Source organism: Taudactylus pleione, unplaced genomic scaffold (assembly GCF_031769625.1).
Source record: "Taudactylus pleione unplaced genomic scaffold, aTauple2 ptg000524l, whole genome shotgun sequence".
In the NCBI taxonomy this organism is placed as follows: domain Eukaryota; kingdom Metazoa; phylum Chordata; class Amphibia; order Anura; family Myobatrachidae; genus Taudactylus; species Taudactylus pleione.
Genome location: NW_028284926.1, coordinates 1462280 through 1606458, shown reverse-complemented (window position 1 = coordinate 1606458; position 144179 = coordinate 1462280). Strand labels below are relative to the sequence as shown.

Genomic DNA, 144179 nt, shown 5'->3' with positions numbered 1-144179 from the left:
GTGCATCAACAAAGTGCCAAGCGTGCGCCTGTGTCATAAGTAAAGGGCCGGCTGGCTTGACCGTTAAAGGGTGCTGTAACCCCCGAAAGTACACTCCAGTCCAAACCAAAAAAAAATTATTTTCTGTGTTTGTGAATTGTGTGCGCAGTAGCCGCACGTGCATCAACAAAGTAGTGCCAAGCGTGCGCCTGTGTCATAAGTAAAGGGCCGGCTGGCTTGACCGTTAAAGGGTGCTGTAACCCACAAAGTACACTCCAGTCCAAACCAAAAAAAAAATTATTTTCTGTGTTTAGCCGCACGTATATATCAAATCGATATAACATAAATGGAGGACCAAACTTTCTCCGATAAAAATAAAATAGAGAAAGATCAAGAACCACTTCCTCCTAGTGCTGAAGCTGCTGCCACTAGTCATGACATAGACGATAACATGCCATCAACGTCGTCTGCCAAGGCCGATGCCCAATGTCATAGTAGAGGGCACATACAATCCCAAATGGCAAAGATCAGGAAAATGACCTTGAAAAAGACATTTAAATCAGCTGAAGAGAAACGTAAACTTGCCAATATGCCATTTACGACACGGAGTGGCAAGGAACGGCTAAGGTCGATCCCTAGTATGTTCATGACTAGTGGTTCAGCTTCACATGACGATGGAAGCCCTCCTCCCACTAAAAAAATCAAAAGAGTTAAGCTGGCAAAAGCACAGCGAAGAACTGTGCTTTCTAAGAAGATATCACAAATCCCCAAGGAGAGTCCAAGTGTGGTGGTGGTTGCGATGCCTGACCTTCCCAGCACTGGACGGGAAGAGGTGGCTCTTTCCACCATTTGCACGCCCCCTGCAAGTGCTGAAAGGAGCACCCACAGTCCACTTGCTGATATGCAAATTGAAGATGTCACTGTTGAAGTACAACAGGATGAGGATACTGGTGTAGCTGGCGCTGAGGAGGAAGTTGGCGAGGAGGATTCTGATGGTGATGTGGTTTGTTTAAATCAGGCTCCGGGGGAGACAGTTGTTGTCCGTGGGATGAAAAAGCCCATCACGGTCATGCCTGGGCAGAAGACCAAACATTCCACCTCTTTGGTCTGGCAATATTTCTATCCAAATCCGGACAACAACTGTCTTGCCATATGTACCATATGTAAAGGTGAAATAAGTAGGGGTAGGGACGTCAACCACCTAGGAACATCCTCCCTTATACGGCACCTGCAGCGCGTTCATAAAAAGTTACTGTCAAGTTCAGAAACTTTGGCTAAGACCGTAAGCAGTCCAGGGACACCTAAATCCCGTTGTCCTGTTGTATCCAAGCGCCTGCAAACCACACCGTCAACTCCCTCCTCGTCAATTTCCTCCTTAGTCAGGATCGGAAGTAGTCCTGCAGGCCATGTCACTGGCATGACTGACTCTCCTATCCGGGATTCCTCTGGAGGATCCTGCATTGCTACGCCTACTGCTGCCGCTGCTGCTGTTGCTGCTGCTGGGAGTCGTTCATCATCCCAGAGAGGAAGTAGGAACACCACTACTTTTACTAAACAATTGACCCTCCAACAGTCCTTAGCGAGGAGGATGAAGTACGACAGCAGTCATCCTGAAGCAAAACGTATAACTGAGGCCTTGACCGCTATGTTGGTGTTAGACGTGCGTCCGGTATCCGCCATTAGTGCAGTGGGATTTAGACAATTGATGGAGGTAGTGTGTCCCCGGTTCCAAATCCCGTCTAGATTCCACTTCACTAGGCAGGCGATACAGAGACTGTACAGAAACGTCAGAAAAAGTGTCCTCAGTGTCCTGAAAAATGCCGTTGTACACAATGTCCACTTAACCACGGACATGTGGACAAGTGGAACAGGGCAGACTAAGGACTATATGACTGTGACAGCCCACTGGGTAGATGTATCACCTTACGCAGCAACAGCAGCAGCGTCACCAGTAGCAGCATCTCAGAAATGCCAGCTCGTTACAAGGCAGGCTACGCTGTGTATCACCGGTTTCAGTAAGAGGCACACCGCCGACAACCTCTTAGAGAAACTGAGGGAAATCATCGCCCAGTGGCTTACCCCACTTAGACTCTCCTGGGGATTTGTGATATCTGACAACGCCACCAATATTGTGCGGGCATTACATCTGGGCAAATTCCAGCACGTCCCATGTTTTGCTCACACAATAAACTTGGTGGTGCAGAATTTTCTGAAAAGCGACAGGGGCGTGCAGGAGACGCTTTGGGTGGCCCGAAAAATTTCTGGCCACTTTCGCCATTCAGCGACTGCGTGCCGAAGACTGGAGCACCAGCAAACACTCTTGAACCTGCCCCGCCATCACCTGAAGCAAGAGGTTGTGACGCGGTGGAACTCAACCCTCTATATGCTTCAGAGGATGGAGGAGCAGCAAAAGGCCATTCAAGCCTATACATCCACCTATGACATAGGCAAAGGAGGGGGTATGCACCTGACTCAAGCGCAGTGGAGAATGATTTCCGTGTTGTGCAAGGTTCTCCAGCCCTTCGAACTTGCCACACGTGAAGTCAGTTCAGACACTGCCAGCTTGAGTCAGGTCATTCCCCTCATCAGGCTTTTGCAGAAGCAGCTGGAGAAAGTGAAGCAGGAGCTAAGACGGAGCGATTCCGCTCGGCATGTGGGACTTGTGGATGAAGCCCTTCATTCGCTTTGCCAGGATTCCAGGGTGGTCAATCTGTTGAAATCAGACCACTCAGTTTTGGCCACCGTGCTCGATCCTAGGTTTAAAGCCTATGTGGTGTCTCTCTTTCCGGCCGACACAAGCCTGCAGAGGTGCAAAGACCTGCTGGTGAACACACTGTCAGCTGAAGCGGAACGTGACACGTCAACGGCTCCTTCTTCATTTTCTCCTGCAACTGGGGCTGCCAGGAAAAAACTTAGGTATCCTAAGCAACCCGCTGGCGGTGATGCAGGGCAGGCAGGACCAAGTTTGAACATCTGGTCCGGACTGAAGGACCTGGCAACAATTTCTGACATGTCTACTGTCACTGCATATGATACTGTCACCATTGACAGAATGGTGGAGGATTACATCGGTGACAGCATCCAAGTAGGCATGGCAGACAGTCCATACCTGTACTGGCAGGAAAAAGAGGCAATTTGGAGGCCCCTGTACAAACTGGCTCTATTTTACCTGAGTTGCCCCCCCTCCAGTGTGTACTCCGAAACAGTGTTTAGTGCAGCCGGGAACCTTGTCAGCGAAAGGCGTAGGAGGTTGCTTCCACAGAATGTGGAGAAGATGATGTTCATCAAAATGAATTATCAGCTCTTCCAGGGAGACCAGCCTCCAGAACGTACAGAGGGACCTGTGGTGGTGGATTCAAGTGGGGACGAGTTAATACTTTGTGAGGATGAGGATGTACACACTGAAGAGGGTGAGGAATCGGTGGATGAGGAGGATGAGGATGACATCTTGCCTCCATAGAGCCAGTTTGTGCAGGGACACATTAATTGCCAGCTTGTTTTGTGGGGGCCAAAACGAACCAATCATTTCAGCCACAGTTGTGTGGCAGACCCTGGTGCTGAAATGATTGGTTTGTTAAAGTGTGCATGTCCTGTTTATACAACATAAGGGTGGGTGGGAGGGCCCAAGGACAATTCCATCTTGCACCTCTTTTTTTTCTTTGCATTATGTACAGTTTGGGGCCTAGTTTTTCAAACTGCCATCCTGTCTGCCACTGCAGTTTCACGCCTAGATGGGTCACGTGTTTGTGCCGCCCACTCGTGTCGCTTAGCATAGTCATCCAGCTACCTCGGTGCAACGTTTTGGACATAAAAACACTAGTGTGAGGTGTGAGGTGTTCAGAATAGACTGGAAATGAGTGGAAATTAAGGTTATTGAGGTTAATAATAGCATAGGAGCAGAAAAACCTACAAATTCTGTGATTTTAGCTGTTTTTATGCTTTTTTAAAAAAAAATACAGATCCAAAACACAAAACCCAGAACCCAAAACACGGAAGGGTGGTTTTGGCAAAACCAATCCAGATCCAAAACACGAAGAAAGATCCAGATCCAAAACCAAAACACAAAACACGAAAAGTGGCCGGTGCACACCCCTAATATATATATATATATATTAGGGGTGTGCACCGGCCACTTTTCGTGTTTTGTGTTTTGGTTTTGGATCTGGATCTTTCTTCGTGTTTTGGATCTGGATTGGTTTTGCCAAAACCACCCTTCCGTGTTTTGGGTTCTGGGTTTTGTGTTTTGGATCTGTATTTTTTTGAAAAAAAAGCATAAAAACAGCTAAAATCACATAATGTGTTGGTTTTTCTGCTCCTATGCTATTATTAACCTCAATAACCTTAATTTCCACTAATTTCCAGTCTATTCTGAACACCTCACACCTCACAATAGTGTTTTTATGTCCAAAAGATTGCACCGAGGTAGCTGGATGACTATGCTAAGTGATACGAGTGGGCGGCACAAACACGTGGCCCATCTAGGAGTGACACTGCAGTGGCAGACAGGATGGCAGTTTGAAAACTAGGCCGCAAACAGTACATAATGCAAAGAAAAAAAAGAGGTGCAAGATGGAATTGTCCTTGGGCCTTCCCACCCACTCTTATGTTGTATAAACAGGACATGCACACTTTAACAAACCAAACATTTCAGCGCCAGGGTCTGCCACACGACTGTGGCTGAAATGATTGGTTCGTTTGGGCCCCCACAAAACAAGCTGGCAATTTATCTGTCCCTGCACAAACTGGCTCTACGGAGGCAAGATGTCGTCCTCATCCACCGATTCCTCACCCTCTTCAGTGTTGTGTACATCCTCATCCTCACAGAGTATTAAATTTGTCCCCACTGGAATCCACCACCACAGGTCCCTCTGTACGTTCTGGAGGCTGGTCTCCCTGGAAGAGTTGATAATTCATTTTTATGAACATCATCTTCTCCACATTTTGTGGAAGCAACCTCCTACGCCTTTCGCTGACAAGGTTCCCGGCTGCACTAAACACTCTTTCGGAGTACACACCGGAGGTGGGGGCAACTCAGGTAAAATAGAGCCAGTTTGTACAGGGGCCTCCAAATTGCCTCTTTTTTCCTGCCAGTACAGGTACGGACTGTCTGACATGCCTACTTGGATGCTGTCACCGATGTAATCCTTTAACAGACAGACGCACGCTTGTCGCTGCTGCTTTGAGGATGCAGGTGCGGCTACAGCCCACACAATTCACAAAGACAGAAATAAAAAGATTTTTTTATTTTTTGCGGAGTGCACTTTGAGGGTTACACCACCCCTTAACAGACAGACGCATGCTTGTCACTGCTGCCTTGAGGATGCAGGTGCGGCTACTGCGCATACATTTCACACACAAACACAGAAAAAAAGAAAATTATTTTATTTTGGTTGGAGCGCACTTTGGGGGTTACAGCACCCTTTAACAGACAAGCAAGCCGGCCCTTAAGTTATGACACAGGCGCACGCTTGGCGCTGCTGCTGTGTAGATGCACGTGCGTCTACTGCGCATACATTTCGCACAAAAAAACACAGAAAAAAAAGATTTGTTTATTTTTTGTGGAGTGCACTTTGGAGGTTACACCACCCTTTAACAGACATATGGGACACAGCCGCACGCTTGGTGCTGCTCCTTTGTTGATGCACGTGCAGCCACAGTGCACACAATTCACAAACACAGAAAATATTTTTTTATTTTGTTTGGAGTGCACTTTGGAGGTTACACCACCCTTTAACAGACGAGCCAGCCGGCCCTTTACTTATTACAGACAGACGCACGCTTGGCGCTACTTTGTTGATGCACGTGCGGCTACTGCGCACACAATTCACAAACACAAAACATAATTTTTTATTTTGTTCGTAGTGCACTTTGGGGGTTACAGCACCCTTTAACAGACGAGCCAGCCGGCCCTTTACTTTTGATACAGGCGCACGCTTGGCGCTATTTTGTTGATGCACGTGCGGCTACTGCCCACACAATTCAGAAACACAGAAAAAAAAATATTATTTGGAGTGCACTTTGGGGGTTACAGCACCCTTTAACGGATGAGCCAGCCAGCCCTTTGCTTATGACACAGGCGCACGCTTGGCGCTGCTCCTTTGTTGATGCACGTGCAGCCACAGTGCACACAATTCACAAACACAGAAAATAATTCCTCCACCATTCTGTCAGTGGTGACAGTATCATATGCAGTGACAGTAGACATGTCAGAAATTGTTGGCATGTCCTTTAGTCCGGACCAGATGTCCAAACCGGCCCTTGACTTATGACACAGGTGCACGCTTGGCGTTGCTGCTGTGTTGATGCTACTGCGCATACATTTCGCACACAAACACAGAAAAAAAATGAATTATTTTTTTTGTGGAGTGCACTTTGGGGGTTACACCACCCTTTAACAGACACAGGCGCTTGCTTGGCGCTGCTCCTTTGTTGATGCACGTGCAGCCACAGTGCGCACAATTCACAAACACAGAAAATATTTTTTTATTTTGTTTGGAGTGCACTTTGGGGGTTACAGCACCCTTTAACAGATGAGCCAGCCGGCCCTTTACTTATGACACAGGCGCACGCTTGGCGCTACTTTGTTGATGCACGTGCGGCCACAGTGCATACAATTCACAAACACAGAAAATATTTTTGTATTTTGTGTGGTGTGCACTTTGGGGGTTACAGCACCCTTTAACGGTCAAGCCAGCCGGCCCTTTACTTATGACACAGGCGCACGCTTGTCGCTACTTTGTTGATGCACGTGCGGCTACTGCGCACACATTTCACAAACACAGAAAAAATATTCATTTTTTTTGCACTTGGGGAGAGCTCCCCTGATGGACAGAGCACCCCCTGGACAACACTACAGCACCCCTTTAGGACTGGGACACTGCACAGGACTTTGGAGTGGACACAGCCCCTATGGAGAACTGACTGCACAACACAGTCCAGCCAGCCCCTATGGACTTTGGAGGAGTGGACACAGCCCCTATGGACAACAGCAGCACAGCACAACACAGCCAGCCCCTATGGACTTTCGAGGAGTGGACACAGCCCCTATGGACAAAAGCAGCACAGCGCAGCACAGCACACCACAACACTACACTGCACTACACTAAACTACACTACACAGCCCAGCCAGCCCTAACTCCCACCCTCCCTCTTCACTGTCCACAGCTGAGTGAGAAAATGGCGCCAACGCGGGTACCTTATATAGAATCCAAAACCCGTGAGACCCGGAAGGCGGGATGATGACATTTTGCCTCGATTTCAGATCCGAGTCAGGCGGGAAAAGTTGAGCCTGACTCGGATCGGCCTCAGATCGGGGGGGCTTGGATTTCAGAAATCTGAACCCGCTCACTCCTAATTATATATATATATATATATATATATATACCCACACATATATATATATACATATATATATATATATATATAATAGAACAAAGGGCTGGCACTCAGATTAAATAAATCAGCTTTACCGGGTGCCCCCACAGCATAACGTAGACAAAGTTCCAAAAGGTGTGGCACTCACGGACAAAACTTCCAGACACTGGTAGTGAAATATTAACGTTTCAGTTTATGTAACTGTCTGTGAAGACAGTTGCATAAACTGAAACGTTAATATTTCACTACCAGTGTCTGGAAGTTTTGTCCGTGAGTGCCACACCTTTTGGAACTTATATATATATATATATATATATATATGTAGACACACGCACGCACACATATATATATATATATATATATATATATATATTACACATGTCTAGAGATATGTACATTTGATATGAATATGATATAGGGTTAGGCACAAGGGGGAGATTAGGGTTTTTCACTAGGGGGGTTAGGCACTGTGGGAGGTTAGGGTTAGGTACTAGGGTGAGGTTAGGGTTAGGCACATGGGGGAGGTTAGGTTTAGTCACTAGGGGAGGGTTAGGGTTAGGTACTGGAGGAGGTTAGGATTAGGCACATGGGGGTTTAGGGGTAGCCACTAGGGGAAGGTTAGGGTTAGGTACTAGGGTGAGGTTAGGGTTAGGCACTAGGGGGAAGTTAGGTTTAGTCACTAGGGGAGGGTTAGGGTTAGGTACTAGGGTGAGGTTAGGGTTAGGCACTAGGGGGAAGTTAGGTTTAGTCACTAGGGGAGGGTTAGGGTTTGTCAATATGGAGGTTATGGTTAGGCACTAGGGAGGTTAGGGTTAGGCACTAGGGGGGGTTAGGGTTAGGCACTAGGGGGACGTTAGGGTTAGGCACTAGGGGGAGGGTTAGAACTAGAGATTAGGGTTAACCTGGCTTACTACCTTATGCAAATATGAGTGTCCATTCAACTAATGCAGGGATTTGTGCACCTGAAAGCGTAAACCCATTTATTTTACGCCAGTTGATGCAGCCATCATCACTTGCACCAGCCCCATGCCAGGTGCAGGAGACACGTAAGAAACAGGCTGCCCTTCGCCATACAGACGACTGAGAATTGCACGGTGCTTGTGATACAAGCCCACTACACAGTGGCGTAACTAGGGTATTTGGAGCCCAGGGCAAATTTGAAAAGGGAGCCCCCCCTCCTCCCCCCATGTGCGCGCGCCTAAGGCGCACACGGCAAAAAAATGGGCGTGGTCACTTAAAAATGGGGCGTGTCAACATGACACACCCCTTTATTTTCAAACTGAACATTCCTATCCATATGCACCTTAACCCCAGTAGTACCCCCCGTATGCAGTTGTGGTCCCTCTCATGCAGGCCCATAGTAGTGCCCCTTATACAGTATCCCCAGTAGTGGTCCCTCTTATACAGCCCCCAATTAGTTCCCCTTACTCAGTACCCCCAGTAGTGGCCCCCCTAAATGCAGTGCCCCACGTAGTGTTCCCCCTTATGCAGTGCCCCCAGTAGCAATCCCCACAATGCAGTGCGCCCAGTAGCGGTATCCCCTTATGCAGTGCCCTTTTATATAGTGCCCCCAGCAGTAGTCCCCTTATGCAGGCACCCTGTAGTGATCCCCCCTATCTAGTGCCCCCTGTAGTGGTCCCCGCAGTGCCCCTAGCAGTAAGCCCCTTATATAGTGCCCCCAGCAGTAGTGTCCCCCCCTCCCATGCAGTGCCCCCAGTAGTGGTCTCCCTGATGCAGGCTCCCAGTAGTGACCCCCCCCCTATCCAGTGGTCCCTGTAGTGGCCCTTCCTATTATTGCCCCCATTAGTGGTCCCCCGAGTGCAGTGCCTCTAGTAATACTAGGCCCCTTTTAGAATGCCCCCAGTGGTAGTCCCCCCCCCCAAGTAGTAGTCCCCAGTAGAGTAGACCCCCCAGTGGAGGTCCTCCCAATGGCACCCCCAGTAGATATCCCCCCCCAGTAGATGTCCCCCCCCAGTAGTAGCCAACCCCTCCCCCGTTGTGCAGATAGGTAAGGTTTAAAAATAAATAAATATATATAAAAATATACTTACCTGATTCCACGCTGCTCCTGTCCGCGATGCCGATGCCGCTCCCGCCCTCCAGTCCGCCCGGGCTGGCGCGCTCAGCATTATGGGACTGACGTCATGATGTCATGACGTCATTCCCATTACCCACTGCAGGAGCCGGACGGAAGTCCGGCTCTTGCAGTGGGTGCTGCAGCAGTCAATGAGAGTCTATCTGACTCTCATTGGCTGCTGTTTAACACACGCATCGCCGCCAGCGCTGGCGGCGATGCGTGTGTTATGCACAGCCTGAGCCCGCCTCCTGGTGCTATTGGGCAAGCGCTCAGGGGGAGGGAACGGGCTCAGGCGTGCAGCACAGGACCGGCGCTGGAAGCCTAGCGCCGGTCCTGTGCAAATGTGTAGCGCTGACCGCACTCATTGCGCTACACTGGCTATCTAGGGCGGGCGGGCCGGTACCGTGGCCGGCGGCGTCCCCCTGCACCGCCGGTCCAACGGCGCCCAGGGCACGAACCCCGCTCGCCCTGCCCTAGTTACGCCACTGCCACTACACTCCCACAAGTCAGTGATAGTTGCGTGCGATCACAATATCAGCTCCCAGTGTACTCCCCAAAATGTCATATTTCACTAATCAACAGGTCTGTGCAACTCACAATCAGCCCTTTTATATCTAATGCCAAGGGGTCCTAGGTAGTTTTGGGATGCCAGAACGCCCCCTCCCATCACATTCCTTACTACACTGTATAGTCCTCCAAGCAGCGAATCCTGTTGTAAGACCCAGATAGTCAGGATTCCATACTGACTTCCCAAATTACAGTAGGGGTCAATCTCCCCTCTCTGGTCATACAATGCTCTAATGTTTGCTTCAGTGGCTTCCAGATAAAAGGTCCACAGTAAAAAAGTCAACAAGTAATATGTTGGCACCAAATGGTCGACAGTCAATAGGTCAACAGGTAGAATAGGTTGACAGTTACAGAAGGTAGACACACAAAAAGTCGACATGGGTTTAGGCAACATGTACAAATTGGTCGACACATGGGTTTAGGCACTTACCTCAACAGTTAGGGTTAGGCACTAGGAGGGATGGTTAGGGTTAGGCACCTACCAGAGGGACGGTTAGGGCTAGGCACTTACCAGAGGGACGGTTAGGGCTAGGCACTTACCAGAGGGACGGTTAGGGTTAGGCACTAGGAGGGACGGTTAGGGTTAGGCACTTACCAGAGGGATAGGCACTATGAGGGAGGGTTAGGGTTAGGCACCAAGGGGAGGATTAAGGTTAGGGTGAAGGTTAGGATAAGAAAATATATAACACCACGTGTTGACCATTTTTGTGTGTATCGACCATTCCCATGTCGACCCTTTGACCATGTTGACCTACATCCATAACGACCTTTTGTTTGTCAACTTTTTGTGCCTGTCGACCTAATTGACTGTTGACCATTTGGTTTCAACCAATACACTGTCGCTCTTTTTATTGTCGATCTAATGATCCACACCCATTACAGAGGCTTCCGTTGATCACAGTGCAAATGACAGACATAGGCGTCTTTATAATGTGTGCAAGGCGTGCGGTGCACACGGGCCCCTGGAGGCACACCCTGCACCCATAGTTAATAATACTCACCTTTCCGCTGATTCCGGTGTGCAGCATAAAATCACTGGAAAAAATGGCGGCGGCCATTTTCCCGGTGACTGTGCGCATGTGCAGAAAAGATATCCCAGGGAAAAAGGCGCGGGCACCATGTTCCCAGAGACTGGCGCATGCGCATTAGATTCTGGCATGAAGCCAGAATCTACTGCACTTCGTGCTCTGACAGAGAGCAGGGGGCCTAAACTGAGGCTGCACCCGGGCCCCCTCCTCTCTTAAAGCACCCCTGATTACAGATATTCATTTGGGCAGGGCTGCAACTAGGGGGGGCTAGAGGTGCACGTGCACCGGGTGGGGTTTGGGGGGGGTGAAAAAGCTGACTCGGCCATCTGCAAATGCCCGCCGCCAAAGAGGAGACTAATGCTAGAGGCCCTTACTGGACCTCTAGTGTCTGTCTCTTCCTTGGCGGCGGCCATTTTTGGATGGCCGTTTTCAGCAGATTCCATGCGGACTAGCCATTCGCATGGACTCTGCTGAAAACGGCCATCCAAAAATGGCCGCCGCCAAGGAAGAGACAGATGCTAGAGGTCAGGTAAGGACCTCAAGTATCTGTTAGCAAAGCGCAACGCACACAGCGTTCCCGGAAGTGCCCGGGAACGCTGGCGCTGAAGGGAGAAGATGCTGAGAGCTGCATCTACTCCCTTCAAATCCCCTGGCAACGAGCATAAACCCCCCTGGGAACGAGCATGAAACCCCATGGCAACGAGCATAAACCCCGTGGCAATGAGCAGGTAATTTTAAAGTCATTAGAAGCATTACTGTGGAGCATAAAATGGTGTCGGGCGAATATGTAAGTGGCACTTTGATAATAGGTATTACAGTGTGTGGCATAATGTGTAATGGGCATTATGGTGTATGGAATAATGTAAGTCACTATACCAGGGACGTACTGCACTGCTTTATGGAGGAGCAAGGACAAACTCCAGGTACAGGAAGGGAGGGGGCGCAAAATTGCTGCCTTGCACCGGGTGACAGATATCCTAGTTTCGGCCCTGATTTGGGCGACAGTATAAGGAGGATTCATGTGTGAGCTCACAGTGGGAGAACGGAGAGACGAGGAATGCCGCCCACTCTGAGATTATTGATAGAGTAACTTCACCTGCACAGAGAATATAAAAACACATGTCAGGAACATGTACAGCTGAGGTAAAAGGCAATGAATGAATACAAGGCTCTGTGTAGCAGAGACAGCTAGCTCTCTGTTCTCGGCAGCATATAGGACACAATGCTCCAGGAAAGTCTAGCAAGTATATAGACCTGCTTCATATAAAATAACATAAAGAACTGCTTATCACTGGGGCGAAAATAAAAATGATCCCAGTTTAGTACATAACCTCAGACAATAGGGGGTACATTTACTAAGAATTGTGTCTGGCCGAGATTGCATTCCCGTGCGAGCTTCCCCTGATTTTGCAACTTGGTGCTTTACTGTACTGAAAGCAATCGCGCGCGCAAAAATACGATCCTGCGCAGAAAAGGACAACCAAACGCACCAACGGACAACGGGCCTGATTCAGAGACGGACGCAATGGCGATTTCTACGCAGATCGAGTGATTGATTGCCATTTTTAATGTGTATATGCCGCACTGCGCACGTGCTGCAATCTCATTGCGATTACGGACGCACAGAGGAATCCATTACAGTGAGTGTCAGGTTGTCAGCGTTTGGGGGTGGTGACCGGGGGAGTGGCCAGAAAAACGCTGGCGTGTCTGAACGTTTGAATGCCATTTAATGGGCATGCATAAATTAGCCACTGCGATTGCATGAGCTCTGCGTGGTAGGAGAGCTGCAGTTTTTGCGGCTGGTCAGACTTTCCGCAAGGGCAAGATGGCAGCTCCATGTTTCTATATGTAAGCACATTTTTTGATTAAATAAAAGCTCCCACACAATACAATAAAACCTTTCAAATGTACAATCCAGGCGCAGGCAATAAATAATTCCACAATGTCATCTTCAACAAGCAATATGGTTATTACAAATATGTCATGTTTTTAAAGTAATAAAGAGAGTGTGGGCCCAACTGAAATGCATTGCGTGGAGTCATATATTCCTGCTTAGGAAATGCGCATTAATAACTGAAGTACCTCTGCGAGATGAAAGTAAGTCAGTGGTTTACAATGTCACCTATACTGTGTGTGCTGACAATAAGTAATGTATCAGTGTAATGTCACCTATACCGTGCGTGCTGACAGTAAGTAATGTATCAGTGTAATGTCACCTATACCGTGTGTGCTGACAATAAGTAATGTATCAGTGTAATGTCACCTATACTGTGTGTGCTGACAATAAGTAATGTATCAGTGTAATGTCACCTATGCTGTGTGTGCTGACAATAAGTAATGTATCAGTGTAATGTCACCTATACTGTGTGTGCTGACAATAAGTAATGTATCAGTGTAATGTCACCTATACTGTGTGTGCTGACAATAAGTAATGTATCAGTGTAATGTCACCTATACGGTGTGTGCTGACAATAAGTAATGTATCAGTGTAATGTCACCTATACGGTGTGTGCTGACAATAAGTAATGTATCAGTGTAATGTCACCTATACTGTGTGTGCTGACAATAAGTAATGTATCAGTGTAATGTCACCTATACTGTGTGTGCTGACAGTAAGTAATGTATCAGTGTAATGTCACCTATACCGTGTGTGCTGACAATAAGTAATGTATCAGTGTAATGTCACCTATACCGTGTGTGCTGACAATAAGTAATGTATCAGTGTAATGTCACCTATACTGTGTGTGCTGACAGTAAGTAATGTATCAGTGTAATGTCACCTATACCGTGTGTGCTGACAATAAGTAATGTATCAGTGTAATGTCACCTATACCGTGTGTGCTGACAATAAGTAATGTATCAGTGTAATGTCACCTATACCGTGTGTGCTGACAATAAGTAATGTATCAGTGTAATGTCACCTATACTGTGTGTGCTGACAGTAAGTAATGTATCAGTGTAATGTCACCTATACTGTGTGTGCTGACAGTAAGTAATGTATCAGTGTAATGTCACCTATACTGTGTGTGCTGACAATAAGTAATGTATCAGTGTAATGTCACCAATACTGTGTGTGCTGACAGTAAGTAATGTATCAGTGTAATGTCACCTATACTGTGTGTGCTGACAATAAGTAATGTATCAGTGTAATGTCACCTATACCGTGTGTGCTGACAATAAGTAATGTATCAGTGTAATGTCACCTATACTGTGTGTGCTGACAATAAGTAATGTATCAGTGTAATGTCACCTATACTGTGTTTGCTGACAATAAGTAATGTATCAGTGTAATGTCACTTTCAGCTGTCACACGGGGAAGAAACATGAAATAGACAGTGCTTGATGCTCATAGCAAGGCGTGCAGTCGTAAGGTCAACATTGTGAATGTTTGGTTGTGGGATGGGTGGGTTAGGGTCAGGCATTAGGAGGAATGTTAGGTTTAGGCTGTGGGGAGAGTTAGGGTTAGGCACTAGGAAGAACGCTAGGCACTAGAAGGAAGATGAGGATTAGACTACAGGGGTAGGGAGTTAAGGTTAGACACTAAGAGGAAGATTAGGCACTAGTAGGAAGGTTAGGGTTAGGCTACGGGGGGGTGAGTTAGGGTTAGGCACTAGAAGGAAGATTAGGATTAGACTACAGGGGTACACTAGTAGGAAGGTTAGGGTTAGGCTACGGGGGGGTGAGTTAGGGTTAGGCACTGGGAGGAAGATTAGGATAAGGCTACCGGGGGGGAGAGGGTTAGGGTTGGACACTAAGAGGAAGATTAGGCACTAGTAGGAAGGTTAGGGTTAGGCTACGGGGGGGTGAGTTAGGGTTAGGCACTAGGAGGAAGATTAGGATTGGACTACAGGGGTAGGGAGTTAGGGTTAGACACTAAGAGGAAGATTAGGCACTAGTAGGAAGGTTAGGGTTAGGCTACGGGGAAGGGGTGTTAGGATTAGCCACTAGGAGGAAGGTTAGGATTAGACTACGGTGGGAGGGTTTTAACCACTAGGAGGAAAGTTAGGGTTAGGCACTAGGAGGAAGGCTAGGGTTAGGCTACGGGGGGGGTGTTAGTGTTAGGCACTAGGAGGAAGGTTAGGCACTAGGAGGAAAGTTAGGATTAGGCTACGGGGGGTTAGGAACTAGGAGGAAGTTTAGGCACTAGGAGGAAGGTTAGGATTAGGCTATTTTGGAGGGTTAGGGTTAGGCACTAGGAGGAAGATTAGGATTAGACTACAGGGGGAGGAGATAACCACTAGGAGGAAGGTTAGACACTAGGAGGAAGGTTAGGATTAGGCTACCGGGGGGGAGGTGGTTAGGGTTAGGCACTAGGAGGAAGGTTAGGGTTATGCTATGGGGGAGTGTTAGGGTTAGGCACTATGAGGAAAGTTAGGATTAGGCTATGGTGGGGGTTAGGGTTAGGCACTAGGAGGAAGATGTTATTAGACTACGGGGGGAGGAATTAACCGCTAGGAGGAAGGTTAGGCACTAGGAGGAAGGTTAGGTACTAGGAGGAAGGTTAGGCACTAGGAGGAAGGTTAGGATTAGGCTATGGGGGTTAGGTACTAGGAGGAAGGTTAGGCACTAGGAGGAAGGTTAGGATTAGGCTACGAGGGGTTAGGTACTAGGAGGAAGGTTAGGCACTAGGAGGAAGGTTAGGATTAGGCTACGGGGGGTTAGGTACTAGGAGGAAGGTTAGGCACTAGGAGGAAGGTTAGGATTAGGCTACGGGGGTTAGGTACTAGGAGGAAGGTTAGGCACTAGGAGGAAGGTTAGGATTAGGCTATGGGGGTTAGGTACTAGGAGGAAGGTTAGGCACTAGGAGGAAGGTTAGGATTAGCCTACGAGGGGTTAGGCACAAGGAGGAAAGTTAGGCACTAGGAGGAAGGTTAGGATTAGGCTATTGGGGGGAGGGGGTTAGGGTTAGGCACTAGGAGGAGGGCTAGAATTGGGCTGGGAGTGGTAAGGGTCAGGCACTAAAAGGAGGGTTAAGGTTAGGGGTAGCGATTAAGGTAAGAATACTTACCGGAGCCACAGATCCATCAGAAGTCTGCGCTGGATACTGCTTAATGCATGACTGCCGGGACTTGTAAATTGCTGCTGGAAACGCCAATACCAAGGTTACCAGTTCAATAAGAGTGTATCTCTTCTAGCGGGGAACTGACAGCAGCAAGTGATCCCTCTAAACTAGTCGTGGGCAATAAGCGGCCCCCCAGATGTTGTAAAACTACACATCCCAGCATGCCCTGCCACAGTTTTGCTAATTGGCCATGCTAAAAATGTTGCAATGCATGCTGGGATTTGTAGTTCAACAACAGCTGGAGGGCGGCTTATTTCCCACCCCTGCTCTAAACTCATCAGAACACTTTAAGGGGAATGGGTATATAATGCCGGCTGTCAGGATGCCTCCTGTTGCAACACTGACAGCGGCATCCCGATGGTTGGTATCCCGACCCTCCCCACCCCGCACCCTAACCCGCCCCGTTAGTGTCTAAACCTAAGTCTCCCCCATTCGTGCCTAATCCTAACCCCCTCCCCCCAGTGGTTCCTGACCCTAACCCTCACCCCTAGGGGCACCTAGCCCTAACCTCCCCCTCCCAAAACTTAGTGCTAACCCCGGTAACTGCCCTAAACCTAACCCCCCCTTACAGGAGGGGCGTCCCAGACTTACCACGTCCTGGATTCCGGCGTCGGGATTAAGAGGGGCGTCCGCATTTTAACGCCTAGCTTAACTCCCTTGTCAGGAATTCAGCATTGGCATAGAGACCGGTGGCAGCGCAGCCACCGGTCTCTTGAATACATCCCCTTTAAGGAGGAGTCTAATGTTCCAGGTTCCATAAATCTTGTTATCATTAAGGGCCTTATTCTGCATCGCAAGCAGTGCCGTTATTCACGTAGTTGCTCAGACAGTGTCAGAAATGTAGCGAAAAAGTGATGGGCATTCCTGGGCGGTGACTTGACGCAAAAATAGGCTGTTCAGTGGGCGCAATATGGGAGTGCTGAACATCAGATGGGATGATGCCACGGATGACGCCGTACAGCTGCATTGAGGGTGTAATGATATATCGCACCGGCATATCGTATAGTGTGTATGACGATGTCATATATCGCTATATCACCTCACTGGGGTGCACCATGGTTCAGTTGTGCACCCAGCTTACGTCACAGCTAACAAAATTGGCTGTCATTAACTTTTCACTAGAGATGTGCGGTTCGGTGATCCTGAAATCTGATTCTACCCGAATTTCATACATCCAGACAGATCCAAGTCGCAGTTCTGATCTTCCCGCGGTAAAGGAATTGGAGTTTGAAATCCAAATTTCTGGTTTGGGATTGCAAAAAAAACATTACATGATTTTTGCTGATTTTAAAAACTTTCTATCAATTTGAAAAAAAAAAAAAATCGAAGATCCAAAACACAAAGATGAATCCAGGTCCCAAACCAAAACACAGGGGTCAGCACACATCCCTACGTTCTACTCTGTATCATAATTAAATTGCAACATATGCACTGTGAATAATGATTCTTCCTATTCCAAGTTGCTTTTAGGTTCCGTGTGAATGAATACAGCTCTGGCGAAACAGACCGCGGGTGTAGGCACTAACCCACTTGCGCTTCAATTGCAAACTATTCTTAAAATTATAATCGTCTTGAAGTATTTACAAATGTTTTTGGATAAGTTCCCATAAAAAGACGGCGTTCTAATAATTGCATATGTAACCCAGTCACAGGAAGCTATTGGTCTCTATAATCTGCCCCCCCTTTACTTTGGTATCTAACCTTCTGCGAGTTCTGGAGGCGGATACCAAACTATCAGAGTAATTCCATATCACTCCGCCCACCCCCCGTCCTGCCTGGTCCCCCTACATTGCCCAGTCTACTCTGAGGATGTCATTTATAGTGGTCACTGTGGGCTGATTCCGTCGCACACTGCTGAGACCGCTATAGCGTCACTTGCGCGGGGGGGCGCCGCCGGCCACGGTACCGGCCCGCCCTAGTTAGCCAGTGTAGTGCCGACCGCAGTGAGTGCGGTCAGCGCTACACATTTACACCGGACCGGCGCTAGGCTTCCAGCGCCGGTCCTGTGCTGCACAGCTTAGCCCCTTCCCTCCCCCTGAGCGCTTGCCCAATAGCGCCAGGAGGAGGGTGGCAGGCGGGCTCATGCTGTGCATAGCATACATCGCCGCCAGCGCTGGCGGCGATGTGTGTGTTAACCAGCAGCCAATGTGAGTCAGACGACTCTCATTGGCTGCTGCTGCTACTGCACACACATCACCGCCGAGCGGCGGCGATGTGTGTGTGAATCAGAGGCCAATGAGAGTCAGATAGACTCTCATTGACTGCTGCAGCCGCAGCGCCCACTGCAAGAGCCGGCTCCCTTCCAGCTCCTGCGGTGGTTAATGGGAGAGACGTCATGACATCATGACGTCTCTCCCATAATGCAGAGCGCGCCAGCCCGGGAGGACTGACGTGTGGACGACTGCGGCGGCGGGAGCGTGGATTCAGATAAGAATTTTTATTTTATTTATTGTTTAATTTCTGTGTGTATTTATCGGGAGCGGGAGGGGGGGATACTACTGGTAACTGGGGGCACTGCATTGGGAGCGGACCACTACTGGGGACTACCACAAGGGGGATACTGCTGGGGGCACTGCATTGGGGGGACCACTGCTGGGGACTACTACAGGGGGGGACACTACTGGACTACTGGGGGCCCTGCATTGGGGGGGGGACCACTACTGGGGACTACTACAGGAGGCACTGCATCAAGGGGGACTCCTACTGGGGCACTCTATAAGGGGCTTACTACTGGGGGCACTGAAAAGGGAGAACCACTACAGGGGGCACTGCATAGGGGGGATAACTACTGGGGGCACTGTACAAAGGGCACTGTATATGGGGGATCACTACTGGGGGGGGCTGCATATGGGGGATCACTACTGGGGGCACTGTATAAGGGGAACTAATGGCGGGCTGCATAAGGGGCACTGCATATAGGGGATCAATACTGGGGGCCTATATAAGAAATGTTCCCAGTGACAAGAAGGCCATTTTTTCAGTGGCCACGCCCCTTGTGACCAGGGGGGGGCTCCTTTTTTAAATTTGCCCTGGGCTCCAAATACCCTAGTTACGCCACAGACCGATGGTATAGTCAATAGTCTTAGTTGCGGCTGGTGAGCCGATGGTGCAGATACTGTGCCAGTGGTGCGGCCTCTGGGCCGATAATATAGTTAGTGGACTAATGGTATGGTCAGTGGACTGATAGTGCGGCTAACTTAGTCAATGATGCAGCCTTTAGGCCAATGTTGTGGTCAGTGGACCGATGGTGCGGCTAACTTAGCTGATGATGCAGCCTTTAGGCCGATGTTGCGGCTAACTTAGCCGATGATGCAACCCTTAGGCAGATGTTGCGGTCAATGGACTGATGGTGCAGCTAACTTAGCCGATGATGCTGTCAAAAGGTAGCTGGAGCAGCCAACAGGCTGATGATGCTGGGGAGCGATGGGAGCTGTGGCTAGCTGAGCCGAAGACAACACGGATAATGCAGGAGTTTGTGGAATTCCCAGCAAGCCCAGAACTAGGAGCTGAGGAGAAAGCAGCAGAGGCAGCCGATGTTCCTGTGACGTTTTGCTGCTAGCGCTGCGATTACATGAGCTGATGCCAGCACGGAGAAACTGAAGCGGCAGTGATACGGGGGTCGTCTGAGAAGCTGATCTGCACACGGAAGCTTCCTCCAGCGTCAGGTGTCACCGGAATCCAGCTGGTGCTGTGGCTAGGAGAACCCGAGGAGCACGAGGACGACAGGAGCGGAGGATGACCAGGAGCAGTCGGGCGTTAGGAGAAGCCACGGAGTCCCTGTAGCAGGTAAGAAATGCTGACCATGCAGCTGCCGAAGGGGAGACAAATCCAATATAGGCCCTCATTCAGACCCACTCGCGAGCGGCTGACCGCTCGCAAGTGGGTCGATGGTCTGCACTGCGCATGCACACGACGGAGGGAGCTCCGTTGTGCGCATGTGCGAGACGCGACGAGCGAAGGACTTTCCTTCGCTCGTAGTGTCTCTTCAAAGGGGGCGTGCTGTCGATGGTGACTGACAGCACGCCCCCTTTGGTGGGCGTGCCTGCCAGACGGAGGCGTTCCCAAGGGAACGCCTACCGTCAGAAGCCGGCCCCACTGACATCACTAGTGATGTCAGTGGGAGTGATTTTGGCTCTGATAGAGCCAAAATCACTCCTGGCCTTGCGGTTGCAAAACTCAACCGCAGGCTTCGGCTCGCAGTGGCGATGGTCGCGATGGTCAAGACCATCGCGACCATCATCCTGCACGCTCTTATATGCTGTGGGTGGTGACCCATAGCAATACGAGCGTCCAGGAGGACGCTCCATATTAATGGAGGTGGGCCCTGATTCAGAGCGAGCGCTCTGGTCAGAGCGTCCGGCTCTGAATCAGGGCCATAGTCGGCACAGGTGCAATAGTTCAGTGAGGTTAAATAGGCTGAAGCATTAATCAAGCTGCAGTAGTGGAGCGACATCACTTCCAGAGGCGCGCCGATCGCCTAGCAACAGGAACAACAGGAGTAACCCCGTCCTGCCTGGGAAAGATATCAGAAAGGGTCAAGTCTTGACCGCGACTTGTAACAGTTGCATCTTTAGACGCAGCCATCGAAACTTGCACCTGCCCCATGTAAGGCCCAGATTCTCCATAGCGATCGCAATGCCGCCACACCACTACATATGGACGCCCATTTCACCTCCACGCACATCCGTAATGTTTAGCAAGACTGCGAAAACATCGGTAACATCGAGTACCATCGGACCCATACGCACAGTTAAGACAGGTCAGACCTCACTCAGGAATTTCTTACTTCAGCGCTCGCTATGAGGCCTCAGGCTGCGTATGGCATCGCAGTGGATAATTTATGCACGCCCATGCAACGGCTTTGAAACACACCGGCACGCCTGCGGTTCCCCGACCACCCATCACTCTGAGATGGGTCTGCGTTGCCTCTGCGATCGCAGTCCCGATCGCAATGACTGGTTCACGCACGTGCACTGTGCTGCATGCGCAGAACGTAACAATCGGACGATTGCGTGCCTATAAGCAACTGCGTTCCTTGCTGAATCAGGCCCTGAGTCCGCTTGCGGCACTGCAATAACCCGTCCATTAGATAGTTCATCTTCGTGCGTCCGAACAGCCGCCCAGAATGAGCCCCTATATGTTTACCCAGACCTCCTGCCTCTCGCTCAGAGATATGCCATTTTAGGTGGTGGCAGGCATGACGGTAACTTTGTCACCCTCTTCCATAGTTTAAAGACTGAGGGGTCTATTTACTAAGCAGTGTTAGGAGACAGAGTGAAAAGTGATAAGGTGCCAGCCAATCAGCTCCCAACTGTCATGTCACAGGCTGTGTTTGAAAAATGACAGTTGGGAGCTGATTGGCTGGTACCTTATCACTTTTCACTCTGTCTCCTAACACTGCTTAGTAACTAGACCCCTGGGTGTTACATTTTATTTTATTGCCTAGGTTAATCGAAAAAAAATTACCTATTAACCATCGTTGCCCTTTAAATAAAATAATATCCAGCGAGAACGTTAGTATGAAGTATGAGCATAGATACTGTAGTGACCTGTTTTGCGGTCAGCTAATTCTTCGAGGTCTCTCCAGTCCCATAACCCAAGGACCTATGATGCAGACTATGGATTGCCATAATGCTTTGTAATGCATTTTGTGTGTGTCACCGCGCCGAGCGTCAGCGCCCAAATCTACTGTCATCTTACCCATTAGAAGGAGATTGACCACCTGTATGCTTTAGCTGGAACGCGGCAGACTAATGGTCTCCCCCCCAACCAACATGTTTTTATAAGGAAGCTACGTAGAGATATGGAGGTTAACCACAAATAACCACACAGCACAGAGCATATAATGTTTATGGCATTATTCTAGAACCAGTCCTCTTAGATTGTAATTTGTCTGCTCCGAAAGCCACGCTGCTGACAGCATTCCCTAATTTCAGAAATAAAAAGACAATTAAGGAAATACTTTGTTTAGATCTGGTTGTTGGAACCCGAGCAAAGTCTAGTAACGTGGGCTTCCCTATAATTCATAGATATGTATACATTTATAAGTGTGTATGTACATATGTCACTACATAAACATGGCAGGAAACGTAACACAATCCCATAAAAACCTGCCGCATTCTGCCACAGTATTGAGTCTCTGCACATTTTCTCTTGACACGTCAGGTTCGTGGACCCCGCTTGTGTGTCATTTCCTCACCCGTGATATATACTGTATATCTTCCTTTTAGGGATGAGCGGGTTCGGTTCCCTGAGAACCGAACCCACCCGAACTTCGGGGATCCGGGGCGATCCGAGCCCAAGCTCGGATCTCCCTGTCTGCCCCGGATCCCTCTCCCGAGGCAAAACCTCGAGATCTGCTGTCGGATCTCGAGGTTTTGCCTCGAGCGGCCATTTAAAAAAAAATGCCTTTGCCTTTAATGGGCAAAGTGCTGATTGGCTGACAGAGCCGTCTGTCACGGCTCTCAGCCAATCAGCATTATGGTGCTCATTTGCATGTAGCACGGACTCGTGAGATCCGTGCTACATGCATCTGTGTGATTGACAGTGACACAGAGCACAGATGGGTCAGTGAGACCCGTCTGTGCTGCTGTGTATTTCAATGACACAGATGCACGCACGGACCAGGAGATCCGTGCTACTTGCATCTGTGTCATTGACACAGAGCACTAACGGGTCCGTGAGACCCGTCTGTGCTGCTGTGGTAAATAAAAAAAAAAAAACCTGTGTAAAAAGAGAAAAAAATGGCGTCCTCCCCCCCAAAAAAAGAGCAACCAGCCCCGGGCATTAGTGACCCAGTGCTGGGTGTGCTTAAATACAGGGGACAAACGACATAGGGGTCCCCTGTACTTAAACACAACCAGCACCGGGCTAGTCAGAACCAGAGCTGGTTGCCAAAATACGGGGGACAAACGACGTAGGGGTCCCCCGTATTCTGCGCAACCAGCTCTGGGCTCTGATCCGGTCCTGGTTCTGGAAATACAGGGGAAAAAAATGAGTAGGGTTCCCCTGTATGTTCCAGAACCAGCACTGGACTTTTTCTAGCGGGGGGCTGATGCCACAGCCAGGGGAGCCCTTTCACCGGGCCCCCCAGCCGCAGCATCAGCCCTGACCGCTAGTCAGCCCAGGCCGGGGATCCCTGGAGAGCTGGGGACCCCCCCAATAAAGGGGTCACCCTCTCCAGGGCACCCCAGGCCCAGGCTGATAGCCCGGGGCTATCCCCGCCACCCCTGGTGGCGGTGGGTGGCGGGTTGATTGTGTGGTGTGGTGTAAATAAAGAATATCAAACATTGTCTTTACAAGTAGAACTGCAAGTCCCAGCAAGCCTGCCCCGCATGCTGGTACTTGGAGAACCACAAGTACCAGCATGCAGGGCATTAAGGGCCCACTAGTACCTGTAGTTCACCTGTAAAAAAATGTTTAAAAAAAACACAGGACACACACACCGTGACAGTATAAGTTTATTAAACATACATACACACACACACACACACACACATGTACACATACTCACCTATGTAACCCTGTAGCATCGGTCCACTTGTCCGGTAAAGTATCCATAGGGGACCTGTGAAAAAAAACATACTCACCATCTCCTATGCGAGGTTCTGTCCTCTTCGTTCCAAAGTAGGCATCCCCGGACTTGGCAAAAAAAAAAAACGAAAACGCGATCCACGAACTTAGTACCGTTCTATAGAACGGTACTTCCCGAATGAGAGCTTAGCGGCGGGGTATCACCATGGAAACCCCGCTGCTAAGCGTTCATTGGCTGAGAGAGGCCATCTCCCGTCTCTCTCAGCCAATGAACGGCTCCCTCCATTGTAGTCAATGCTGGGAGCCGCAAGGTTATTAAAGTTTACCCTGCGGTTCCCACCATTGACTACAATGGAGGGAGCCGTTCATTGGCTGAGAGACGGGAGATGACCTCTCTCAGCCAATGAACGCTTAGCAGCGGGGTTTCCATGGTGATACCCCGCCGCTAAGCTCTCATTCGGGAAGTACCGTTCTATAGAACGGTACTAAGTTCGTGGATCGCGTTTTCGTTTTTTTTTTTTGCCAAGTCCGGGGATGCCTACTTTGGAACGAAGAGGACAGAACCTCGCATAGGAGATGGTGAGTATGTTTTTTTTCACAGGTCCCCTAGGGATACTTTACCGGACAAGTGGACCGATGCTACAGGTTACATAGGTGAGTATGTGTACATGTGTGTGTGTGTATGTATGTTTAATAAACTTATACTGTCACGGTGTGTGTGTCCTGTGTTTTTTTAAACATTTTTTTTACAGGTGAACTACAGGTACTAGTGGGCCCTTAATGCCCTGCATGCTGGTACTTGTGGTTCTCCAAGTACCAGCATGCGGGGCAGGCTAGCTGGGACTTGCAGTTCTACTTGTAAAGACAATGTTTGATATTCTTTATTTACACCACACCACACAATCAACCCGCCACCCACCGCCACCAGGGGTGGCGGGGATAGCCCCGGGCTATCAGCCTGGGCCTGGGGTGCCCTGGAGAGGGTGACCCCTTTATTGGGGGGGTCCCCAGCTCTCCAGGGATCCCCGGCCTGGGCTGACTAGCGGTCAGGGTTGATGCTGCGGCTGGGGGGCCCGGTGAAAGGGCTCCCCTGGCTGTGGCATCAGCCCCCCGCTAGAAAAAGTCCAGTGCTGGTTCTGGAACATACAGGGGAACCCTACTCATTTTTTGTCCCCTATATTTCCAGAACCAGGACCGGATCAGAGCCCAGAGCTGGTTGCGCAGAATACAGGGGACCCCTACGTCGTTTGTCCCCCGTATTTTGGCAACCAGCGCTGGTTCTGACTAGCCCGGTGCTGGTTGTGCTTAAGTACAGGGGACCCCTACGTCGTTTGTCCCCTGTATTTAAGCACACCCAGCACTGGGTTACTAATGCCCGGGGCTGGTTGCTCTTTTTTGGGGGGGTGCACGCCATTTTTTTCTTTTTTTACACAGGTTTTTTTTTTTTTTTTTACCACAGCAGCACAGACGGGTCTCACGGACCTGTCATTGCTCTGTGCCAATCACACAGATGCATGTAGCACGGATCTCCCGGGTTCGTGCTACATGCAAATGGGCACCATAACGCTGATTGGCTTCCTGTCTGCCACTGCAGTGCCACTCCTAGATGGGCCACGTGTTTGTGCCGCCCCCTTGTGTCGCTTAGCATAGTCATCCAGCTTCCTCGGTACAACCTTTTGGCCTAAAAACAATATTGTGAGGTGTGAGGTGTTCAGAATAGAGTGGAAATGAGTGGAAATTAATGTTATTGGGGTTATTAATAGCGTAGGAACAAAAAAAGGCCCATTTATGTGATTTTAGCGGGTTTTTTTTATTTTTTAAGAAAAAATCCAGATCCAAAACACAAAACCCAGAACCCAAAACACGGAAGGGTGGTTTTGGCAAAACCAATCCAGATCCAAAACACGAAGAAAGATCCAGATCCAAAACCAAAACACAAAACACGAAAAGTGTCCGGTGCACACCCCTACTTCCTTTCCTTGTAGACAATTTCAGAAAGCTGGCCACCTGGAGTCAGCGAGACTATTATTGCCCTCTGACTATTGTAGGCCGGGATTGCTGTATTTATGCAGTGCTTGGAATGATGGATTATGAACAAACCCCCCCATTTATATTCAGTCCTTCTTCAACAACTCTTTTCCTACATGTTCACTATTCCTTGCTCCAGCGTAGTAACGTTGTGCAAGAAGTGAGTTTTGGAAGGTTGTCCTAGGCTATTATTTAAGTTCGGCCTGTGCTCTCATATTTTCTTAGGAGGAGACATGTAAAAGTGCATTGTCCAGGCTTAGCCCCTGTTCTTCCTTAAGGGTAGAGAAGGCTGGCCTTCAGCAAAGTGGTCGAATGACTGACGAGTGCTACTTTGTCTAGGAAGTGCCTTTAAAAATAAAAAAATGTTCTTTCCTTTCTTTTTAACAGTGATCTGCCTCGTGTGCTCCAAAGAAGGTTGTGAGACTGACTTCCTTTCATGCTGTAATGGAATTTTAAATAAACATTAGTTGAGTTGAATGAAACCATTGCTATAGCATTGCTCTTAAGGTGAGTATCCACTAGCAGATAGTGGAACGACAGTACGATTACAACATTGTCATCGTACAGTCGTTCCTCTTCCCCTGCAGTGCCTACACTGAACGACATGTCGTTCAGTGCAGGCACCCTCCCTCATCCCTGAACATGGTCAATCTGTCGTTATCGGCAGATTGACCGGCATGTTCAGGTGATGATTGATGTCGGAAACGACCAACGGGAGCGCGCATCACTGGTCGTTTCCGACATTTTCATGCCCGATTTGTGCACGATTAATGAGCGATTGAACGATAGCGATATCATTAATGTTCAATCGCTCATTTTAATCGGCAAGTGGATACCCGCCTTTAGACCATACGTGTTGGCTTCAATAGAAAGTGAAGCCCACTGGTTATATGGCAGTGGGAATACCAGGGCCATATTAACAAAGGGCTGATAGGACTACAGCCCCAGGCCTTCTCATAATAATAGGCCCATCATCACAATAGGATGAGAATGACCAGCCGCTCAGCTGGCCTCACGGTACCAATCGTGACTATTGAAATTTTATTTGTATTTTGTTCACAAAATGATGCAATTTCTTTTAGTTGTACGTATTTAGGGAGACATTGGGACTGATAGCGTAGGGGGTGTACACACCCACATGGCACTGACCACACCCACATGATACTAGCCACACCACAGGGCACTGGTTACAGCTTCTGCTTTTCTCGCAATAGGCCCTTAATCATTATCAGCCCCAGGCCCGTTTGGACTTTTATGAGGCCCTGGGGAGCAACCGTGGTAAAGTAGGATTCACCACCCTGATTCTACAGGTACCCTCAGTAGTCCAGGCCACAGATAGTTGTCCATATAGGTGATCTGCAGAGATGTGTGCTAACCACTGTGTTTAGAATTGGATTCGTGTTGTGGTTTTGGTTTTGCAAAACCACCTTCAAGTGTTTTGGTTTTGGATAACAATTGATAAAAATCAATTAAAAATCAATGTGTGCCGAGTTGCCGACCCTTGTGTTTTGGTTTTAGAATTGGATTCATCTACGTGTTTTAGTTTTGCAGAGCCACATGTTTTGATTTTGGATCTGTCTCTCCTTCAAAGTTTTGGATCTGGATTTGGTTTTGCAAAACCACCCTCAAGTCTTTTGGTTTTGATCTTGGATCTGGATTTTTTATTTTTTTTTAATAGATAAAAAGTTTTAAAAACAGCTAAATTCATGTCATTTTTAGTTATGCAATCCAAAACCTGAAATTCAGATTTAAAATCTGAATTCCGAAACGCAAAAAGGTCAGAGCCGCGACCCGGATTTACCCGGATCTCCTCAGGAGATCAGAACCGCGACACGGATTTATCCGGATTCATGAAATTTGGGTGGATTCGGATTTCTGGAGAACCGATCCGCACATCTCTATTCAAAATCTATAAAAATCATTAAAAACATCTAGCAATGTCTGAATCCAAAACCTGAGTTTGGTTTTTAAATCTGAGTTCCGAACCAGCAACAGGATCCAAATCGGGGCTCCGTTCAAACCAGGTCACAAAAGTGAATCCGAACCTTGACCCGGTTCTACTTGGAAACCCTAAATTGAGGTGTGTATGCATTTGAGAAATCTGTACCCGCACATCTCTAGTGATCTGTGATTAATTTGATCCAAAGTAACAATCGATACAAGTCTGAATTTCAAAAATTATCCATATTATATAGTATGAGCAGCACAGATGGTGTAATGGTTAGCATTACTGCCTCACAGCACTGACGTCATAGGTTCGATTCCCACCATGGCCCTATCGATTCCTACCTGTCTATACCTTTTAAAATTGTCGCTATTTAGCGTTATGAGTCGCACAAGAAATAAATGCTTTCAGACTTTGAGTGTGGTTCCTAAGCACAAAAAAATTATTATTCAATATAAAAACAGATAGTTACATGCTCTGATCTAAATACAATTAGCGCAAATAAATTAAACAGACCCAAGGTACAGTCGCTCTGGACCCAGATCCCGGCATCAAAGTAGAAACCTCAGTCAACAGCAAAGCAAGCAGACTGCCATCCAGGTTTAGAGAGCCCACATATATACTCTAGCAGAGATAGGCAATACAATAGAACAGTTTGGCATGATTCCATTGGTTCTTCTTCCTGGTTCTTCTGTTACAGTACAGTTCATTGGTTAATTCGTATGGACACAATCCAGCCTCCAACAGCTCTTTGTGTCCTGTTTCCCGCTGCATAATAAATCTAAGCTAGCTACATTACAGAGTACATTTTAATGTTTAACTCTCTATGGTCCATAGTTTGCAGACACATGTTGCGATCTTCTCACCGATGGTACCGGAAATCTGCAAGGACACAGTGGATCAAAACGACACCAAACACTGTCTGCTTACCAAGTACTAAACCTTAGATATCAAATTAAATTTATTTGACAACATTAATGATACTGAATAAACCTTGAATATTACATTTTAATGCTATAGAACCTTTTTATGTAAGTGTGCAGTGTGTAAGTATTGGGGTATTGAGAAAAGATGCTAGTTAGCGTTGTGCAACTACGTGTTTGTGGAGTACACCATGGTACGTGTTTTGTAGGGTTGATCACTTTATATGTTTTAGTGACGGTCTGTATTCATTTAATGAGGACTTTTAACATCTTTCTGTTGCATGGGAATCGCACGACGCTAAATAATAGCATCGCCGCATGTACTTATAATGGGTGAGTTTCACTAAAATGGCGCTGGGCGGCCAGTCGCAAAATGGCGTCTCATTGCCATTCGCAAAATGGCGTAGTGCAGATTTAATTTTAAACCGATCCTGTCTCAGCCAATTATCCGGCTTCGACAGCCCTAACTGTGCGGAGTTTGTATATTCTCCCTGTGCTTGCGTGGGTTTCCTCCCACACTCGAAAAATATACTAGTAGGTTAATTAACCCTAGTTTGTATGTATGTGCATGTACATGTGGTAGGGAATATAGATTGTAAGCTCCACTGGGGCAGGGACTGATGTGAGTGTGCGCTATATAAATAACTGGTAATAATAAATAAATATGTACCAATGCTTTAGAAAATCAATGTCTCACGCAGTCAGAAAAGGAGTTTGTTACCCTCTGAGGATCATCTGATCACAGGTCAGACCATCCATCCTCTAAGAGTGTAAACTTCCTGCAAACTCTGCCGTCAACTTTCATTTCGTCGATAGCAAACATCCCTGCAGCTCCTGTGCCTTGTGCAATGTCACCGAGGGCGATATAGGGATTTCCCTCCGCAAGATGTGTCAGATGTAAACCTTTAGATCTTCAATGGTTTTGTTTATTTTGCTATTCTTACTTATCTTTATTCTTGGTCTCTTAAACACACACCGAGTTACAAGTCCATTAAAAGTGGGATCACATGCGAGTCTGTCACACAAGTTTTATTACTGTCCCAGTATTTGAAACAGACATCAGAGCTCTCTAAACATAGACTGGTATATTAATCACGGCAAATACATTCTTTCAGGATTTTCTGCTTGTACCCCCTGGAGTTGGTCTCTTACTTAAAAGGACAGGTTTCATAGGAGGCCTTCAATTAGTGCCATGCAGTAAACCTGCTCCCATTCAGCAGAAGACAGCCCCTGTAAATTACGCTGCTCACAAAAGAGACATTTCATTACACACATAAGCGTCACCAGATAGTCAGAATCGCTGAGATGTGGCTGCTTCTATTGTCGCTTCAGTTAATATTTTTTATTATGTTCTTTGCATATTACACCTCGGCTGGTCATAAATGCATTACGTTGGGGTCGTATAGCTTCATGGAGTCCCAGACTACTGTTTGAGTGACCTTTAGGTGAGTCGGCAGTAAAATCCCTGCCCCTAGGCCAGGGCAGATAATTCCACCATGACACACTGTGACACTGAGGACCAACATTAGTGTCAATTAATATATTAAAGAACATATTTGTTTGTGCTAATATGGCCCCGGGGTGTTTCGGAGCAGGCATTGCATTCATTTAACACAGCAGCATTAAATTCAAATGGATTTTTTTCCTTGTTAAAAAAGAAACAATTATTTGATGGACTAGAGAAAAAAAAGAGACATAAGATAAGACTTTGGAGCTCATTCAGACCCGCTCGCTAAGATGCATACTCTCTCTGCTGCCGATGATATGCATTGTGTGCTTACCTTAGCGCAAGTTCACAATGCGTTCGCTCACTGCGCATAGACAGGCCAGCAGAGTGAGTGACAGGGGAAGCCGTTTGTAGGAGGTAACGGGCTGGCCATTAAAAATGTGTGGAGGTGCAAACGCAGGCGTGCCTGAGCATCTCAGCAGCGTGTTAAAGGCGTGCATAATTATAAGACAGCATCATAGTACACGTCACCTGGCTTGTTATTACACTGAAGTGCTCGCAGTGCTTGCGGCAGGGTATAGTCAACCACAAGCGCTGCGATAGCATCCGATGTACCGATGGTTGCATACACTTCCTAGACATGACGTGCACAAGTGGGCGTCTTAAGACAGGCTGGTGGGTGTCTGCATACACTATGTGAAAGCTGTCTAAGAAATACTGGGCGTGCTAATGCATTGCTGTGCGATTGCACTGCCTACGCAATTTGCATACACATCGTGCGAGCGGCTCTGAATCAGGCCATTTGTTTGCTGATATACGGAGCAGGGGTGTATCTATAATGGGTGCAGGGTGTGCGGGGGAACGTGGGCACCTGGGTCCAGGGGGCCCCCCGCACCGCACACCCTGCACCCACAATATTACTTACCTCTCCGAAGTCCCACGTCGGCTCGGGGGTCCAGCGCTGTAAACCGACTGGAAAATGGCTGCGGCGGCCATTTTCCCATCGTTTGCGCATGCGTAATGACCTGTGCATACACTGTAGACTCTGGGCACACTCTAGTGCCCAGAGTCTATAACTCCGGCGCTGGCCGCCCACAGCTCAGTGCGCTGCTAGCCGCCGGGCGGAGAGGAGGGGGACCGTGTCGGAGACTGCACACGGGCCCCCTCCTCTATAGAAACGCCCCTGATGTGAAGCATGAAAAACGTATTACTCTACCGTAGAGTAATAATGATTATCCCAAACAAATCAACATGATCATTAGCAAACGTGTCGGAAATCATAGAGAAAAGACAGATTTGTACCTGTGTGTTGCCCATTCTGATGGCACTGACAGCGCAGAGGTTCCTAAACTTTTTTGCATCACGGCGCCCTAGAGTATCATCAGTGTTTTCATGACATCCCTAAGCCAAACATTTGTTATTCAGAAATTCGGAAAACTAGTAAGGTGAAGTAACTTGTGCTGACCGGTCATCCTTAGGGTCAGTTATGTGGTGGTGACAGGTTTGCGCTTCTGTTTGTCCACATATTTACATTACATTGACCATAAATAATTTGATTTGGTGCTGGACCACCAACCTGAAGCACCCCTGCAAGTGTCCCGAGGCACCCCAGGGCGCCACGGCACACAGTTTGGGAACTACTGTGCTAACGCATCACTGAATTAATGTAGCCACGTGGTCCTAGAGCCAAGTGCCCAGATCTCACTGGTGACTGTGTGTGTGGCCGTTACCCCTATACTGGTAAGGGTAGCCTCTGCCAAACATCCATGCCTGCAGAAGGTAAGATTTTAATTTTACTGCACTCTTTTCATTTTGTAAAGGGGACGGAAACATTTTGTTTTTATTATTTATTGTGTTGGCAGAGGCTTCGCTAACATTTCTCCTATTAAGGGGTCAATCTAATTAGCCACGATGATATTGCAGATGCGAGACGTCACGGCAATAAGTGAACTTTACAGCAGTCCAAATTTGCATAAACGTACTCACAGCCCCATAGGACTCTCAGCAAAATTATGCTAATTCGGGCTCGGAGCGGGCTGTGAGGGGTACAAGATGGGGTGCTGTTGATGACGTTTTAACGCCATGGCAACAGCACGACACACCCTTCGTGGCTAATTGGATTGAGCCCTAGATTTGTGCTTTTTGTGGTGTAACAGATAATATTATTATTATTAATTATTATTATTATTATTATTATAGATTTGTAAGGTCTCACAGTGCTCCTCAGTGGCTGGCATAGAACATACATAAAACAGGTTCATATAGTACAGGCAAGATAAGTGAAACCAGATGGTAGGGAGGGCCCTGCTCATTAGCGAGAAACCATTGTAATTGGAAGAGGGCCGCCGACACATGATAGCTAGAGAGACTGGATGTATGGAACAAAGCAAATGGCAGGTATGAGCAGACTGAGGAATTGTGGTGTTATTGTTGGTGAATATGCGCCATAAGGTCACAATGTACTAAACGTTTCCAGAGGATTGCCGCAAACCCTATATGCATTAAAATGTTATCTCTGATATCCGCTGTGGACTGCCGGTACTCCAGTTCCCATAGAATGCTATAGGACTGAGATTACATATAATGCTATAGGACTGAGATGACCATAGAATGTTATAGGACTGAGATGACCATAGAATGTTATAGGACTGAGATGACCATGGAATGCTATAGGACTGAGATGACCATGGAATGTTATAGGACTGAGATGACCATAGAATGATTGGAAAACTCTTAGGTAGCATTGGGACTTTGATTGCAGAAAGACAGTTGATATACATGATGGTACAGCAGGGGGGAAGTCAGGGGAGCAGAGGTAGAATTGGGGGTCAGCGTAGAGATAGTACTGGAGGCCAAATGAGAGAATTAGTTCCCTGGAAAAAGATTGGTTCAGTGAGAAAAGCAGAGGCTGAGATCAGTGGAACCCTAACAAACAGCGGGTGTGGGTATAGTGGATGTGCTTCTCTCACTAAACCAACAATAGCAGGAGTGGTGTATGTGCCCGAGGTAAAGATACTAAAGGAGGGGTTTGATAGTTAGGAAATTAAACAGGATAGAATTATGGAGGACATGTATCAAACCTCCTAAAGATGACAGGTGGAGAAGTTGCTCATCACAACCAAACAGCTATCATTTTATAGAATGTACTTGATAAATGTTAGCTAGAGCTGATTGGCTGCTATGGGTAACACCTCCGCTTGTCCTCTTTAGAAGGTTTAAAACATCTCAAGGACAACAATGTGAGGGGTGCTCAGGAGAAGAGGGTGCTCAGGAGAAGAAGGTGATCAGGAGAAGAAGGTGATCAGGAGAAGAGGGTGATCACTGATCAGGAGAAGAGGGCGCTCAGGAGATGAAGGTGATCAGGAGAAGAGGGTGATCAGGAGAAGAGGGTGCTCAGGAGAAGAGGGTGCTCAGGAGAAGAGGGTGCTCAGGAGAAGAAGGTGATGAGGAGGAGAGGGTGATCAGGAGAAGAAGGTGATCAGGAGAAGAGGGTGATCAGTGATCAGGAGAAGAAGATGATCAGGAGAAGAGGGTGCTCAGGAGAAGAGGGTGCTCAGGAGAAGAGGGTGCTCAGGAGAAGAGGGTGATCCGGAGAAGAGGGTGATCCGGAGGAGAAGGTCATCAGGAGAAGAAGGTCATCAGGAGATGAGGTGATCAGGAGAAGAGGGTGCTGAGGAGAAGAAGATGCTGAGGAGAAGAAGGTGATCAGGAGAAGTAGGTGATCAGGAGAAGAGGGTGCTTAGGAGAAGAGGGCGCTCAGGAGAAGAGGGCGATCAGGAGAAGAGGGCGATCAGGAGAAGAGGGCGATCAGGAGAAGAGGGCGATCAGGAGAAGAGGGCGATCAGGAGAAGAGGGCGATCAGGAGAAGAAGGTGCTCAGGAGAAGAAGGTGATCAGGAGAAGAAGGTGATCAGGAGAAGAGGGTGCTGAGGAGAAGAAGATGCTGAGGAGAAGAAGGTGATCAGGAGAAGTAGGTGATCAGGAGAAGTAGGTGATCAGGAGAAGAGGGTGATCAGGAGGAGAGGGTGATTAGGAGAAGAAGGTGATCAGGAGAAGAGGGTGATCACTGATAAGGAGAAGAGGGCGCTCAGGAGATGAAGCTGATCAGGAGAAGAAGGTGATCAGGAGAAGAGGGTGATCAGGAGGAGAAGGTGCTCAGGAGAAGAAGGTGCTCAGGAGAAGAAGGTGATCAGGAGAAGAAGGTGATCAGGAGGAGAGGGTGATCAGGAGAAGAAGGTGATCAGGAGAAGAGGGTGATCACTGATCAGGAGAAGAGGGCACTCAGGAGATGAAGGTGATCAGGAGAAGAAGGTGATCAGGAGAAGAGGGTGATCACTGATCAGGAGAAGAGGGTACTCAGGAGAAGAGGGTGCTCAGGAGAAGAGGGTGATCCGGAGGAGAGGGTGCTCAGGAGAAGAAGGTCATCAGGAGAAGAAGGTGATCAGGAGATGAGGTGATCAGGAGAAGAGGGTGTTGAGGAGAAGAAGATGCTGAGGAGAAGAAGGTGATCAGGAGACGTAGGTGATCAGGAGATGAGGGTGCTCAGGAGAAGTAGGTGATCAGGAGAAGAGGGCGCTCAGGAGAAGAGGGTGATCAGGAGAAGAAGGTGATCAGGAGAAGAAGGTGATCAGGAGAAGAAGGTGATCAGGAGAAGAGGGTGCTGAGGAGAAGAGGGTGCTGAGGAGAAGAAGATGCTGAGGAGAAGAAGATGCTGAGGAGAAGTAGGTGATCAGGAGAAGAGGGTGCTCAGGAGAAGAAGGTGATCAGGAGAAGAGGGCGCTCAGGAAATGAAGGTGATCAGGAGAAGAGGGTGCTCAGGAGAAGAGGGTGCTCAGGAGAAGAGGGTGCTCAGGAGAAGAGGGTGCTCAGGAGAAGGGAGTGCTCAGGAGAAGAGGGTGCTCATGAGAACAGGGTGCTCAGGAGAAAAAGGTAATCAGGAAAAGAGGGAGATCAGGAGAAGAGGGTGATCATCAGTATTGAAATTAGCAGGGAAGTATAGGAGGATGAGTTTGGAGAATAGATCCTTAGACGTTACTGTAAGAAGATGTGAGTGCAGTCTAATTTCCACTACCAGCCTAGGCTGAATAACCCAGAGCTGGTGAAATGGGGAGGGAATACCAACACATTTTTATGTGCAGGCTTGTAAACCACGGTGGGTTAGCAGCAGGGTTGCGGCAGAATCCCTGCGGGGAGGGCTTTAGAAAAATTCCGGAATCAATGGCAGGTTCTAGTTAGAAGGTCAGAATGACCTTTAGTAAATACTGCCTTTTGTGACTAGAGGGCCTGATTCAGCAAGGGTCGCCGTTGCTAATACGCACGCAATCGGCCAATTGTCACGTTCTGCACATGCAACCAGCTATTACGATCGGGACTGCGATCGCAGAGGCTACGCAGACCCCTCACAGAGTGATTGACAGGAAGCACCATTTGTGGGTGGTGACGGGGGGGTGGTCGGGGAAACGCAGGCGTGCCAGTGCATTCGCATGCCATTGCAGGGGCATGCATAAATTAGCCACTTTGATGCCGTATGCAGCCTGAGGCCTCATAGCGTGCGTGGCTGTTAGCAATTCCTAAGTAAGGTCAGAGCTTGTCCAAGTGTGCGTGAGGCTGCGATGGTACTTTATTGTACCGATGGTTTAGCGATTCTGCTAGGTATTACGGATGTGTGTAAGGTACAGTGGGCGTCCTTATGTAGTGCTGAGTTTGCTTTGCGATCGCAATGGATTGTCTTGCTATCACATTTGAACATTTTCTCCTATAAAAAGAATTGGTGATGTCTGCATACATCACTGATGGGTAATAGGTAGCCAAGAGCCCGCTGAGTCTATAACTGTGGCCCCTAGCTAGTGCTGGATTAACAACAGGGCAGGGGGCTTCCACATATGGCTACATCACCAGTGGGGGCGTCTGTGTAGCATAATGTGAACTGGGGGGCTCAACAGTGTGAATAAGATCTGAGGCCACCAATGAAGCTTATCAGGTCATAAAGTAAAGGTTATTACTGAATGTGATCTTATTGTCTGCTCAGAGCAGACGAGTTCGACATCACGTGTCCCCCCACCTGCATCACATGCAGGGGCACCGAGTGCAGTGGCGGATTCAGGGGGGAATCCCTCCTGCCCTGTCCACTACTGCTGGCCTCTGTGTAGTAGCACAGCGCCACATCATACAGGGAGGGGGAGGAGATGCCGTTCTTGGCTGCGGAGGGTGCAGGGAGGCTCCTGCCACTGAGCAGCGTCAGTTTCCTCTCTCTCCCTGCATAATGTGCTGCTGTGGCTGCGTTGCTACACAGAGGCCAGCGGTAGTGGGCAAGGGAGATGTGTTATGGGGGAGGGGCGATAGCACTGTGCACACCCCCTTTCCATCTTGATCCACCTCTGGCCACGGATGGGGGGGGAAGTACTCATTACTTGGCCTGGGCTTGCTGAGGGAGAGAAATGCCCCCTTTGCAGCACGCAATGATGCACATAGTACTTTTTTTCCAGAGGTGGAATGGCCACGCCTTCCTCGTTTGGCCATGTCCCCCAGTACCTGGGCCCCCATTCAGCTCTCAGCAGCCCTGACACATGCATGTAGGACACAGAGCACATCTGAGACTAATGGGGGAGATGTATCAAGCCTTCTAAGTAGTGCAGAAGTGGACAAGAGGGGAAGTTAACAATAGCAACCAATTAGCTTCTAGCTAGCATGTATCAAGTACATTCTATAAAATGAAAGATAGAAGCTGATTGGTTGCTATAGGTAACATCTCTACTCTTTAGAAGGCTGGGACGACCTGCAGTATTCACCACGTTGTGTATCTCCATCCACCATTTTGCTAGGTAGGTGAAGCATGGTAGGTTGTACAGTCATTTGGTGACCAGAATTAGAGATGTGTGCGCCGGACCATTTTTGCCGGATTTAGTTCTAATTCGTCGTCCGGCTTTGGATTTGGATTTGACAAACTGTGGTGACTGGCTTTGGATTTGGATTTTTTACAAAAATTGTCAAAAAAAGCTAAAATCACATACTTTGGGCTTTTTTTTTCTTCCTAGAGTATTATTAACCTCAATAACATTAATTTCCAGTCATGTACAGTCAATTTAGACCACCTCACAGCTTATAGCATTGTTTTCACCATTATTGGCCAAAGATTGCAGTGAGCTGACTGGTTACTAAGCGATAGAGCAGCGGCACAAACACCACAGAGTCGGGGTGCTTGTATACACAGAGGGCTATGGCCCATGGAGTCACAGTGCTTGTATTTGTTATACACAGAGGGCTATGGCCCATGGAGTCACAGTGCTTGTATTTGTTATACACAGAGGGCTATGGCCCATGGAGTCACAGTGCTTGTATTTGTTATACACAGAGGGCTATGGCCCACAAAGTCACGGTGCTTGCATTTGTTATACACAGAGGGCTATAGCACACAAAGTCACGGTGCTTGTATTTGTTATACACAGAGGGCTATGGCCCACAAAGTCACGGTGCTTGTATTTGTTATACACAGAGGGCTATGGCCCACAAAGTCACGGTGCTTGTATTTGTTATACACAGAGAGCTATGGCCCACAAAGTCATGGTGCTTGTATTTGTTATACACAGAGGGCTATGGCCCACAAAGTCACGGTGCTTGTATTTGTTATACACAGAGGGCTATAGCACACAAAGTCCCGGTGCTTGTATTTGTTATACACAGAGGGCTATGGCCCACAAAGTCACGGTGCTTGTATTTGTTATATACAGAGGGCAATGGCCCACAAAGTCACGGTGCTTGTATTTGTTATACACAGAGGGCTATGGCCCACAAAGTCATGGTGCTTGTATTTGTTATACACAGAGGGCTATGGCCCACACAGTTACGGTGCTTGTATTTGTTATACACAGAGGGCTATGGCCCACACAGTCACAGTGCTTGTATTTTATACACAGAGGGCTATGGCCCACACAGTCATGGTGCTTGTATTTGTTATACACAGAGGGCTATGGCCCACAAAGTCACAGTGCTTGTATTTTATACACAGAGGGCTATGGCCCACAAAGTCACGGTGCTTGTATTTGTTATACAGAGAGGGCTATGGCCCACACAGTCACGGTGCTTGCATTTGTTATACACAGAGGGCTATGGCCCACACAGTCACAGTGCTTGTATTTTATACACAGAGGGCTATGACCCACAAAGTCATGGTGCTTGTATTTGTTATACACAGAGGGCTATGGCCCACACAGTCACGGTGCTTGTATTTCTTATACACAGAGGGCTATGGCCCACACAGTCACGGTGCTTGTATTTGTTATACACAGAGGGCTATGGCCCACACAGTCACGGTGCTTGTATTTGTTATACACAGAGGGCTATGGCCCACAAAGTCACAGTGCTTGTATTTGTTATACACAGAGGGCTATGGCCCACACAGTTACGGTGCTTGTATTTGTTATACAGAGAGGGCTATGGCCCACACAGTCACGGTGCTTGCATTTGTTATACACAGAGGGCTATGGCCCACACAGTCACAGTGCTTGTATTTTATACACAGAGGGCTATGACCCACAAAGTCATGGTGCTTGTATTTGTTATACACAGAGGGCTATGGCCCACACAGTCACGGTGCTTGTATTTGTTATACACAGAGGGCTATGGCCCACACAGTCACGGTGCTTGTATTTGTTATACACAGAGGGCTATGGCCCACAAAGTCACAGTGCTTGTATTTTATACACAGAGGGCTATGGCCCACAATGTCACGGTGCTTGTATTTTATACACAGAGGGCTATGGCCCACAAAGTCACGGTGCTTGTATTTGTTATATACAGAGGGCTATGGCCCACAAAGTCATGGTGCTTGTATTTGTTATACACAGAGGGCTATGGCCCACAAAGTCACGGTGCTTGTATTTGTTATACCCAGAGAGCTATGGCCCACAAAGTCACAGTGCTCGTATTTGTTATACACAGAGGGCTATGGCCCACACAGTCACGGTGCTTGTATTTGTTATACACAGAGGGCTATGGCCCACACAGTCACGGTGCTTGTATTTGTTATACACAGAGGGCTATGGCCCACAAAGTCATGGTGCTTGTATTTGTTATACATAGAGGGCTATGGCCCACACAGTCACGGTGCTTGTATTTGTTATACACAGAGGGCTATGGCCCACAAAGTCATGGGGCTCGTATTTGTTATACACAGAGGGCTATGGCCCACACAGTCATGGTGCTTGTATTTGTTATACACAGAGGGCTATGGCCCACAAAGTCAAGGTGCTTGTATTTGTTATACACAGAGGGCTATGGCCCACACAGTCACGGTGCTTGTATTTGTTATACACAGAGGGCTATAGCCCACAAAGTCATGGTGCTTGTATTTGTTATACACAGAGGGCTATGGCCCACACAGTCACGGTGCTTGTATTTGTTATACACAGAGGGCTATAGCCCACAAAGTCATGGTGCTTGTATTTGTTATACACAGAGGGCTATGGCCCACAAAGTCACGGTGCTTGTATTTGTTATACACAGAGGGCTATAGCTCACACAGTCACAGTGCTTGTATTTGTTATACACAGAGGGCTATGGCCCACAAAGTTACGGTGCTTGTATTTGTTATACACAGAGGGCTATGGCCCACACAGTCACGGTGCTTGAATTTGTTATACACAGAGGGCTATGGCCCACCAAGTCACGGTGCCTGTATTTGTTATACACAGAGGGCTATGGCCCACACAGTCATGAAGCTTGTATTTATTATACACAAAGGGCTATGGCCCACAAAGTCACGGTGCTTGAATTTGTTATACACAGAGGGCTATGGCCCACAAAGTCACGGTGCTTGAATTTGTTATACACAGAGGGCTATGGCCCACCAAGTCACGGTGCCTGTATTTGTTATACACAGAGGGCTATGGCCCACACAGTCATGGAGCTTGTATTTATTATACACAAAGGGCTATGGCCCACAAAGTCACGGTGCTTGAATTTGTTATACACAGAGGGCTATGGCCCACAAAGTCACGGTGCTTGAATTTGTTATACACAGAGGGCTATGGCCCACACAGTCACGGTGCTTGTATTTGTTATACACAGAGGGCTATGGCCCACCAAGTCACGGTGCTTGTATTTGTTATACACAAAGGGCTATGGCCCACAAAGTCACGGTGCTTGAATTTGTTATACACAGAGGGCTATGGCCCACACAGTCACGGTGCTTGTATTTGTTATACACAGAGGGTTATTTTTTTATTTATTTTTTATACACAGCCACTTCTTGTAGTCATTGTGCCCCCTTACACAGTCACAGCCACTTGTGAGTCTCTGGACACAGCACTTAATCAGCAGAGTATAGTGCAGCAAACATCAGCGTGCAGTGTGCCCCCTTACATCCACAATCACTTTTGCCAGCACAGCCACTTAGCAGAGTATAGTGCAGCATCAGCGTGTGTCCCCCTATACAGCCACTCAGTGATCAGTGCTAGTGATCTAGTGACTCAGTGCCCCCTCAGTCCACCTCGGCTCGGGTGGACTCGGATCCCCACTGTTCTGAGCTGTTCGGATTCCACAGAATCCAAACCGTTCATCTCTAACTGAAATGAGTGAAGCTTAGCCATTGGTGGCATGGTACCAGCAAATGCGGGTGCTGGTTTGGTTGACCAATATTGGGACCTGGTGTGCTGTGATCAGTGGGGTGCTAATCATGTTCACATGGGGGGATCCAGTCATAATACCGACAGTCGGGATGCCGATTCCATAATCCTGACACCTGTCAGAATCCCAGCCGGCATCCCGACGGGGTTAGGGGGAGAGTTAGAGTTAGGCACTAGGGCAGAGGTTCGCCAAAGACAGTTCTCAAGGCTCCCCAACAGTTCAGGTTTTAGAGATATCCCTGGATGAGAACTAATTAAGTCACCTGTGCTCAACCATGGATATCTCTAAAACCTGAACTGTTGGGGTGCCTTGAGGACTGCGTTTGGGAACCTCTGCACTAAGGGGAGGCTTAGGGTTAGGCACTTTGGGAGGGAGGGTTAGGATTAAGGTTAGGATACTGACCGATAGCTGTCGGTATCCTAACCCTGTCAGGAGTTTGGCCACCGGGAATCTGAGCACTGACATCCCGTATGCAACCCAGGAGCCATATGGTGTTGAAGGAGCTTCCTTATCTGAGTCAGCTGAGTGGGAGTGACAGGTTATCATTTGATCTGATGTCCCAATGATGTCACAGTTGCTGAAGTTATAATAAAAACAATACTTTTATTTCTTTCTCCAAATAGGACTCAAGGTGCTTAACAGGTAGAAATAACATGATACAAAAGTTTACATTTTCAAAACAGTACAGAAATAAAGAAAATAATATAACATAAAGAACATTTTGGGTTATCGGTTGCAGGATCATTCATCATACAGTACCCACGAAGGGTCCAGGTGAGGCAGCCATTTCAGGTGCACTGCATAGGATCACACTGGGCAGAATAGGCAATGCCTGGAATGGATGACACATAATGGGAGAGAGAATATTATTAGACGTGATCCTTGCAAGTACATCAAACCCATGCATATTTGTTTATTCCCCACAGAGAACCAGGCAAGGCAGCCATGTTTTGCACACTACATTGGTTACAGTGTGCGAGTAAGCAATACATTGGAGAGAGTGGCGTAAGTTTATGCCAGGCACCAAGAGGCAAAATAAACAGTGGCTCTGGCTTGTTCCAGCCCCCAGTGTCTCTCCAGCCAGCCCCCTTGACTCTCCAGTTCCCCCAGTGTCTCCCCAACCAGTCCCCATCTGTCTCTCCACTCCAGCCAGCTCCCATCCGTCTCTCCACTCCAGCCAGCCCCCTTCTGTCTCTCCAGCCAGCCCCTCAGTGTCTCACAGGCTCCAACCCACAGACACTTACCTTCTCCTGGGTCTTCTGGCTGCTCTTGCTCCTCTGCACCACGGCTCCTCTGGCTTCTCGGTCGTGTTGCAAACCTTCAGGCACTGTCAGCGATTGATGCTATAATGTTGTTTTGTTTTGTTTATTGTGACATGCATTAAACAAGAAAGACTTTTCTGCACCAGCCACCGCTGGTGGTGCCTGAAGGCGAGACAGCAGCTCCCACAGATAGATCCATCTATAACTGCCGCCTGCGCCACTGCAGTGATCAGCAGGGAGCGCCTTTATCTGTGTGATCCCTTGTACCCCCCGTCTCCGGGCCTGCTCCATGGTGATTCCCTGTGCCCGGAGGCTAATGACTCTGCTGCTTCCAGGAGTTCCACCACTGCTTGAAGAGAAGACATGCAAGGATAAAATGAATGGTGAGTTAACAGGATATCCCTTGCATCACCACTTCAATGGGTTGCTCATCCGGCCCTTGAGAGCACCAGGCGAGGCAGTCGTCTAGGCACACTACATATGTTACAATGGGCAGGATAGGCAACTCATGGCAGAGTAACATGAAGTGGGCAGAGGATCTACAGAGTAAGGAAAAAAAACAGATGTGGCAGTAAGGAGAGACAGTGCTATGATAAAACCAGATGTGCACACAACAGACACTGGGGGAGATGTATCAACCGGTTATACCACTTCTCCCCCATGTATTAATGCATACCTCCCAATATGACGCTCTCCAGGAGGGACACAATGCCCTGGTCCTGGACTTCCCTGGTAAGAGGTGGGGCTGCAGCGCAGTTCAAAATTCAAATAGGGGGGGGGGGGGGGGGGGTGAATATTTGAAAACTTTTGGAAGCATGGGTGTTAGGGAATATCACTTTAACCCTTTGCTAGTAGCGTTAAAATGATGGTGAGAGGGAGAGAACCTTCACTTAGGATCAGGGCTTTCGCTGGGGCTCCAACATGATAAATTGTAGTGGTGCCACAGCAGGTATCACTGACCTCTAATTCAGCAGATGTTCGTCGAAAGAAAGCTCAAAACATACTTTTGCATTTTGAATGAAGGCGTGCAAATTAACTATTACACCCGTTTATAAAAAAAAAAAAGTTACAACGTATATTTCAATAGAACTTTTTTTGCTAAAAAAAAACCAAAACAAAAAACTTGCATGCAGACATTAAAGCATGCTCTGTTATTTGCCCTTTAAAAACTGATTTTTTTTTTTTCAGTGGCTCATATAAAATAAATTAAAATTCCTTACGTTTAATAGTAACAAGTAAGAACCAAACGTCAGTGGTCAGGCCAAGCTAAGTTAGATATCCGCCACGCAGCGAGGCATGCAATAGATTGGACGTCATGTATTCAGTTACATAAACACTATAAGATATAGTTGACACTTGGTTTAAATTGCTATAATCCGCTTCCTATAAATGCTTTACACATGGTGCTCCTTTTAGATTTAAATCCCATTCTTTTCACTAGACGGGACTAGAAATGTGTGTTTGATCTCAGAGACTCACTGAGAACTGACTTCCTGCTGCGTAGAAGGAATACACTATTTACAAATCAGCGGCACGAATCCGGACAGCGAGATGCCGTCGCGTGAGGGTATTGTGTTTTTCTGCATTTGTCATGTCGCTACCATAATATAAACACTTTTATATATAGACACAAACTGTGATATCCCTGGGTGTTAGCTTGAGACAAATGTGGCAGAGCAAAGATCATATATATGAGAGTCAGTGTAGGGAATGGCCAGAAGGGAATGACCGTGAAGTGAGTGCTTGGTCAGCTTGAGAAATTATTGCAATACTTTGGAACTAACAATCCCTGTATTCAAAGCAATTAATGGGCCGTATTAAATTAGTTTCGCACCCGCGATACTTTTTCGCATGCTGCACTTTTCACTGACTTCGCATGTTTTAGCCACGGAAACTTATCGTGTGCGCCCCCACTATTCGCCGTATTCAATTCCAAAGGATGCAAAAACGCATCTTCCCACTTTTTGGCAATAAAACAACTTGGTTGTTTTAGGTGTGCATGTGTTACATGTAAATTTTTAATACCGGGAAATTCCTTTTGCCATCCTCACACTGGGAGAAAATTTTTTATTCAATATCACCTCACATGTCATAGCACATATGTGATTTATCAAATTTTGTGTCCCTGCGGCCTCTCGTACATAGGGAAAACAAAAAGAAAATTCAAGGAGAGAATGGCCGTTCATCGGTCCGCAATTAAAGCAGCTCTCCTTAACGGGACGAGTGATCAACCCGTAGCTAGACACTTCCAAGAGTATAATCATACACTAGTATCATTGCGATACAGAATGATTGACCACATCCCCCCGCTGGTTCGAGGGGGTGATCGTGACAAACTTTTATTGAAACGTGAGGCGCAGTGGATTATCAGGTTGGATGTCATACAACCTAAGGGGCTTAATGAGCATCTATCTATGATTGGTATATAACAACAATAATTTTGATTATAAATTGTAATAATAAGCGTTCCTAGTGTTTACACCTGTTTTTGTAATATGTCATACTAGAGTTCCCTTTAGATGTACTATGCAATTGTATTGTGTGTATTTGTGAGTTTTTCTAGTGAACGCCATGTATGAATATAATCCTTTCCCTTGAATATAGTGGTGAATAAATTGCAATTTACTAGGTCATTTTCTTGGATTGATAGTAGAATCAATGTTTGGTAGTATATATGTTGCTAGCTATCATCCTTATGTGATATGGCGAATTATTATTATGGATGATGTATCAGTATTGCTTTGGGCTCTTAATATATTACTTAGGCTACATTAGCATGTATGTATACATCTAAAACAATACCCATACAGGGTGATGGATATTTCGATATAATTTGAAGTGGGAGATCACTGTGTTCAATAAGCAAATTGCATAATATACGGGGTGTTTGCTATGTTTGCTGATTATGTTTGATAATTATTACAATATGTGATACCGTATATTATAAGTAGGCTATGCATTGGAATTGGTTCTCTATTTCCTTGTCCGTTTGTTTAATTATTACTGTTAGGATGTTTTGTTTATCTGTTGTCTTGGTGATGGGCATTAGGTTGATCACGTGGTGTGCGCCGCTTGTGGAATCCTGATGATGTCATCGCTAGCAGCCCAGGACGGAGTGTGTGAACACCGGTTTTGCCGCATCCAGGATACTCACATGGTGTTTGGTGATGGGATATAAAAGGTATGTGTTTTGTACTGATTTTTATTCTGAGGACAGTTCTAAAAAACTGAAACGTTAAAGACCTTGTGTGCTTGTATATTCTATCCGTGAGTGCCGCACCTTCTCTGAAATATATATATATATATATATATATATATAGCACATACTTACATAGGACACACTCACATATATATATATATATATATATATATATATATATATATATATATGAAAAACAGATGAGTAAAAACAAGCACCTTATAGTGTAGTAGTTATTACAATATGGCACACTATGTAATTATAATAATAATAAGCATTGGATTGTTTATCTTTTTCCTGACTTCACCAGGCTCTATCAATCCAGAAGCATATAGCAATACACTCCAAACATAACATTCAAAGACAAGAGAGAGACACTCTCATAGTGTAGTATATAACATTTTTTTTTTAAATTCCAATACCAACAATACACACATAAGGATGGAGAATTACATTTTAAAAAAATCAAATAGGCTTATCTGTTAATAGCTTGCCATAGATAACGGGGTACACCCACAGTACTCAACGCCTTTCGTCCTTTGTGCAATCAAAGCTGGACTTCTTCAGGAGGATTAATTTGCTGCACATGAAACTTAATCTATGGATATCTATGGTTTGATTTACATTTACACATGAAACTTAAGCACTCCAGGGCTTGCGGCAACGAGACCCTACCACAAGGGTCTCGTCGCAAACCTAATGGTCGCGATGGTCTTGACCATCGCGACCATCTTCCTGGCCGCTTGCTATAGCTGTGGGTGGTCACCCACAGCAATACGAGCGGCCTGGAGGACACTCTAAAAATCAAGAAGGACGGCCCTGACTCAGAGCGAGCGATCTGTCAGAGCGTCCGGCTCTGAATCAGGGCCAGAGTTCCAACCCGGATCAGACCCGGAATTTCCCCGGCGCCGACCCAGGTTCCCGAGTTGGCGCCGTTCATACCGGAGTCGGGTCTGCATAGACCAGACATTGAAGTGATGTCATCTCCAAGCGCCACTGAAGCCAGACCAATCGGCCGGCATGCGGCACGTTCCAGGTCATCGTGATCCGGAGCGCGCCATTCACACTGCAGGATTTCACGGGTTACTCCCGAGTTGAACCCTGCAAGTTACCTGGGTTGGATTGCCGGGTCACTCGACACAGGAATCCAACCCTCTTCCCTTTTACACCAAGGAGCTACCATAGTCAACCCTGTAATAATCCGGGTTTTAGCTCTGGTGTAAAAGGAGTATTATTAGTACAATTTGATTAAACCACGTGTTCAACCATGGATATATCTAAAACCTGAACTGTTGGGGTGCCTTGAGGAAATCTCTGAGATTGGGAACCTCTGTCTTAAATGATAGGATTTAAAGTGCACAGAATAGGATATAACTATGTTCAGTACTGGGTACAGCAGCTGCTCCAAGATGGACCGAGCCCGCATTGCGCTAAACATGCTTATAAGTTCCTTCCCAGCAGCAAGATGCCTTTGGAAATTACATTCACCTGTGCAAAGTGAATGACAGATAGACGAAGGAGCCTCAGCTCCTCAGAAAGGGCTGTACTAAGAGATGACACCGCCCATTGCGGCTTTGGAGGCTGATGCAAAGTTGGCTTAAGTTACTCTAAGCAAATAACCTATTTCAGCCCACATGCAGTGCCGTATACACCTGGAGCCGGTATGTGCCTCTGGTTGAATCCTTAGTTGCCATCAGCAGTATATGCTTGCGCCTGCCCTGTAACAGGCATATGCACTTGCTTGTACACTAGCACTGTTTGCGTAAACACGCCCTTACTGTACTCTCCAGGTCACGCCGTCCCACCACTCCACATTCCACATACGGAATGGGTATTCCCGTCAGCGGCAGCCCGACAGGAGCAGAGAGCGACGCAGCGGAAGCCCGACAGCGCAGGAAATCCCGATCGTGGATAGGTAAGTATCCACTAACCTAACCCTAACCCTCCTTATGGAGTGCCTAACCCTAACTTCCCCCCCAAGTGCCTAACCCTAATGTCCCCTCTAAGTGCCTAACCCTAACCACCCCCTTCCCTGCTACCTAAACCTAAATCCCCACCGGGGGTGCCTAACCCTAACCCTCCCTCCCCCTAGCCTAACCCTAACCCTCCCGGGGGGTACCTAACCCTAAGTCCCCCCCGGGAGCCCTAAACCTAACCCTCCCCCCCCCCCCCCCGCGGCTGTCCGCTCGCGGTGCCCGGCATCACTACGATCGTTATGCCGGGCGCCGGTCTCCCGGCGTCGGGGAAATGCGGGCGTCTAGATGACGCCCGGCATTTCATCCTTGCCAGGATAAGACAGTCGGGAAGCCGGCTGCCGGTATATAGGCAGCCGGCTTCCCGATTGCTTCCCCCACATACACACGGGCCTGCAATTACACTTGAATAGCGCCAGCGTATTTTGCAGCGCTTTCATTTGGGGACAAACACAGCGATGAAACAGCACAGGGTATTTACAGACAGACAAGGCAGTAAGAGCACCTTTCTCATATGTTCACAATCCATAGAAAATCGATAAGGGGTTAGTGCAGAGTTTGCAACTCATTGCCACATGAATATTTTCAGATGTATCTGTGTCATCCAGCAAAGAGAAAATATTTATTTTATTTTTTTTAAATGTCTAAGGGTGCATACACACCAGGACGCTATCGGCACGATTAAGGTAATTGGAACGATGAATCGTGTAAATCGCATAGTGTGTACACACAATTGCGCGCTCCCGCTGGTCGTATGCGACGTCTTATGATTGTCTGTGCAGCACAGACAATCATAAGATAACGCATACGATAAGGTGCCAATCGCACAGTGTGTACGGACAACCAGACGATCAGCCCACTGTACACTGTACAGCGCATTCGATTTGACGATTCAACAAATCGTCAAATCTTATGCGAAATTGGACAGTGTGTACGCTCAATTTAGGAAGTTCTGCCTTCAAGGGAAATTGGATAGGAAATCAGAACGATTACAAATCGTTCAGGTGTGTACCCTGCCAGTCAGTGGCTCCCAAAACTGGGTGCCTCAGGGCACTTGCAGGGGTGCCTTGAGTTGGTGGTCCAGGACCAAATAAAATTAATTTTATTTAGTGTAATAGGCAAAACCAGTGCTAATGGCAGACAATCAAAGAATGTTTGGACATAACGAAGGGCAGCCCTGTCAACCACCACATAACTGAACCTACGGTTGACATTTAAGCACAATTTAATTAATTTAATTTTTTTCTGAATTTGTCAATAAGAAACTTTTGGCTCAGGGGAGCCGTGGAAAAAATGCTGGTACTCCAGGGCGCCGTGATTCAAAAGAGTTTGGGAACCACTGGTCTAGGTCAGTGGTTCCCAAACTGTGTGCCTAGGCACCCTGGGGTGCCTCGGGACACTTGCAGGGGTGCCTCAGGTTGGTGGTCCAGCACCAAATCAAATTATTTATGGTCAATGTAATGTAAATATGTGGTCAAACAGTAGCGCAAACCTGTCCCCAACACATAACTGACCCTAAGGATGACAGGTCAGCACAATTTACTTAACTTTACTAATTCACTACATTTTTTAATAACAAACTTTTGGCTTAGGGGTGCCATGAAAAAAATTCTGATGCACTAGGGCGCCGTGATTCAAAAAAGTTTGGGAACCACTGGTCTAAGTAGTATTTATTATATTATCATAAATATTCAACCAAAGTTCATTATGGAGGACCCAAAACGGAAAATTCTACTTGCTAATACTGGACATACGCTGCCAGGTAAAATGCTTATCATACCGACAGACACTGTATCTGGCAGCCTAACACCCAGCAGATATCACAGGCATACAGTACAATGTGAGACATCTCATAGTGTTATGGCCCCAATTCCCCATTGCTTCCCTGTGAAGGAACAGTGGAAATGTCTGTCCGTCGACCATGGCTGGGCATACACTGCCAAATTCGTCTGACTGATCGATATTTTCAGATTGGTTGCCCGCATACACTGTGCAATTATCTGGTCGATAATTGTATAGTGTATGGCCGGCATTAGCTAAATTCCAATTTACTCTTATTTGCTAACTCAGAAAAACTGCGGAGAGGTCCCTCCTGGGGTCTGGGGATGCTAAGGGGTGCCGAGAGGGGGGTTGTGGGGAGATTCACTTTACCTAGGCCCAGGCTTGTTGGAGAGTCCTGGATCAGATGCACATGGGGTAGGGAGAGAGAGGAGACTGCTATTGCTCCCCGGCAGCAGCCTCTCTCTCCCCAGCCCAGCACCCACAGCATAAGCGATAGTGGGCAGGTAATAAGTGTTACTCTCTCCTAGATGCGCCCCCTTCTGGAGCTCGCAGCGTAAATTATTTTTTTATATTGGTTTTGGAAGGGAGAGTGGCAAAGTTCCCCGATTTGGCTATGCCCCCCAGTACCTGGACCCATCCATGATCTCAATGGCCCTGGGGATGCCAGGTTTCTGCAGCAGAGGAACAGATAAAGGGCCGGATTCTGAATCAGAGGCGAGACCAAATGCGGGTTCGCTCAGTAAGTGGCCATAGCTCTTCGCCCGTGAAATGGGAATTTCTGAGTGGCGAATGGGTGGCTACCTTGTGAACGGACAGAAGAGATCCCAGTCTAGCGAGAGTAGACTGAGGCATGCAAATGGGTGGGAGGGAAAGCTCTTGCACCCAGCATGGGGCTTCTGTAAGTGCCAACACTAATGATGACAACATGAGCCCTGACCACGGTAGACATTGGTTGCCAAAAGTCCGCAGAGCAGGATTGATGACGAGAAAACAGGTCATATTTTGCGTTTGTGTTTGATTGACGGCATTCTATGGAATTGGCATTTACAACATAAAGCCGTGGTTAGGTCTAGAACGAGGTGCTGTAAAGGACCTCTGACGTCACAATCACGTGACCCGTGGCAAAAGGTTTGGAACGGGGGCCAGAAGTGTCCCCTCGCGGGCTCGCTTTGCTAGTCATGCTTCAGGCATGGTTGCTCGCTTCGCTTGCCACATTTAATCCCCTTCAATGCCCATGTGGATAGTAACACTGGTAGCGGTCCGGCCTGCCATAGCGGTCACGTGGTTGTGACATCTGAGGTCCTTTCTCCAATTTGGATCTAGCAACAACCACACCTGTGCTCAAGCATGGATACCCTTAAAATGGACTGTAATGGGGGAGTTTGGGAAACTCTGGTGTAGGCTTTGGTGGAGCAGGGAATCTAGAGGTCAAGATATCAGGAATATAATAAACTAACTTAAAATTGTATTATTTTTTTTTAATTGTAACTATTTCCACTCTCAAAGGGAAATTGCTCAACAAATGGTTTGCGGACATGACTGGGTAACAATGAAGGAGATCAGTCATTACACTTGTTAATGAATCTGGCTAGACGAGGATTTGCCATTGACCTAACACTCCTGTAGTCTCATTACCTATTACACAACACAAGTAGATAGACTATGACTAGCCTAGCTGCAGCTCCTGTATTATCTTCTGACACCGTACTGTCTGTCCACCAGCCTGGCTAACCATGAGATGCTACCTGAGCTGGATTAAGGTTTTGGGGGGTCCCTATGGTTTAAAATTAAGAGCAAAGTGTCAGAGCATTTTGGTGAATAGCTCATTGAGTCCTAGGACAGAGGTTCCCAAACGCAGTCCTCAACGCTACCCAACAGTTCAGGTTTAAAGCAGGCAATACACCAGAACGTTATCGTTCCAACCAGCCAACTAGTTGGCTGGTTGGAATGATAATCTGACAGGGAGTGAGAGCAAACGATAATCAGCCGTTTGCTCCCAGACACCTAAAAACGGTCTAAAACGGTTGTTCCAACTAGTTGGAAAAATCAAACATTCAATCAGCGGCGAAAACGGCCGTTTTTGACCAAAAAACGGCGATATTTGCGGCAAAACCTGGAGATAAGTTTTCTCCATTCCATACCAAACGAAAAAAAATGCAAAATCCCTATTTTTGGCTAAAAATGTGGGGATTTCTTTCAGAACCCATTGGACACCCACCCCCCCTAATAATAAATGATCCCAAAAAAATTTCGTAAATTGCGCACTTTGGCCAAAAACGTCCGCACAATTTTTTTGGGGAAAAAAAACCCATTGTTCTAGTGTAGAGAGAACTTGAGATATCCATGATTGAGCACAGGTGGCTTAATTAGTACCTCAGTCAATTTGATTTAACCGCCAGTGCTCAACCACGGATATCTCTAAAGCTGGGCCATACACGTCCAGATAAAATCCCTGTAGACCGACATTTTATCTGGCTGCCTGCCAGCCGCATATACCCGCAGCATACACTGTGAGATTTCTCTCACAGTGTATTCTCCCGACATCTGCGCTCCGCCCCCGGGGGATGAGACTTTTCCCTGTTCCTACCACGGGAAGGAACTCAGGAAATGTCTGTCTGTCGGCCACAGCATGGCATGCACTGCTGATGCGGCCGACCGTTTACCTCTTAAATATTCCATCGGACGGGCATGCTGGACAATCCGGCATGCCCGACCGAGCAATATTTAACCCTCGGTCGCCCACACATACACTACAATTATCAGGGAGATCCGCGGATATCGGGCTGATTGCCCCGGTAATTGTAGCGTGTATGGCCAGTTTAAGACCTGAACTGTTGGTGAGCCTTGAGGATGCAGGGGGAGGTTACACAGGGGGAATGAGTCTGGGTGAACCGCTGTTGTATGATGATGACCATGTTAATATTCCTATACAAACAGGCATCTTCCGGATGATGTGACCTACATGAATAGTAGATACCGACTGAATACACGGTCTGCCCATGGAGGATACATTTCTTCAGAGGTTCCACATTGTGAGAAACCAAGGTTCATATGGAATAGAATGGAATGTTCCCAGAGTGCCGAGAAATGGGTGGCGTGCCATGTTAGCACTCCCCGTTTTTGGTGACCATGACCATTTTTTGCCACGATGTATGTTTCATTTTGTTGGTGTAGGGTGTGGGGGGTGGGGGGGGGGGGGGGGCGCGCCGTTTTTCAACTTGCCCTGGGCTCCAATGACTTTAGTTATGCCACTAGTAGCAATTATTTATAAGGCAAAATCCTTATAGTCATTTATTAAGACCCATGTGACTCTGGGAGAGTTTTTTTTTTTTTGTACAACTGCCTCAGGACCCCATCCAGGTCTCCTCAAAATCACAACTGAATTACTCCACCTTTGGATCTTTTAAAATTGTGTCAGTGAGTAATGAATGCACCTGTGCACTTGCTAGGTTACTTTGGAAAATGTGACCTGTTTATGGTTCTGAGGGCAGAGGGCCTGATTCAATAAGGATCGCGAGAGCAAAAACGCACGCACCTGGTCGATTGCCGCCTTCTGTGCGTGCATCGCAGTGACAACGCAGACCCATCGCAGAGTGATTGCCAGGAAGTACCGTTTGGGGGTGCTGACCAGAAAAACGCAGGCGTGCCAGTGAGTTTCAACACTGTTACAGGGGCGTGCATAAATTAGCCACTGCGTCGGCATATGCCGCATGAGCTCTAGCTGCATACAGGAATAAGGTCTGACCTGGCTTAATTGTGCGTGAGGCTCCGATGGTACTCAATGTTTTCACAGACTTGCAAGGTATTACAGATGTGAGTAAAGAGAAGTTAGCGTCTTTATATTGTGCTGCGGCGGCAGCGGCATTGTTGTATAATTTCGCAGAACTGCGTACGCGCTCGCTGCCGTGATCGAGTCACTGATCCTTGCTGAAATCAGGCCCAGAGTTTGGGAATCACTGGTCTGTTGAATCCACATATTAAATATACTAGACCTCAATTAGTTAACTTATTCTGTTCAGCTTCACAAAAAAGTTACTTGTCCTATGTAATAATAATAGGTGGTAAATATTGAAGAGGCTGCCAGACCAAATTCCATCACAAAGGAATATATAACATATATCCAAATATAATCATGCAAAATTATCTACGCCTATCCAGTACTGGCTCCTCTTTGCCCTCAGATCATCCTGATTTCCTTGGCTTGAACATGCTGGAAACAAGATTCCTTATACCTCTTTTCCACCAAAACCCAGAGTCCGACCTGGGTTTTTGGACATGGTTCCAACCCAGGTCAGACCCCCATTTACACAGCACCATCGATTTGGGTTACTGTCGTGTCAGCCCTGTTCACACTGAACCTGGGTCTGCTCTGCTAAACCTGTGAGGTCATAAAAAGTGGGAGGTGTATGCTCCACAACCACCAATCAGCTAATTTTAGGCATGACCCAGGTCGGCTAATCCAGGTTGCGCCGTTTACACTGCACCATTACCCGGGTCCAACCCTGGTAGCTACAAGGGCTGGATTCCCAGGTCTGTTGACAGGGTTATTTTTCAGGGACCCTTTTACACTGAGCTGCAACCCAGGTTTTTGCTTTGGTGTAAAAGGGTTATTAGAGAGTCTGGTCCATGGTGACATAACACAGTTGGTGCAGATGTGTCGGCTGCACATTCACGCTGTCAATCTCCAGTTCCCCCACGTCCCAAGGGTACTCTATTGACTTGGTGACTGTGGGCACCATTGGGGTACATGGAGATCATTGTCACCTTAGTGGAATCAGCATGACATGGCATGCTTTCCTGCTGGCAGTACCCATTAGAGAGGATGTGCAGGCTGCAGCCATAAAGGGAGGGACATGGTCAGCAACGTTACTCAGGTAGGCTTGGGGCATTTATTGCACAATTGGTATAACAAGAGATATGGTAAGAACTTACCTTTGTTATCTCTGTTTCTACGAAGTCCATAGGGTCCACAGGGTTGACCTTGGGGTTATAGCTGGAACAGGATCCATGGGCACCACACAGTTAAGCTTTTAGCTCCCAGGATGCACTTGGGTCCTCCTCTATACCCCGCCCCCGAGCCACAGGCACCCCAGTTGGTAAGCAGCCTAGGCCGGAGGAGAATATGGAACAGAGAGAAGGAAGACTGGAACACACAAGAAACCATACTCACAGCAATAGGAGACGGAAAACCGGTGACCAGCCACACAGCCCATTTGAAGCCAGGTGCGTCAGGGCGGGCGCCCTGTGGACCCTATGGACTTCGTAGAAACAGAGATAACAAAGGTAAGTTCTTACCATATCTCTTGTTTTCTACTTCAGGGTCCATAGGGGGTCCACAGGGTTGACCTTGGGGATGTCCCAAAGCAGTACAACTAAGGGCGGGGACGCTCCTGTGCTGAAAGGAGTACCCGGCGCCCAAAGGATGCATCCTGAGAGGCAAAGGTGTCAAACGCATAGAACCTCAAAAACGTTTGAATTGAAGACCAAGTGGCCGCCCTACACAGCTGAACAGCAGAAGCGCCACGTCTAGCAGCCCAAGAGGGACCCACAGAACGAGTGGAATGAGCCTTAACAGAGGCTGGCACAGGTAAGCCCTCCTGTGCATAAGCCTCACAAATAACGGAACGAAGCCAACGGGCTAACGTTTGTTTGTTGGCAGGCCAACCCCTCTTGTGAAAACCAAAGAGGATAAACAAGGAATCAGACTTCCTAACCGAAGCCGTCCGGTCTACATAAATTCTAAGCGCCCGGACCACATCTAAGGAAGTCTCACCAGCTGAAAGATCAGGGGACTGAAAAGCTGGCACAACAAGTTCCTGATTAATATGGAACTTCGAGACCACTTTGGGCAAAAACTCAGGACGAGTGCGGAGCACCGCTCTGTCCTGGTGAAAAATTAGGAAAGGAGGGCGACAGGAAAGCGCCCCCAATTCAGACACCCTCCTGGCCGAAGCAATTGCCAGGAGAAAAACCGTCTTAAATGTCAGCCACTTGAGCTCCACCGCCTCAAGAGGCTCAAACGGAGGACCCTGCAGGACCCGTAGCACCACCGCCAAGTCCCAAGGAGCCACCGGAGGCACAAAGGAAGGCTGGATCCTGATAACACCTTGGAAAAAGGTGTGAACGTCTGGTAGTATTGCAATCCGCCGTTGAAACCACACGGACAAGGCGGACACATGAACCTTCAGAGATGCAAGGCGTAAGCCGAGATCCAATCCTGACTGAAGAAATTCCAAGATCCTAGAAACTCGGAACACCTGAGGATCATAAAGTCTGGACTCACACCACTGAAAGTAAGTGTGCCACACTCTGTGATAAATCCGTGCTGAAGCAGGCTTGCGTGCCCTGAGCATCGTACCAATAACCGAACTGGAGAAGCCCCGAGACCTCAAGACGGCTGTCTCAAGAGCCACGCCGTCAAAGACAGCCGACCCAGATCCGGGTAAAGGCAGGGCCCCTGAGACAACAGATCCCGACGTTGAGGAAGAAGGTACGGAACGTCGATGGAGAGGCTCCTCAGATCGGAGTACCAAGGACGTCTGGGCCAGGCCGGAGCTACCAGCACGAGCATGCCGCCGTCCTGCTTGAATTTCCGCAGAACCCGAGGAAGCAGGGATATCGGAGGAAACAGATACGCCAGGTGAAACGTCCATGTCAGCGACAGCGCGTCCACCAGACTTGCACCTGCGTCTCTTGTCCTTGACCCGTAAACGGGCAACTTGTGATTGTGACGGGAGGCCATCAAGTCCAGCTCCGGCAGTCCCCACCTGTCCACGAGTAGCTGAAACACCTCTGGGTGAAGCGACCATTTCCCGGGATGCACGTCGTGACGGCTGAGGAAGTCCGCCTCCCAATTGAGGACTCCGGGGATGAAGACCGCCGAGATCACTGGAATGTGACCCTCCGCCCAAGACAGGATACGAGACACCTCCGACATCGCTGCCTGACTGCGAGTTCCGCCTTGGTGATTGATATACGCCACCGTGGTGGCGTTGTCGGACTGCACCTGTACCGCCCTTCCGTGAAGAGCGGGGCCGGACGACTGCAGGGCCTTGTATACTGCCCGCAGTTCCAGGATGTTGATGGGGAGAAGTGCTTCTTCCGCTGACCAACGACCCTGAAGCGACAAAGAGCCGGTCACTGCCCCCCAACCCCGGAGACTGGCATCCGTCGTGAGCAGGACCCAGTCCGGGACCCAAAATGGGCGCCCCTCGACCAGATGAGCTGTCTGAAGCCACCAAGCCAAAGATAGCCGAACGTCCGGAGACAACACCAGCACCTGAGAGCGGATCCGGTGAGGTAACCCGTTCCATTCTGATAGAATCAGCCCCTGCAGGGGCCGGGAATGGAACTGGGCAAATTCCACCATGTCGAATGTCGACACCATGGACCCCAGAACTCTCATAGCCGAATGGACCGACAGGCGGCAACGGCTCAGGCAACTGCGTATCCGCAGCTGTAGTGAGGCGACCTTCTCCGGAGTCAGGAAGATCCTTTGCTGACGCGAATCCAGCAGGGCTCCCAAATGAACCATCCGCTGTGATGGAATCAGGGAGGACTTTTTCCAATTTATCAACCACCCGTGTGCTTGCAGGCAAGCGATCGTCAGGTGGAGATGTTGAAGCAGTACCTCCGGGGAGCTCGCCAGCAACAGGAGGTCGTCCAGGTACGGCAGCAGCCGTACATTCTGGTTCCGAAGATGTGCGGCCATGACCGCCATAATCTTCGTGAACACCCTTGGTGCCGTGGAGAGACCAAAGGGTAGCGCCCGGAACTGATAGTGGTGTTGAAGGATAGCGAACCTCAGATACCGCTGGTGTGAAGATGCTATCGGAACATGGAGGTAGGCGTCCTGGATGTCCAGGGACACCATGTAATCCCCCGGTTCCATCGCCAGAATGATGGAACGTAACGTTTCCATCCTGAACTTGGGAACTCTGAGGAATTTGTTCAGAGACTTCAAGTTGAGGATAGGGCGATGAGAACCATTGGGTTTCTGCACCAGAAACAGAGACGAATAATACCCCGTCCCTCGTTGTGATAGAGGAACGGGAACAATGACCCCTGCTTTCAGCAAGGACTCTATAGCCTCCTGAACCTGTAACGCCTTGGTCTTGTCCTGAGAAGGACTTGTGCAGAAAAACTGGTGGGGTGGTCTGTGCCGAAAAGACAGGGCGTACCCCTGGGAGACCACTTCTCGAACCCAGGCATCCGTGGTGGTATTGTGCCAGCACTGGGCAAATAGAAGAAGTCGGCCTCCCACTCTGAGGTCCCCCAGAGGGAGGCCCGTCCCATCAGGCCGCAGGTTTATCTTCCTGCTTGGAAGAAGGGCGCCGAGCACTCCAGGCTTGCTTCTTGGGTTTAGAGGCCGTCTTACTCGCAGACTGTCTCGGGAAGGACTGACCTTTCGCCTTACCCTGAACCCGAAAGGAACGAAAAGCCGAACTCCGAACCTTAGCAGGCAGTGCCGCCGAAGGGAGGAAGGCCGACTTGGATTTAGCCAGGGTGTCCACTATTTTGTCCAAGTCCGGACCAAATAGTAATTCCCCATTGAAAGGTAAGGCCTCCAGACCTTTCTTTGAATCAGAGTCCGCTCTCCAGGACCGCAACCATAAGGATCGGCGGGCAGACACCGCTGCAGCCGACACCCGCGAGGTCAGCAGACTAGCATCTAAAGAAGCTTCTCCAATGTAAGAAGCGGCGTCCCTCATTTGTCCCAACAACGCCCGCTGGACATCCGGAGCGTCGTCCGGGAAGGTATCTTCCAATGCATTGGCCCACCCCTCAATGGCCTTGGCCACCCAGGAAATGGCCATGGACGGTCGGGCCACCGCCCCGGAGAGGGAGTAAATAGACTTTAAGCAAGTCTCAACTTTCCTGTCCGTGGGATCCTTCAGCGAGGATATCGACGGTAATGGTAAGGTGGCGCCCCGAGTTAAACGGGTGACATGGGAATCCACCGCCGGTGGAGTTTCCCATTTTTTACAATGTGCCTCAGGGAAGGGGTAATTAGAAGCCAACCGCTTCTGAGGAAGGAATCTCTTACTGGGCGCCTGCCAAGCTACCGCCATATGATCCGTCAACTGATCAGACAGGGGAAACACCGCAGAAGCCACCTTAGTCTTTTTGAAACTAGGAAACTTCGACCTAGGAACCGGTGCCTCATCCTCTATAAGAAGAATAGCTCGCACCGCCCTAACTAGTGCTCGCACATTAATGGACGACTTGGTATCCATTTCCTGGACCGAGGCGTCCGAGTCAGTGTCATCAGGGACCTCCCCATCATCTGAGGAACCCTCTGAGTCCGATACCTGAGCAGCCCGTGCCATGAGTGGGCGTTTAGAAATCCTAGAAGGCATGTCAGTCTGCAACATTGACTGAAAAGCCGAGGAAGCGGCCGCCAAATTTTGCACGGAGTTGGAGAGCACATCCACCCATGGTGGAGGCGTCGCCATAGGGGCCTGAAAAGGTACCACAGGCTGCTGCGGCACAGGGGAAGCCTGTATATACATAGGCAACCCCCCAAAGGGACCAACTGATTGAGACCCAGGAGGACTCCGCAATAACTGCGGGACACCCGGGGAATGGGGGATGGTCGGCTGGGGCACCGCCCTAGTAGGGAGAGCAGTCGGGACCGACAGACGGTCCGCAATAGACACCAGCACTTGAGAAAACATCGCCCACGGTGGTTCCTGCGCCAGAGAAGGTCTGGATGGGCCAGGAGCCACCTGGCATCGACTACACAGGCCATCCTGTGACAAATCCTCCCTATCTACTCCTGCAGAACAGCGTCCGCAGGAGGCCAACACCGGAGCCACCGAGCGCTCAACCTCCCCGTCTGACATGACAGAATATATTATATATCTGGCACCAGGGTAGAAGTAAAACGCACTCACCGGTGTGCTGAACAACAGCCCACAATATGGCACTGAGTAGCACACAACTGTATGTGACGGACCTCACAAATACGTGATCTATATAAGTGAGGTCAGTAGAAACGCCCCTCCCCCACACACCTGCAGGGCTTGTAGGAGAAGTAAAGGGATAGGTATAAGCTGACAGTAAGCGGAAAATAAGCACAGACAGGCAGCACTAGCAAAAAGTCACATACCATGCAGGAAGATATACTCACTGCACCTTTACACTACAATCAACCTGCCCAGATTCAGTGTCTGGGAGGGCTATAGTGCTGTGTACGCTGTCCTTAATCAGGGGAGAGGTACACAGGGGGACCGGTCCGCGTGCTCCCCGAGATCTGCGCTGCCACTGGGAAAATGGCCGCTGGAGACCTCAGAGGAGGAGTGGCCGAGGAATCTGCAGCTCAGCGACGCCAGACTGCGTGCTGAAAGGCGCGCTGAGCTGAGGGGAGGAGCCGCTGACAGGGAAGGCTTCCTCCCCTGGCTGGCCATTAACCCCAGGGATGCTGGCTTCCCGCTTGCCGGTTATCCCTGGTGGTCTAGTGGTCCCACGGGTTATGGGGGGGGCCCGCCGCCACTGCCAGCAGCCTCCGGTCTGTCCCCCGGACCGGAGGCTAAAGGACTGCATTTAAGGCATTCCGCGCGCCGCCGCTAGCCAGCGACGCGCGGCTTACCTGAATCCCCGGCGACTCCGGCAGCAGTCCTGGGAGGTAGACAGAGTCCGGCTAGTACGGACTCTGCCCTCCCGCCGCGATCCCCAGATCAGTACTGGCGTCGCGGCGCCAGTCGGGGATCAGAGCGGCAGCGTGGGCGTCTGTACAGACAGCCCTTCGCTGCCGTCTGTAGTAAAAATAGATTAAAAATAAATAAAATTTAACTTAAAATAAAAGCTTTTGGGGGCTGCTCCTGCAGCCCCCCTGCGCGGTGACCGACTCCGGCCGGGCACCAGCTTACACTGGGGTGCCTGTGGCTCGGGGGCGGGGTATAGAGGAGGACCCAAGTGCATCCTGGGAGCTAAAAGCTTAACTGTGTGGTGCCCATGGATCCTGTTCCAGCTATAACCCCAAGGTCAACCCTGTGGACCCCCTATGGACCCTGAAGTAGAAAAAGGGGGTTATTTGCCAAGAGAACTTTCCTCACAGCATCACCCTGATGCTCCCCCCCCCCATCTGCATATCACAGCAGACACTGATATTTTTCAGCCCAGGTGATTTTTTTCTAATCTTCAACTGTCCAGTGTTAGTGGTCCTATGCCCTCAGTGTCTGGTTAGTAGCCCACGTGAGTGCTACCCGGTGAGGTCTCCTGCTGCTGTAGTCCATTCATTGTTGTAACACTGTTTGAGTTACTTTCAGCATGAACCATTCTGGCCATTCTCCTCAGTAACAAGGGAGTTTTACCCTCAGAAGTGCCACACACTGGCTGTTTTTTGGGTTGCTCATTATTCTCTACTTCCCCTTAACTGTTGCGCTAGGTCAGCAGTGGTTCCTGATGCCCCTTCACACAGACATCCCGGCTTTTATCCAGCATTTGAGTGCTGGTTGAGTTTGCCGGTTCTAGCCTTATACCCCTTTCACACAGAAAATATAACTACCAGGTAAAGCTCTTTTACCCAGTAATTTGCAATCAACATGGGGTTTCTTTTTTTTCCCTGTGTGAAAATGTCAACCCAAGTCTCCGACCCAGCAATTTGGACCTGGGCTGACCCTTTCCCACAAAAAAAAATAAAATAAAAATGTTTTGATCTGCAAATTACCAGGTAAAAGTGCTTTACCTGGTAATTTGATTTTCTGTGTGAAAGGGGTATGATATACTCAAACCACCTCACCCAGCACCAAAAATTATTCCACATCCAAATCCACTTCGATCACATGTCTTAATTCTGGTGCCCAGACTAAACAACTGAATCTCTTGACCATGCCTGCATGCTTTTACACATTAAGGCCCGTAATCAATTTGAGCTGCAGCAATACTTTCATCGCCTCCTGGACTTTCTGCCTACATCGCATGTTTTGCAGGCGGAAAAGTATCGCGCACGTGCCCGCGTATTGCCATATTCAATTTCAAAGTAGGCGAAAACGGAACCCGGCGAAACTGAAACAAGCGGAAAGTAGTCAGATTTGGGGAAATCAACCAGACCACCCCCCCCCCCCCCCCCCGCTCCAAATTGAATACGGGCCTAAGTGTGATAGATAATTGCATGTATGAGCAGATGTACAGGCATATCTAGTTGTGACCACAGTGCTCCTTTCCTGATTTGCTCGATTGTTGCTTGTGTGCCACACCGAATACTTTTGTGATTTTTACTTTAAATGAAATGTGTGTGTGGTAAATTTGGTCACCGAAAAACAGGTTGAATAGCCAAACGCAGCCTGAAACACTTGTAGTGCCTGCTGATCCTCTGACTGAAAATAATGTTCAACTTACAACTAAGAAGCAGGTTAAAGTGCGGCCCATTAACATTAGCGCTGTAAACTGCCATTAGAACACTTACCGATGGGGCTTTGCAATACAACTTCTAGAGCAGACATTGGCTTCGAGCAGAAAGAAACCAGCCATCATTGCGCTTACGAGTTCAGGAAGAGCGGTCGGCAGCTGCTCCCATCCATTTGAACCTGGCCCTAGGTGGAGAGATTGCAGGCAGCTGTGGAAAGTATTCACAGCGCTTCACTTTCTCCACATTTTGTTATGTTACTGCCCTATTCCAAAATGGAATAAATTCATTTTTGTCTTCAAAATTCTACACACAATACCCCATAATGACAATGTGTAAAACGTTTGAGATTTTTGCAAAATTTAATAAAAATAAAAAAAAACACTAAAGAAATCACACGTACATAAGTATTCACAGCCTTTGCCATGGTGCAGCCTGTTTCCACTGATCATCCCTGAGATGTTCCTACAGCTTAATTGGAGTCCACCTGTGGTAAATCCAGTTGATTGGACATGATTTTGAAAGGCATACACCTGTCTATATAAGGTCCCACACTTGACAGTGCATGTCAAAGCACAAACCAAGCATGAAGTCCAAGGAATTGTCTGTAGATCTCCAAGACAGGATGGTCTCGAGGCACAAATCTGGGGAAGGGTGCAGAAAAATATCTGCTGCTTTGAAGGTCCCAATGAGCACAGTGGCCTCCATCATCCGTAATTGGCAGAAGTTCGGAACCACCAGGACTCTTCCTAAAGTTGGCCGGCCGTCTAAACTGTGCGATCGGGGGAGAAGGGCCCTAGTCAGGGAGGTGACCAAGAACCATATGGTCACTCTGTCAGAGCTACAGCATTCCTCTGTGGAGAGAGGAGAACCTTCCAGAAGGACAACCATCTCTGCAGCAATCCACCAATCAGGTGGATTGCTGCAGAGATGGTTGTCCTTCTGGCAGGTTATGGTAGAGTGAAGCTACTCCTTCGTAAAAAGCGTATGGCAGCCTGCCTGGAGTTTGCCAAAATGCACCTGAAGGACTCCGACCATTAGAAACAAAATTCTCTGGTCTGACGAGACAAAGATGAGAACTCTTTGGCGTGAATGCCAGGCGTTATATTTGAAGGAAACAAGGCACCGCTTATCACCAGGCTAATACCATCCCTACAGTGAAGCATGGTGGTGGCAGCATCATGCTGTGGGGATGTGTTTCAGCGGCAGGAACTGGGAGACTAGTCAGGATAGAGGGAAAGATGAATGCAGCAATGTACAGAGACATCCTGGATGAAAACCTGCTCCAGAGCGCTCTTGACCTCAGACTGGGGCGATGGTTCATCTTTCAGCAGGACAATGACCCTAAGCACACAGCCATGATATCAAAGGATTGGCTTCAGGACAACTCTGTGAATGTCCTCAAGTGGCTCAGCCAGAGCCCAGACTTGAATCCGATTGAACATCTCTGGAGAGATCTGAAAATGACTGTGCACTGACGCCTCCCATCCAACCCGATAGTGATTGAGAGGTGCTGCAAAGAAGAATGGGCGCAACTGCCCAAAAAGATAGGTGTGCCAAGCTTGTGGCATCATATTCAAAAAGACTTGAGGCTGTAATTGCTGCCAAAGGTGCATCAAAGTATTGAGCAGGGCCGTGAATACTTATGTACATGTGATTTATTTTTTTTTTATTAAATTTGCAAAAACCTCAAACATTTATTACACGTTGTCATTATGGGGTATTGTGTGTAGAATTTTGAGGACAAAAATGAATTTATTCCATTTTGGAATAAGGCTGCAACAAAACAAAATGTGGAAAAAGTGAAGCGCTGTGAATACTTTCCGGATGCACTGTATAAAAAGTAGTAACAACCTGCACCAAGTCAACTTGAAAATATAATACTCTAAAAAGAGCTAAACAGTCATAACATTCATCCTACTCAATATAAATTCCATTCCACCACATGTGTGTCCCAGTTGGTACAGTGACAAATAACCTATTTCTCCAAAGTGCAGCTATGTGTAAAATGGCTTTTGCTAGATATGGAACAAGTCAATGCAAATAAATAATTAAGCCAGTGTATCTTATGAACGCTCTTCAGCTGGTAGCAGCCTCCCGCAGGTTACTGGCTCCTGTTATTGTACGGGCTTATAAACCAGCTTCTTGGTGACACAATCCGAAGTGTTGCTGCCGCACCAGCTTCTTGACAAGTAAATTACTGTCAATATGAGATTAAAAGACGACAGTCACTGGGGCTCCCGATATAGTACAAATGCTGGGCGGATTATTGTAAACAAAGGAAGGTAGGATTCTGTGCTTTAAGCTCCTGACTAGTTTCTGTGTCAGACACTTATCACAGGATCAGCAAGCAACAGAGGACCCTGTTTTAGAAACGTAGCTGTAACGCACAGCGAACAGACATGGTCTTAGTTTTTTTATTTACTTTTTACATGGAGATGGATCAAATAAAGTTTCTAGTCTATGTCCTTGACGTCCACCGTTATGAAGCTGATATATGGACAGAGCAGATTCACATCGGCCATCTTGGATTGAAAACGAGGCTGCCTATGTCCTAGACTCCGGAGGAATGCAAGGCAGGAGCAGCCCTGGTGCCAGGACAAGCTGGCACTTGTGGCTTCCCAAGCGCCAGCAGCCCATGGCAGGCAGGACCGTTAGTTCACCAAAAAAAAAAATTAATAATAATCTTGGAAAAAAAAAATATATATATATTACACATGCAAAAATCTTTGTTTTCATTAAACAAATAATTAAACATGCAGGAGTGACTCACACAAAGATGATGAAGAGAAGCTGGACGGTCTGACGAAAAAAAGTTTGGTTAGGTGTACGGAGCACCAGTTTAGTTGGATGAAAGTTGGTCCTGTATATGGCCAGTTTAAGCAAAAAAAACTTTCACAAAGACCCTTTTATTTTATATTCACCCATTAATACACTAGAGGCACAAGAACATAACGGCAATACACTAGAGGCACAAGAACATAACGGCAATACACTAGGAGCACAAGAACATAACGGCGATACACTAGGAGCACAAGAACATAACGGCGATACACTAGGAGCACAAGAACATAACGGCGATACACTAGGAGCACAAGAACATAACGGCGATACACTAGGAGCACAAGAACATAACGGCGATACACTAGGAGCACAAGAACATAACGGCGATACACTAGGAGCACAAGAACATAACGGCGATACACTAGGAGCACAAGAACATAACGGCGATACACTAGGAGCACAAGAACATAACGGCGATACACTAGGAGCACAAGAACATAACGGCGATACACTAGGAGCACAAGAACATAACGGCGATACACTAGGAGCACAAGAACATAACGGCGATACACTAGGAGCACAAGAACATAACGGCGATACACTAGGAGCACAAGAACATAACGGCGATACACTAGGAGCACAAGAACATAACGGCGATACACTAGGAGCACAAGAACATAACGGCGATACACTAGGAGCACAAGAACATAACGGCGATACACTAGGAGCACAAGAACATAACGGCAATACACTAGGAGCACAAGAACATAACGGCAATACACTAGGAGCACAAGAACATAACGGCAATACAATAGAACATAACGGCAATACACTAGGAGCACAAGAACATAACGGCAATACACTAGGAGCACAAGAACATAACGGCAATACACTAGGAGCACAAGAACATAACAGCAATACACTAGGAGCACAAGGACATAACAGCAATACACTAGGAGCACAAGGACATAACAGCAATACACTAGGAGCACAAGAACATAACGGCAATACACTAGGAGCACAAGGACATAACGGCAATACACTAGGAGCACAAGAACATAACGGCAATACACTAGGAGCACATCATAACGGCAATACACTAGGAGCACAAGAACATAACGGCAATACACTAGGAGCACATCATAACGGCAATACACTAGGAGCACAAGAACATAACGGCAATACACTAGGAGCACAAGAACATAACGGCAATACACTAGGAGCACAAGAACATAACGGCAATACACTAGGAGCACAAGAACATAACGGCAATACACTAGGAGCACAAGAACATAACGGCAATACACTAGGAGCACAAGAACATAACGGCAATACACTAGGAGCACATCATAACGGCAATTAAGAAACATTTTCCGTGTGTGTCCATCTAAAACTATAATGCAGAATGATTTTATTATTACGCTGCAGGAAACGTCTCATCTGCTCGCAGATCAGCAGCCGTGATGTCAACGTACAGCGCTTTACGGTGACCCATCAGGTGCATCAAAGCCCCCATCTGTGCTGTTATCGGGTGGACCCACATCAAATGTAAGATGTTAAAGTGTTCGGCCTCTAAGAAGAGTACACCAGACAGCAGCAGTTAATTCACTTGCGCCATTAAACACTGTAATACTTACCATATGTATTCGCTAGGAGTGACAGATAGGATGTATTGCTGTCTGAAGGGTATGCAAATAGTGTCACCATATCATTTCTCCGAGGGAAACAAATGGGTGAGAGTGATGGAGTTTACATACACAGCGCTCATCTGAGTAGAGCAAGGAGTTCTATTACCATAAGCCCGTTTTCAGGACTAGGACACAGGCTAAGGAGCCGCTATAATGTGACTGCAGCAATGCATTATAATGTACAAGGACTTTGGTACTCATTTGCTTTGCTTAAATATGTCAATATCGGCACAAAACAAAAAAACAACTAAAATGAAGAATTTACCATACAAAGAACATTGTGAGCACGTTTCCCTGTGCACCAGACCCCTGCCAGGTCACTGGATTACTGACGTTTATATATACATATTCTCTATGCCCATTCCAACCAACAGAACGTGTCCTGGAGGACAAGCTCAGGAGTATATCAGGTGTATTTACAAAGGGGAACGGCAAGCAAACAATAGCAGGGGAATATTAAAGCAGCTTCACAGCCCGCAGAGTATTTGCAGGAAACAAATACTGACGGTCAATGGTTCGTGCTTGTATACTAGGAAGCTGGTTAGTTGTCCAGTGACATAACAAATCCTCAAGTTATCTACAAGGTTACTTAACACTGTCCAGAACCCATCCGAAGCCCCAGATGGGGATTAATTTATCTAAAATCTGTTTTTTCTTTAATACAAGATATTGCGTTAAATTAGTAGATTAGCAGTAAGATGCAGGCTGTTACCAGGTCTGACGCGCAAGTACCCAAACGGCATCCTAGTTATGGTGTAAGCTTCATGCACAAGCTCGTCACGCCTCTACATTGATCACCGAATGCGCGTTTCATTTTTTTAGCGCACTGCTCCTCCGATCAGCTTTGTAAAGGAATAGCTGTGTTTGTATGAAAATAACCGTGTACTATTTACAAAGCAAATTGTGACAAATTCTTTAATTATACATAGAAAGGGCACAAAATGGAAGGAAAAATATATCCAACAGTATCAAAGTATTTTGTCACCATTTAATTGAAGAACAACAGATTTATTAGGTTAGATTTTACTCCAAAACTGCCGGCTGATCCCCATACTGACCTGTCAGCACTCGCACACAAATCATTTCTTCCCTCTAGTCCCCTAATATTGGTTTTAGATCCATCTCAAGGATCTCGTGAGTGAAATACACTTTGGGTGTTTATGTGTGTAATTCATAAATACTACAAACAAGGGATCAGTACAGAATCTGCAGAATAAAAGATGTATTAAATTAATTTAAAACACACAAGACAGCATTGGTAAAACAACTGCAGCCAGGTTTATTGAACACAGTGCACTTTAATCTTACACTGAGGAGTGAATGTGTAAGAGAAAGCACAAGATAGCACATGGGGGGCAGAATTGGGCTAAATAATATCCGTTTAGATGAATTCATCAATAGAATCCAGAGTCCTGAGCTGCCCAGTTAGGTGCCTGCAACGAGAAACAAAAAAAATGCCGCATTAAATTCCTTTTACAGCAGACAACGGTGCACAAACGTTCAGTTCTTTACATTAGATCGAGTTTGGTGGGAATAGGACACCAGCAAATAGCCATCTGCACTGTAGTAGACCAGTACTCTAATACCCCTTTTACACTTAAATACTGGGTCTGACCCCTGATTTGGGACACTGTACCAATACGAGTCAGACCCCCTTCCAGACCGCAGCTCCAACCCGGGTGGGAAGGGGAAATCAGAGTCTTCCTATGCTGTGCTCTGTTCACAATGCAATTCCAGTGTTTAACCCTACTCGCTAGCCAGGTTGGGTTGACAGGTCATTGGACCCGGGACTCCAACCCTGGCCCTTATACACTGCCAATAACCCGGGTTATTTGGCAGGTGTGAAATGGGTATTAGTCAGCTCCAGGTCCACGCTGCCCATATTACATTTCATATAACAATACCAAAAAGTGGATCCAGACTCCATTCTCTTTTACAGGTAGCACTGATTACCTTCTATCTTACCACTTACACGTATTTTATTGACGCACGGTCAAGGGTACAATACATTAGAAACCCCAAAATACAAGATTCCAAAGACATTATACTTGTAAATTGACAGTATTTTATTTTCTTTGAATATGTACAAGGTAAAATACAGGAAAGACAATGGCGGTAATACAAATCACCCTAACTTAACCTAACTACAGAAGGCGTCAGATCAGCGAGTGCAAAATATATAGAGAAAGTGATGTTATATACAGTGCACCTCTAAGGTAGACCATATTCATGGTAATGCAAATTTACCAACACACTAGGAAACAAAGCCTTATGGATATTCCGCCACAAAGTCCCCCAGTAATGTCACCGAGCCCTAGATAATGTTATGGCGATGATCCCCACAGAACGGCTGCACACATGTAACAATTACAGTAACGCCAGTCTCTCTCACCTCAGTCCGTGTATTCTGGTTCATTTTCTTCTCTATATTCATCGCCAGCATCTGGCTGCGGAAGGACAGGCTCTTGGTCTTCTCAATGACTTGCTGGTAGGGAGACACGGCATTGTTTCCCATTACGACGTGACCCTGCAATAAAAGGAGAGGCGCGTCATGCAGAGCGACGGTATTTATGATAGTCTTAGAAGAACAGATAGTCCGAGCCAACCAACGCAAAGGACAATCAGGATAGCGGCGTGCGGAAATAGGGTGTCCCTGACACGATGCATAAATCGGGAGCAAAGTTGTATAAAATAGTAATACCGTTCCACAATGGTGATAAATACCACACTGAGAAATAAAATCTGGCAGCAAGCAGACTGAATGTACACAGGAGAATGCGACTATAAATAATTTTGCCTTAGTAAATGAATGGATCACTCAACCATGACGTTACACATTTCCCTCTGAAAAGAGGGATCAGTGGCAGAACTTTCAAATGGGATGGGGACAATCACTGCTCACAACCAATCACATGCTGCCGTCTACAGCAGGGAACTTCAACGAGCTGCTCTCCAGCTGCTGTGGAACTACACATCCCAGCATATCCTGCCACAGTTTGGATATTAGGGCATGCTAATACTGACACGGGGCATGCTGGGATGTTTTGTTTCACAGTAGATAGTGGGGGCTGGGTACAGGATGCCGGCGTTTGGGAACGCATCTCGTCAGGGTTAGGATACAGACATCTACCCATAAACCCAACCTCCCACCATTACCAAGCCCCAAAACTCCCCCCCCCACCTAGTGCCAAGCCCCAACACCCCCCACCTAGTGCCAAGCCCCAACACCCCCCACCTAGTGCCAAGCCCCAACACCCCCCACCTAGTGCCACGCCCCAACACTCCCCACCCCCAACACTCCCGCTGGAGGGATGCATGTTACATACCCAACAGCACCAAATTCATACTCATTTCACAGTTCTACCCCTAATTCTTGTTTTTACAGTGACCAGCAGCAGAAGACAGGGTATGAATGTAGTATGGTATGAATGCAGCAAAAAAAAAAATAATAAATAAATAATTTAACAAAAATAAAATTATCCAATATGAATGAAGTATGAAAACAGTCCGAAAATCCATTACATGTACAGAAACACTTGTTTTTAAACTTTGGAAAACACATTTATGAAGGGTAAATGTTCCCGCATAAGATATTAGGTGCATCTGTCAATGCAATGTAAGAAGTGTGTTTTTAAGTACATGACAATAAAAGTACCATTTGGGCACATACTTTTTAAGAATTATAAAATTTTAAACAACCCAAACTCTTTTATAGAGACATAGCTTTAGGCGAAATCTCAATACGTAAGATAAGCGTTGTACGATTGTGGCTATAGTGTGTAAGAGGTATTCGGCTATCTGTAGTGCAGTAAAAATAAATGGACATCTCAAAATGATATCTAGATGGCAACGTTTGTTAAGTTAGCGTATCCCGGTTCAATATTAAGCTGGTTTTTATTTATATCTAAAAGCAAGAAAGAAAAAACAAAAAACCCACAGTGTAGTGTATTGATGGGTATTAGTAGGAAGGCTTAAAGGAAATAAACTATGAACAAGAATGTTGGAAGACTGTAGTGAAAGGGTAAGATACAAACTTAACAGTGACTGGAGACTAAACGTATAAGATTGTGGGGTTTCACCTACTTTTTAGGATGCACTGGAGAGGTGTTTGGCAGGCCACCGTGCAGGTACTGGATGTACAAGCCATGGGTCTCAATTAAAATTTCCATTAACCCCATTTTTTTTTTACATATGTGAGATAACAGAACCGGCTAATACGACACTGCTGAGCGCTCGTACGTTACCACCAACATCCCAACCCACAATTCAGGTTTTGACGGTTTGTGCAAGAATGTGGTTATAACTATTAGTATTGGTAGAGGGCGGTGATTCTCAATGACCTCTACATTGACTAACAAAACTATCCCATCAAAAGAAACCCAATGGAGGTGCCGAGGGCATTGGGATACACAAGGAATTATCCCATTAATAACGAACTAGACCAGTTTAAAAGTACAATGGGCAGTCATGATCTTCACATAAAAAGTAATTAAAAAAAAATAAAAAAAAAAGATAAAATAGTAAAAAACTTTTTGAATGCGCTCTAGGAACAATAAATCTTTACCAGCTTGGAGTCTATCTTGGCATCCAGTCTGGCATTCCGAATTAAGTTGACAATCCACCTTTCAGCTTCCTCCGGGCTCATATTCAGTTTGTCGGCCAACATACTAAAAATAAACAGATTAAACAAATAAAAAAAAATAAAAAATTAAAATATAGGATTAACCCCAAAAAAAACCAAGGGTACACCAACCAGGCTCCTCAGCATTTATTGTATTCTATTAAAAAGTCAGACAGTTGTACTTCTTAACATTTTTGCCCAGACCTGTTTGGTCAGAGAGATAATTGGTCTGGAAAAGTGTTTCTAATTAACTCAATTAGTAACATAGTAGCACTCAACGGGATACTCGCTTTGATGTGTTGTCACACCACTTGTTCCCAAAAACATCACAAGCATCTGCATAAATAAACGTCGCTCTTAAATTAAAACGTACATCCCACGCATTTCCAGGTTATGGCCACGAGTCATCAAGCTCTAACACAGCAAAACCCACCATGGCAGGATGTACACATATACATAATGCTTCCTGACAGCTTACCCGCCACCCCTCCCCACCTTGCTCAATGTTTGATTAAGGCTCGAACCTTAATATGCAAATGAGCAACCGTTAAGTCATTGATTTTGCCTTTCTTACTCTTTTACAGTTTCCTGCTTTCATTTACCTCTTTGCTGTCTAAAACAAACAATGAGTAAGTTCCAGGCCAGCGCAGACTGTTCCTCCCTCACGCTAGACATTTGATTACATATACTGTAAAGTGGCTTGCAAAGAGCTCGGCTGTGACTCACTCCGAGGTTTAAAGCTCATATTAGGTTTCCCAAGTAGATTGTTCACTTGCATGAAAGCGATACCGTGACAGGCAGACAGAACACACTGAGGTGCCGCGTAAGGAAAGGATGGAGTGATGTTGAGAGGCTCCATTTAGCCAAAAACGTTAGGAAACTCTTATGGTGCGTACACACTGGGCGATTAAAGTGGACGACTGAACGATAACGATATCGTTATCGTTCAGTCGTCCACTTTATCATCCATTTTTAACACAAAAAAGATGAACGATGACGACGACGCGCGTTCCCGCGGGTCGTTCGTCATCCTCGTTCATCGGGCTGACATGCAGGCCAACCTGACGACCTCGTCAGGTTGCTGCATGTCAGGGAATGGGTGAGAGAGCCCGGCGCTGAACGATATCGCTAATGATATCGTTCAGCGGCTGTGCTCAATGTCATGAACGACATTGAGCACAGCCTGCCGGGGACACACTAGACGATATCGCTCAGGGAGCATATCGTCTAGTGTGTATGAACCTTAAAGGAAGAAACCAGCTTTGGACCCTACGGACTAGTTTTCCTTCAGACGTTTCTCATGTTGTATCGCAGAACGCGACGCGGGAAAGTACTCCAGATCTGGGGGCCAGCAGGCACTTGCTGGTAACGTGCGTAGCAGTGTATTGCACATGTGCATTGATTTCCATCCTGGAGGAGTACGGAACAAGAAAACTCCCTACAAACGGTCTTCTAAAGCCTGGTAAACACCAGACAATGCGTCACATATTGTCCACATCGGGCAGTTTGTACTTGCCATGTTGCTGAAGATGCGCGCTCCCACGCCCCTCGGATCTGCATGCAGGTCTAATGGGCGATATAGTCAGCAGGAGCCATGCTCAAGTGTGCACGCACTTGTCGCTGCCGGCACCCCCGCCGGGACCCACCGCGGATGACATTGCGCTGGGTACAAATCATTGTGTACCTAGCGAAACTTTTGATTTGATCTTTAAGGCTCCCATCAAACATGGTGGCTGACGAATCAATTAGTGGGGAGAAAAAAAAAAAAAAAAGTGGAGAAGTCGCCAATAGCAACCAACCCCACAGTCAGACTCCTCCCTCTGCTCACTTTCAAACGATTTATAAGAGTTTCTATGTAGGCTTCTCCTCTGCTTTTCCATAAAGATTAGCATGATCTAAATGTATTATATCGCCCTAGTTTAACCGTGCCTCTCTCCCCTCACTGACGCATTATTTTGACATCACCATAAAAGCATGTGCGCGGATTATTGGGGCTGAAAGGGAATTAACAGTTTGACCGCACGCAAACTGAGTAGCAATTTTTTTTTCAGTGGTTTATTCCAAAGTTACAGTCGGTAAGTTAGGGAAAGTGACGTTCAGAGCCTAATTTAGGTAAAGGTCCAAAAAAGTTGGCCTTAACCTCGTCCTTTCCATCAACCAAGACACAAGCCTACAATGATTCATACACAAGAACAGAGCTATCACACGTTTAATGATGGAGGGGACGCGGAAATGAGTGGGTGTTACACGAGAAATCCAGCGACGACACAGTAACACTTAATCAGATGTTTAAAGAACAGATCCATACTCGCAGCAAGACTAACGCGCTTTATATACTACAAACACCGTTCATGATAATTTAACCAGGGATTGTACTTCAGTTGCACTTATTAGCAGGAGTGGGACCGACTTCAATTGTTCTAGCAAACATTCACTGTGCAAGCTGAATTATTGTCCACTTTGTCTAATCGAACATTCAATTAGCTTTTAAAAACGGAGTTTCGACTTTTTTGTAGCTTTGGTAAAAGTTTCGGAAGCACGCAAAAACCATTACGCTACAGGCATCGTCCACCAACCAGCTATAAAAGCTTAAGTGAAAAATACAGACGGAAATTAGAAATAAAAAGTATGAGTAGAAATGACAGATCATGGTACACAATGCAATAAATTGAAGGTGGAAAATCCCCCTCGCATAAAAAAAAAAAGCCGACACAGAAGACAGTGTAGCAATCGTTCAAGCAAGTTGGCTCAAGATATTCAAATTCATTTCTTCGATATGGTAGAAGTCATTGAGCCGTAGAATGCAATTTTACAAGTCATGGAGGGTTACAAAGCCGACCCAGCTTTTAAAAGTAGTAACCGGTAAGTTTACTTTAATAAATTGCGTGTCATTAAGTGTAATAAGATTTGATTTGTGCTCACCCACTGGTACAATTATTAAGGGCTTTTTACTCCCGTCTCTTCCAGTAACACCTACAAAATGAGAAACATAGCTGCAATCGCGGGACACGCAGACCGAGGTCAGAAGGCGCAACAGCTCCCAGAGACCAGGCTGTTACTGCATTGATAGAAGCAAGGGCAGTGCGCGGTTACACTCACATTAATCTAAAACGGATTAAAGGCTCTCTAAGGTCTCGCAGGTCCATCGTCTTGTAAATAGGCTGTGCGTGAAATGTCCCGTCTCAAGTCACAACGCTAAAGAACCGGTGTTGCGCAGAATCATCCATGAACTTGCACGAGAACAGCAATATCTCCTGCTCTAGAAAGCATCTAATGAGCTAGTTAAAACAAGGGGATGTCCTTACACTATCTGTGATCCAATTAAAGGGAACTGAGATTTTATGGTTCTATAGAAGGAATGTTTACTTTAGGTTGTCCTCTAATATAACGCTGCAGAGTCAAATATAATGCTGCAGAGTCAAATATATATGTTACTGGATAAATAAAATTGTATTGCACTCTTAGACAGTGGGACTTATCAGGGATAATGCCCTGAAAAATAATCCCTGAGAAGCGCAGTGTTTTCGCCACTGAAATGGCGAATACACGGGTCCGTTAACTTTTCATGGTTCCTGAGTTTTTTCTGCCGAATAATCCTATTTGATCGTCATATCAAATAGGATATCGTGATTAAAAGAAAACAAAAACACAGGATTTTGCAGAAAATCCAAGTTTTTCGGCCCTGGAAATATTTGGGCGCTAATTGGATACCGTCCTAGATTTGTCCTCCGATGCTTTCACTGTAAGGGGCAGATTAAATTAGCTGTCAGCGCCACGTTAAACCCCAGAGGGTGCACTTAACGCAGATTTTCCCCTTACAGCCTCAGGAGCTGCGAGGAAAAATCTGTTAAATGTATCCTCTGCGGGAAAACCCGTAGACTTCAGCACTTAATGCAGAAACCAAGTTAACGCGATTTATCCTGCAGGTTTACCGCTCAGGGAAATTGAAAAACAACTGATCGCTCCAGGCGTTAAACTCAGAACTTCACCTGTGCAGTAAAAATCGGGGTTGATTGAACCTACCCCTAAGGCTCCCAGAATTATTATGCTGTCGCAATAAGGGTCCGTCTAACAGCGCACGCTCTCATGCAGTGCGCGAAACGGAAGGTATTACATAGACGACACGAGGGAAATAGTGCAGCGTAATCCTGTGGGGCATGTGGTGGGCACACAGACAGAAAGGGCACAGAAGCCACTGCGATGAGATATTACAGGAACTACATTACAGTGAGACATGTGGAGAGTATCAGAACAGCAAAGAACGGGCAGATCACTGTTAGAGTATACTGTTGGGTTGTTTGCTTTGCGTTTGTAAGCGAGAAGCTCTGGAAAGTACAAGAGTCGGATGGGCTAGAGAGGATAAAAGTGATCACTAGGACCTTGCACGCTTGTCTATTATCAGTTTGTTCATCCCTAGGGGGGGTGGGAGTCCGTTTCAGAGGAGAGCATTTACCAGATTACCAAAATGAGATTAGATTGGTTAGAGCGGTTTTAACCATCCTGATAGCACTGCGCATGTCCGTGTAGATGTAGTCCAATGCCAATGGATAGAAACCGCATGGAGGACACTAGCTCACATATAATAGCATGATGCCATCAGACGAAAACGACATACCAGCGCACAATTAGCATAAAATCGCACTGCCCATGCCAGTCTACACGCAGCGTGACTTCACCAGATGGAAAGGGCACAGAGAATGCCAGTCTACACGCAGCGCACCACCACCAGATGGAAAGGGCACAGAGAATGCCAGTCTACACACAGCGCGACTCCACCAGATGGAAAGGGCACAGAATGCCAGTCTACACGTAGCGCGACTCCACCAGATGGAAAGGGCACAGAATGCCAGTCTACACGTAGCGTGACACCAAGAACACTTCTGGACAGCAAATGTATACATACCAATCATACGTGACAAGCCATTGTAGAGCAGACGATTATGTATCGCTACTGTACATCTTTCTAGGAGTTACGATTTGTTTGTTAATGACAAGGCAACTTCAAATCACTATATAATTATACTATCTAAACCCTGCACAACACCTGTCTCTACGGGATATAACATGATATTATCACCTGATGTCAGCCCATGGAAAAAGATAAGAACAGTAGAGGGGAAAAAAAAAAAAAAAAAAAATCAAACAAATGTTTTCTTAATAAAAGCTATAAATTCAGAAACAAAAAACTAGGTAGCTGCAATATCTAATTACTGAAATTAAACAGCAATGTTCAAAACACATCAAGCAGCCAGATGTGAAAGTACAAGGGCATTGGGATGCCCAGCTTCAACCGCCCCATCTTACCCCCCATGGCTATATGATTTGTGAAGGGACGATCTGTTCTCTAACCAGAAGCTTAGACTTCCGTACCCTGCCAATATACCATAGTAAGAACTCTGCAACAGTTCCAGCATCCACTTTCTGCAACTCAGAGCTGAGCCTAGAACCCCTGGGTACGTACAGTTCCCCCAGGGATGGACATCCCGTTCCAGCTACTCACTGTACACAGCATAAAACCTATAGCAATGGCAATATAACCACTATTACGGTGTAGCCAAGATATAACAGACAGTGAAAACCTAGAATCAACTGCTCATATAATGGTAATTTGTGTACAAAGAACCAGAAGCAAATTACAAGGAGGAACATGTAAGAGCAGACAGTATGTTCCTTTCAGAACATTCCTAATGAACACATTTGATGCAGAAGTACAAAAAATACTTTAAATGCCAAATTGCAAGAATCTCAAACAAAGGCTCAGCCTAGTAGCTGAAATATAAGGTCGCACCCGGGATTTTGTTCACTGGTCTTCCCAGCTGAGACCCCTTTCAGACGTCACCAAAGGTACATGGTAAGCCGATGCTTGGAGAGGAGATCATCTACAAGCGCCGGCTCTTCCTATTCTGTGACCGGGACCCGGGTTGCATCGACCAGTGTTACCCATTCACACTGCACCGTGAGTCAAGTTGAACTTGTGTTCAACCCTGCTCATTACCCGGGTTATTTCAACTGGACCCTTTGGCACTGCACCATAACCCGGGTTACTGCCTGTTCACCTGAAACAACTCTGGTTATTGCTGGCAGTGTGAAAGTGGCATCACAGAGGCATGATACGAAGACCTTGGACCATAAAAGAATGTAATTTGGGCACATTTTTGCAATAGTTTTGGCCTTACAGCATACTAAAATGTCCACATCAGACAGCGGCGACCGTACGAGCTTAATGTGCCGTGTCTCCGAAACCGTGTACGGTAACCGAAGTGTAAAACTAGGAACTTACCTGATGCTTATACATTGGTGGATACGGCAGAAAGTTTCAAATATAAAGAGTCTGGCGTTTTCGATGAAGTCTTCTAGGCAGGCCACAAGGAAGAAGTCATTTACCAGCACCTGAAAGAGAGGACATGTATTATAGTACCGGGGATTAGCCGTGCGCACGGGAAAGGCAATACAACTACTAAACCCCAGCTCATGTTAGAACACCAGTAAGTGGGCCACAAAACCAGGCCTGTCTTATATTAATACTATGGCATTTAGCCAGTGTATTTAAATCACACTGCACGCACGAGGCCGCCAGTCTTTTATCCCAGATACCACTAAAACGGCTGGAAATCGCTCAAGATGAGCCGGAAGCCATCATCAGCTATTTTAAAAAACTGTGCACTAATTAAGGCAAAATTATTTTACTTTTGCAAATTGTACAGGACCAGCCCACGTCTTACTCATTTGTTTTCCAAGGTCTCCTGTAAATGTACTCGTCCTTCCTGTCTTGTGCTGTCAGGCCAGTCAATTACCGACTTCCTGACCAAGTACTGTTCCTACATTGTTACGGTCACCCCTACAGCTCGGACAAGCAGAGGGCGGTAATGCTGGCTCTATGCTACAGTGCTGTGCGACAGCCTGAAGTCCCAGGGATTGGGTCCCTACCTTATAGATCCTTTACATGCAGTGCCTTAAGCTATGTGGACGTTGAATAGGCAAATGACAATGTCCAGCATTGCCTTGGGTGCAGCTAACCGGACCTCTCCTGACACAACTAGGCCAAGTATAACCTTGCTCCCTAAACAGCTCACATTTACACTCGGTAAATCGGACCATGCGTCACTGTAAAAGGCTTTCCAAAATAGAGTCGATAAAATAGGAGTATTATGGGGGAAAAATAAATAAAACAAAACTAATCATGCCAAAATAATTGGCCCAGTCAAAGTGGGGGAATCATTCATTTACTATGCTTGTACTTGTGGTTCTACAGGACACTACACATGTAATAGCTTTATAACTTTCTCAGTGGCTGCTGCAAACTGGGAATTGATGTCCATTTAAACCACAATTTACTGACGGACGCAAAAGGGAGAAGAATACAGTGTTTTCTTTTGTTTTGTTTTTTTTATGAAGACACAAAGACAGAACATTAAATACAAAACACTTTCAGATGTGACATCTATGCGTTTGCTTGTGAATCAGCCTCCTTCAGGCTGTCCTGTAACTTTCTACGGGGACGGAAGCTGCCAGCAGTTATTAAAGTACAATGAGCACACAAACAGGGAAAACAGGAGGAGTGGGATCATATGGATGGGACGTAGTCCAAGAGCTTTCATACATGTACTGAGATGTGTCTAGGGACATTGTACAAATAGACCCCAGACCGTTTTGTGACTAACGATTCACAATCACTCACAATGACTCGCACCATTATTACGAAGTTAGTTATAATTGCTCAACTTCAATAACTACCAAGACTGCATAATTGTGTAACTGATTGATACGGTCATTTTACCATGTGAAAAGCACTGCGCAAACATTATTAACACTCATCTACTTCCTTCCAGGGTTGGTCACTATTACTAACAAGTCTGCTAATTAGTCAGGTTACATGGGGGTAACCAGGATACCCCTCCCCTAGACAGAGCTGGTGTCACAGGACAAGATAGCCGTCTATACGATTGCTGCTCTGTACCAAGCTCAGCATTCAGAATTATAGGTCGTATGTAGTCGCTGCACTTACGCTAACAGGGACAAATTTAATATGCATTATACATAAGTTGCAGATAATAGTCAGAGATGAACGTGGTACAGACTTTTACTTGGGAAGATACTGGCTGCCTAGTGGCCATTTACACGGGTTACACACTCCGCTGCTGGCCGAAATGCACCAGGATCCTTCCAAAATCCCACATCAGGGCCTTATTGTGGTCTATAAAATAATCCAGGTGTTGATATCTGGACAAATGGCTGGAGGTGGGCCCAGGGAGGGTAAACTCCAACGTTGTGATCTAATGCACATTTACACTCATATATTGAGCCAAACATGCACCTACTAAATGGAACTACAGATGAACCAGATTAGCGATAATCCCTGTAGCCAACTCACCGATTCGCATTCTCTTAATTTCTTCTGCGCCCCATCAAAGTCAAAATTAACATATAAACACTCCACAAATTCAGTGATTGGGTCTTTGTAGGTGTAAGATTCCTGCAGACAAAAGAAAATGATTAACAAGCACCACTTTAGCATATAAGGCTGTAATAAAACCCCAACACATCCTAGGTGGCCAGATTCAGTCCCACTTGTTATAAGCAGTAGCAGACAGCTTTACCGTCCCTTCATAGCAGCAGCGAGCATCTGGTGAGACAGTGGCGGATGGCAGCGTGCGCAAACGGACATCCCCAGCAATATCTGATCAAGTCACGTCAGTCTTCAGGACGACGCTCCGCCCTCACTAGCTGCAATGTCATCTCAGACATTGTACTCGCATCAACGAAAGACATACAAACATTTAAACAAACTTTTAATACCAAGGGTAAAAAGACAAAAATTTAAATCGCTAGTCAACTATGGCGTCAGTGTGACTATTCTGCGTTTCCGCTGCTTGTAATTTATACAGTGCCAAAGAAATGCGCAGAAGCTCGTGGCTAAACTGGGACATCCCGCATTTGTTACTGGCACTTGTGGCTGCGGCTGCTTACGCAAATCGGAATGATAGCGTGCGCTTTTCAGTCTTCCCTGGTAACGGTTTCTCATGTGACAAACATGCTATCCCTTTATACATAGGCTTACCGTACTATCCCTTTATACCTAGGCTTACTATACTATCACTTTATACCTAGGCTTACCATACTATCCCTTTATACCTAGGCTTACCATACTATCCCTTTAAACCGGGACACTTCTGAATTACAGATTCTGTGGCTGGCTGACTTCAAGCCTGTATTTCACCTGGTTCAGCCATAGAATCTGTAATTCACAAGTGTCCCGGTTTAAAGGGATAGTATGGTAAGCCTATATATAGCAGGCCTGACCAACCTTTGGCTCTCCAGCTGCTATGAAACTACGAGTCCCAGCGTACACCCCACCAATTTGCTGGCAAAGCATGCTGGGACTTGTAGTTTCACAAAAGCTGGAGTGTCACAGGTCGGCCAGGCCTGCTATATAGAGACACCAATACATAGAATATATAAATTGCTCTTCTCAATGTAAAATAATTTGAAACGTACATGAAGCCTTCAAACCAGAGGGAGCCTTGGAGACTCAGGAAAAGTTAGCAGCAAATCCCTGACAGGGTTCGTAAAAATACGATGAAATATTATATATAGACCGTAAGGTTCTCGCTTACCTGCTGGATGACTTTCACCAGATCTTTCAGGACCTGCCGCCTTTTCCGGACGTCTTTGTTTGTGATCACGGCTGTAGTCAAGTATCGGAGGATGTGTGGGCACATGGTCTGGATGGCATTCAGGTAGCTGAAAACACAATTTACGGTTCCAGATTCACTTTGATCAAGTTTTTACGGAAATGCTAGCAATGAGAATATGTTTGCAGACTCCTTATACAGCATGAGGTGGCAGCGATGCCACCTGCGACAGATTCTCACTGGCCTGAAAGCAAAAACATCTAAGGGGAGGGGGGGGGGGGGGGGGGGGTGTCAGTGATCACAAACGCGACAAGCCGTTTTCGACAAGCCGTTTTTGGAGAAAAGTTTACGCTGGTGACGTCATTTCACCAGGCAAAAACTTATCCCCGTATTCGATGCCAAAGACTTTTCGCCAGTGCGGAAAGTCGATGCATTGGAATAGGCGAAAAAGATTCGCCTATGAAAGCTGTCAAAAAAAAAGTGCAGAATTGGGGTTTTGGGGTGCAAACTTGCGGAAACCATCCTGCACCCTTGGGACAGCCCCCAAAAGGTAAAAACTGTGAAAAAAAAAAAGTATTCATTTGGGGGGGCAAAAAACAAAACTAGCGAAATAGACTCAAGGGGGGGTCCCCAAGTATGCCCCAGGTGTTTTTAAGATTGCAGGTGCTTGCGACAGGTGGATTTTTTTATTTTTTTTAAAACTTCACTTTAGAAACTTAAAAAGATGCTAGCACCCATTTTCATGTACCCCACATTTGCTGGGACTAGTTATTTTCTGCAAAAAAAAACAAAAAACTGCTAAATGCTATTCTTCATCACTTCTGCAAAGAGGCTAATTAGCAGCTTTTGAGATAATTTCAAATTATCCCAAATATCTTCAGCAGGCCTATTCGATGCTATCTATAGTGATCCCCAATGTCAGTGCATCTTTTGGGGGCTGTTAGCCTGATTTTCCCCCAAATCCGACAGGACTTTTTGCTGGCTTCGAATTCGCCGGGCTCAGTCTTCAGTGATTTGTAATTGAATACGGGGATAAGCAGGGACGAGCGCGATACTTTTCTGCAAGGAAAACCAGCGATGTCTGTGAAAAGTCCGGGACTTTGTGCGGCTAAATTGAGTACGCCCCTAAAGCGGACAAGTGGAGTAAATGCCCATAGCAACCACTCAGACTCTCGCTATAAATCTTTCTACTAAACATAGCTAGAATCTTATTGGTTGCTATGGGGGATCACCTGCACTTTCTTCTGGACATTGCTGAAGACCTGCCGCCCAGACATGTATTACGCCATACAAATGACTTGCTCTGGACCAGACCGAAACACTCACATTGTAAGTAGCGATTCATCTCTATTGTAGTCTCAGTGATTTTTGTATAAATTAAAGCTAGCATGTTACTTAACATATTTTGCACAGAACCTTGTCTACAAAACAAACGACACTTTTAAAAATCAAGATAAAAATTCCATTAAGGTTATCAGACTCCTCAAGAAAAAGTAGAATACACACAGCTAAATATTTTGATATATAGATATATAAATATCTAAAAGTTTCGAGGTGCTGTGAAATTTTCTGGGGTATTTTAAAAAACATTTATACACTTTGACCGAATGAAACGGAACCTGAAGATTTCAGTCATCGCAAATACGTGCTATAGCGGGCATTTCACCTGGTATTTGAAGGAAAAAAAAAAACCTGCTGGGTCCCTCAGGACGCGCTGTGACCAGTCAGCGGTGCTGTCAATCTGTTTTAAGCTCCAATAGCAGAGGAAGGGGAGGAGTGAGCGAGTGTGATCTCCCGCCCCCTCCCCTCACTTTCTGCTCCGCAGAGGATCTGGATGGTCCAGGACTCCAGCCTGCCGAGTGTGGCCAGGGGCAGTCACCACCGGGCAGGAGAGGCGCCAGTTACATTACTGGGGAAAGCCGCCTTGCCCAGTCAGCAATCCACAGTAGCCAGGGGACTGACCGCAGAGAAAGCCATATGCGGGGTCCTGACCACGGAAGATGCTAGTGGTAGGTGCTGTGGGTGACATAGGATGAGTCTGCAGCCTCCCATGGGCAGAAAGAGCACATACAGAATGGGAGGCTACAAAGGACACAGGCAGCCTAGGGGGCACAAGTCCTTATATGCACATGGGGATAAAGATACAGACGTTTTGTTCCCTGTGCACTGAAATATGGATCCTCTTTGCATCTTTTATAGGTGCTGCAGCATGCTCAAAGCAGCAGAAAACACACTGGGCTCAGCTTCTTAGGTGTTGTGGTATAGTTTTCTCTTGTACGATCAATCACAACGCAAAGCAATGTCTCCCCATAACAATATCATGCATGAGATAGGAGTTGGTAACCAGTGAGGAATAATCTATGTAAACAAGTATGTTGAAAAAGCAATATATTTTACTAAAGGCGATTAAGGGGTCTATGTACTAATAATCGTGGACCAGCCAAGATTGTGATGTATCCATAGCGCGGGGGATATTTTCATTGTTAATTAAAATATCCACGCTATGTAAAAAAGAAAAAAAGGGAACTTGCAGGGACAGCGGTAACTGCGAGTTATATCCCCGGCAAACTGTGGAAGTCTCCGGGAGAAGCTGACACTACGCATTCGCATCGCGTCAGCTTCCGGGGCCAGCCGAGGGTGCACCAGCAGCCCCCCCATAAGCTTACAGTAGTTTACACCATCTGAAAAAGGTGTAAAGTACTGGGGCTAAACTCCGAAAATCTTTGCTTTTTGGAGTTTAGTACATAGGGGTCAGATCGTAGTCGCCATTGATAATAATGGGGAGTACATTCTGCAGCGCATATGAGCACTCTACCGGAGATTTCTGTGAAATGTGCTGCACTGCGCCATTAGTACAAGTGTGAATGGGTGGTCTGCAGACCGCCCGTACACACACAGCGCCAGCCGTGGGGAGGGAAGGGGGGGGGGGGGGGTCGAGACACGCCCTCGACCCGCCCACTGGGTCCCGCCGCCGGGACCACAAGCAGATGGCTGTTCAGTGTATATGAACGGCCATCATCTGCAGACCACTCGATCTGCAGATATACAGTATTTGCCAGGTGTGTACCCACCATTAAACAGGGTGGCAGAGAATTTCACTTTTTCATGTATGCAGTGATCTTATATTGTGTGATCCAAATGTTGGGCAATGCCGTGTTATTTGCCTAGTCTGCTGGAACTTTGTGAATGAAACTGTAATCAAAGTAAATGTAGACAGCGGTGATCACGCTCGTCTGCAGATTCTGAAATGTTTGTGCACCTCGGTCGTTTCTCAAAGCTCCTTTGTTAATACTGTACCCAGTGTTTTATTCTTGTGGCTTAGTGATCGGAGCTGGGTACAGGAGTGTGAAAAAAAAAAGTATATTACATTACTCAGCGTGGACAGTGTGTAAGTGGGCGCAGTGTCATGTCTGTACTCACAATGAGGCAAGCATAACATGCAAGGGACAGTAATATCAGCGTGGACAGTGTGTAAGTGGGCGCAGTGTCATGCCTGTGTACTCACCATGAGGCAAGCATAACATGCAAGGGACAGTAATATCAGCGTGGACAGTGTGTAAGTGGGCACAGTGTCATGTCTGTACTCACCATGAGGCAAGCATAACATGCAAGGGACAGTAATATCAGCGTGGACAGTGTGCAAGTGGGCGCAGTGTCATGCCTGTGTACTCCCAATGAGGCAAGCATAACATGCAAGGGACAGTAATATCAGCGTGGACAGTGTGTAAGTGGGCACAGTGTCATGCCTGTGTACTCACCATGAGGCAAGCATAACATGCAAGGGACAGTAATATCAGCGTGGACAGTGTGCAAGTGGGCGCAGTGTCATGCCTGTGTACTCACAATGAGGCAAGCATAACATGCAAGGGACAGTAATATCAGCGTGGACAGTGTGTAAGTGGGCGCAGTGTCATGCCTGTGTACTCACAATGAGGCAAGCATAACATGCAAGGGACAGTAATATCAGTGTGGACAGTGTGTAAGTGGGCGCAGTGTCATGTCTGTACTCACAATGAGGCAAGCATAACATGCAAGGGACAGTAATATCAGCGTGGACAGTGTGTAAGTGGGCGCAGTGTCATGCCTGTGTACTCACAATGAGGCAAGCATAACATGCAAGGGACAGTAATATCAGCGTGGACAGTGTGCAAGTGGGCACAGTGTAATGTCTGTACTCACAATGAGGCAAGCAGAGTGCATAACACGTAAGGGACGGTGTAATATCAGTGTGGACAGTGTGTAAGTGGGCACAGTGTAATTGCTTGCCTTATTGTGAGTACAGACGAGTGCATAACACGTAAGGGACAGTGTAATCTCAGCGTGGCAGAGTCAGAACTGGGTTATGTATATAAAATGTCACTGGGAGTAATACAGGTCAGTGTGAAGCAGGGAGGAGTAGAGCTGGGGCGCTATATCGCTATATATATTGTTGTGTTAAAGGGATTAATACATTTCTTTGCGGATTACGCAGAGAGGGCTTGAACTAGGCCACTGGGCAGAGCCGGGGTAGTGTGTGTACTGTCATAAATAACAAAAAAAAAAAAATAAATAAAAAATTTTGGGGCAGTATTTAATTAGCGGCGATATTATCACTTCGGCGATAAATTATCGCTGATTTTTCATGTGAAAATGGGGAAGACTTTTCTCCATTTTAAAAAAAAAAAAAAAAGGGGGGAAATGTGCAAAATCTCTATTTTTGGGTACAAATGCAACTTTGGTGAAAAATAACCGCTGAAATTTCGGTCAAAATTTTTTTAAACGCTTTATGTTTTTCAGCGGTTTTAAATAACCACCTGCACCAGTCATAATAAATTTGACGGAAATTTCAGCGATCGTTTTTAGCCAAAGTACGCAATTTACCAATTTATTTTTCGCTAAAGTATCATTAGGGGGGCTGTTCGAAGGGTTCTGTAAGAAATCCCCACATTTTTACCCTAAAATAGGGATTTTGCTAATTTTTTTCACCCGCTACAGGCCGGAGAAGAGTTTTCTCCAGTTTTAAGGCAAAAACGGCCATTCTGTGGCGAAAACGTCCGATTTATCCGCTCATTGAATACAGCCCTAAAGCTGCCCATCCACTAGACGAGCTGAAAACGACTGCACGATTAAGACATTGTAATCGCGCAGTCGTTTGTCAGTCTGTGATAAGCCTGCACTGAACGAGCGCATTGAAGTTATTGTAAGGTTAACCAGCTTGTTTGCACAATGATCGATGGTAGTTTCCGAAACAAATGTGCACGATTTGCAAGCGATTGAACTGTAACGACGTCGTTATCGATCAATCGCTTGCAAATATCGCTATGTGGATGGGCACCTTTAGGCACCCATTTACCAACGAGTTTTAGGTTACTGTGTATGATAAATGTTGCTCCAGCCAATCAGCTCCCAACTGTCATTTTTCTAAAGGGGGGTATCCACTAGACGATAAAGTTAAACGATTATAATAAAATCGTTCGATAATCGTTCAAACATCGTTTGAACATCGTTTGCAAATCGTGCAGTAATTGTTTCCAACGATGTACGATGCGCGCTCCCGCTGGTCGTTTGATCGTCTCCTCCATCGACTGAACATGCAGGTCAATTTCACTTGATTGCTTACAAATCGTTTACACATAGTTTACACATCGTTCACGCTGAACGATCAAACGATGAACCACTATCTGCCCACTATAGCTGAAAGCTCTCAATCACAGATTAAAACAACATAGTTTATTGTTAGATCTTTTGCAAATCGTTTGCAAATTGTTCAGAGTGGAAGATCATATTTCAAGGGAGACTTCAAGGGAAAATCGTTAAGAGGTTGGACAGGGATAAAATCGTCTAGTGGATGCCCCCCATAACATTTGGGAGCTGATTGGCTGGATCACCATTTATCATACACAGTGACTTATCACTTGTTTTGGTGATAAAACTCGATAGTAAATGAGGTCCATAGTCTGAAAGCACATGGCGGATATGATTGCCATATTAGCATTGGACGGTGTGATGGCATGTGTCAGTGATCCGTGGGACACATGGGGGACGTCTCAGAGCATGTGTGCGGATCTGACGAGCATTTTAGAGGTATGTAGGGTGATCTTATTCCATGTGGGGTGGTCTGGGGGACCTTAAAGGACACGTGAAGAGGTCTCTATGTATTTAAGGGGCACGTGGAGAGGTCTGATGGCTATTTAATAGTTTAAATAAAAATAAATAATGGGTCCCAGAAACAATGAAGTAGGACCCCAAATTTTTTAAATGATGGGTCCCCGGGACCCCCAACTTCTGTCTCCGCACGATCACTGTTTCAGGCACAAGTGCAACATTTATCCTAGAAATAGAAGCCAAATGTGGCCGACGCGTTTCGGTAGCATGTGGACATCTGTACGAGTGTGTTTGCTTTTTTCACTCCAGCAGACAAAACGCAAATGGCAAACAGATGTTCCATGAACTGGAGGCTTAAACGGGACGGCTGAGACTTTGATGTGCAGCTGTAATTTCGGGCAATACAAAGCTCCACACAAGAATTGCTCCTCGTCAGGTAGAAAGCACCATAAAACTGGAGTAACCCCTTCTATGCCAAATTAAAAACGAACAATGCAGCTCAAAGTATAAAGATGGAATCTCCAGTATATAAAAGAAAAAAAGAAAAAAAAAGTTAAACCTCCCCCTCCCCAAAAAACACCATTTATTTTCCATTTTTTAAATCTGACGTCATAAGTAATATTCTATATTAACATGTCCCGATGATTTCAATTAATTGCAAATGTCCATCTTGCTATATTATAAATACTTAAATGTACATTAAGGGATATCTTTACAGCACCTCTCAGTTACTTAAGGCAGATATTCCTCTTTTCACAAGTCTACATGACGTTTGCCATTTTCTGGTCCAGTTTCAATAGAACTTTTTTTGAATAAACTATTTATGTTCTGACTGATTTGCAGACCCTTCCTCCATATAAGTAGTTATAGGCTATTTCTGTAACAACCCTTCATATGAGATTACGGACATAAGGTCTATGGGCCACACACAGCTAATTAACATAAAAGGCCCAGAGTTGAACTGTACAACAGAGAGTTATAATTTTGTACCAAATTCCTCGTCTCCAAAAGATCAATGACCACATTGTAATTCGTCTTTTAGCCTGGGCTGTTCTATCAATGCTAACGCGGATGTGTCCACACTTGTATATCTGTGTGTGACAGTTGCACAGCACGCACACACACGGACACAGACTGCAGGACAGATACACAGCGCGCACACACACACACAGACTGCAGGACAGATACACAGCACACACACACACGGACACAGAGACTGCAGGACAGATACACAGCGCGCACACACACACACACACAGACTGCAGGACAGATACACAGCGCACACACAAGGAGACTGCAGGACAGATACACAGCACACACACACACACACAGACTGCAGGACAGATACACAGCGCACACACAAGGAGACTGCAGGACAGATACACAGCACACACACGGACACAGAGACTGCAGGACAGATACACAGCGCACACACAAGGAGACTGCAGGACAGATACACAGCACACACACGGACACAGACTGCAGGACAGATACACAGCGCACACACACAGGGAGACTGCAGGACAGATACACAGCGCACATACACAGGGAGACTGCAGGACAGATACACAGCACACACACACACGGACACAGAGACTGCAGGACAGATACACAGCGCGCACACACACACACACACAGACTGCAGGACAGATACACAGCGCACACACAAGGAGACTGCAGGACAGATACACAGCACACACACGGACACAGACTGCAGGACAGATACACAGCGCGCACACACACACACAGACTGCAGGACAGATACACAGCACACACACACACGGACACAGAGACTGCAGGACAGATACACAGCGCGCACACACACACACACACAGACTGCAGGACAGATACACAGCGCACACACAAGGAGACTGCAGGACAGATACACAGCACACACACGGACACAGACTGCAGGACAGATACACAGCGCGCACACACACACACACAGACTGCAGGACAGATACACAGCACACACACACACGGACACAGAGACTGCAGGACAGATACACAGCGCGCACACACACACACACACACACAGACTGCAGGACAGATACACAGCGCACACACAAGGAGACTGCAGGACAGATACACAGCACACACACGGACACAGACTGCAGGACAGATACACAGCGCGCACACACACACACAGACTGCAGGACAGATACACAGCACACACACGGACACAGAGACTGCAGGACAGATACACAGCGCGCACACACACACACACACTGCAGGACAGATACACAGCGCACACACAAGGAGACTGCAGGACAGATACACAGCACACACACAAGGAGACAGACTGCAGGACAGATACACAGCGCGCACACACACACACACACAGACTGCAGGACAGATACACAGCACACACACACACGGACACAGAGACTGCAGGACAGATACACAGCGCGCACACACACACACACACACACAGACTGCAGGACAGATACACAGCGCACACACAAGGAGACTGCAGGACAGATACACAGCACACACACAAGGAGACAGAGACTGCAGGACAGATACACAGCGCGCACACACACACACAAACAGACTGCAGGACAGATACACAGCACACACACACACGGACACAGAGACTGCAGGACAGATACACAGCGCGCACACACACACACAGACTGCAGGACAGATACACAGCGCACACACAAGGAGACTGCAGGACAGATACACAGCACACACACACACACACAGACTGCAGGACAGATACACAGCGCACACACAAGGAGACTGCAGGACAGATACACAGCACACACACGGACACAGAGACTGCAGGACAGATACACAGCGCACACACAAGGAGACTGCAGGACAGATACACAGCACACACACGGACACAGACTGCAGGACAGATACACAGCGCACACACACAGGGAGACTGCAGGACAGATACACAGCGCACATACACAGGGAGACTGCAGGACAGATACACAGCACACACACACACACACAGGGAGACTGCAGGACAGATACACAGCACACACACACACACAGGGAGACTGCAGGACAGATGCACACACACACACACACACACACACACACACACACACAGGGAGACTGCAGGACAGTTACACAGCACACACACACGCACACACACACAGACTGCAGGACAGATACACAGCACACACACACACAGGGAGACTGCAGGACAGATACACAGCGCACACACACACACACACACAGACTGCAGGACAGATACACAGCGCACACACAGGGAGACTGCAGGACAGATACACAGCACACACACACACACACAGGGAGACTGCAGGACAGATACACAGCGCACACACACACACACACACACAGGGAGACTGCAGGACAGATACACAGCACACACACACACACACACACACACACACAGGGAGACTGCAGGACAGATACACAGCACACACACACACACACACAGGGAGACTGCAGGACAGATACACAGCACACACACACACACACACACACACACACAGGGAGACTGCAGGACAGATACACAGCACACACACACACACACACACACACACACAGGGAGACTGCAGGACAGATACACAGCACACACACACACACACACACAGGGAGACTGCAGGACAGTTACACAGCACACACACAGGGAGACTGCAGGACAGATACACAGCGCACACACACACACACACACACACACACACACACACACACACAGGGAGACTGCAGGACAGATACACAGCGCACACACACACACACAGGGAGACTGCAGGACAGATACACAGCGCACACACACACAGGGAGACTGCAGGACAGATACACACACACACACAGGGAGACTGCAGGACAGATACACAGCACACACACAGGGAGACTGCAGGACAGATACACAGCACACACACACACACAGGGAGACTGCAGGACAGATACACAGCACACACACACACACACACAGGGAGACTGCAGGACAGATACACAGCACACACACAGGGAGACTGCAGGACAGATACACACACACACACAGGGAGACTGCAGGACAGATACACAGCACACACACAGGGAGACTGCAGGACAGATACACAGCACACACACACACACAGGGAGACTGCAGGACAGATACACAGCACACACACACACACACACACACACACAGGGAGACTGCAGGACAGATACACAGCACACACACACACAGGGAGACTGCAGGACAGATACACAGCACACACACACACAGGGAGATTGCAGGACAGATACACAGCACACACACACACAGGGAGACTGCAGGACAGATACACAGCACACACACACACAGGGAGACTGCAGGACAGATACACAGCACACACACACACACACACACACACACAGGGAGACTGCAGGACAGATACACAGCACACACACACACAGGGAGACTGCAGGACAGATACACAGCACACACACACACACACAGGGAGACTGCAGGACAGATACACAGCACACACACACACACACAGGGAGACTGCAGGACAGATACAGCACACACACACACACACAGGGAGACTGCAGGACAGTTACACAGCGCACACACACACACACACACACACACACAGGGAGACTGCAGGACAGATACACAGCACACACACACACACACACAGGGAGACTGCAGGACAGATACACAGCACACACACACACAGGGAGACTGCAGGACAGATACACAGCACACACACACACACACACAGGGAGACTGCAGGACAGATACACAGCACACACACACACACACACACACACACACACACACACACACACAGGGAGACTGCAGGACAGATACACAGCACACACACACACAGGGAGACTGCAGGACAGATACACAGCACACACACACACACACACACAGGGAGACTGCAGGACAGATACACAGCACACACACATACACACACACACACAGGGAGACTGCAGGACAGATACACAGCACACACACACACGGAGACTGCAGGACAGATACACAGCACACACACACACACACACACACACAGGGAGACTGCAGGACAGATACACAGCACACACACACACACACACACAGGGAGACTGCAGGACAGATACACAGCGCGCACACACACACACACAGACTGCAGGACAGATACACAGCACACACACACATGGACACAGAGACTGCAGGACAGATACACAGCGCACATACACAGGGAGACTGCAGGACAGATACACAGCGCACATACACAGGGAGACTGCAGGACAGATACACAGCACACACACACACACACAGGGAGACTGCAGGACAGATACACAGCACACACACACAAGGAGACTGCAGGACAGATACACAGCACACACACGGACACAGAGACTGCAGGACAGATACACAGCGCACACACAAGGAGACTGCAGGACAGATACACAGCACACACACGGACACAGACTGCAGGACAGATACACAGCGCACATACACAGGGAGACTGCAGGACAGATACACAGCGCACATACACAGGGAGACTGCAGGACAGATACACAGCACACACACACACACACACACACACAGGGAGACTGCAGGACAGATACACAGCACACACACACAGGGAGACTGCAGGACAGATGCACACACACACACACACACACAGGGAGACTGCAGGACAGATACACAGCACACACACACACAGGGAGACTGCAGGACAGATACACAGCGCACACACACACACACACACAGACTGCAGGACAGATACACAGCACACACACACACGGACACAGAGACTGCAGGACAGATACACAGCGCGCACACACACACACACACACAGACTGCAGGACAGATACACAGCGCACACACAAGGAGACTGCAGGACAGACACACAGCACACACACAAGGAGACAGAGACTGCAGGACAGATACACAGCGCGCACACACACACACACACAGACTGCAGGACAGATACACAGCACACACACACACGGACACAGAGACTGCAGGACAGATACACAGCGCGCACACACACACACACACACAGACTGCAGGACAGATACACAGCGCACACACAAGGAGACTGCAGGACAGATACACAGCACACACACGGACACAGAGACTGCAGGACAGATACACAGCGCACACACAAGGAGACTGCAGGACAGATACACAGCACACACACGGACACAGAGACTGCAGGACAGATACACAGCGCACACACAAGGAGACTGCAGGACAGATACACAGCACACACACGGACACAGACTGCAGGACAGATACACAGCGCACACACACAGGGAGACTGCAGGACAGATACACAGCGCACATACACAGGGAGACTGCAGGACAGATACACAGCACACACACACACACACACACAGGGAGACTGCAGGACAGATACACAGCACACACACACACACAGGGAGACTGCAGGACAGATGCACAGCACACACACACGCACACACACACAGACTGCAGGACAGATACACAGCACACACACACACACAGGGAGACTGCAGGACAGATACACAGCGCACACACACACACACACAGACTGCAGGACAGATACACAGCGCACACACAGGGAGACTGCAGGACAGATACACAGCGCACACACACACACACACACACAGGGAGACTGCAGGACAGATACACAGCGCACACACACACACACACAGGGAGACTGCAGGACAGATACACAGCACACACACACACACACACACACAGGGAGACTGCAGGACAGATACACAGCACACACACACACACACACACACACACAGGGAGACTGCAGGACAGATACACAGCACACACACACACACACACACACACACACAGGGAGACTGCAGGACAGATACACAGCACACACACACACAGGGAGACTGCAGGACAGTTACACAGCGCACACACACACACACACACACAGACTGCAGGACAGATACACAGCACACACACACACACACACACACACACACAGGGAGACTGCAGGACAGATACACAGCACACACACACACACACACACAGGGAGACTGCAGGACAGTTACACAGCACACACACAGGGAGACTGCAGGACAGATACACAGCGCACACACACACACACACAGGGAGACTGCAGGACAGATACACAGCACACACACACACACACACACACACACAGGGAGACTGCAGGACAGATACACAGCACACACACACACACACAGGGAGACTGCAGGACAGATACACAGCACACACACACACACACACACACACACACACAGGGAGACTGCAGGACAGATACACAGCACACACACACACAGGGAGACTGCAGGACAGATACACAGCACACACACACACACACACAGGGAGACTGCAGGACAGATACACAGCACACACACACACACAGGGAGACTGCAGGACAGATACACAGCACACACACACACACAGGGAGACTGCAGGACAGTTACACAGTGCACACACACACACACACACACACACAGGGAGACTGCAGGACAGATACACAGCACACACACACACACAGGGAGACTGCAGGACAGATACACAGCACACACACACACACACACACAGGGAGACTGCAGGACAGATACACAGCACACACACACACAGGGAGACTGCAGGACAGATACACAGCACACACACACACAGGGAGACTGCAGGACAGATACACAGCACACACACACACAGGGAGACTGCAGGACAGATACACAGCACACACACACACACACACACACACAGGGAGACTGCAGGACAGATACACAGCACACACACACACACACACAGGGAGACTGCAGGACAGATACACAGCGCGCACACACACACACACAGACTGCAGGACAGATACACAGCACACACACACACGGACACAGAGACTGCAGGACAGATACACAGCGCGCACACACACACACACACAGACTGCAGGACAGATACACAGCGCACACACAAGGAGACTGCAGGACAGATACACAGCACACACACGGACACAGAGACTGCAGGACAGATACACAGCGCACACACAAGGAGACTGCAGGACAGATACACAGCACACACACGGACACAGAGACTGCAGGACAGATACACAGCGCACACACAAGGAGACTGCAGGACAGATACACAGCACACACACGGACACAGACTGCAGGACAGATACACAGCGCACACACACAGGGAGACTGCAGGACAGATACACAGCGCACATACACAGGGAGACTGCAGGACAGATACACAGCACACACACACACACACACACAGGGAGACTGCAGGACAGATACACAGCACACACACACAGGGAGACTGCAGGACAGATGCACACACACACACACACACACACACACACACACAGGGAGACTGCAGGACAGATACACAGCACACACACACACAGGGAGACTGCAGGACAGATACACAGCGCACACACACACACACACACACACAGACTGCAGGACAGATACACAGCGCACACACAGGGAGACTGCAGGACAGATACACAGCACACACACACACAGGGAGACTGCAGGACAGATACACAGCACACACACACACACACACACACAGGGAGACTGCAGGACAGATACACAGCGCACACACACACACACAGGGAGACTGCAGGACAGATACACAGCACACACACACACACACAGGGAGACTGCAGGACAGATACACAGCACACACACACACACACAGGGAGACTGCAGGACAGATACACAGCACACACACACACACACACACACACACACACACACAGGGAGACTGCAGGACAGATACACAGCACACACACACACACACACAGGGAGACTGCAGGACAGATACACAGCACACACACACACACAGGGAGACTGCAGGACAGTTACACAGCGCACACACACACGCACACACACACAGACTGCAGGACAGATACACAGCACACACACACACACACAGGGAGACTGCAGGACAGATACACAGCACACACACACACAGGGAGACTGCAGGACAGTTACACAGCACACACACAGGGAGACTGCAGGACAGATACACAGCGCACACACACACACACACACACACACACAGGGAGACTGCAGGACAGATACACAGCGCACACACACACACAGGGAGACTGCAGGACAGATACACAGCGCACACACACACACAGGGAGACTGCAGGACAGATACACAGCGCACACACACACACAGGGAGACTGCAGGACAGATACACAGCGCACACACACACACAGGGAGACTGCAGGACAGATACACAGCACACACACACACAGGGAGACTGCAGGACAGATACACAGCGCACACACAGGGAGACTGCAGGACAGATACACACACACAGGGAGACTGCAGGACAGATACACACACACACACAGGGAGACTGCAGGACAGATACACAGCACACACACACACACAGGGAGACTGCAGGACAGATACACAGCACACACACACACACACACAGGGAGACTGCAGGACAGATACACAGCACACACACACACACACACACACACACAGGGAGACTGCAGGACAGATACACAGCACACACACACACAGGGAGACTGCAGGACAGATACACAGCACACACACACACAGGGAGACTGCAGGACAGATACACAGCACACACACACACACACACACACAGGGAGACTGCAGGACAGATACACAGCACACACACACACACACACACACACAGGGAGACTGCAGGACAGATACACAGCACACACACACACACACACACAGGGAGACTGCAGGACAGATACACAGCACACACACACACACAGGGAGACTGCAGGACAGATACACAGCACACACACACAGGGAGACTGCAGGACAGATACACAGCGCACACACACACACACACACACACAGGGAGACTGCAGGACAGATACACAACACACACACACACACACAGGGAGACTGCAGGACAGATACACAGCACACACACACAGGGAGACTGCAGGACAGATACACAGCACACACACAGGGAGACTGCAGGACAGATACACAGCACACACACACACAGGGAGACTGCAGGACAGATACACAGCACACACACACACAGGGAGACTGCAGGACAGATACACAGCACACACACACACACACACACAGGGAGACTGCAGGACAGATACACAGCACACACACACACACACACACACACAGGGAGACTGCAGGACAGATACACAGCACACACACACACACACACACAGGGAGACTGCAGGACAGATACACAGCACACACACACACACACACACAGGGAGACTGCAGGACAGATACACAGCACACACACACACACACAGGGAGACTGCAGGACAGATACACAGCACACACACACACACACAGGGAGACTGCAGGACAGATACACAGCACACACACACACACACACAGGGAGACTGCAGGACAGTTACACAGCGCACACACACACACGCACACACACAGACTGCAGGACAGATACACAGCACACACACACACAGGGAGACTGCAGGACAGTTACACAGCACACACACAGGGAGACTGCAGGACAGATACACAGCACACACACACACACACAGGGAGACTGCAGGACAGATACACAGCACACACACACACAGGGAGACTGCAGGACAGATACACAGCACACACACACACAGGGAGACTGCAGGACAGATACACAGCACACACACACACAGGGAGACTGCAGGACAGATACACAGCACACACACACACAGGGAGACTGCAGGACAGATACACAGCACACACACACACACACAGGGAGACTGCAGGACAGTTACAAAGCGCACACACACACACACACAGGGAGACTGCAGGACAGATACACAGCACACACACACACACACACACACAGGGAGACTGCAGGACAGATACACAGCACACACACACACACACACACACACACACAGGGAGACTGCAGGACAGTTACACAGCGCACACACACACACAGGGAGACTGCAGGACAGATACACAGCGCACACACACACACACACACACAGGGAGACTGCAGGACAGATACACAGCACACACACACACACAGGGAGACTGCAGGACAGATACACAGCACACACACACACACACAGGGAGACTGCAGGACAGATACACAGCACACACACACACAGGGAGACTGCAGGACAGATACACAGCACACACACACACAGGGAGACTGCAGGACAGATACACAGCACACACACACACACACACACACACGCACACAGACTGCAGGACAGATACACAGCACACACACAGGGAGACTGCAGGACAGTTACACAGCGCACACACACACACGCACACACACAGACTGCAGGACAGATACACAGCACACACACACACAGGGAGACTGCAGGACAGTTACACAGCACACACACAGGGAGACTGCAGGACAGATACACAGCACACACACACACACACACACAGGGAGACTGCAGGACAGATACACAGCACACACACACACAGGGAGACTGCAGGACAGATACACAGCACACACACACACACACACACACACACAGGGAGACTGCAGGACAGATACACAGCACACACACACACACACACAGGGAGACTGCAGGACAGTTACACAGCGCACACACAGGGAGACTGCAGGACAGATACACAGCACACACACAGGGAGACTGCAGGACAGATACACAGCACACACACAGGGAGACTGCAGGACAGATACACAGCACACACACAGGGAGACTGCAGGACAGATACACAGCACACACACACACAGACTGCAGGACAGATACACAGCACACACACACAGGGAGACTGCAGGACAGTTACACAGCGCACACACAGGGAGACTGCAGGACAGTTACACAGCGCACACACAGGGAGACTGCAGGACAGTTACACAGCGCACATGTGGTCAACCAGACAGACAAGATGTGAGAATGTTACGATTAAAGTGGGGCTAACCACATATCAGCATCTAACGTCCCTTATAATCAGTTGCTGTTAATCAAGGCCCTTATCCATGGCCGAGAGGCAAGAGGATATAGGAAACATTTGTTAGTATTTATAGGAGCAGAAGGGGCTGTGGAGTTGTGAAACAGCAGATGCACTTTCCTCATAAGCGCTCAGTCAGGTTTACAGTCACCTAGAACAGATTAGTGCAGAATCTCACAGGACATTATTTAATGCCAATGAGTCCAGATTTTTGGTACCTGCAATACCAGCTTAGGCAACCTAAGAGTATTCCAGATGCTCTAAAACTGTCAAGTCATGCTGAAACTTTTAGAGGGGGTACAAGACGGCAACTCACTGCAAATTTGTGTGGAACCGCAAGTCCCAGTATGCACCGCAAGGCAGAGTATTAATTAGGCCAATATGACCATGTGAACATTTGTGCGATGACTGAATTGTCAACTCTTTAATAGGGTTCTAGTTCTCTTAATCCATAATCTCAACGTTAGTATTTGCACATTTCTAAATATTGGCTGCAGATACTGACATGAAGAGCAGATGGGAGCATTCGCCTACTGTAACTGTACTTACTGGGGCTGGTAGAGGAACAGGTCAATGATGTTGTCTCGCCCCTTGGGATGGTTGAAGAACACGAACAGAGACCAGTGTATGAGCCAGGTCCTGTGCTGCAGAGACTGAAGCGGTGAACTGACGGACTGGGGGGAAACATAATGACAGTGGTCAGCCAGGACACGCACAGGGGTGATGGAGAGACAAAATAGCTTCACCAACTTATTTCAGTAACTCCAAGTCCTGCGAGTGACGCAGCATATTTACCAATAATAAATATGTGTCTATCGCTATCTTTATTGCTAGAATGATCCCTCCATAAAAAAAAAAACAAAAAAAAAAACGCTCTTTGAGGTTGCCAGCGCGGCGACATCTGGCGGCTTCTGTTTATAGACGGTAAGATAAGGGGACTCTTACATTGTTATCTATTGTTTCCTTTAGTCTGGTCAGATCTTCCATAGCTGCGTCCCAATTCTGCATTAAGATTTCCGAAGCCAGCTTCCCCCAGAGAGAGCTGAGGGCATTTCTGTCTGTCGACGGAACCTGTTATAAAGGGAAATGAAGTAAGATGCGTTAACTTGACAGGATACTTCCATCATTACGCCCTGATGGGTGACCCCAACTTGTTGCCATATCTAAAAGTTCTGTACACGGCCCTTCCACTGAGTGGTCACATGACATAACCAGTCACATGACCATCAGACAACTGGGCAGTTCACCGCCTTCTGCAAGTTTAACACTGTTTTTAGACCCGTAATCCCTTTAACCAAAACTATGTGACTTGTGCGCTTACGTGGTGAGTGGACTAAAATGCTAAACGTCGTGAGGCACTATTGTGGGCTCTATTCTGCCCATCTATTCTCCATGAACTGGGTCTCACTAATAATCACAGGTTCCAAATGGATGGATAATCAACATTCATGCAGGGGGTTCCCCCCATAAGCCCACGTAATGGCTGCTTACGCAGCGTAGGCAACAGACACGCCGGATTCCGTTTAAAAACAATTTGCAAAACATTGCAAGCATACAGTATGGACCTGGGTACAAGCTGGCTGTTTAAACCTCTATGTGAAATCGAAGCCCACATCCCAGACCAACAAAAAGCGCCCACCACCCACCCTGCGCAATATCCAGAGCAGGTCTGGTTATTTCAGTTCAAGTCTTCTGAAAGCGAGGGTAACGCTGGGGTCATAAAGCTGTAATTTATACAACACTGAACTACACTAGGTCATTCAAAGTGTCAAATTCTAATCTCGGAGAGCACGTACAATGGGCCTTTCATAGCTTCTGTTTCTGCAGCCATCAGTTTCAATGAATCTTCACCCAACAAGCTAGTCCCACAGTACGTTGCAGATACGGTCATACCATTTCACACGGGCACTGAAGCCCGTCTCGCTTTCTCAGTTACTAGCAATTCTGTGCGCAGCGGCTTCAGTACAGGCAAGAACATTTATAGATCATTTCACTACGCCACTTGTATTGTTTAATTAACCGTTTCATTCCTCATACTCATTCCAGAAAGTAAAATTATACATTAGCTACCCCAAGACTACATTAGCACCTGAACATTACATTATGGGGGAGATTCATTTAGCATCGCGAGAGACGTAGCTCCCGGGTTAAGGGCCTGGAGCTATTGAATTGCGGGTATAAAGCAGAAATCTGTCAGCTAGCGCCTCGGGGCTAGTTGAAGCATTCCCATTAGGCTGTTTTAGCTAGGCGCCACGCTCTGCCAAATTTCAAAAGGGCAGAATGCACCCTGCCCCATTTGGTGGCGCCCCGCTATAACAGCCTGCTAGGTGCCGTCCTCACCCACGGGCCGCAGGGATAAAGTGAATGGAGTTAAAGTATCAGCCAATCAGGTCCTAACTGTCATGTCACAGGCTGTGTTTGAAAAATGACAGCCAGGAGCTGAATGGATGATTCTTTATCTCCGTTCACTTTTTCTCCATCCAAACCTTAGTAAATAAACCGCTAAGCCCCATGTATTAGTTGCAGTAAGGTGTATCCTCCGGTTTAAGAACCTGGCGCAATGCAGTACATTGAATAGCTCTGGGCACTTAACCCAGGAGCTGTGTCACCACAGTGCTAATTATATCGCCAGCTAGAGGTGTAGTATACTATTTAAAACTTTACAATTCCACCACCTAAATTTTCACCAAACGCTACAGTTTTTTTACTAACAGGGGCCGAATCAGTAAAACTCGTGGCAAATTGAGGATTTTCCCACTGCGTACAAAACTTCTAGCGTTTTATAAACAGACGATCAAGAGCTGGAGTGAGACGCGTTTCGCATGGAGTATAGGGCCAGCAACTTTGCTGCACAACGCTGATGATTTTTCTATACAGAGATGCTGCTCAGCTTCTTGAAATGTAGATTTGAAAAACATTTCAGAGAAGCGTAGACACGTTGTCTATTCACAGGGAACGCCTGAACAGCCACGCCAGTCAAGCGTAGCAGGGGCATCAAAGTGCAGCCTCCTTCACCAGTGACGGCCATCCCAAGCGTTTTAGAAGTTACAGTGGTAATAGGCTTTTAATTGATCAATTGCCGAGTCATTTAGATTTTATCACACCGTTTTGCTTTGATCTTATTATTACATCACAGTAGATTAAAAAATTTAGTTATTCCTGTTACATTTTTAGGATAGGATGTTTGCAGTGAAGCTTGTTTTTGCATCCTCTATTTATTACGGGGACGTTTCAGGGTTAGGAGCAAAGAAAAGGAAAAAATAAAATAAAAAAAAATACATAACACTGTGTAACCCTGAATAAGGGTTAAATTAAATACAGTATTAATAGACAATATTCTGAGGTAAAACATGCTTAATTTGTTCAGAGGTAGGTTTAAATAAATATGTACAGCATGTACAATTTATGAGAGAGAAAAAAGTATATACGTTTCATGTATTCATATGACAAGTTTATGTGGCACTTTCTGCTCTGTGGAAGGGGCGGAGTGATACGACTGGGAGTGGTTGGGTTCCTGTCAGGGAAACAAGGGCAGGCACAGAGACTGGTATAAAAAAAAAAGATTCTGCCAGCAGACAGAGTTTCAAACCCCTGTTCCCCACCCCCATGTGTCCTGAGCAGCAGCCAGGCGGTCAGGCACCAGGGGGGGGTGGAGTTGGAGAGGGAACAGGGAAGCTGTCACAGCGGGAGCTGTGAAGCTGGAGTTCCTGAACAGTAGAACTCACTCTGCCAGAGAGTTGGTTGCCTGCGGCATCAGCAGCAGCAGTGTTCAGTGGTGGTAATGGTGGAAGTGCCCGGAAGGGGCAGTCTGTCCCAGTGTGGAGTGGGCTGTCAGTGGAGGTCCTGGCTAAGCAGATAGGAGGCGTCCCACTGGCTGAGGCTGGACGTTACCGCTAAAGATATGTTGTACAAGCGAGGTGGGCTTGCAATCAGCGGTAGCGCAGCTTATTGGCAGCTCTCCCCCCCCCCCCCCCCCTTCCTTCTGGGATCTAGAAGGCCTAGAGCGCTGTTAGGGTGCATACACACCAGGACGATATCGGCACGATTAAGGTAACTGGAACGATGAATCGTGTAAATCGCATAGTGTGTACGCACAATTGCGCGCTCCCGCTGGTCGTATGCGACGTCTTATGATTGTCTGTGCAGCACAGACAATCATAAGATAACGCATACGATAAGGTGCCAATCGCACAGTGTGTACGGACAACCGGACGATCAACAAATCGTCAAATCTTATGCGAAATTGGACAGTGTGTACGCTCAATTTAGGAAGTTCTGCCTTCAAGGGAAATTGGATCGGAAATCGGAACGATTACAAATCGTTCAGGTGTGTACCCTGCCTCAGACAGGCTGGCAGAGGTGGTGATTGGCAGTAATCACAGGAGAGACTGGGAAGAACATTTATCTGTACAAGTGCAGTTGGAGCAGGAGTTTGGTGATCAGCAGTGAGCTCTATAATTGAGCCCTCACACACACAGGCGCTAAAGAAACTGAAAATAAAGGCAGCAAACCTATAGAGACTATGAAAGTCAGGCTACAGTATGCCCAATTGCATAGCAGGTTTCTTATTCTCTGCATTGGCTAGTAATGGGGTAGTATTTGACCTGCAGCCCCCATTGATAGTTAGGCAATAGACAACCAATAATTGGAGTACAGGGATTCTGTGTCAGGAAACTAGCAGCAGGTGATCCCTGGAGTTCAAGGGACGCCCTCATCAGGCAGAGGAAGTAATTGTTTGTAGCATTAGTCAGGAACCATCAAAATTGCTTTCACAGTTTTTAGAACATTCATATGTTCAGTTAATCTATGCAATTGTATGTAAATCACTTAGAGGAATGTTAAGGGTGGGTACATTCGATAACAAGGGTGTTAGTAACCTGGTGACCCTAGAGGGTAAAATGAGAGATATGGTAAGAACTTACCCTTGTTATCTCTCTTTCTTTGAAGTCCATAGGGTCCACAGGGTTGACCTTGGGGTATAGGTTGGGAACCAAATCTGGGCACCACACAGTTAAAGCTTTCAGCTCCCAGGATGCACTGGGTCCACTCTCCATATAACCCCACCCCCAAGCCAGAGGCACCTCAGTTTGTAAGTAGCCAAAGGCCGGAGGAGGAAAGAAAGAGAGAAGACTGGAATACTCAAGAATCACACTCACAGAGAAGGAGACGGGAAACCGGTGACCAGTAACACAGCCCATATGAAGTGCGTCAGGGCGGGCACCCTGTGGACCCCATGGACTTCGAAAAAAAGATAAGGATGAGTTCTTACCATCTCATTTTCTTCTTCAGGGTCCATAGGGGGTCCACAGGGTTGACCTTGGGGATGTCCCAAAGCAGTCATAAGGGTGGGGACGCTCCTGTGATGAGAATCAGTCGCCCAAAGGAAGCATCCTGAGAGGCAAAGGAATCCAACACATAGAACCTAAGAAAGGTGTGGAAAGAAGACCATGTGGCCCACCTTGAAAGGCAGAACAGCCGAGGCGCCACAGTGAGCCGCCCACAGCCCGAGTAGAATAAGCATCAACAGAAAGGCCTTCCTATGTGAAGGCCCCTGAGATAGACATACGAAGCTATCTAGCTAATGTCTGTTTATCGGCCGGCCATCCCTTCCTGTGAAATCCGTAGACCACAAATAAGGAGACAGATTTCCATAAGGAACTTGAACGGACCACGGAAATCTGGAGAGGCCGGACCAGTCAGTCAGTCAGTCAATGAGGCCACCTCAGCCGAGAGTACTGGAGACTGAAATGTCGGTACAATAAAGTTCCTGAATAATATGGAACTTAAAAACCACTTTAGGAAGAAACACAGGGCAAGTGCGATTCACAACCCTGTCTTGGTGAAATATCCAGAAGAGGGAGCCACATGAGAACGCTCTCAATTCTGACACTCTCCTGGCAGATGCAAACGCCATAAGAGAGAGTCTAAGCCATAAAACCACGTAAGGGCTATCAAAACTAGTAGTTCAAATTAAGGTCCCAGGGGGGCACGAAGAACCAATGCCAAATCCCAAGGAGGGCACGAAGAACCACTGCCAAATCCCAAGGAGCCCCTAGGGGGGGATAAAGGGAGGTAGAAGTCAGAAAACACCCCGAAGGAGGGTCTGGATACCCAAGGGTGGAGCAATACCACATCTGAACCATACTGACAGTGCAGAGACCCGCACTCTCAGGAAGGCCAGGCAGAGGGCTAGACCCAAGCCAGCCGGAAGGAATGCCAGAACTTCTGGAAATTCTACACACCTGAGGATCGTAGCTACAGGTACGATACCATAAGCATTATGTGTGCCACATTCTGAGATAGACCCCAGCAAAAAGCTGGCCTACGCGCTCCAAACATCCCGATGAAGATAGAGCCAGAGAAAGCCGTAGGACCACAGTAGAGACGCAGTCAAAGACAAACGATCCAGGTCCTAAGAAAGTCTAGGACCCCAAGACAACAGGTCCGGATATTGAGGCAGCAGGAACGTAGTGTCGATGGAGAGACTCCGAAAATCTAAGAACCAGTGACGTCTGGGTCAATCTGGAGTCACCAGCAGGACAGTACCTCAGTCTATTGAACTTCCGAAGAACTCAAGGAAGAAGGGAGACCGGAGGAAACAGGTACACAAATTGGAAGGACCACTTCACTGACAGCGCGTCACCGAAGGTTGCTTCAGTACCTCCAGTTCCGGACCCTAACACCAGCAGTGTGTGATAAGAGTCAGGAAGAAATGAGGACCACCTTTGTGAAGCCCCCTCTGCTCACTAGGAGTAGAAACCTCTCTTGGAGAAGAGACCAGTCCCCGGGATGCACGTCGTGACGGCTGAGGAAGTCAGCTTCCAAATGGAGAACTCCCGGAATGAACGCTGCAGAGATGGCTGGGAGGAGACCCTTGGTCTGTCAGAATGTGTGACATTCCTGTCATTGCTGCCCAACTTCGAGTGTCTCCTAGATGTAAGCCACTGTAGTGACATTGTCGGACTGAATCTTTACAGGTTTACCGAGAAGTATGTGTTAGGCCAGAGCGAGGGCCCAAGACAGCTTGAAGTTCCAATAAGTCGAGTGGCAGGGTGGAATCGACAGACGTCCAACTGCCCCAAATGGAGTACGGACCAGTCACTGCGCCCCAGAGACTGGCGTCCGTTGTAAGGATTACCCAGTACTGGATCCAAAAAGTGGCAACCCTTGGTGAGATGAGATGGCCATAGCCATCCAGATAAAGACAAACGCACCACCGGAGAGAGCATCATCGTCTGAATAGAGATCCGATGGAGAAACCCGTTCCATCTGGAGAGGATCAGTTTTTGCAAAGGCCTGGAATGAAACGGAGCATATTCCACCCTGCCGGAGGTAGACACCCTGGATACCAGAACCCGCATTACTGAGTGTAATGACACATGTCAACTAAGGAGACATCCTCAGAAGGATTCTCTGATTCTGAGAATACAGCAGGGCTCCCAGATGAATCATACCCTGTGAAGGATTCAGGGAGGACTTTTTCCCAGTTGATTAACCATTCATACTTGTGAATGAAAGCAATGGTTAACTGGAAATGGCTTTAAAGCACCCTGGTGATCCTGCAAGAGCAGGAGGCCATCCAGATACAGGAGCAGTCTGATACCCTGAACAGGTGGGCTGTCAGAAAAGCCATAAATCTGGTAACCCCCAGTGGGGTTGTGGACAGTCCAAAGGGCAGAGCCCGAAAATTGCAAGTGTTGCTGTGGCACAGCAAACCTGAGCTAACACTGATGAGAGGGCTCTATAGGTACACGTCCTGAATATCCAGCGATACCATAAAGTCCCCAGGTTCCATAGCTTGGATGATGGAGCGTAGGGGTTCCCCCTCCTGAACCTAGGCACCTTTTAGGAATTGGTTCAGGGATTTCAGATAGAGGATAAGCCAATGAGGACCATTCGGCCTCTGCACCAGAAAGTAGAATAACCAGTCCCTCGCTGAGATAGCGGGGCTGGCATAATTACCCATGCTTACTGCAAGGACTGTATAGCTTTCTGGTTTTGTAAGGCCTTGTTCGGGTCTGAAGAAGGGCCTGTGTAGCAAAACATGTGGGGAGGCCATCTGAGCAATGAGCGGGAGTACCGTGAGAGACTTCAACTCTTACCCAAGCATCCGTGGTGACTTGACACCAGCACTGGGCGAACTGAAAAAGTCAGTATCTCACTCTGGGATCCCCCAGATGATGGCCTGTCCCGTCAGGCGTATGGTGTATCCTCAGGTTTAGAAGCATGGCGCCTGGAGTTCCAGGTCCGCTTGGTTCCGGGTATGGAGGCCGACAGTCTAGGAAAAGACTGACCTTTAAGCTTTCCCCGAGGACAAAAGGACTAAACAGATGTAGGCCGAGGCCTTGTAGTAGAAGTAGCTGAAGGTGGTAATGTCGTTTGTGATACTGCCAACATTGCTCCAATCTTGTCAAGGTTGGGGCCAAACAAGACTTGGAGTCCACCTCTGTCTTCCAGGAGCGCAGCCATAGGGTATGGCGGGCAGATACAGTCACGGCCAAAACCCTAGAGTTTAGGAGACTGGTATCCAATGTTGTTACTCCAACATATGAAAACTGCATCTTGAATGTGAGCAGCAAGAAACATCTGATCCCCAGAAGTTTTTGGAGGGAAAAAATGTCTACAAATGCATCAGCCCATCACTCATTAGCCACGCAAGTGATAGCCATGGTTGGACGGGGAACAGCCCCTAAAAGTGAGTATATTGATTTCAGGCAAAGCTACCACCTACGTATCCGGAGAATCTGTCAGAGCAGGGATGGGAGGTGTAGTAACGCTCTTAATCAGACAAGTAACATGAGAATCCACTCCAGGAGGTGATCCCTATTACCTGCAATGACCCTCAGGGAATGGGTAACATGAGGCCAAACACTTTTGTGATACCTCCAATCTGACGATTGCCAGACCCCCGCCATGTGATCCACCCGCTGGTCAGAGAGGGGGGAAAACAGCCTAAGACACTTTAATGTGTAAACTGTGGAAGATTTACTTAGGTGCAGGTTCAACATCCTCTATAACTAAGATGGACCTGACCGCCAGCACCCAAGCAGGGCTCTCCCTCGTGTGAAAGTGATAGGAGTCCGAAACATCATCCAGTTCACCCTTAGCAGACGATCTGTGTTAGACAGCAGTGCAGACTGGGAAGTAACCACAGGGCGTTTATTACGCCATTTTGTGTTTCGTAGAAACGACCTCCACCCAGAGGGTGGCTGTTATGGTAAACCCTGCAAGGCAAATGACAGACTATTGTGGTACCTGAGGGAATTGCATGTACTGTGAAAAACCCCGGCAGGGAGCGATAGTCTGTGTCACAGGGGTAAACCGCAAGAACTGCGAGATACCCTGAGGGGGAAGGGTAGCATGTTGAGGTAACCCTAAGTGGGTTACAACTATGGGGGCCGCCAGGCGATCCGCAATGAAGGCCTGGGTCTTGAGAAAACCACCCAAGAGGGTGCTGCAAGGGGCCTGGCAACTGACGGCACCTTAGACATAACCCTTCCAGAGTCAAAACCTCCGTACTCACACCTGCAGCACATAACTTGCAGGATAGCAAAAACGGGTGCAGTATCGTGCTCTATTTCCTGGTCAGATATATCTGACCAACAATCATTGTGGAAATATCAAGCAGCGCTATACTGGTCCTGACTGGCGCGAAGATTAGCTGCATGGACCCATTATCAGCGTATGCAACACAGTTCCATCTAAAATATGGCAACATGCAGCACACGACAGTATGTGACCAACCTCACAAATATTGATATATATATGTGAGGTCTCAGAACCACCCTAAGTACACCTGTAGTAGGGCACATTGTAAAGAAAAGGGATAGATATACACTGACAAGTGAGAGAAAGCACTAGCATAAGTCACATACAATGCAGAAATATATGTACATAAACATTACATATAATATACTGCAAATGTCACTACATTCAACTGCCCAGTTTCAGTGTCTGGGAAGGCTATAGCGCTGTGTACACTGATCTAAATGGAGAGGTACACAGGGGGACTGGACTCACTGACATCCTAGGAGATCTGCTGCATCCATAGAGGAAAATAGCTGCCTGGAAACCTCAGAGGAAGCATGGCCCACGGAGGAAGCAGCTCAGGGACGCCGGCCCATGCGCTGGCAAGGCACGCTGAGCTGAGCTGAGGAGCTGCTAGACAGGGAAAGCTGCCTCCCCTGGCTAGCAATTAACCCCCGGGATGCCGGTTCCCGCTGCCGGCATAACTCCCTGGTGGTCTAGCGGTCAGACAAGGGGTATGCCTCCGCAGAGGGGGAGCCCAACGCCGCTGCTAGTGCCTCCCTAGCTTCCGGTCTGTCCCCGGAGACAGGAGACTGCAGGATACGCAAGCGGTGACCCGCGATCTTACCTGTCCCCGTTAATCCGGCTGCAGCCTTGGGAAACCTCCAGGGTCCAGCTAGTACAGACTATGTAGTCCCCACCGCGATCTACAGATCTGTACTGACGTCGCAGCGCCGGCGGGGTGTAGGAGCGGCAGCTTGGACGTCCAATGGACAGTCTGATGCTGCCGCTCTGAAAAGTCAAAAAATAAATAAAATTGAAAAAACTCTAAAAATAAAATGAAGCTTAGGGGCTGCTAATCAGCCCCCCTGCGCTGACGGTGACCCGACTCCGGCTAGGCACCAACTTAAACTGAGGTGCCTCTGGCTTGGGGGCGGGGTTATAGGGAGTGTGGACCCAGTGCATCCTGGGAGCTGAAAGCTTTAACTGCGTGGTGCCCAGATTTGGTTCCCAACCTATACCCCAAGGTCAACTCTGTGGACCCCCTATGGACCCTGAAGAAGAAAAGGGGGGGTTACATTTGTATTCTGATATTGTTTGTCCGAGTGCAAATGTATTATTTTTGCATGCAGGGTAAATACGGGCTGCTTCCGCATGTAGCCCACAAATGCTGGACAGCTTTATTCTTACACTGCAATTTAAATTTGACACATCTATCCCATATCTAACCCTCTGTACATTTTACATCTGCCCCAGTCTCTAGTGCAGCATTTACTAAGGTGCAACGTTACTTGCTCCCAAATTACAATCAGCCGCTATACATGCAAAGTGTAGGAACTCTTACATTAAGTTTTATAATCATGTCATTCGCTCTCCGTTACATCTTTTTTTAATTATTTTGGCAAAATGTTGGACATTTCATTTATACAGTGGAAGCATGATCATCAACAGCAAATACTTTATTACCGGGAATGATAAAAATATTAGAAGCATCACAGCTTTCCATAAAAAATAGATTTCTCTATCCAAACCCCATCTACACACTCCCTGCTGGTTTACGACATGTCGCTGCACTTTTTTTGGTACGCTGGCTTCCCCCTTTTTAAAGCAAAGCTTCATGCGAGCTCTTTGGCCCGGCTCCCATGTCATTACAGTTGGCACTGCATCCGAACCTTTCAGGAGAGGATATGGTAGAATAGTTTCAATATCTGGATTTTACAGGGGGGTTACCTTAAGTTTCCATTTGCAAGGGGAACGGCACATTCGCTCGCTGGCCAGCAACAATAAATTTACTGTGCCGAGCCACGAACAAGACATCAAATCTTCATTCTCAGAATTCACTCCCAGCATTAAACAAATGATATGAATAACCAGCTCTTTTCAAGGGCTTGTAATGAAACCACGGCACTGGTTTTATGAACCTCATTTAAGCTGTTTACATTTCCCAAGTAAATTACTCTTACGCTCTTAAATCCGTAGTAATATTCTAGAGAGGCCTGATGGAAGTGTCTGATAAGGAGGCAGGGACGCTATGGGACATTACTGCCGATTACCTTCAATTTGCCAGTCTGCTTTTCAGCATTTGAATTTTGTGCTGAAGCTTTAGATTACAATCTCTGATGTAGCCCACCTGCGCTACACAGGCTACTCTCGTCCTTAAGAGCAGCAGTAACCAGAGACTAAATGTATCCCAGACTTGCAAAATAAGTCTTCAACCATTACAGATTATAATAAGAGCGGAAACCTCCGTCCCAGTCAAAGATGAGAATTAATGAGAGGTCTTGTAAAACAATGTTCTATGTAGTCAACAGTCAGTAACCAGAGACTGGATAAGACATGGGGAGGGGGGGGGGGGGGGGGGGGGGGGAAGAATTCAATTAGCAGCGAGTTTGCAAGAGGCATTACACTCGTGCACTTTGCCTTCATTCCCGATATACGCACAATACAATTACAAACTCACACACATCACAGCGAGAGTGTGCGCAAATTATGTCTAAAAAGCGAACAGGGAAAAAAAAAAGCATAAAAAGTAGGGAGACCTTCCTGGGCCCCCAAAACATGACTTTGCAGAATCAAATAGAAGACTGTTAGTGGACCTGAGGAAAGTACTGTAAAGGCCCCCCATGCACGGGGCGATAAAGTGGGCGATCCGACTGATTGGTGCTATTTGCCTGCTATGTCGCAGCGTGTATGGCCAAGATGTCGGGGCGAGCGCGCTCCCGTGGGGTCATACATCGCACCCCCTGATCTTTCTGCAGGACCAATCAGGGGGATGCGATGTGCGATCCCATGGTTTGCTATGGGGGTGAGGGACGGGGGAGCCGGCATATCGAACGGTTGGCCACCTGATCGATGCGGACCGCCCGATATGTGGGACGACGGATCCCGTTGCATCGCACAGTGTATGGGGGCCTTAACGCTTTTAGAAGGTGCCAAATGGGCGGATTTGTACATTTAATACTTGCTAAGGAATTAAACGGAAAATGCAGGAAAAAAAAAAAAGGGGGTAATTTGAGATATAAAAAAAAAAAAAAAATTGACCAAAATGAAATTCATTATTTTAATAAAATTAGGGGTGCATTATTCAGATAAAAAGCTTCTTTTGGGGTAATTTGAGCCCATTTATTTTTATTCACACCACAAATGACATTATTGGCCCAACTAAGCTAACTGAAAAGTTCCAAATGCCTAATTAGTCATTAAGGGGTGTTTAATAGGTTCTGAAGCAAGTACCGCTATTTTTACCTGAAAGAGGGGGGGGTGCAAAGAGAGACAGGCAAATTTTACTCTGAAAAAGAAATACATTTGCAATTCAATTCCAAACGTGCAATTCAATGCGAATATGCCGTGAATTCGCCTCGAGGGACTAAACTCGCACCTAACTTTAACTCCCCACAGAGAGAGAGAGAGAGAGGCGCGAGGGCAATACGGACCACAACTAGCGACCTGATGAATGACTGGTCTATAATAGTAGTACTTTTAGAATATGTCAGAATATTGAATTACACCCCCCACCTCCAAAGACAATGAGCTCCATACATGAAGTACACCGAATTAAATCGACACGACCACATAGAAGTCACCATTCCCTGGCCCCCAGGCTGTTTTTCCCCAAGCTCTCCCAGCACAAGGGCAATAGAAAACTTTGACACTTCTACAATGCACTACACACAAATAGGACAACAGTCGCTTTAATGCAAAGAGATAACATTTTATAAGTTGCTGTAAGGGACTGCAGACAGTTAAATCACAAAAATACACTTTCTTTGCATTGACCACTTGAAATACAAATTGCAATATGGCGAGATTTCCCGTGTACTGTCCTGACCGACAAGGCGCACTGGAGGGGTAATGCGCCAACCTCATTTCTTTCACACCTTTACAAAGACACACAATCTAGTAATGAAGCAAACTCACCAGAACTCGGAAGAAGTACAGGTACTCTGCTGCTCCGGAATAGTTGCCACACTCATACTGGAACTTAGCGTATCGGTACAGCGTGTCCAGGTATTCCTGCCGGAACTACAAGGAGATGAAATGGATGCAGTTGGTAAGAGCTGTATATTGAACAGACAGCAACAAGTGCTTACAGAGAACCTCCCATGCTTACACAAAGCCATCACACCAGCACATAATGCACCATTAGCCATCACACCAGCACATAATGCACCATTAGCCATCACACCAGCACATAATGCACCATTAGCCATCACACCAGCACAGAGTGCACCATTAGCCATCACACCAGCACAGAGTGCACCATTAGCCATCACACCAGCACATAATGCACCATTAGCCATCACACCAGCACAGATTGCACCATTAGCTTTCACACCAGCACAGATTGCACCATTAGCCATCACACCAGCACAGATTGCACCATTAGTCCTCACACCAGCACAGATTGCACCATTAGCCGTCACACCAGCACAGATTGCACCATTAGCCGTCACACCAGCACAATGCACCATTAGTCCTCACACCAGCACAATGCACCATTAGCCGTCACACCAGCACAGATTGCACCATTAGCCGTCACACCAGCACAGATTGCACCATTAGCCGTCACACCAGCACATAATGCACCATTAGCCATCACACCAGCACAATGCACCATTAGTCCTCACACCAGCACATAATGCACCATTAGCCATCACACCAGCACATAATGCACCATTAGCCGTCACACCAGCACATAATGCACCATTAGCCATCACACCAGCACAGAGTGCACCATTAGCCATCACACCAGCACATAATGCACCATTAGCCATCACACCAGCACAGAGTGCACCATTAGCTTTCACACCAGCACAGATTGCACCATTAGCCATCACACCAGCACAGATTGCACCATTAGTCCTCACACCAGCACAGATTGCACCATTAGCCGTCACACCAGCACAGATTGCACTATTAAAAATAAAAACACAGAAAAAACACATACCAGCAGACATCATATACAAATAATGGCTTGGAAAAACAAACTAAAACAGACCCACAAAAGGAAACCCATCCTAATATTTTGTTATACATATTAGAGCACCGAATTGGCCGCACACTAATCTATTACAGACACTGTATATCATATACTGTGTGTAATCAGCGTGTAGTCCAGCAGTCACATTTGGCAGACGGACGCGTGCAGACACTATTGCTGCCACAGACCCCTGGTCACACTGCGGTACTGAATACATTATGAATGTCTTGCATCCTATGCTTGGGAAGATGGGACAGCACTCATCGCAGAATTCAGAAGGAGTTATACATACCCCATGTTTATCTGCGAGATGTTCAAACAGCATCCGGCCATCCCTGCAGAGAGAAACACAGTGTCAGGCTCTGGTAATGGTCTCCTAGGCGTTTGGTCATTAAATCCTAGTACGCTTCATGTGCTTTGGGTCCTGCTGTTTAAGACCAATTCTAACATGTACAGATGTGTCCTTATACGTCTATAGTCTCAATACACCATGTGGCACGAGGTGCCTGGCATGAGCGAGATGCCAGGTCCCAAGCGATCATTCTTTTGCCCGAAAATGTGCCTTCGTGGAAGAGTTCCTTAAAAGTAATCTGTCAATTTTTTTTATTTTTTTTAAGTACCTTAGGAGACCCCCAACACAGTACTTTCGTTTGGGGACAGGCTTTAAATCTAGCGAAATACTCAAGGGGGGGGGGTACCAAAGTATGCCACAGGTATTTTTTCGATTACAAGTAGGCAGGTGGATTTTTCTCATTTTTTTAAAACTTCATATTAGCAACTTTAAAATCTGCTAGCACCCATATTTCATGTACCCCAAAATTGATGAGACTTCTTATTTTGTATAAGAAAAAAAACAAAAACAAAAAAAAACACTCCTAAATGCTATTCTTCACCACCTCCTTAAAAATGCAAAACAGCACCTATTGGGACCGTTTAAAGACCCCACATACCTTTAGCAGGGCTATTCGGGGGTACACATAGTAAACGTCCCATGTCAGAGCATCTTATGGGGGGTTTTAGGCTGATTTCCCCAAAAATTACAGGACTTTGCAGATTTCGTTTTCGCTGATTTGGAATTGAATATGGGGATAAGCAGGGACACGCCACACAACTTTGACGTCAAAACCTCTGATGACGGCAAAAAGTCCGGCCACGGAATTTTCGCTCCAAATTGAATACGGGCCTCAGAAGCATTTTCAGATGGAAAGACTCACGCAAGCAGATTCGCTAGGGGCCCGATGCTGCGAGAGGGGCTGTTTGGCACGCATGCAGTAATTGTTTATGAGGACACATCTGTAGGTTATTGGTCTGTAATGGAGAAGATGAGCACAAGGAAACCTTCCTGGAATACCCAGTCTTCTAGGTTACAAAAACATAACAAATTTGACAGTAAGCGGCTAAATAAACGCAGAACGTAAGAAGCTACTTTCCAAGCCGTGCTAGCGCTGCCATTCTGGGCCTAAAGCTGTAGCTACCAAGTCATGGGAACAAGCAGTAAAAAGAATTGTGACGGTCACTCTTAGGGTGGGCAATAAGCGCCACCCCACCCCCAGCGGTTGTAGAACTATACAACCTGCCAATTTTACTATTTGATCATGCTAAAACTGTTGCAAGGAATGCTGGGATGTGTAGTTCAACATCTGCAGGGACGCTTAGTGCCCACCCCTGCAGGGTCCAGATGAATCTCAATGGTGCAAAGAACTGCACCATCACTAATAGCTAAAGTGCACCCAAGGGGGGGAAATTTTGAGCTGGGAGCAAAGCAAAACGAGCAAGTAACTGCACCTGGACAAAACAAAGTTACTGTATTTGTTCTCCTTGCATTGCAGCATTGGTTTGACCAGGTGCAAAGTTTCTTTTTTATTTCCCCTTTCACTTCCAACTCAGAATCAGCTCTAGAACGATCCATGGGCCAAACCAGAGTCTCTGCCCAAGACGGGTTCACCAATATTCTAAATACAATAAAACAGCTACTGCACACTGTAGCGAGAGTCTCTATACCATGGCTGCAAAGGCCGTCATTATAAGAAAACATTGGCGTAACCGCTGGACTGCGCCCATCCAGTCACATGATCTCCTCGCGCTTCTCCGAATCCAGAGCCAACTTCTGAATTCCTTTTTGTCTATCCATTTGGGAATTCCCGCCATCTCTAATTAGCTTTGGTGCGCACTAAAAGCCTAGAATCTCATTAGTGAGCTTTACAAGGTACAATCCAGCAACTTACAGCTTTCAGGAACCTCTATATGCCCAGCGGCAGAGAGGGATGACTTGCATTACATAAAACATCGCCCTGCCAGGCTTTAAACAGTGACACCACTTAATGTCATTAAACATAACTAACAGTCAGCACTCCAATGTCCAGTAATGCCACCGCGCATCATGATAAACCAGCTTCTCAGCAACTTAAAGGGGCATAATAAAAAAATAAATAATAAAAAAACAAAAACAAACATTGGGCCTGATCTATCACGGATCGCTATTGCCATTACACACGCAGATGTCAGATTGTTGCGTACTAGGCATGCATTCGCGGTGCGCAAAGGCTCCACTGGGATCCGAGAGACCACGCAGACCCATCGCAGAGTTATTGACAGGAAGTGAGCGCGACTTCGGCGAAACGCAGGCATGCCAGTGCGTTTGAACGCCGTTACAGGGACATGCATAAATTAGTCACTGCGTGCGACAAGGTTAGCAATTCCCGAGTAAGGTCTGACCTTGTGCAATTGTGCGTGAGGCTCCGATGTTACTGGACGGTACCAATGTTTTTGCAGATTTGCAAAGTATTACGGATGTGGGTAAGGGGAAGAGGGCGTCTATGTTGGCCTGCTACATCATTACGACTGCAGTCATTAGCACATTTTCACGATGGACCTACATGTGTAATCGCATCTGTGATTCGCAATGAAACTGGCCCAAGGTTCCATGAGGATCAACATTGTTTGCACATTGTAAGAGTTGCTGCTGTGAACACAAACGTGGGCAGCACTGGCATGCCAGGGCACAGCAATTGCTAGTCATGTCATTACCTTGGTACCACCATCACCTTAATGCTGGGTACACACAGAGGATGGTCAGCAGACCGTTCCAACATCAGAGCGGCCAGTTGGTAAGCTATACACACTTACCAATTGGTCACTCAATAGGTCTGGCATCACAACTTGGCGGGATTTAAAATTGCCATCCCAGGTGTGATAATGTCGACAGTCTCTGCAGCAAGTGTACGGGTGGTCGGCGGGTCACCCATACAGAGGCAGAGATATATCTTTCAGGTATCGGCTGTTCTGCAGGGCCGACCTGATCTGTCTGAACGTCGCACACACGCACCGATAGACAAACGATATATCGCGAGTGCATCGAACGAACAATATATTTATTGACACGTGTGTCCCCAGCAGAAGAATAGATGATCTGTGGGCTCAACGACTGTACCGCAGTAAATGCCAATGTGATCCAGGAGTTAACCAAAATGCCTAACAGTTGGACTTGCCAAATTTGGTCACCAGTTCATGTTGGGTGATCGATTACATTTGCGCAACTCCATGCCAGCAGCGTAAAGAAAGGACAATTTTTGCCGGTTTTAAATGCGCAAATGTGATGCCCTGGGTGAGGTTTATGTAGTGAGCAGACTGTAGTCAATGAAACAACTGCTTTGGAAAGAATGTCCAGAGACCGGGCTAACAGAAGGTGGTCTAGGTAAGGTAGCATTCGTATTACTCGGCGATAAAGGTCGGCCGCCATCACAGCCATGATCTTCAAACACCCGTGGTGCAGTCGACAGTCCGAAATTGGAAGTGGTCCCTCAAGATGGCGAACCGGAGAAACCAGATGATCCTCCGGGATAGGTACATTTAAGTATGCGTTGTGAATGTCCAAGGAGGCAGTGTAATCGCCTGGCTCCATGGCCTGCATGATTGAGCGAAGAGACTCAATTTTGAACCTGGGAACCCTGAGAAACTAGTGGAGTTTCTTCAGGTTAAGAATGGGGTGGAAAGAGCCATCTGGTTTTTGAACCATGTACAGATTTGAATACAAACATGTCTCCCTCAGGGAAAGGAGAACTGGAACCATCACATCGGAGGCCAAGAGTCCTGATGGAGGTCCGAAGGCCGATCGCCTTGCAGATATTGACCAGCAACCCTGGTGAGAAAGAACTGAACTGGAGGGCGTTCCTGAAAGGTCAAAGAACAATCCTGGGACACGACGCCACTTACCCAGGATCTCAGAGATGGTTTCCAGCCAGGCATTGGAGAAACGCAGGAGACAGCAGCCCACACTTTGAAATCCCAGTTGGGGACTCACCCAGTTATGCCGCAGACTTATTGGCTGGTTTAGGGGCTCGGGGGCGGCCGAACCAGGCCCAACGACCTCTGGATATGAGGCTTTTGGAAGAAGATCACTTAACTCCAAAAGAGGGCTGACCTCTTGCTTTGCCTTTCGGGCAAAAGTAGAATCCTTAGGACCTCAGAACTGCCAAGGGAAGAAAGTGGTTTGATGCCAAAGAGAAATTCACCAGAGATAGGGAAAGCCTCCAGAGCATTCTTGGACTTGTTGTCTGCTCTAGAGGAGCAAAGCCATAGCACCCGTTTAGCTGCCACAGAGAAAGCAGATGCCTAGAGGAAAAGATTTGTAAACCAATAGCGGCCTCGCCCAATAATATCCAGCCTCCCTGATGGTGTCCACTAAGAAAAAAAAGGTCCGATTGACGAGCTTCCGAGTGGAGTCCCTTCTCAAGGGAACCTGCACAGCAACCAAGGGCTTTGGCAACCCATGCCAAAGTGAGAGATCGGCGTAAGGCAGCCCCGGAATTAATAAAAATGGATTTAAGAAAGTTTCCTAACTTCCTGTCAGTGGGGCTCTTGAGAGAGGACACACTGTTGGTGAAGTCAACCAAACTTCCCCTCCCCAGAGTAATGTAGGCATCCACTGGGGAAGGCGATTCCCACGTTTTTGACTCTCTCAGAGAAAGTGGATAAAATGACCAGATCCATTTGGATACCAAAAATTTTGTATTAGGATGCGATCAGGCTTCCGCCAAAATATCCTCCAGCGGAGCAGAAGGGGGAAAAACCAGTGGCTTTCTTTAGGTTGACAAGGGGCACTTCAAAAGCCGAAAAAGCATTTGAATCCTTCATCAGTGAAGCAGATCTAACCGCTTTAACCAAAGCATCAACGTCAACTTGAGCTATGTGCTAGTCATGAGCTGAAGTGGAAGCCACCTCCGATCTCCGCGATAACTCACCCTCTTCCGAAGAGTTGCCAGACTGGGAATAATAACCTGAATTGAGAGGTGTAGAACTAACCCTTCGGGGTGCCTTGCGTTTAGCCGAGGGTTCCAGCATCCGATGTAGAGAGCTGGACACTTAACCCAAGCCCTGGACTGAAAAGGGACAACCCTTGAACCCAAACTGTTCACTAGAGGCTCTGTTGTTCTCCAAAGGCAAGCTGAGAATCGGACAGTTGGAGTCCACCAGAAGCCGTTGAGGGCGGGCCCGTCCCGGAAGCTGCTAGCCGAGTTGCCACCTCACACACGGCAAGTGACAAGGAGGGGACCCACGCAGGGGTTACCCCTTTGATACACTCGTTCTGTGCCTTTGCAGAACACTGGTCACAAAAGCTAGTGTGATCCTGAGCGGAGAATGAACATATTTATATACAGGCTTTGCAGATATAAATGCACAGCACAGGAGAACCCCTCTCCCGGAAGCCTTAGCGGAGGTATCCTTGGAAGACAGTCTCTGTAAATAATAGCAGTATGCAAGCTAAGGGCTCGATTCAATTCAACGCAAATTGAATAGTGCCGGGAATGAGCTCTCGGAGATATTCAATTGGGCGCACTGTTCTCGCAACTAAACACCATGTTTAAGGCGCAAGAATGAGCACTCTCAGACATAACCACGTGCTGAATTGAATAGCTCCAGGAGCTCCTTCCTGGCGCCATTTAATTCGCGTTGAATTGAATCATGCTGTAAGTGATGTGTGTGTGGGTGGGGGGCAAGAGCAATGAACTGACAGACCACAAATAAAACAAGTAGTGGTCTAGTGGAAGTAAATTGCTGTAAGCCCCAAGTACAGTGTAGTGACTACAAATATACACAAGTAGCACAGTGAGAGAAAAACTTCTAAACAGACTAAACAATGTAGGCAGTCATGTGATGCAGACGCACTTTAAGCTGACGCAATAATCAGACCACACAGATAATAAAAACAACCTGATCTATTAAGGATCATAGTAAACACCAAAACTGACTTAAAGTACTCAGTAGTAAGTTATAATACACACCTAACGGGTCAGTCCAGGTCAGTCCAACCAAGTGTCTCCACCACCAATCTGAGGTTTTTACGAAAATGTCTTAGTTAACGAGAGTATGTAAAAAAAAAAAAAAAAAAAAAAAACTATTTCTGCTAAATATCTCGACTGTCTGCCCGTTCATTTAATACATTGAAAAATTAATATTGCTGAAGCTGTCTACCAAAAGGGCTTATTTATTCCAGTTTATTAGAAGTATCACGGGTGTTTATTAAAGAATCACCAGAAATTTGGACCCCTAAGGTAACTTTTCCTCCAGAATCAAAAACTCCAAACCAAAAATTACTTTAGCTGCCTTAAGTTTCAAGTTTCAACAAAAGTGCACGTTTTTGGAACAAAAAAAAATAAGCTAGGTTAAATCAACATTAGATTTCCCAGTTATCATTACTACCACAAAAAAAAAAAAAAAAGGAGGAAGAAGAAGATGATCAGCATGGTACTCACACAAAAAGCGATCGCTCGCTCGGAAACAGGGCGCCCGCTTTTTCTTTTTTTTTTTTATTTAAACGGCCTCCTAGCCGCTCACTAAGCTGTGGGTGACCACCGACCATCTGGCTTGCGACGAGACCCTTGTGGTAGGGTCTCGTTTCCGCAAGCCCCAGTGAGCTTCCTGCTCTAATAGAGCAGGAAGCTCAACTACTGACATCACGAGTGAGGTCAGTAGGACTGCCCTCAAATGGCAGGCGTTCCTTCGGGAACGCCTCCGTTTGGCCAGCTACAAAACGGGGCGAGCTGTCGATCAACATCGACGGCCACCCCGTTTTGTTGCGAGCCCCAGAGGGAGTGATTTCTCGCTCCGGGGCTCGCATGCGCACTGCCCGGCCATCGACCTGCTTGTGAATCAGGCCCTCAGTTTCATAGTGGAGAAAAATAATGATGTTGACCTTCGATTACTGTTGTACCGCATACATAATTTACGCAGGAAACCATGCTGGTAAAAATCATACCAAAAAAGTAACAAAACCGAGGCAATGGGATGATCCTCCTATACAGAAACTGATGGGAAGGGGATTCCCTTTCCAAACCAAAACTGAAACTTTCCAGCCAAAGGGGGGAGGTTGGAGAGAACAGGGGAAGCCTCCACTACCCTCTTCTGGCCAACCCCAGGGACTTGCAATCTAATAATGTTTCCCCCGTGTCCCTGGTGGTCTAACGGTTGCACAGAAAGAACTTTGCCCCTACCGCCTGCGGCGTTTGCTGCCATGAGACTGGCTACCCAAGGCACCAAGCAAAAAACTGACTTCCAGGGCATCAGATGGGGTACGAGGAGGAAGAGCCTGCGCTGCTTAAAAAAGACGTTAACTCCTGGGTGTCCCCCAACTGGATAGAAGACAAATAAAGTACAAATATTTTCTCAACTAATTTAGGAGCAGTTTAAAATTGGACTGATTGTAAAGTGTAACTAAAAACAGCCCTGTATTAGCCCATACTGGTCAATATGCCACGGGTAAGATTACGCAGACCAGTTGTTCATTGTATTAGAAATAAGGAAACCCAAAAGAATCTTTAAGAGCTGTTAAATAACAGAAGATAAAGGCAACTAGATTACACCACGTACAGCGCCCCCAATGTTATTAAGTCGCTGAACGCTGCAGGCTGTGAGCCATGAAAGGCAGACGATCTCCTATAACCTTTAATAAGTTACTAAAGAAACAAACATTTGGAGATAATTACACAGAAGAAACAATTTCCACATCCTCATTAAAGCACACACTGGCCAGTACTAATTACATGAAGACAATTACTGCAAGAGACTGTAGTTACAAGTATCAGAACTGCAGGTGGATCCCTTTAGGTTAAAATGTTTGAAGGGGGCCAGATAATATACTGGAAGCTCTACACAGAACATAGGAATTATTACGCCACACGGACTTCTGGGGGAGAGATATGAAGGGGCGGGTAGGGGGGAAACCGGTAACTGCGCACGTTAAGTCTGCAGTTACTCCTTTCCTGTAGGTAGAAATGCAGGGACGCGAGCTGAATACTATCTTCAAGATAGAAGCACTGACATGCAAGGTAAATGTATGGACGATCAGTGGCACTGACTGTTCTGACAGCGGTCGTTGCCTCGCTGACTCTGCCCTCCCCCTGGCTGTTGGAATGAATTGTGCATACAAAATAAAATTACGTTTTGTTTTTTTATTATTAGCCGCAGGCAAACACACAAGCGGTACAGCGCAGGCAAAAACTTCAGCCCCGAAGAGGAGAGCCAACACTGGGAGAGCGCAGATCGCCAGTAGGCGATTTAATGCTCGCTCATATTGACATGCAGCTGGTCATGCTTCACCGTGATCCAGCAGTAAAGCAGGTCCAGACAAATAACGTTGGAGCCGTCCGCATCATACAACTCCCCATCGGTCCTTTCCAGGACAAAAAGAAAACAAGAGAAAACTTACACTGCACAACAATGAAAATGTTTCCGATGTGAAAATAGTTACTTCTAATTGATTTCAGCATCCAAATAGTGAATATGACATTTAAAACTCTCAGCTCTGAGTTCCGAGATATAGCCCATTTATGACGATGTAGGGGTATTCCTAGCGAAGTGGGCAGAATGGAGAGAATCTTACCAGCAATCTGCGCGGACGGGGCCTAATGACAGAATTAAATGAATCGGTTATTTGTCCCCTCCCCTATTCAAATATATGCGATTCACGGGATTACCCACACAGGATAACTGTGGTGCACTGAGTGACAGCATAGGGAGCGATTCCACCAAGACATTTCAGGAATGGAACAAAGATATCAGGGTAGGTGACAGTGACAAGAGACGCCCCAGAGGAGGAGTACAAGCGACAAGCAAAGAGAAAGCACCCCCATGTATAGGCCACTATATTACATAGTACTTTCCTATGCTGTATGTTTGTTTCCTATGCTGTGTGTTTGTTTCGTTTTGTGTTCTAATTTGTGATTGATTTAAAACTTATTTATTTTCCATCAAGAAAATATCAGATTTTATAATAGCTTTTCACTGACTATATTACTAATGTACATACAGTATAGTGCAAGTAGTGTAGCTCGAAAAATAGAGCTAGTAAAAACATTCTGAAATCATTTTAGTTTTTCTTGACCTCAAATTAGTAATGTATGACTATTTTTAGAAAGGAAACAAATTAAAAGTATTAATTTGTCATACAGTGCTATTAACTTTCAGTAACATCACTCTTTAAATAGAACAGTTTTTATCAATTCACATCAGTTCTTGTGTCAATGGAGCTCAGACTAAATTCTCTCCCGCACACAGGGCCTGATTCAGAGGCGCTCGCAAAAAGCGAGCACTCGCTCTGAATCAGGGCGGGCGCTAGTTTTTTTTAGTTGCGGCCTCTTGGCCGCTCACATAGCTGTGGGTTACCACCCACAGCTATTGCGAGCAGCCATGATGATAGTCAAAACCATCGGGCTTGCGACGAGACCCTTGTGGTAGGGTCTCGTGGCCGCAAGCCCCAGAGAGCTTATGGCTCTGATAGAGCCGGAAGCTCTCCCACTGACATCACTGGTGATGTCAGTGGGGCCGCCCACAAACAGCAAGCCTTCGTATGGGAACGACTGTTTGTGAAGCCACCCCCCGCCACGCCTACAAAGTGGGACGAGCTGTCGATCAACATCGACAGCCGCCCCTATTGTAGTGAGTCCTGGAGCGAGCGCTTTTGCGCTCGTGCGTGCGCACTGGGCCACCATCGACCAGTTTGCGAGGCCCACAGTCTGGTATGTTTTTTGCACTGTGGGAGGAAAGGCCCCCAATGAAAACGCCACACACACTGGGCCCTGGTCACAAAGGAACCCATGGTCCCAGCACAGCTCTACCAAAGAGCAGACCATTATCACATGCGATAGCTTCTTGCTTAAATATCTTTACCATGTCAGATTCACTAAAGTGTAACTCAATCTGTTCTAACACAATAGTTTGGTAAAAATCACTGCAATCCTAATTCATCCAGCCTAATGGCTGTATACATCGCTCACACAGAGATAAGTATCGGTGGGGAATGCTGCATACATCGCTCAACCAGCGCTTGCAAATGGGGCTCATTGAACCCTACAGGATAAGTGGCACTGCAGTTTATTCATAACTAGCGACCCGCCCCGGCTTTGCACGGGAGCAAGTTTGAATTTACGGCAACAGTCTTTTTTATTTTTAAATCGAGGTCTTATAAGATTGCCTTGTAGACATTCGGTGTTTTTCCTCCTGAAGTCAACACGAAAAGATTTACTTTTGATGACACGTAAAAAGGGCCACTTCAAGTTTGTCCACGAGAAAAACAGTCTCCATGTAAAGTGTCTGTCCCTGACCTTTATTCATTGTCATGTCAAAGCAGACTGACCAGGAATTGGACTCGTTTGAAATTAAATAATCGTTTTTCACATAAATGAAATAGGAACAAATAAAAAGAGGGGGGTAAAACTGAAATTGTGTATCAGTAATCGGGGCTTACATCAATTTTTCTGGAGAAACCGGATAATACGTATAAATCTCTACATCAGTGGTGTCAAACTCAGGCCCTTCAGCTTTTGTGGGACTACATATCCCAGGATGCCCTGCCACAGTTTTAGCATGCCCTAATAGCAAAACTGTGGCACTGCATGCTAGGCTGTGTAGTTCCACTGCAGCTGGAGGGCCAGAGTTTGACACCACTGCTCTACATGGTATAAAATAAAGTCCATCGTGATATACCTTTAACGGTTCAGGCAGCGTAAGCCAAGAAAGTGCTCGGACAGACGTTTTTCATTGACTTGCTTCACTAAAATCATCACTGCTCAGCTCCCCTTTGTCATACATTAATGGCTCAACTGCATCAAATTCCATCCAGTGGTTCTCTAGATTAGCCCTAAACAGGGACTTTATTTTATACTATGTATGGAGCTGGTCGCGGTCACATTTCACCAACAGTCTCTCACTTGCACCATGTTCAGAAACATAAGCAAAAACAACGGTGACGTCCCCAAACCATACCTAGTAGACTGCATCTGTCGGGTTGTTTCGGGATCTTCGAACATCTTCACTATGGGCTCGGTTTCTGCCTGAAGTTGTTTCAGTTGTGCCACCACGGTGGTTCTCTTCTCCCTCAGCGCTGTAGAGAAATCACCCACGTTACGCACAACGGGCTGATGAGGCACAACAGCACTACGTAACACTAAAGTACAGGCGTAAACAAGTACATGGCTATACGCCACAGGTTCTCACACTTCATCCTCAGGACCCCAAACAGAGCAGGTTTTCCAAGTCTCTGCACAGAACCACGAGTTAAACAAATCAGCTCTACCTGTGGATGTTTTAAAATGTGTCAGTGAGTAATGAACACACCTGTGCACCTGTTGGGTGACCTGGAAAAATGTGAACGTGTGTCGGGTCCTGAGGACCGAGTTTGAGAACCGCTGTTATAAGCTAATTTGTGAGCTCAACATTTAAGCGAGCGAAGCAAAATTAAAATTTGTACGATAATGGGGTTCACAGATACACGATAAATCAGAAGGTGCCAACATTAGGGGATAAGATGTGACAGGGTAAATTGTGGGTCACTGCTATAGCATCAGCAGCAAACTCAAAAGGGGCTTTAGAGCAAAGGATTAAATACAACAACAACAAAAAAAAGGTAAATAACATATACGTGAGGACAGATGAGAACATCAAACGCTGGCACATTTTAATACTGGGTGGAAAACAAAAGTTATTGTACCACTGTTACGGTTCACTCTGCACCTGTCACGACCCGTGCAGTACCTCTCCCCTGCCTGGGGTGTCGCTCTCTTCCCTTGTGCTTCCAGTACACTCTGGTGTGTATCTCAGCAGTTTGTTGCATCAGATGAGTGTGATCAAAGAACCAGAGCCAACAGCGACACCCAAGGCAGGAAAGGGGAACTGCATGGGTTGTGACAGGTGCAGGGTGTTACGGAGCCTATACATTAGTAGATAAATTGAACGATATATCGTTCTACCGTTCAATTTATCTGCTATGGATAGGCCCTGAACGATGACAGATGCGCACTCCCAAACCGATAAATTTCATCTTGCATCTCTCCAACATGTTGGTTAATTATTGCATATCGCTGCCAGAGATTAGAAATATTGTGCAGTTTATATGCGGTAAACGACGAAAGATATTAGCAGCAGCTACAAAGCAATGGAGAGAGAAATCCACTCCCTGAATGATGTCATACGATATCGTTCATCGTTTGCCAAAATCTGTCATATACATGACCGATATCGTTCAGCACAACCACTGGAACTTTCAAGGGATATCTTTGGTCTTTCATCTCTCAGAAATGTATCTGCTAATGATAGGCCCCTTTAGAAAGAACACTACATTCTTATAAGAATACCAATCAAGAGATACTGGCACGATATTGCCCAGTACGGCAGGAGGCATGGTCTAACCATACCCCTCTCCGTCACTACTGTGGATCAGCACTATGTAATGAGTTAGACTGAAGGGTAGAAAAAATTACCATGAGGGATCTCCTTGTCAGGGTAGAGATTTTTATACACGTCCATCGCAAAGTCCACCATGTTGGTATCACTAAGCAAGTCCAGCTTGCCATGGAGCAGCTCCTTCTCATTGTAAATCTGCAGAGAGAAGATCACGGCATGAAGACAACGCTCACGGGGTGTACAGAGGAATCATGTGATAATAGGAATATTCAAACATGCCGTCAGCGAACCCAACATGTGCATTCAGATGTTTTGGGCACCCATTACTTTTAGCGCTGGACACATCAGGCGCGCTAAGACAATTGAATACTGCCGTCCCTTTTGAGTGCCGCAAGATCACAGGGCGCTATTCAATAGATGCAGATCTACGTGCCAGTTGCGCCCAAAGAGGTCGGGTTTATCCGCGTAGAACGTTCGCAAAAAGTGTTGTTTGGACATCAAAACGGTTCACTTCACCCATTTCAGCTGGCAATCACCCCCAGGGGGTTGCCAGCTGACATGCCTCTGCCAGCAGGTGATCGCGGCTGACAGGAGCAACAATTGAATAGCGCCGTCAGGCGTAAAGGGGGGTTGAAACAATTGCATTCGGCCCATAAAGCGGCTAAACTACCGGGCGCCCTGCCCCCGAAAATGCAGTTTGGGCACCCAAAAGACAGACTTTCCGCAGACTTGGGCTCGCCACCTCAGGACACCAGCAGAAACCTAGACGCCCGTGGTACTCGCGCCCGATCGGAGCAACAATTGAATGTCTGCTGCCACGCAAAAGACAATGGAATCCCCTCCAAGTATTTTAATACTGACATGCCCCCCCTCCCTGCTCCCGAAACTGGCCAGCTGGCTGGGAGGTAGTGCTGGGACTTTTAGTCCCACAGCAGCTGGAGAGCTGGTTTCTTGCTGATGCAAAAAGTCTACTGAGCCAAAAGTCCTTGCCAAGGCCGGGACCAGCGTAGGGGCTCCCTCCAGCAGGGCCTATGGGGGATCCCAGCACCATGCATGCGGCTGCCCCACACTCTCTGTCCCCACGTGCACCACCAGGCCGCAGCCCTCCCCTCCCTCTGCTCCCCCGGCCCCCGCACCTCCTTCACGGACAGGAACTCCAGCAGCGGGAAGACCAGGTGCCGGTCCAGAAAGTGCGCGATGCGGGTTGTCAGGTCGTACTCCGCCATGGCTGCCGGCTGGGGGGGAAAGGAGGAGCTCGCTCACGGGTAAAGCTTTATCGAAACAACGGAAGAGGAGATAACTGGATGAGAAACCAGCAGCAGAGCAAAACCGTGTGCTCCTCCGGTGTCTTCAACTCAGGCGCCATTTTGTCGGAGTCCTGCTTCTCACTTTAGCTCACGAATACACAGAGGGAACGCAACGACCCTGGGGGGGGAGGGGGGTATAATTACTAAAGTGAGAGCTTTTAGAAGTGGAGTAGCAACCAATCAGATTCTAGCTATTATCATCTAGAACAGGCCTGGCCAACCTGTGGCTCTCAAGCTGTTGTGAAACTACAAGTCCCAGCGTGCCTTGCTACAGTTTTGCTATTGGGGAATACTAAAACTGTTGCAGGGCATGCTGGGACTTGTAGTTTCACAACAGCTGGAGAGCCACAGGTTGGCCAGGCCTGATCTAGAAGATGCTAGTAAAATCTAATTGGTTGCTATGGGCAACATCTCCATTTCTAAAAACTATCATAATAAATCATCACCATCACCTGGGGGTGGGGGATCTGCTGCTGGGATCTTATACCATTAGGTGCCTGTAGGTGGGGCAATACTGCGCGGGGGATCATTTCCCATGGAGGGAGCTGGGTGGGGCTATTTCCACTGGGGTGTGGGAACTATTGATTGTACAAGGGGGACTATGGACTCAGGATGCAAAAACACACTCTGGGTGTCTCTCTCTCTCTCTCTAATATATATAACAACAAACTCAGCACCCCCACTGTACTACTATAAAGAAGTGGTCCAGGGTGCCTTCCCCAAATGGATGTCCAAATAGAAACAAATAGAAGCAGGCGGCACTCTCAGTGTATAAAAATAACCAATAAGAGGATTCCAAGCCTCTGCTACTGATCAACGTTCCTGATGAAAAAGTTGAAGTAAATTTGAAACGTTGATCAGTAGCAGAGGCTTGGAATCCTCTTATTGGTTATTTTTATACACTGAGAGTGCCGCCTGCTTCTATTTGTATATTTGTATATATATATATATATATATATATATTATATATATCTACCCTCCAGCATGACCCCTTCCACCCGATACAAAATGCTCTGCTGCTGGATTTCTCTCTTAATTAATGATTGCAGATACCTGTGCTGAGCTAGCTAAAAGATGAGGCAGGTGTTTCACCACAGGTGGTTGCAATCATCAATTAAGGGAGAAATCCAGGAGCAGAGCTTTTTGTACTGGGTGGACGGGGTCATGATGGAGGGTCTGTAAATATAATATATATTTTATTTATTTATTTTGAAAAGACATTCCAAACTCACATAAAAAAAAAAACATTTTGGGGGGGGGGAAACAAATTGTGGTTGGAGTCAGCATATTTCTATTATATTGGTTATCTGCTTACTCACTGTTTATCACTACATAATTAATGTTCATGCTGCTTTTTATACTGTGACCTGGTATGATTGAAATATTATAGGTGTATGTGTACTTATATTGATGTTTCTAATAAATTATTTTAATGACCCATTAACTGATCCAGGGTGAGCACTCCACTATTTATCCTCCTTACACACTCTTTTACTCCTTCTCCACCAAAAACCCAGGTCCGACCCATCTTATCGAACATGGGTCCTGATTCAGACCCGGTCGCAAGGCTGCGTTCGCACGCAGCCTGCTGATGTTTGCAATCTGCGCATGCGTACAAGACACAGTGCTCGCACCCTGTACACAGATGCTCCGCAAGCATGAGTGACAGGACGTGCCATTCGTGGGTGGTAACGGGGGTGTGGTGGTGCGAATGCAGGCTTGTCAGGGGCGTGTATAATTAAGGCGCAGCGTCAGCATACACGTCACATGGCTGAATTACACACAACAGCACTCGCAGTGCTTGCGGTAGGGTAGGGTCAGCCACAAGTGCTGCGTATGGGTCCGATGTCAGCCGATGTTACCGATTGTTTAATACACTTCCTGGAGATGACATGTGTTACTAAGGGAAAGTGGGCGTCTTGTGTTAGGCTGGTGGGCGTCTAAATACATACCGCAATCGCATGACAAAACATAGTGGGACTGTCCCGATGTCCCACTCGCGGGCCGCAGTGTCCCGCGGTGAGGAGGAAGTTGGGGAGAGCACATACCACTGCTCTGCATAGCAGAGCAGCGGTTGTGCAGAAGGTGAACAGATGCCGCACACATGCGCACGGTATTTATTCACCAGTTTAGGGAGAGCCTGGGGGCTGACCAGCATCTTGAAGAGTGCTGGGCACGCCCTCTATAGTGACATAAACGGGGGTTGCCGCGCGGCTCCTCCCCATTTTCATGAGGCACGCCCCTTCCCACGAAGCCCCACCCTCTTTTCGGGCACGCGCCGATGGCACGCAAATTGTCACTATTCGTCGTTCTCAAAAGTTGGGAGGTATGCCAATGGGAGGGTGGAGGGCAGGGTTTTCCACCACAGCCGGCTGTGCGATGGTGGCGAGTAGTGAGTTCAGGCAGGGCGGCACTCCGGGCAAAGGCCCTGCTAGCCTGTGCCTAGAACCGTCACTGCCCGAGTTGGCCCCGTTTACACTGAACCAGGGCCTGCACTGCAAAACCTGTGTTTGCCATTAGAAATTGCCTTTTTTGGGTTCACAAAGATGAGGTCATAAAAAGTGGGTTGTGTCTGCTTACTGAAGCTCCAATCAGCTACTTTCTTGTGTGACCCTGGTCAGATAACCCGGGTTGCAACGTTTACACCCGACCGATAACTGTGTCCTCCCCGAGTACGACCCTGATTGCTACCAGAGTCGGATTCTCGGGTCACTCGACATGGGTTATTTTGTAAGGACCGTTTTACACAGAGCCGCAGCCTGGGTTATTTGGGCAGTGGAAAAGGGGTATTACCTACACCAAGGGTCTTCAACCTTGGCCCTCCAGCTGCTGTGGAACTACACATCCCAGCATGCACTGCCATAGTTATTGCATGCTGTTATATCAAAATGGTGGCAGTGCATGCTGGGATGTGTATTCCACGGGATCACAATCAAGACCAGATTACAATCCCAATGCCTCCAGGTAAGTAAACCTAACCTTACCCTCCCTCCCTCCCCGCAGCCTAAACCTAACCTCCTTCCAGTGCCTAAACCTAACCTTCCTTCCCCGCAGCCTACCCTAACCTCCCCCCACAGCCTAAACATAACGCTCCCCCTAGTGCCTAACCCCAGTACTTACCTTCGGGATTCAGGTGGTTCGGGATGTCGGTGCAAGTATTCTGATAAATGTTGGGTTTCTGGCATTGGCATCCCGACCGCCGGAATCCCAGCAGTCAGGATTTTGACCGCACCCCCCTGGGATCCAGATGGGTCCCGGCCAGCAGTGGCTCCTGTCTTCTTACCTCAGGGGGGCTGCCGCTGCTTCTGATCACAATGAGTGTCAGGCACCAGGACTTAAGCATGCACATAACACTACACCAGATTCTTGGGGCTGCATTAGTAGCAGCCCCAAGAAGCCCTGTAGGGCTGCCCGAAAGGCAGAGCAGAGGCTTCCACTGATAGCTGCTATTTTGCTTATGGAAGCCCGGACTGGCAGTCCCAGGGGGAGGAGACACCTCCCCCTGGGGCTGCCTGTCCTGTGTGTGACTGGCAGATGGCGCATCCAATAGGAAGCCACCTCCAGTCACAGTGTAGCCAGGGAAGTCATGGACTACACTGTCTCACTGAAGAGGAGGATTTTACTGGGAGTGCTGCAGCCTTCGCAGTTCCTAGGAAAAATCCGCCACTGGTCCCTGCCGCTGCTGCAGTGGAGCACGCTAACAGGTAGATCCAGGGTGATCCAGACTTCCCTGGTCTGCCTGGTGGAAACCGGCGTAGGGCATGGGGACAACACTGGAGAGTTGCGTCTGGCCTGCATCCACGAGGATCCAGGATCCGCCAATCCCGCGCAGTGCGCCCAGTTTGGAGCCAGCCGAGAGCCAATCCTGACCTGAGACCCGACAGGCCAGGCAAGATGGCAGCAGCAAACCAATCATGGCTCGCCGCTTCATCGCCACCGTCACCTTTTGCTGGCTTATAACAGCCAGCACGAGGTGCAAGAAGTCAGTTCGGTGGCCGAGAATGAGCAGAAGACACCGCGGAAAGCCCTGGAGGGCGGTAGCCAACCATAAAAATCTTAACCAGGCTGCCGCCTACCAGGTGCAGACTGAAGAGCTGACACCTACCGGATGTGGGGTCGGCAAAGAGGCCCGAAGTCCTGCAGGAGTAATGTGCGATGCAAAAGAGCACACACTGGTCACTGCTCCCCAGGTAAAGACAACGGGAAGCCCTGAGGGTGTTGATCATCAGGTGAACTGTCCGGAGGCCGGCCAGGCTGAGCTTGGCTTGGCACCGCCTTGGACCATGGTGGAGGTAAGGTTGAAGCCCCCTAGACCACAGGGGATCGGACACAAGGTCCATGGACACCAGCAGGCATTAGACCTGGTCCTATGCGGTCAGGCACTAGGCCCGGAGGGGACATAAGGGGGCATTAAGCCCCATATTAATGCTGAAGGCTTTTGGCAATAGGCCCGAGGGCACCAGGGGCATTAGGCCCGCAGAGAAAGGAGGGGCACTAGGCCCACAGAGACAGGAGGGGCACCATAGGCAAACGCAGGGGGGGTTTCCGTCTGCCTGGAAGCCCCCCTCCCCAGCCAACACCATGAACACAATCAGTAGTGGCTTCAGGCACGGGCAAGCCGGTCCGTCGCCCGGAGCGCTACTGTTTCCGGATGGCACACTAAACGCCCACCTCCCTCCCAGCGCTATGGGATATATTTAAGCTCAGCTGGGAGGGAGCGGAGGAGGGAAGGGGAGGCAACACAGGACGGCGCTGGGCACAGCGCCGCCTAGCGCCGGCCCTGAACACTATAGAAATAGTAATATAATAGAATGTTACTAGCGCTGCATGTTGTTCACAGTATTACAAATGAAATAATTAGCACCACCTGTGGATCTTTTAAAATGTGTCAGCTAGTAATAAATACACCTGTGCACCAACTAGGAGATGTGGAAAACATGCACTGTTAGGGATGCACTACTATAGACCATCTATAGGGCAATTTATTAATACTGTATAATAATACACTGTCCAGTACATAAGGAGACCGATATGTACATATATGTCCAGGGCAGTGCTAGGTTCTTCTGCTGCTCCCCCAGACTCCTGGACTTGCTCCAATGCTCTGGAATGGTGCCCACATCTGACATAAAATCAGCTCAGGCAGGATGGCTCTACTGCCGCATGTAATGGCATACTGTGATCACTGGTCCTGTATATGGTGGAATTATGACACACAATATACTTTTGTATGTAACATATTAAAGCTGAATAAGTGCTAATTATGCCCTCTTCATGGACTGGCCACACTCACTCTAAAATCAAGCATTTGGAAACCCCCTACAAGAAATCCTGCGTTTGCCACTGGGCACTAGGCCCACAGAGACAAGAGGGACACTAGGCCCGCACAGACAGGAGGGGCACTAGGCCCGCAAAGACAGGAAGGACACAAGGCCCAGTCGGATTCTAGATATATATCCGGATTGCCATTGTGTGCTTTATATATTTATCTTCGGTTTGCTGTGTTACATCTATATACTCATACACTGGTGCTGTGATTTATATTGATGTGCATGGTGTGCTGTGTCTTATAGTAGGTAGCCAGTATAGGGCCCCTTGCATACAGAACAGCTAGGGGAGGAAACCACTGCGCAGTGAGCGCTGTTGTTGTGATTTATTGCAGGGCGTGATCAGGACCAGCCGCCGACAAGGGGACAAGAGTGTCCTGGTGAGTGGCATTTGTGTTGTCTGTAGTCTGTGTTGGACGTGTGGTACCCCCAAGTTTGTTCCTAAATAGGGGTCCCCCAATATTTTTTTTTTATGTATGTACGCATAGATATACTGCAGCCCCATTCCATATAATAGGCAGGTATAGTGAACTGTGACTGACACTGCTCTCCCTGAACCCCACTGAGCATGTGCAGACAGGGAGGTAGAAAGTCCCCTTGGTCAGCGACCCATTTTTGGAGGGAAAATCCTGCCCCATTGTTTGGTAGCCTAGGTGTCCAGGCAGAGATCCCTGTAGGCGGCCTGTTGCTGAGTCCCCCCTGTCCACTCATAGATGCCGGACCGACAGGGAGGAGAATATGGAAGAGTTTATAATATACCCTCCCCAGGGCTGACAGTGCTGAGTCTGGGAGGAATTTCTGAAAAATGATTGTCTGTGAGGAATTGCTGTGGAGTGTCCCTGGATCTGTACAAATAGGGGAGCAGTAACCCCTCTCATTTATCCTGGATTACAAATACTGCACCTGGTGTGCTATCTGTAATGAGTTGCTATGGAGTGTCCCTGGATCTGTACAAATAGGGGTGCAGTAACCCCTCTCATTTATCCTGGATTACAAATACTGCACCTGGTATGCTGTCTGTAATGAGTTGCTGTGGAGTGTCCCTGGATCTGTACAAATAGGGGTGCAGTAACCCCTCTCATTTATCCTGGATTACAAATACTGCACCTGGTATGCTGTCTGTAATGAGTTGCTGTGGAGTGTCCCTGGATCTGTACAAATAGGGGTGCAGTAACCCCTCTCATTTATCCTGGATTATAAATACTGCACCTGGTATGCTGTCTGTAATGAGTTGCTGTGGAGTGTCCCTGGATCTGTACAAATAGGGGTGCAGTAACCCCTCTCATTTATCCTGGATTACAAATACTGCACCTGGTATGCTGTCTGTGAGGAATTGCTGTGGAGTGTCCCTGGATCTGTAAAAATAGGGGAGCAGTAACCCCTCTCATTTATCCTGGATTACAAATACTGCACCTAGTATGCTGTCTGTAATGAGTTGCTGTGGAGTGTCCCTGGATCTGTACAAATAGGGGTGCAGTAACCCCTCTCATTTATCCTGGATTACAAATACTGCACCTGGTATGCTGTCTGTAATGAGTTGCTGTGGAGTGTCCCTGGATCTGTACAAATAGGGGAGCAGTAACCCCTCTCATTTACCCAGGATTACAAATACTGCACCTAGTATGCTGTCTGTAATGAGTTGCTGTGGAGTGTCCCTGGATCTGTACAAATAGGGGTGCAGTAACCCCTCTCATTTACCCTGGATTACAAATACTGCACCTGGTATGCTGTCTGTAATGAGTTGCTGTGGAGTGCCCTTGGAGCTGTAAAAATAAGGATGCTATAAATTTTATGTTTGCCCTGGATTACAATTACCAGACTTCACATTAGCCTGGAAAGCTACCTATCCAATCTGCCAGGAGAGGTGCTCTGATGCTGGATGTGAGTCCCTGGAGGAAGCTTGCCTGGGGATTTGCATAGAGCACCCTATTTTGGAAGAAGCCCCCTCTGAATAAAGGACTGCCTTCCTAAGTGCCTGTTATCAGGAATCACTGCATATGGCAGTCTGCACATGCTGGGAGAGAAGAGGAGCTGCCTGGGAAGGAGGTCTAATCGCTCCATCGTCGCAGATGAAGCCCCAGCTGAGGAAAAGGTCCCGCCAGTGACGAAAACCCTGCTGTCACCCTCACGGGCAGAAGAAAAGACAGCCCCAGAGGAAGAGTGCTTCAGGACCCCTCCTGCTGCTGTGTGTGTGTTTGCTGGGCAGAGCCCCTGTGGAAAGGGATTTTGCACCTGTTGCTCCTTGTAAAATACCTGCCGGAGGTCTGCAGCTGGGAGCTCTGGTGCGGTGCTGTGCTTCCCAGAGTTGCCCTGGACATCGGAGGAGGCTGAATAGCCACAGCCAGGGGTAATATCATACCAGAACCTCCCTATACTCTGTCCCTCCACAGCTCCTATCTTCCCTCCATTAAGGCCCTGCCCCTCTGTACACCTATCCTATCTGGGTCCCCTGGGTCTATTGCATTATCCTTTACCTTGTGGCTAACCATGATTAGACTGGGAGACTAGGTTTTGTGTAAAAGCTGGGACCGGTTAGAATCCCACACAGCTGGGTGTAGAAAGGGGTCATAGTGTCTTAAATTAGGTAAAGTGTGTGTGTAATGATGAAATAGGGGGAAGTAAAAGATAGGTCACCCCCTCTTTTCCCCAAGAGTTGCATTGGTGGTCATTTTCTTTCCTGTGAACCTCTGGCTCATGTCCAGGAGGGGACCTGCCTTATGGGTATCGGCTCATGTCCGATGCCACTGTGGGTGATGTATAAAGGATTTTATGTCTAGCTTTAAACTAAATGTAATGCCATGTGATATGTATTTTGCTCTGTTTACTGTTTGACTCGTGTGTTAGCTAAAGGGTTGATAGTGGCCCTTTGCCTGTTATATTACTCTGTAAAGCTGTTTACTGCTCGCTGTGTTATTATTGTCAATGCTGATTAATATTTTGCTTGCATGAAATGTTTGAGTATTTACCCGTATTGGTGTTGATGTAAATTGTTTCTTATACACTATTTGGTCTGGTAACCATTTCAAAGTCCATTCATGCTGATGTAATGTATATTGCTTGTTTACTTAGCCCTGTGTAACCCCGGCTGGCAATTCTGGTGATAGTAAATTGTGGCATAGGCAATTAGCAAAGACTGTGTTAAGTGCTGCAAATCTGTCGGTGAACTACTGCTTCCAGCATTGCCCTTGTTATTTTTCTCAGTAAGGCCAAGTATTAGCAAACACTGTGTTAAGTGCTGCAAATTTGCCGGTGAACTACTGCTTCCAGCATAGCCTAATTGTTGTCCCTATTTTTCTCAGCAAAGGCTCAAAGACTGTGTTAAAACTGTAGCAAGTTGCCGGTGAACTACTGCTTCCAGCATAGCCTAATTGTTGTCCCTATTTTTCTCAGAAAAGGCTCAAAGACTCTGGGCCTGATTCAGAGCTGGACGCTATTTGCGCTCGCTCGTTCAGAAAAAGGGGCCGGCTATTTAAATTGAGCGCTCGCTCTTTGCGGTCTGTTGACGCCTCAATGTCTGAGCGAGCGAACGAAACATGCGCTCGCTATTTTGTAAAGACGCCCCCTTGCCGCTCGCATGCTACGTCATCTCCGCTATTTATTAGATTACTCGAGTACATCGAAAAGGAGTCTGAACTGCTCGCAGTGCTTGTGGTTGGATTTTCCTGCCTCAATCATGCGAACAGTTCAGGCTAAGAAACAACCAAGTGACGTGGTCGATGACGCTGCTTTGTTAATTATGCACACCCTTAAAACGCCCGTTTTGACCTTTTGGCACGCCTGCGTTCGGATCACCACTCCCCGTTTTCAAGCACCTTCCCCTGTTACCACCCACAAACGCCTCATCCTGTCACTCAAATTAGCAGGCACTCGCTATTTTGCGAGCGCTCGATTTCCGACCGCAATGACTGGTTGGCGCATGCGCATTACGACCCATACGCATGAGCAGTTGTGCGAACATCGCTCGGAGCAAACGAGCGGCTGCTTACGAGCGGCTCTGAATCAGGCCCTCTGTTTAAACTACTGCAGTTGGCTGGTGCACTACTGATATAAGCCTAACCTGCATGTGTTTTTCCCACGTTTTCCTCAGCAAAAGGGAGTGTTAGCACAGACTGTATTTCATAGCTATAGGCTGCCGGAGCACCATTGATTCAAGCTAGACCAGCAGGTTTCATATTTAGGTCTCTCATTTGTTTTTCTGGTAAAGTTCTGCAGGAATTGTGGTTCTTGTTGGATTCACATTGCTTGCCAGCTGGGGTCACCGGTAGATGATGGGGAGGTAATAAATAAATACCTTGTCATTGAATAGTGTAATTAATTTAATTCCATCTGTAAATGGTAAATATCTCCTGTCATTTGTTGTTAATTATTAACAAATAATAAAATTGTGTTGCACCTTCCCTCCTGACTGGTCATTGTGTCTGCAAAAGGGGAATTCAGGCTTGCCTCTCTGTCATGATGTGTCCTATCTGAACACGGGGAAATCGGTCACTGAAGCAATCCGAACACACCTGAACCTGGTGCTAGTGGTGCAGCACTGTACAAACCAGTCAGTACATCACAGACGTCATCCCTACCCCTCCTCCTTCGGGCATTTCCACCTGGGTTGCATGCTTGTGCTTACACCTGAAACTCCAAGTACCCCATTGTGAGGGGGGAGCCACCACCTGTCTGGAATACCGACTTGCCATCTTTTCTTTGACCTTGCGCATGACATCTGAGAAACGTTTTCGGCTTGGCTCAATATCCTGCTTTCACAGACTCAGTGGCGTAACTAGGGTATTTGGAGCCCAGGGCAAATTTGAAAAGGGAGCCCCCCCCCCAACATACTGATATGTGCACGCGCCGAAGGAAAGCGCGGGGGAAAAATGGGCGTGGTCACTTAAAATGGGGCGTGCCAACATGACACACCCCTTTATTTTCTCGCTGAACATTCCTATCCATATGCACCTTAACCCCAGTAGTACCCCTTATACAGTACCCCCAGTATGCAGTTGTGGTCCCTCTTATGCAGGCCCATAGTAGTGCCCCTTATACAGTATCCCCAGTAGTGGTCCCCCTTATACAGCCCCCAATTAGTTCCCCTTACTCAGTGCCCCCAGTAGTGGTCCCCCCAAATGCAGTGCCCTATGTAGTGTTCCCCCTTATGCAGTGCCCCCAGTAGCAGTCCCCACAATGCAGTGCACCCAGTAGTGGTATCCCCTTATGCAGTGCCCTTTATATAGTGCCCCCAGCAGTAGTCCCCCCCATGCAGTTTTCCCAGTAGTGGTTCCCCTTATGCAGGCACCCAGTAGTGATCCCCCCTATCTAGTGCCCCCTGTAGTGGTCCCCGCAGTGCCCCTAGCAGTAAGCCCCTTATATAGTGCCCCCAGCAGTAGTCCCCCCCCTCCCATGCAGTGTACCCCAGTAGTGGTCCCCCTGATGCAGGCCCCCAGTAGTGACCCCCCCTATCCAGTGGTCCCTGTAGTGGTCCTTCCTGTTATTGCCCCCAGTTGTGGTCCCCACAGTGCAGTGCCCCTAGTAGTAGGCCCCTTTTATAATGCCCCCAGTAGTAGTTCCCCCCAAGTAGTGGTCCCCAGTTGAGGTTCCCCCTCCCAATTAAGTGTCCCCTGTAATTGCCCCCCCAGTAGAGGTCCTCCCAATAACGGTGCCCCCAGTAATAGCCCCCCCAGTAGAGGTCCTCCCAATAATGGTGCCCCCAGTAGTAGCCACCCCCCCTTGTGCCCCCACCCCAGTAGAGGTCCCCCCAGTAGTAGCCACCCCCCTCCCTCGTTGTGCCCCCAGTAGTGCTGACATGTTTTTAAAAACATATATATATAAAACACATACTTACCTGAATCCACGCTGCTGCTCCAGACCGCGACACCTCTCCCGCCGCCGCCCGCCAGTCCTCCCAGGCTGGCGCGCTCAGCATAATGGGAGAGACATCATGATGTCATGACGTCTGTCCCATTACCCACTGCAGGAGCCGGACGGAAGTCCGGCTCTTGCAATGGGTGCTGCAGCAGTCAATGAGAGTCTATCTGACTCTCATTGGCTGCTGTTTAACACACGCATCGCCGCCAGCGCTGGAGGCGATGCGTGTGTTATGCACAGCCTGAGCCCGCCTCCTAGCGCTATTGGGCAAGCGCTCAGGGGGAGGGAAGGGGCTCAGGTGTGCAGCACAGGACCGTCGCTGGAAGCCTAGCGCCGGTCCTGTATAAATGTGTAGCGCTGACCGCACTCACTGCGGTCGGCGCTACACTGGTGGCTAACTAGGGCGGGCCGGACCGTGGCACGCACCCTGCTCGCCCTGCCCTAGTTACGCCACTGCACAGACTGCACCACTGACTGCCAGACCTGCTTCTTCCTGTGAACGGGGGGGGGGGTTTCAACTAGTCTCCCAGATAGCATCTAATAAGTAGGAGCCACGGCATTCACCTGGGGCCACTGATTTGGTCATCGGGCGGAATTCAATTGTTTTCGCGGCTCGCATCTCCCGTCTAAAGTGACAGGAGTTTGCGGGCCGCTATGCAATTGGTCCAGATTTTCGTGCTGATCGTGCCCAAAGTGGTCGGGTTTAGCCGTGTAAAGCAGCTAAACCCGACCAAAGTGCTGGGTGCGATCGCGAAAAGTGATGTTTGGGCGCCCAAACATGTCACTTTTCGCACATTTCAGCTCTCACCCCCCTGGGGCTGCGAGCTGAAATGTAGCGCTGGCAGCTGACCGTGCACGACAGGAGCAAGAATTGAATAGCTCTGTCGGGCGCGTTGGGGGCAGGAATCAATTGAATTGCGCCCTTAGTAGGCTGACCCTCCTCCAACTCCACCTCCCGCGCTACCTCTTCTATCTCAGGCTTCTTCTCCTCGCCCTACTCCTCCTCCTCTCAATCCATACTATCACAGGACACACAAGACAGACAAACACCTAAGAAAACCTAGACTAACACAAACACTACACTACACACAAGCACACCACAGGCACACAGAATAAACACTGACAAGACAGAAATAATAATGAGACACCAGACAAAAAAAAAATAGGACAAACTTTAAAATTGCACAAAACTACAGTAAAACATACAAGAAAACTTACAACAATCGTTTTTAAATTCACAAGTAACTCCTCCAAACTCCCAGATCTTCTCTACAATAACCTACAGCCGCCTCACTAAATACTCTCTGTTGAAGCCGGAAAAGCACTACTGCACAGTCTACATATTGACTCCTGTCGGCAGCAGTGGCATAACTAGGGGGGGGTCGAACAGGGCAGCGTATCCGGAAGTTGCCGTTATAGAGGAAACATCCCTCGGCAATGTAGCAGCCTGCTCTGTGAGAACCTGGCATCTCCTATCTGCATCTTATCACATCTCCTCCACTTCAGTCATATTCACTTTTTAAAATATAATCATAGGGGTAAATTTACTAAGATGGGGGTTCTATTAAGAAGTGATGTTGCCCATAGCAACCAATCAGATTCTACTTCTCATTTATATAGCACCTGCTAGAAGATAATACCTGGAATCTGATTGGTTGTTGTGGGCAACATCACTTTTTAATAGAACTCCCATCTTAGTAAATTTACCCCATAGTTGGGAGTTGAATCTGTTACTAAGGGCTCTATTTATTAACATTATTTTTACTAAAATAAAGTGAAAATGGGTGTTTTCACACCCTTTTCACATTATTTTAGTTTCACCTGTATTTATTACAGGGCAATTGGAGTAGAATTAGTAAAATTCTACTCCAACCCCCAGTATCACTTATTTTTAGTAAAGCAGATCGCATTTCCCATAATTGTAATGGGAAATGTGATCCGACCACAGTTACTAAAAATAAATTGTAAAAAAATACCGGGGAAGCCCTGTGATAATAACGCCACCTGGAGGTGGCGTTATCCAGGGTCTCCCCCGGTTACCGGGCTCCCACTCTGCTCTAACGGGGAGAGCAGAGCCGGGAGCCAGTACCAGTAATCAGCTATGTGGTCTAAGCAGACCGCAAGCTGATTGCTGTAAAAAAAAGAAAAAAAAAATTAAACATTTTTTTTTTTACTTACCTGACTCCAGGGACCGGTGATCGGGCCTCCGGTGATGGCTCCACTCCGGTCAGTTGGTCTCCCACAGTGCACTGGGACCCGGTCATCAGGTGATCGGGCCCCAGTGCAGTATGGGAGATCACCTGATCGGGAAGCCCGGAGAAGATCACCGGAGGCCAGGAGGATGCAGGTAAGTGTAATGAAGGGAGGGGGGGTCGCAGGGGGGGGGAGGGGGGGGTCGCGGGGGTCCGCGATCGGGGGGGGCAGGGGCTTAGCGCCGGGGGGCGGGGCTTAGCATCGGTGGGGGGGTTAGTAGCGGTGGTCGGTCGGCGCATGCGCGGGCTCTTAGTCGCGGTATTTTTTCCAAAAATACCACGACTAAAGTGCGGATGGGATCCGCAGGGACAGAGCTTTATCGCAAGCTCTGTCCCTGCAAGGGATTTATAGTAAATCCCTGTGATATTGCCTGAATTCGCAATGCGAATTCACTCGGTAATATCACACTACAATCCGCATTCAATATGCGGATTGTAGTAAATAGAGCCCTAAGGGCTCTATTTTTTAACATTATTTTTACTAAAATAAAGTGATAAAGGCTGTTTTGTGTTTTCGCACCCTTTTCACATTATTTTAGTATCACCTATAGTTATTACAGGGCAATTGGAGTAGAATTCGTAAAATTCTACTCCATCCCCTAAGTATCATTTAGTAAAGCAGATCGCATTTCCAATAATTGTAAAGGGAAATGTGATCCGACCAGAGTTACTAAAAATAAATTGTAAAAAAATATCGGGGAAAGCCCTGTGATAATAACGCCACCTGGAGGTGGCGTTATCCAGGGTCTTCCCCGATTACCGGGTTCCTACTCTGCTGTAATGGCCAGAGCAGAGCCGGGAGTCGATCCCAGTAATCAGCTATGTGGTCTAAACAGACCGCAAGCTGATTACTCTAAAAATAAGAAAAAAAAAATTGTCAAAACATTTTTTTTACTTACCTGACTCCAGGGACCGGTGGTCGGGGCTCCGGTGATGACTCCCCTCCGGTCAGCTGCACTACCGCCCAGTCATCAGGTGATCGGGTCCCAGTGCAGTATGGGAGAACACCTGATCGGAGGTATGGAGAACATCACCGGAGGCCCGGAGCATGCAGGTAAGTGTAATTAAGGGAGAGGGGGGGTCGCGGTGGGGTCCGCGGCCATGGTGGCGGGGCTTAGCACCGGGGGCGGAGCTTAACGCCGGGGGGAGGCAGCGATGGTTGGTCAGTGCATGCGTGGGCACTTTTCTCTGTAATTTTTGCGAAAATACCGTGACTAGTGTGCGGAGGAGATTCGCAGGGACAGAGCCTTATGGCAAGCTCTGTCCCTGCAAGGGATTGGTAGTAAATCCCTGTGATATTGCCTGAATTCGCAATGCGAATTCAGTCGATAATATCACACTACAATCTGCATTCAAAATGCGGATTGTAGTAAATAGAGCCCTTAATGCTTTGCAGTCAGAGAAACGGTGGCGTGTCATCTTGACACACCGCAATTTTCCAGTGGCCACATCCCTTGTGGCGCGTGGCCACGCCCATTTTTGGTGCCTGCACACATTTGAGAGGGGCGCCATTTTTCAGTTTCCCTGGACTCCAAATACCCTAGTTACACCTCTGGTCGGGAGGCTTCAATCCCTAACCAAAATGGCCATCATCTGTCCTTCTGCACATGCGCTGCGCCATCTTGTCACTGTGCTAGAGCGCAGCAGTGGACCATGGACATTTACCACTTAGCTCAGTGAGACCCCGCAGTATAACGCATTCTTAGGGCCTGATTCAGAGATGTACGCAATGCCGATACTTTTGCAGAATGAGCGATTGTTTTTTTTAATGCACATTTGAAAACATCGCAGCAATTGCACTGCAATTACTCTCGTACACGGGAACCAATCGCAAAGTGACACAGGTAGTCAGCACTTGCGGGTGGTAACGGGGGCGGTGTGACTACAAAAATGCGGGCGTGTCTGACCGTTTAAATGCCGTTTCATAATTTAGTCATTGCGATTCCCGTAACTGGCCGATGTGCGTCTATAGTACCGATGTTTATGCTATAGCACGTCGTCAGATGGCTATGAGAAGACAGCAGTGGGCGTCCCTATGCTCGGCTGTGCTTTAGAAGGCATTAGCATATTTTAGCAACTGCGATACGTGTAAGTATGCAGTTGCGATTGCATTAGTATAAATCTGGGAATAAGACCCATAGTGGTGTTCGCTGCTTGCACCCTGCACCGCTTCCAACATACAGTCACCAGCTGTGGTCTGACGCTCCGCCCCATACTGACAGTCTGTTACATGTGTAACACTCTCAGGGTCTGATTCAGAGCCGGACGCTCTATTATTGGAGCGGCCTCCTGGCCGCTCGCATAAGTGTGGGTGACCACCCACAGCTTATGCGAGTGGCCAAAAAGATGGTCATGATGGTCAAGACCATCGCAACCATCGGGCTTGCGACGAGACCCTGCGGTAGGGTTTCGCTGCCGCAAGCCCAGGAGTGCTTTTGGCTCTATCAGAGCCAAAAGCACTCCCACTGACATCACTAGTGATGTCAGTGGGGCCGCACCCAGACGGTAGGTGTTCCCATGGGAACGCCTACATCTGGACAGCCACGCCCCCGGCACGCCCACCAAAGGGGGCGTGCTGTCACTCACCATCGACAGCACGCCCCCTTGGGTGCAAGACCCATAGCTCCCTCTGTCATGCGCATGCGCACTAGGGCCCTCATTCAGAGCCACTCGCTATTTGCGGTCGTTCGTTCTAAAACAAGGGGTGGCTATTCAAATGAACCGTTCGCTGTTTGCGGTCTGTTCACGCCTCTATGTCTTAACGAGCGAACAAAACTTGCGTTCGTTTTTTGGGAAGATACGCCCCCTGGCCGCTCGCATCCTACGTCATGTCCGCTATTTATTAGATTAATCGAGTACATCGACAAGGGTATGAACTGCTCGCTATTCTTGGGGTTGGTGTTTGCTACCACAATTTTGCGAGCAGTTCTGACTATAAAATAACCCAGTGACGTGGTCAATGACGCTGCTGTATTAAATATGCACACCCATAAAACGCCCGTTTTGACCTTTAAGCACGCCTGCGTTCTGATTTCCACTCCCCATTTTCAAGCACCTTCCCTTGTTACCACCCACATACACCTCTTTCTGTCACTCAAAATAGCAGGCATTCGCTATTTTGCGAGCACATGAATTTCGGCCGCACTGACTGGTTAGCGCATGCGTATAACGATCCGTACGCATGCGCAGTTGGGCTAACATCGCTCGGAACGAACGAGCGGCCGCTTACGAGTGGCTCTGAATCTGGCCCTAGGGCAACATCGACCCGCTTGCGAGCGCTCAGCGCTCACGAGCGGGTCTGAATCAGGCCCTCAGTTAGATTGTATTATGTTATATGTGTAACACTCTCAGGGCCTGATTCAGACCCGGACGCTATTTGCGGACGGTCGTTCAAAAAAAGGGGCCGGCTATTTAAATTGAGCGTTCGCTCTTTGCGGTTTGTTGACGCTTCTATGGCTGAGCGAGCGACCGAAAAATGCGCTCGCTATTTTCTAAAGACGCCCCTTTGCCGTTCGCAACACACGTCATCTCCGGTATTTATTAGACTAATCGGGAACATCGAAAGGCATCTGAACTGCTCGTAATACTTGTGGTAGGATTTTCCTACCGCAATCACTGCGAGCAGTTCAGGCTAAAAGACAACCAAGTGACGTGGTCGATGACGCTCCTTTACTAATTATGCACTCCCATTAAACGCCCTTTTTACCGTTAGGCACGCCTGCGTTCGGATCTCCACTCCCCCGTTTTCAAGCACCTTCCCCTGTTACCACCCACAAACGGTACGTTCTGTCAATCAAATTAGCAGCCCCTCGCTGTTTTGCGAGCGCACGATTTCCGACCGCAATGACTGGTTTGCGCATGTGCATTACAACCCATACGCATGCGCAGTTGTGCGAACATCGCTCAGAGCGAACGAGTGGCCGCTTACGAGCGGCTCTGAATCAGGCCCATTATTCGCTTCTGGGACATTACACATTCATCACTGTGGGTATGGCTGAACATTCAAGTTACAGTGCTAAATAAGCCACTCCACTGGTTATTTTCTGGGCTGTTCAGTGACTTCAGGGCATCTGCTGGTGTGTACATTTATTCTACTATACCATCTGCAACAGCGCACGCAAATTTCAACACTCTCAGCGTCTTCGCGCGGTTTGGGGGATGTGTTTTAAAGAGTTTGTGATGTGAACATAGCACGTGCTATGTTGTTTACACCGATAGAAAAGCAAAAGGAAATGTTTGTTGGTTTTTGGACGGTTTCCATCGGATGTC

At 47.7% G+C, this 144179-nt stretch overlaps 1 protein-coding gene across 1 annotated transcript; it reads right to left on the bottom strand.

Annotated features, from left to right (window-relative positions):
* Positions 1–66877: 66877 nt before the first annotated feature.
* On the bottom strand, positions 66878–126461 carry EIF3E (eukaryotic translation initiation factor 3 subunit E). The gene is made up of 13 exons (XM_088450793.1): positions 126308–126461; positions 125249–125366; positions 123756–123873; positions 112789–112831; positions 111434–111538; positions 98714–98839; positions 98318–98442; positions 79858–79984; positions 78615–78716; positions 76524–76633; positions 70187–70289; positions 68015–68149; positions 66878–67055 (listed from the first exon to the last, which is right to left on the bottom strand). The coding sequence occupies exons 1-13, from the start codon at positions 126395–126397 to the stop codon at positions 67017–67019; spliced, it is 1341 nt and encodes a 446-aa protein (XP_088306919.1). The 5' UTR covers positions 126398–126461; the 3' UTR covers positions 66878–67016.
* Between the last annotated feature and the right edge of the window lie 17718 nt (positions 126462–144179).

Excerpts from the sequence above, each read along its gene's own strand:
- EIF3E (XM_088450793.1), bottom strand. The coding sequence starts at position 126,397 with ATGGCGGAGTACGACCTGACAACCCGCATCGCGCACTTTCTGGACCGG. Across the intron at positions 98,443-98,713 it reads AGGAAACAATAGATAACAAT|TCCGTCAGTTCACCGCTTCA; the intron begins GTAAGAGTCCCC and ends GTTTCCCCCCAG. Across the intron at positions 68,150-70,186 it reads CCAAGATAGACTCCAAGCTG|GGTCACGTCGTAATGGGAAA; the intron begins GTAAAGATTTAT and ends CTTTTATTGCAG.